Source organism: Patagioenas fasciata, chromosome 9 (genome assembly GCF_037038585.1).
Source record: "Patagioenas fasciata isolate bPatFas1 chromosome 9, bPatFas1.hap1, whole genome shotgun sequence".
NCBI lineage: Eukaryota > Metazoa > Chordata > Aves > Columbiformes > Columbidae > Patagioenas > Patagioenas fasciata.
The window spans coordinates 28418113-28562291 of NC_092528.1; the positions used below are offsets into that span (position 1 = coordinate 28418113).

A 144179-nucleotide genomic window follows, 5' to 3' on the forward strand; every position below is an offset into this window, starting at 1 on the left:
ACCACGTTTCTGTGATGGCAACTATGTCATAGTTTTCCTGCTGCACGATGGCTTCCAGCTCCTCTTGTTTGTTGCCCATACTGCGTGCATTAGTGTACATGCACTTCAAGTGGGCTGCTGATTTCACTCTTAATTCAGGCTTTTTGTCCTTAGGCTGATCTTTGGAGAGCCCAGTTTCAATCCCTTCCCCCTTCAAACCTAGTTTAAAGCCAACTTTTGTTTCCCAACGTGCACTTGTGTTCTATTCTGTACTGCTAGTGAGAGGGAAAATTGGAAAAAAGGTGTATGTATCATTTTCATTCAATGAGTCTTTACCTTATGCAGAAATCTAATTTATTACTGTTGTGGGTGTAACATTTTCTTGTCTTGGTACAGGCTCTTCACCAACAACCTTGGATGGGACAGAGTGCAACCTCAGCAAGTCTGCAGATGACACAAAACTGGGAGGAGTGGCTGACACACCAAACATTCGTGCTAACATCCAGTGGGACCTGGACATGCTGGAGAAATGGACTGGCAGGAACCTCTTGAGGTTTGTCAAGGGGAAGTGCAAAGTCCTGCACCTGGGGAGGAGCAACCTTGTGTACCAGGACATACTCAGAGCAACCAGCTGGGAAGCTGCTTGGCAGGGAAGGCCCAGGGGGTCCTGGTGGACACAGATGGAGTGTTGGGTCCAGTGCTGATCTCCCCAGTACAAGAAAGATAAGGGCACATCGGAGAAAATCCAGCAAAGGACCATCAAGACGATTAAGTGACTGGAACAAGAGGCTGAGTAAGTTGGGATCGTTCAGGCAAAGGTTCTTCTCAGTGGTGCCCAGTGAACAGCCAAGAGTTAACAAACATGATGTGAAATGCAGGAGATTCTGTTTAAACCTAAGAAAAGGTGGTCGAGCAAAGGATTGGGCTGTCCGCAGAGGTTTTATAGTCTCCATTCTTAGAGATATTCAAAGCCCAGCCTGCTATGCCTGCCCTTGCTCAAGCAGGGGTTGGGCTAGATGGTCTCCAGAGGTACCTACAACCACAGGCTCTCTGTAACTCTGATGTGACGAAGTAAATGAACCCCTTGAGTGTCCTGATTTCCAGCTGAATGGCTGGAAAAATGTTTTGTATGAGGTCTGCCTTGGGGTATGATATTTTCATGTTTTACCTGCATGTCCAATGGCATTACACATAGTCTTGGCTATGAAACAATGGCATTGTGAGTTAGTAAGTCTTCCCACTTGCTGCTGGTAGCATGTGTAGCTTTGCCTTTTTCTTCCTTCTGCTTTAATTTGGCCTATTTAAGATCTTGTCTGTTTTGCAAGACTTCTGTATGGGTGGATCTCTGTTACTGCACATATCATATTCTTAACAGAATCAGGAAGCAAGGAATTCAATACCCACAAGCTTTATTCTGGCAATTTTGTTTAAACTTTATATTAAAATCTGTCACTGAAGCTTTAAAAATGCATCTGTGAATCATTTTTAGTTGAATATTTGCTTTATGTGTTTATATATTTAAACATCTTTTCATTAAAGAAACCCAAGATGACTAAACTTGCTGGATCGTTTTTTATTAATAAATTTTTAAAGCCTACATTCCAGAAAATTGCTGGGAGCCTTAACTCCTCCATTACCACCAACAGGGACTAACTGAGCATTCATTTTCAAAACCTTACTAGATAAATCGAATTCACATGTAGTATTTCAGGTATTAATAACTGCACAAGGATGTTCTTGAAGTTGGCAGGCACACAGCAGCAAAATGAAGCTGACACGAGTTCGAAACGACCAATGATTTAAAATTTGGAGAAAATAATGAGACAACTTATTTGCAGAGACCATCTATGCCACTGTTTAGATTTTTCACAGCAGGTTACTTATCAAGCTAATGGAAATGCTGACATGCACAACCTTAACTCCTGTATCACCCAGTCACTGCTCTAATCTAATTGATTTGTGGTCGTTTCCTTGGATTGAGACATAAAGTGGATGTGCTTTCCAAAATCTCTTCAGTTCTTCTTTAGGACAAAGAGGCTGTGTCAGAGGTATCTGTGATTACATGATTCAAACAGATTTTTATGATTTTTTGGTGGGTCTGTTGAAGTGACGGCACATCATATTTCATACCAGCTGAACTGCAGCCCTATGAATAATTACAATATTTTCAGCTGGTCGTACCCTTCCCTGACCTCTGTGGGCAAGAATTCTTGCACTTACTTTTTAAGTTAACACAGCAATAATAGCTCTTTTTATGAACTATGTCAGATAATTATATTATCTTGCATTTTTTCAACTATCTAAATTAGCATTATCATTTGTGACAATGGATATGTTATATTGCATTTTCTCCTCAAGTTCTTGTTCTCCAAACTACAAAAAATAGTAACAGCTATAAATTTTCTTCCTTTTCATTCAGCTTCATTATGCTGAGAAAAACAATCCATTATATTGTAGGGAGAATACAAACAGAAGAGTAAATCTAACAGTAAATAACACTATTAAAATATGCATGTTTTTGCCATGGCTAAGATTTGCTCAATACAATTTTGGTCATGGCCTGTCAGTCTTTCCTTTGTTCAAGCTCTGTTTCACCTGGGCTCTGGGGAGGCAATGCTTTCTTCTAATCCTGGAGGGGAATAGTGGCAACACCACATTCACCTGCTATTCCAATCACCCAAAGAGATTTCAGCTGTAAGATGTGGCCCTACAGAACACTTTTTAACACATATTGTTGAAACACAGACTTTTAATATTTATCTTTTCGTTATAAGCTCCTCCAGCTTCACTAACCTGGACTGTACTAATGGGGAAAGTGATGGAGCAGCTCCCAGCACTGATTCTGCACAACCGTGGTAAGATGATTTTTCTTCCTTCTTCTTCCTCCTTCTTCTTCCTCCTTCTTCCTTCTTGAATTGCCAGAGAACCTAGAGGGAGACACAAGCACTCACAAGCTGTTGTTGATACCATCTTTTAGGACAAGTCCTAGTATGATATATAATTTTAAGATCTGAAAAACACATACAGTGGCATAGATGGATTTAGCAATTGCTATGTAAATGCAGGCATGACGTTAAATGTCACATCATGAATGCGGTTTCATGATGGGGACTTACTATCCAACTTGTAATGTCTTGCTTTTGCGTTTGGTTCATTTTGTCATTTTGAGCTTCCTGAATGGAATGTGTGATTGGAAGACAAAATATTTTATAGTCAGCGTTACTTCCTATAGCAAAAAGATATTTTATAGTCAGCGTTACTTTCTGTAGCAAACATTTATGAAATTCTGAAACTTGATACACAAATATTTGAACATTTTCCCACATCCGTATGGTGAATCACTTATATAAGTACATTCTGCAGTCTTAGCAAGTAAAGATCCATTTCAATAAATCCCCCTTTTAGAAAATCTCTGTCAACTCTAGTCAACTTCATCTTTTTAGTTTTTTATCTATATGTACATTGCAAAGTTCAGTAAATAATGAGTTCAGGACTGTAACTAGAAAAATAGCTTCCAAAATAATTTTGAAACATTCTTAATCAAGCCCAAGCAAGAATCATAATCAATTTGTCTTATGGAATTTTTCATTAAACTAAATTGTATTTATAAAATACATTCTTATTTGCTTCCCCTTTGAAAATGTTTGAAATTAGATGCTTAAGGGCAATCAATAACTTAAGCCACAAAAACTGTTTTTACTTATCACTTTGCTAGCAATAAGGTTATTAATTTTTTTCTTTTTATTTCTTTTTTTCAAGTCAGGTTGCTAAAAGTGTTAGGCCTGGAGTGAATACAGCTGAGAGATGTTTCTATTTGACAATATCTGTGCTGAGGAAAAGAATCACATTTCGAATGTTTGGGGATCAAAGGAAATGAATGCAATCACGTAAACACCAAATTGGATTGTTATGGCTTGTTTTATCTACATAAACATTGGTAAAGGAATCAAATTGCTACAATTGATACACTTTATTCAAAGGGCTATGTTGCAGAAATAACAGCAGATTACAGGGATGGCAAAGGGTGAACCTCTACACCTGCTGGTGTAGTGCTTAGTGGCAGGGAAGGAAGGAAACAAGTAATATTCTAGGCTGAAAAGCAATGCTAGAAAGATAGAAGTCATCAGTCTAAAGAAATGTACCTCTCAATTGTAATGATCAAGTATGATTTGCTCTGGGAGAGTACAGAGGTTTAATACGATTCCCTTGTCAAAATAATTACAATGTACCGTGGCCATTGCTCTTTCGCAGTTCCTTAATGACAAGGTGGAGAGATCCAACCTCTAATTTAGATTTGTAGAAACGACATCAAATGACAGTAGATCTGATTAAATAGATTGGCAGCTGAAGCCCAAGGATACTGCATTAGTCTATGACAACTTCACCGTAGCAGGATACTCGATGGTGCTGCCTCCCTTTGTGACCAGTGTGTAATTTCTGTTGCATGTGTACGGCAGTTCCACATCAGAGGAGATGGGAGCCATCATGAGCGGGTTGAAAAATACAGATTTTGTGATTGTCTTATTTAATGATAAATTCAAAACCTTGCAAGAAAAGATGCTTTCTCCCTACCCTTCAGAGGAATTTTTTTTCTAAGAAGTTGTGTTTTGGGTCTCTGAGAACACAGAGGAACACAGGTCACCCAAAAGCAGATGCTCTCCATGTTGAGTGTTGGGTTGACAGTGACAGTGAAGTCCTGATCTCAGGATATCTTAGTTTCTCCAGTATCCAATTTTAGCTTTTTCTTTTTTATCTGTTGGCTGCAGTGTGCTTGAATAGAATGGATGACTACACCTAAGTATAGCAACCATCAGTGCTGTCTGCTCTGTACAAATAAAAGTAAATACAACCTAATTTTGCCGTTTTCATTGATGGCAGATCTTTCTCTCAGCAGAGAGAAACAGCTACCTCTGTCCTAAGTGTAGTCAATACCTACTCTTAATCCATAAATTTCCAGATGCCTTTTTTAATCTCTGATGCTTTTTGGACTGAGGTCTGGAAGATTTTCAGTTCATGACTCACGTTTGTATCAAAAAGTCGTGTGTGGAACCAAAATGATTGGCATGATTTAAAATAACATGTTGGGAAGTGGGTAAGCAGATCTTGGCTCAGTGCCCCAAATATATGTACTGGAAAGAAAAGCTTTCCAATATTTCACTCACTAGGTCACAAATTATCTATTCACATCTGTAGGAGCTCTTTGCTAGTGAAAGGTCTTTAGATTCTGGTCTCATCAATGGATTTGTCGCAAGACTGCATGTCCCAGTGGATTTGTTTTTCAACAGGACGGCCTCTCTGACAATTTGTGCCTTGCCTAGATATCTGTTTCCCTTTTATTCCTCTTGGCCTGTGGTATAACACAGAACTTGTGGGGACAGGACAAACAACTTCGTGTGTGATAGGATTCCTCTTTACTTCTTTTCCCTGCCTACCATACATATAGGAAAAGCGCTAAAAGTGTACCAAGATGTTTGTAGGAGGGGGCTGGTATAATATTTAAGCAGTACAATAGTCCGTGCCACTTGGGCAGGAGCAGGAGTGAAGTGTTGCCCTGTGCCATCAAACAGCCACAGGTAGGCGGTAGCAAGACACTGTCAGACAGATCATGCTCTGGTTCTGACCCCTCTTGATAGCACCGTAATCTCCTGAGGAATTTTCCCCTGGAATCTAAGCACCAATTTGTTTTAAAATCTATCACTGTCACAGAGAAATTGCAAAGTAGCAACAGCCACCATCACCGCCTGACCCTGCTGTGTTTTGTTCTTGCTGCTGGTGGAGGCAGGACGTCCGACTCACAAAACACACAGCAGCTGGCGAACAATGGCCTGGTGTTCAGAAATACTTTCTTAAAATCTATATATATTTCCCAAATTTTATGTTTAGATTTATTAAATGATTTAATGTATTCATAGAGAATGAATAAGCAGCAAGTTGGGCAGTCATTGGCCTGTATACTAGAAAAATCTAAATTAATTTCTCAAGTCCATCCCCTACCTGCCGAAAGAGAGAAGAAATGAGACAACAGCAGGTTCTTTAGTCTTCTTGGCTTAATTTGCAAATATTTGGAGTGGGGAACTGTATCTCCAGGCATATGTGTCATGCTTTTAACTCCTAGAGCATCTTTAACATCCAAATGCAACAGCACTACGTCTCCCAGGGGACCACAGCAACACTATTTTGAGTACGTGCCATCTGTACATTGTGCCTTTGTTTCTATGTGCGTTCAGACATCTCCATGGGTTTTCAGGTCTTTTTGAGGGCTTGCTATGGAGCCAAAGCAGGCATTGTGGATGGCTATGGTGCCAGTCTGGACCTGAGGTGCAGAGGCAGCTGTGTAGAAGTTCAAAAAAAAAAGGTGGTTTGGAGGTTTTTTGCGCCATAAGCAAAAGCAAGGAGTGCAATGATGGTTTTTGTCAACAGTAAATCCTTTTTCTCAAGAGATTGCCAGGCTCTTTTTCAAGACTCAAGTGTCTGATAGTTCAAATAATCTTTTGATAAACAACAAGGAGGAGTTTTCCAGAAGAGGCTATAACCAAGCTGGCTTTGCTCTGCCAAAGTTACTGAGAGCATCTGCCGCTAACTTTCAAGACATCCCGGCTAAGCTGAACATACGCTTTTAAAAACCCTCTTCCTTACGTTTCCATTGACTGTCAAAATCCCATCTGCCCATTCCGTGTTCCTGACAGTTACTGATGCCTGAGAAAAGGAGCTTTAAAAACACCCTACTTAAAATTAGATCTGTGAGCTTTACATATGAATAAAAGGGAACTGATATTTACCACTGTAAAGTGAAATATGTGCATTTTAATGGCTCAAGAAACAGCTGAAGACCTTTGATTTGTTTTAGGACATGCTAATTAGAAAATCTAATTTCATTTCACCTTTATCAATTACCCATTCCCCTTCACACCCAAATCAGTAATTTAACTTAAATGCTCTAGATGAACTTCATAAAATGCTTCTGAGTATGCGTAACTTTCCTGCACTTCAAGTATTTTTATTGTCAACAGTAATGCAGCCTCAAGTATTTAACCACTCTGGAAGTAACTTTTGACAGTCAGTAATACCACTACATTTATTAACATTTATATTTTAATAAAATTGGATGCATTAATATTGCCTTAAATTAAAACAATGTAGCCAAGAATAATAAGATTTTTATTCCTTGTATGTGGCTTCGAAGTGTATATCTAAACTACTCTGTTTTCTGATCTTCTTTGAAAGCCAAGCTTGCAAAACCAGAAGTAATTTTTTCATACTATAGTAAAAAATATTATACCATTTAATCTCACTGAAAATAACCCAGTAATGGCAATTGATTATTTCTGCTAATATTGCGTCTTGCAACATTCAGCTGTGGCTAAGTAGAGGGTTACAATTTCACCAAGTGCCACAACAGCAACCCAGCTCACTCCAGCCAAACGTATTCACCTGTTAGTCTTACACACCTGGTGAAGACATTGGAGGGTTTTCTAGATTCCAAAATTAATTTCATACCGTAAAATACTCTTTCTTTCTGTCAACAATATGGACATTTAGCCTAAATTAAAGGACATCTATTTAAAACTGCAGTGATAATCATATTTGAACAATTTGTACATGCCTATTCATCCATCATTTATTAACTCATTTTCTTCCCTACTATACATCTGTTATGAATGGCTGAGAGATATAAAATTCCCAACCATTGCCAAGTATTCCAGGAAGGGTTGGTCAGCACATCCGAAACACATTTACCATGTGGTGACTTTTTTCATGTTGACAAGATAACAGAGGAGGTAATCTGGAATGACTCTATTTAATGTTTGAAATTAAGAAAAAGCTATGAAAGTTATTTTTTGCCTCAGGAGTTAAAGTAAAGGCATTGACTCGGGAATAAAGCACTACTGTGAGCCTTGTTACGGGGCATTTTATAGTTTACACTGAGGGCTGATCCTAAAAGCACAGATTTGGTGATTCATGTATACCTGCAAGGTATAAAACAATGAACACAGAAAAATGATAATGAGAGCAAATGTTGTTTTATGCTCAATCTCCTGCCGTATGCCTGAGGCTGGTATTAGCAGTGAAATGTAGCACTAGACCTTGTCTCCAAGCTCCCAGCCACACACATGTCACCTTCTCTTTGTTCTTATCCAGATCCATGATTATTCTGCCAACCACTGAGTAACAAAACCAACGGAAACCCCCAAAATATTTAGTCACGTATAATGTCAGGTCAAAACAAGAAAAAACAAAGAGCTTTTCCCAACTAATTGCACCAAAAGCAGGAGCTCCATGTGCATCAGTCTAGGACAGGAACACATACCCCAGCTCCAGGTCTTTGGGGTTTTATTTGATCTGTTTAAGAAATGCAGAATCCCTTCTTTCTCCTGCTTAAAATTTCTTTCTTGTTTGGGGCAAGGAGGGTTGGCTGTTTGGAGGCAATATTTCCTCCATTAAGTGGCCTCAAGTCCCCCATATTCACCCCTCAGGGCTTGAGATCTAGACAACTGGCTACTCCTCATGCTCAGCATCCCGTCACTCATCCCCATGCCTTGCCTCCAACTGTATTCATCCACCTTGTTTTATAAAACATAAAAGAACACAAGTCTTTCTCATCCTTAAAATGCAATACTGCATTTCTCATTCTGAAAGGTTTTCCCTTAAACCCAGGATTTACAAGATTTTATAAATTATCTGGAAGGAGGCAACAGTTTCTGTACATTTTTTCTGAAGCTGAATTTTTTAAGGATCTTTTTCCATATGTCAAAAAGATTCCAGAAATATCTAATTTAATGTAAGTGATTTTTAATTACTTTGCAGTGGGTTAACTTAAAGTAATTCCTGGTCTAATAGTGCCTATGATCACTGCTGAGAAATTACAGTGGGATATTTTTCAGTAGAGTTGTGAAATAAAAGCTGCTCTGTAAAACCCCTTCATATCCACAACTTCCCACCTCATTTGTTTAAAATCTGGTATTTTTATGGCTTGTCTACATCTCTCCTGAAATGGGACTAATAAGAGGAAACGATATGAGTTGTCCAATGTTTCAGCATAAAAAACTTCTTATCTCTGCTACAACCATCTACAACCAGTACACACCTTTAAAAGATACAACAGCAAATTAATCAAGAGCAAACACAAGTCTCTTCTGCCTAAGGCTTCTGTGTTAAAGGATAAATAATCAAAAGGAATGCTACAGTTGATTTATATTTCTTTTTGATGATCTAAGGCAAATGGACTCCAATTCAGCAAGGAATATAAATGCTGTGCAAAACTCACTTTTTCTACTGCAGGTAAAATTGAAAAGCCTTCTCCACTGAGCTTATATCTAGTTTAAAATCCATTAAATAATGCTACGTGCCCAAAGGTTAAAAAAGGAGCAAAAATCCAATGGTGGACAAGACATTTCAGATAGGTTTTTATACATCCCCCAAGTTTTTTGCATCCTTCTTGCCTCCTAGACAGAGATGAATAGATTTTCAGATATCTGACTCATTTAAATAATGGTTGTTGCAAAAGTTCTCGTGCATAATCAGCTAATGAGGTGTGTATCTCTATTCAAAATAAAAAAATCAGCATCCAAAGAAATATCCAAGAAAATCCCAACCCTACCCTAAAATGTGGTCTCCAATGAGTCTCCAATTTGGTCTCCAATGAGTGGTGGGAGAAGACGGGAGCCCTTCACCTCCGTGGGGCCCCATCTGAGCACCCCTTGCACCAGGTCTGTGAATGAGCCACAGACAGAATTTGGGGTCCTTCTCATGTACCCCACTGGAGCACAAATGGGTTCCTCATGCCACAGTTACACATCCCACTGACATCTGGAGCCTTCAATGGGACAGCTGATGGCTCTTTTAGCACCTTTGGTGCCCCACTGTGCCTGTCCTCAGGTACACATCTAGGGTGGTACCAAGGTGCTGATAGTCACATCCTCCCCTGCCCTGGGGGAGGGTGACTTCACCTCCACCAGCTGGTGGGGCAGGAGGGGTGGGATCCTCGGTCAGTTATTGGGACCGTGAGTCAACTGACAGGGTTGTTAGCAGAGGAGGTGCCCAGAGTAGTTGCAGAGCTTCTGGACTACATTGTATTGCCCACACCCAGATCTGACCAGACTCTAAAACAGGGTTCCTGCCGAAGGCCCCATTTGGAGTCGTCTTCTTGGAGCACCAAGTCTGTGAAATGGAACCCTCCGTTTAGACTGGGGTGCTGTCTATGGAGACTTCCTGGGATTAAGAGCACCTCATCTCCTCATTTGGGTGAGTGGTTATTTACCAGATATATCCTTGAATGAGTCCTTGTCCAACCCAGGCAAGTGACAGTCCTTGCCTTACCCAAGCCAGTGATTATTTCTTGTGGGTACCCTGGAGTCAGAGGGCTCTGGTTTTGTTTCTTGTGAGTGAATGCATGCACGCTGTGGATCCTCGTTATTCTTATGTTGCTGTACCCCAATAATCTCCTCAACTGATATCCAAATATGTATTTTATGTTGTTGGAGTGCTAACTAATTGTATAAACCCTGTTTCTAGTCGGTTTATCGGCTGCATTTTTCCAGCTAGAATAAAGTCTGGTTTGGAACTTGTCCACCTAAAACTGACTTTGGGGTGCCTCCGTGAACCACGGGGTACTAGATTGTAGATTAAGGAATATAGAAAGCAGAAAGCAAATTATCAGATAATAGTTCCAGAGAAACCAATAAATTCTTTTTTAAAACTCAGTGATTTTTATGCTTTTTAGATTTTGGGGGCAGTGGAAGGATGCTACTAAACAAGATGACTAGAGGAAAATAAAACTGGTGGAATGGAAAGGTACATACTCCTCTAGTGCTGGGTATTGGTTAGTTTTAAAACTTTTATTACCAGGAAAACAAAGCCAAAATCTTCCATAAAAGTTTCTACAGCTGTTTCAAAAAGTAAAGTAGTGTGCCAAATCTGTCACTATTTTACACATCTAGGCTGTGTGCTGTTAAATTCATTTCTACTTTCTGTACTTTTTCTGCTCTGTTTAACCTTAAGCATCCAGAACCTCATATTTTGTTTCAACATTATTTTCCTAGGATCTCTAAGTCCTCTTTTCCTTGTAAGCTTTACAACCCGCAGCATCTTGCAAGGCAATGTCCTACTCTAAAATCTTTTTGCAGCTTTTTAATAGCATTATTTTCAACTAGTACAAACCTATTTGAAGGACAATGTAAACCATAGGAATACTTTTATTTAGCTTTTAAGTTCTTTGGCAAAGGAATTGTTTTCTCTGTTGTTGTATTACTCCTAATAAAGGAAGCATTTTGGCTTAGAAAGGAGGGAAGTGGTCACATCACCGTCCATGGAGGTATTTAAAAGGCATCTTGATGTGGTGTTTAGGCATATGATTTAGTGGTGAACTTGATGATCTTAAAAGTATTTTCCAACCTAAATGATTCTGTGATTCTAAAATTAGGGCTTCATATTCTAAGATGTAATGGTGGGGTTTTTTGTTGTTCATAAAACACTGCTCATCACAAGACCCTGTTGCCAGTCTGTCCTTTTTTAACATGGTGACATTTTCAGAAGTCACTGCATTGCCATAATTCCACCCCTCATCAAAAGCAAGAGGTAATTCATTTGGAATTGAAGGAGATCAAGGCAAATGCTGGGTGGTCCTGAGAAATCTCATCTGTAAGGTGTATGAAGGTTTCCAAGAACTTATCAGTGAATCAGAGACTTAATTTGGTTTGAAACCTTCAAGCAAAGCATTATACAAATGAAATTTATGAGCACAAGTGTACTACATGTTTAAAATTCCTGCATGCACGAGGAAGTATGGAAGCCGTCTGGGTTGGACTCCCGCAGCTTTCAGCTCTGGTGCTCAGCTGCCAGTTGCACTGTGCATATTTAATCAAGTGCACCATTGTTTAAAGTGCTTCATTTAAATTCCTGATTAAAAAAAAAAAAAAAAGAAAAGAAAAAGCAACAACAAAAAACTATGTTAGAATTATTCTGCCTTTGCCAAGCATAATTAGAACAATTTAGCAGAAAGAACCTACTAATTTTCCATATTCAGCGTTCTTAGTTCACCATAAAGCTGTATTTTCCTGTATGAACCAAGCCACTGATATATCTACTTTATTTTCTTTTTCAGTGGATTAAATTTAGGATGTTTTACTTGCATCGTCTTTGATCTTTCTGGGTTTTTCTTTCATGTTTACTCTTTCTCTACTTCTTAAATAGAATGCCATCAAGTTAAAGACCTCCTTGTGCTCAACATGTATTTTTTAACAGATCAATTTCTCCATCAGATATTAGTTGATTCATCTTTTCTCTTTTTTTGCTGCTTTATGAACATTGAAATTGAGGACAGTGATTGGATGTGGAAAAAATACATTCTTTTGGATAATGTTTTATCATAGCAGATACAAATATACCAAGAAGGATTGGTAGATATTTCATAATGCAGGTCTCATTTTCAAACTACAAGATGTATTCTGATTTCCCATAAGAGTTCTGAAATGCAGATCTGTGTCTGTTTGGGGTACACTAAGGGTCAAAGGGTGTATGTGGTAATTAATTCCCTGAAGGAGCAATGTCTGCAGAAGTGGTGACCAAAATTCAAGCGGAGACAGTTTCCCATAAGAGAGAAGTTACTTTGCTTTTAGTCTGTGTCTTCTCAAATGATTCTTGACATGTCTGCAACTATATCTTTAAATAATGCATAAGCTACCTGAAATCAATATGAAAACTCCTATTGATTGCAAGGACCTTACATCTGATTCAGATCCTGCTTTCTTTCAAATCCCTTTCCAAAAATGTCTCATGCCACAAATCCCAGGAGCATGAACTACGGCCAGCAAAGGGTTGCCATACCTTTCACTAAAAAAAGAAAACTGCTGTACTACTATTCATCCATCGTGTCTTTTGGACACGTTGCCATGCTACTCAAGGCAAAACTGTCTTCATTGGCAACAATTCTCAAATTATAAAATAAAATAGAAAATTAAAAATATTAAGCATATAAAACACATTTTAAAAGTACATAGGACCTTCTCCATGTAAAAACTCCTGTTGCTTATAGAAAAATATTGGATAACGAAGATTTTTTTCTGACTTTTTATTTCTCCTTTTAGTTGGACATCTCAGCCTTAGCAGATTCTATCAGTCCAGTCTTTCAACAATTTATGGACAGTGCAATAAGGTCCCTTAGCAAAATTATAAGAAAAACACTCAATTCATTATTTTGTATCTAGTCAAGTTCTTATTAAAAAAAAGAGTTTTTCTCCTTTTTATTGCCTAGTTCTTTTTTAAGAGAGTGGACATTTCTGTCTACAAACTTTTCAGCCTCCTTGAGGTAATTTGGCATCACATACTAGAACTGGAAGACAGAAAAAAGAAAATGGGTTTGAGGGCATCATTTAAGAACATGTCATGGAATCAAGATTCATCTAGTCCGTCCCACTTCCCTGAGACCTGATCGACTAAACATCCTTTCTTCTTCATCTGTTCTTTTCATGCAATTCTGAAGACCTACAGCCTCCTCCTACTTCAGAAAAATTCTGTAATGCATGAGCAGAATCGCCCTCCCTACATCTTAAACTTATTACTTCTTGTCCTACTCTTTGCGGACACAGCAAACAGGTTTTTCCCTTCTTTTCAAGAGCATTAAAAAGTAGTAGTTCAGTGTGGTTGTGTAATTTTTTGTAACATTTTTTTGCTCACTTTAGGAAAGGGTAATGCATATGATGAGTAGGAACCATCAGTAGTAGAAGTGCTTTAGATGTCTCAGTCGTAGCACTGTATAAACACACATAGAAATTTAGCTGATATAGAAAACACTGAACTGGTGTTGTTGCCTTCATTTTTATCAAACATTGTCCATACTTTGTGCTACTCATGAAGCACTGCAAACAGGTTTTCTGTGCATTAAACCCACCTTTGTTTTAAATCCTAGATTGAGAATTAGTTAACTTAGGAAAAAAAAAAAAAAACAAAACAAACAACCTTTTTTAAAAAATATTCCTGTGTGTGTTATCTTATGTTGAGAATTTTATAATTTTGAGGAGCCTTAAGGTACTTCTTTATTTTTTAATTCTATAGTCCATCCTTAAGGTTAAACAAACCTTTAGCTTTTACTTGATCATTCTATAACAGGCTTCGGATCAGGAACAGGGATGTAAATATGCTGCACACTCAGCAAAATGGAGACACCATGTGTCTTTTTCTGGAGAAACAACCTACCCAACAGCAGTCACAACAGAGTGACCTGAGGCAGATTTTATGGAGGTATCTTACGAGTGGGAAACATCTCCAGAGACTGAATGTACATGCTTTTATCATTGTGCTTGGGAAAATATAACAATCCTGCAGCCTATTTCCTCTCGCTGCAGACAAACACTGTTAGCCCTTGCCACAATACCCTGGGCATTAATCCTTTAATTTATTCGCTGCTGAAGTATAACCAGCTCATCCCTTTCCATCACAAATCCCCCCTTGCCTCAGTATATCTTCAGACGCCATGAAATTTCTCGTGGTGTTTATTTTTTATTTATGTAGCTTTTGGCAATATCATTTATTGCATGTTTGTGAGAAACAACCACCTGCTCCCACTGGGGGATATTCTGATGCAGGGATGACAGATCCTAGAGAAACTCTTGCAGAAGATGAAAGTAGCAATAGCTTCCAGTGTATTGCTTGCTACTTCTTGTTCATAATAAGATGCTCTACCCTGTGACTCTGGGGCCAGGACTCAGAAATTCACAGGTAGGGAGTGCAACCTTTTAGCATACAAAACATCAGGTTGCTAAACAGCCAAATTCTGCTTACAAATATTTGCATGCTGGGAAACCTGAGTTTGTGTTAATGTATTGAGGCTAGGAGACTGGGATTTAATCCTGCATGTCATAGACTTGCAGTATAGTTTTAAAGAAATAATTTGCCTCCCTACACGCGAATTTTACACTTGCAGCTTTAGGGTGAAAAGTAGCGATTCCTTATCTACACACTCTGTGTCCCTCCTTACCCCTGTTTCTACACATTTTATAGAGCTGCAACCCTAAATGTTAATCTCTGGGTGTCACGACTAGCAACATGTAGAGATTTCTATAAACAGCTGTTTTCAAACAAAACACCGTGATGATGGAGGTCCATTCTCACTAAAGCCACTATATATTAATAGTAAGAGTGAACAAAACAAATAACATCAAAAATTTCCAAAGCAGGAGGAAGATTGTCAAATATATTGATACCACGTAACTTAAGATAAGTAGTTTATGTCTGAGGAGACCACAGTGTTATCTGGAGGTCTTGCTGGAGCACGTGAAGGACATTCAGATGCTCTGAGTAGTGCAGAGCTTGGCTCCAGCAGCATCTTTTTAAATGCTTAAAACAAGTTGTGGGGGGGTCTACAGTTCAGCCAAGGCTTTCTGTGGTCTACGTAACAACAAAAACAATGTAATAGAATCGCAAAATTTTAGGGCCTGTCAGCAGCTTCTACAGAAGTTGAACTGTAATGCAATGACTCTTTGGGTAAGCTAAGAATCCATGACGTGAGTACTTTCTGCACATGGTGTCTCAAACACTCCACCCTTGCTGAGTAGTTCCAAAAGCAGACAGCTTTCACAAATGCAGTCTCAAACTAATTTGTGGGATATGGAGGAATATCGTAATATGGCAACACAGCCAAAGCTGATAGAACATCCGGTGTGGCAGGAAACGTTTACAAAGGCAGTTTGGGGTAGTGGGGCCATGAGAGATGGTCCAGGAGGAGAACATTGTCCCCAGGGACTTGGGTCGCTCTGCAGAGCCGGGTGCTTTGAATCCAGCAGGTCCATGAAGGACATTAAAACATCAACCAGCCATCACTGAGTTGATGATGTCCAAGAAGTTCATGTTGCTCTGCAGCTGGAGATGTCCCCCTGGTTGCCTTCCCACCAAGCTCCATTGACACCTGCTCTTGGGATACCAAGTCAAAACAACAGTGTCCATCAGCGATTAAAAATAGAGTGAGAAGGAGGAGAATGGAAGGTTGAAGTAGACTCACACAGAGACAGCCGTTGAAGAAATTAGCTGTACATATTCACACTAGGGTTTGAGAGCTGCGGTGCCTTGGTTACTCCAGGTTTGGTTCCCTGGGTAGTTTATTTACTCACACCCTGCATGCTGGTGGTCTCCATGGAGCTACAAACACCCACAGTTGCAGGCTACTGGCAGTTTGAATTTTGGAGGAAACCTGGGGTATCAACACGTTACACATTCCCCAAAACACAGCCCCACTTGGTAGATTTTTCTCTCCAAAACCTTAATCTGGATTTGCTCGAGGGCTTTAGCAGAATGGATCTGCCTGGGGAAATGTTGTAGAGGGAGGATTTAATCACTTAACCTTCAAAAGAGGCTGCTTTTGTGTTAGGAGAGGGAGATGCATATCTGCACACAGATATACTGCTGGCTTCGCACAGAGACGGAATCATTATTCCTAACAGGAGAACCGGCGATACATCTAACAAAACAGTTCTGTCTGTGGAACAGCTTTACCATCAATGAGGTGAAATTTTGTTAGCTGTACGCATTATATTAAATTCCCAAAATGCTTAAAATAGGTTTTTCTTCTTCTTTTTTACTTATTTTTTTTCTTCTAATTTGAAAATAGGCCTCTAATACTTGCAAATTCTTAAACATTTATGGGTAAACTTACGAATCTGTGAGCACTTGTAGATTTCCCATGAGAGCCTGAATCCCTGTTAAACCTCATCTGGTAACTGCAAGTGTCAAAATTATTTCTACTCTGCTGAATCAGCCTAAGCTTGTCATTGCATTCAAGAGAAGTGGAAAATTAAAGTGAATTTCATTGCTTCATAGCTTGCTACATGAAAAAACATGTAGAAATGAACCGCACATACAAAATTAAAATTTTAAATTAGATTAATATATGTTCTCTGGAGAGTTCACTGTGCCACCAGACAGGCAGATACAGTCTAACTCAGGAACCACTATTCTTTATCGATAATTTTTTTAATACTTTCAAAAGAAAAGAGAAACAAAATCTTTTCTCATGTTGTGATGACATTTCCAGGACTCCAGTTGAATTTTTTCCTAATGTTTTTAATGAGAAACTGTCATATTTGTGAAGGATGGGAAGGGGGAGATGGTAGACCCGGTACCACAGGGAAAAGAGGATTTAATCCATGTGGGTACAATGAGATCCAGCTGAGAAACTTTCATCCTACCTATATTTTTATTAGGTGAATTAGACCTTTTGTCCCTGAACTTCTGTTTTCCAGACAGGGACGTGAGAAATAGTGAAATGTCAGAAAAATAGGGAAAAGTAGGGATGCTCCTTTTCACACTGCCTTGTAATTTTTGACGATTCCTCTCCCCAAGTTAGTAAAATGCCTTAAGATCTTATGTGAGTGAAAGAAAAGATATTAATGTAAAATTAATTTGTTCGTTCAAAACTACATGCACCTAGAAATTATTTTGGGGAATCGTAAAGCTTGAAAGAGTCAAAATAGAAAATATTCAATTATTTGTGCTTCTGACATTTTGTATATGTTAATATTTTATTCCTCATACCATTTTCTCTCCTCTTATATCTTTTTTTCCAGTCTCTCAGATGAGTGTGGATGAAATAAAATGTGTTTTAAAGCATTGTGAAGTTTCCACAATGATCTCCTCCTCTGATGGTCCCTTGGGAGGCTTTTTTTGGTGTGTTCAGTGGTAGCAACAAGAAAGGAAAAAACATTTTTCAGTGTTGTTTTGGAACTTCTCTTCTCCTCCCTTCTCCCTGGAGCCAGTTTGTACTTTGCCCTCTCTTTTCTTTCTCACTTGGCCTGATTCTCCTGTCATTTATCTTGGTTTTACACCAGTGCAAAGAGGCTGATTTTGGTGTCCTTATTCTGCATTCAGCGTATTTGCTTTATATCCATGGATGCGGGAAAAGCGCTGCACTATAAAATCAGGGCTTGGTTAGATTTAAGTAGATCATTTATGTCAGTCCCCATTCTTCTGACGTAGAAAGATATTAATCTCTTGTACTATGAGTACTCTTGTACTTTCAGGGGGAAAAAAAAAGTCTTGAATACTCCTTTTTTTTTAATCCATTATTGCTCAAATATTTGTATGAAAAATGATTTTGGGGAGACTCTGATCATTCCATCTTTTTCTGTTTTACACAATAATCTCCGTTCTTTCCATGTTGAGCCCAGGTCTCAGGTAGAGCCCAATGAGCTGACTGGAGCATCCCGGCTCCCCTGGGCCAGTTTCCTTCTCCACAGCATTTCCAACCAGGAATATGTCCAAAATACAAAACAGCACAGAGACACTTGCTTTCCTAAGGTAAAGCATTCAGGATTAGCTCCTGCCAGGAATGAACTGTGGTTTGGGTTCTCTGTTCAAATGCCATCCTTAACTTCGACTTCATAATATGCTCCTTACTTATTGTTCCTACAACCCTAATAATGAGTAAGCTTTATAGTGGGATTTGGTCCTACGAAGCAATCAAAGCTTTTGAAAAAACATTTTTTAAGAATATTTACCCTAATTTGTGCTTCTTAGGTACACTAAGGTATCTCATTGAACGGTCCTATTAACTGGAAGAGAGGACTCAGCACAACACTAAAACAGACCTTTTATTTGAATGTTTGAATGTAGACACCAAGTTCTTATGGAGCGAACCACTTTTCCAAACCCCTGGTTTCTTTGGTCCTGGGGGTCATTTGGTTCTGGCAATTTGAAGACAGAATTTCTCAAGAACATCTTTTGCAGTCCTGCTGCACTCTTGGTTCCCAGGACTCAGCAGCTGAGGATGGAGGGTGACTTGATTACTCAAGAAAAAAAACATTTTTCAAGTAATATGGAAGAAAAAGGGCAGTAAAGAGACAGTATTACCGTATTTTAGAAGACAGCATCATTCTGCTTTATACCTTCTCTCATTTTGGTGCAGCCACACAGAGAACATATTTTACCCATGTGGTTGATAGCTTTCTTCCTTTAAATTGGGCTTTTTTTTGCTTCTCTTGACTGGAAATTTAGTAGAGAAGACTACATTCCCTTGAAAATGCCATTTAAATATGTAAGAGTTTCATCAGCAGAAAGCTTTCATTATTAGAAACACATCAATATGAGCTACTGAAGAGACTTGGAGAAAATGTCAGAGTCAGAAGGTGAGGATTACTGTTACACTGCCTATCAGTGATGCTTAAAGGATGGGGAGGCTAGAGGAAATTTAAATAATGTTCTATCTTTGGCATCATACATGCTGTGTAGGGATGGAACAAAGGTATGCAACTTAAAAGCTCTACAAACTGGTGCAGAAATGAAACCACCTTTCCTACTTAGTGTTTTATGGTTGCTTCTTTCCACTTCATTTTATCGCCTGCCAAGGTAGATCATTCCTTGGATCTTCTCTGCCATCTCACACAAATATCTTTTTTTTGTTTAAACCCATACTCATATAATACTGCATTTTTGCCTTAGTGTTTTAGAGGTGTTTAGCTTTTATTGTCCTCCTTTTGTAATCAAAAGCACAACCAATTCTTCTATCAGGGTTTGTCTTGTGTTTGACACACATGCACATATATATGGATTAGTTTATAACGTAGCAAAGAGAAAGGTGAGATTTACAGCAATGAGAGGCAGTGGACAGTGACTTTCTGACTCCTTGTTCTGGAAGAGGTAGGATTGCTAACCTCAAAAATCTCATTTAAAACCTGCAACTGATTTTCCCTTTATGCAAAATAAGGCAATGTGAAGGCAAAACAATTATGCTTACAGACTGTGAAGGCTCTGTATTCTATTCTTATCAATATTTATATGTGGTGTGGCATTAAACTTCCAAATATCAATTATTTTTTCATAAGGTATAAATAATCAGCATTGCTTTATTTCAATTACCACATCTGTTAGTTCTCTTTTGTTAGTATTTTTTTCCTAATTTCTATGCTACAGAGTCAGAGAAGAGAACAATTAAATGACATAACATGCATAATATCATAACCTGGGGTAATTTCGTGAAAAGTAAGAAAAAGAAAAATGAAGGTTGAACATCAGGACAGCAGGTAAACAAGCACCATAAAATAATCCCCCAGGGTATCTCATCACTTGGGAGTCTTAAAACTAGCCTGGAAAATTGACTTCAGCATCTATTCTAGGAAACAACCCTGCTACCTTACACAGGATGGGCTGGAAAAACCTCATCACTTTGTTTTCCTGTTGTTCACTGTGTTGTTCTTTGAGACACAACCATGCAAGTTTTCTCTGTTTACAACCCAAGTCTAGATAAGCGAAATGGAAAATATCTTTCCTTTTTCACAACCATTATTTCCAGTTCCCATCAAGCCCATTACAGCTGCTGTAAAGGCCCCAAGACATGAGCGAGCAGAGAGGGAAGAAATCCCTCACTGTCTCCATACTGGGGTGAATATATTTGCTGATGCTCTCTTGCCAGAGCCTGCTGACTGCCAGAATTACCAGAATCCATCTTGAGAATATTTATAACCAAAAGCTTTGTAACCACATCTCTGTCGTGGTCATAGTAAATGATGTACCAACAGCTGTTTCCTCCCAATTAGTTGCATTTAATGGTGCCCAGCAAGGGATGCAGAGGCAGTTCCTTAAAATGAAGATGTCAAAACTAATGGAGTGAACTATAGCAAGGTGTGATTAATTCTTTGGCAAACATTTTTCTTAATTAGGGTGCTAATTAGATTACTTTCTGAATTCTCAGTTAATAAAAATATTAATATTTGATATTTATCTACTGCCAGCTACTAATAGCTGGCATGTTAAATAGAACTGTCCTAGAGCTGTATTTTGTCTGTTTTTATTAGCTCTGAGCTTTGCCACAGTTGGAGTGGGCTCAGACAGGCTTTATGCTGATTTCAGCATCGCATTCTATAGTAGTCATAACATTATGTATTAATACAGCGGGGCGCCAAGAAAATCAGAGCCCTATTATGCTAGGTATGCTCTTACAGAGAAGTGTAGAGCCCTAAAGTGCTAGTATCTAAATTGATGCCAGACAAAAAAAGAATGAATGTATAAAAGCCCACACTTTGTAGAGTTAGGGCAACAAAGAAAGTAAGGTAGCAGTAAAGACTGGAATCAAAATACACATAACAAGGCTTTGAGTTCAGGTCAACTGTCCTGTGTCTTAGGGCAATACCCTGAGGAAAATGATAGCATAGCAGGTTAGTCAGAGGTTGCATTTGCAGTGAACTTTCTAATATTATTTGAGGGTGGAGAATTACCTGGGTGCAAATAGAAACATGTAGATGAACTCCAGATAACTGGTGAGCCATGAGCTGGACTCCACTGGGATGCTTAAAAAGTGAAATGGGTTTCAATAGGTAACAGCGGAGTCAGGATCTTAAATCTGATTTCAACAGTAGTACTCATTTAAACTACAAGTTACTGAGGAAAAAGAAAAAAAACATGGGAAAAATGGACGTATGGCACTTCTTTCTTGTAAAATGCAGTCACAAAATTCTGAAATCTTTAGATGAAAAGATTCTGCCTTTTGTGCCTGAAAGGTGGGACATAATAGTTTCTTGTCATCTGTGTCACAAGTTATATCAATAAAAAGTTTTAAAAAACCTTTTATTCCAATGTTGTCACACCTGAGGAACCTGCGAGTCCACGGAGATGTCAGCAGAAAGTGCATGCTTATATTTGATCTCCGTCAGGCTGACTGCAGGCGAACACAACATTGGAATAATCCGTTGTTTTGTTGCCGTAATATACTTTTTCTGAATGTGTCACATGTGGCACATACCTTATAGCGTTGATAATACATTTAAAAGAACTATTGCCACACAGGAACCGCATGAGTTTGACATTTACACTGTAACTGTATTATTTGAAAAAAGGCAAGTGTTTAGACATGGCTTGGAAATGGCTAGGAATCCCGAACAAGATCTTCTGTCTGTGTCAATCATGAACAAGCCAAAAAAAGCTTGATATTTCCCATAATTCTTGGGAATACCTTCATTATATGGACACATATCAGAGCTAAACAGCAAAAGTGTAATAGAAGAGAACAGCAACATTGGGAAACTTCAAGCACTAACAGTGCTTTAGAATTATCACGTTTCTATTCAAGTTTTGTCTGGTAAAATTTTAACCTAAAATAGTTCTTTGAACTGTCACTACATCTGATTTTTTATGGTGCTTAAGAATTTCAGAAGTAGCAATATATTCTCCAGCTAATAAACACTGTGGTGGTAGCAAATTCGACGAATCCAGACGCCGGCATAAGCTCTTTGATCGAACGGGCGGGCCGGGCGAGAGTAAGGAGTCTAATTCAATGTGAATTTACCATCCGTACTCTTTAATGAATTCTTAAACAACACTGAATATCAATGTCCCCGAGACCACGTTTTTCCAAGCCTTATATACTCTATACCAAAAGGCCATGCGGCAAGTGCAGGCTACAATTGGTTACACTCACAGTCACTCATCCCCCCCCACTATGGTGATTGGCTGCAGGGCACTGTTCACAGACTGTTCATGCGCAGCGGCAACGCCCCTCCTGCAGCCTGGGTCGAGGGCAGAGCGGCTTCTGTTTACTTTCCTTTTGTCTCTGGTGTCTCAGGGAAATCCTTCCGTGTAGCACAGCCGCATCAAGCCCTGGCTTGTTCACAGCACACAGCCAGAGACTCTCCACAAAACACTGAATTACAGATACTAATATTGATTTCTCTATGTCATTAATGGTGGCATTTTTTAAGAAAATGCTATTCTATTCTATTCTATTCTATTCTATTCTATTCTATTCTATTCTATTCTATTCTATTCTATTCTATTCTATTCTATTCTATTCTTTCTTCTTCTCCTCCCTAGTACTCTCCTGATCACATGAATCTTTTTCACAAACACATCAACTTCTGCCTAATCCACAGTTTGTATAGATCACCATAACTTATTTTTTTTATTGATGATCTGCTTTAGCTGTGAACTTACAATACAATATATACAACTATATTTATTTTTTTTCACATTGCTAAAAATGTTGCGATGTTAATTCATTAACCATTGTTGTTACGGTACTAATTAATATAATACTACCAGCTGTACCTATGCACATTTATTTTTATCTAGGAAGAAGATAATCTGGGTAAGAATTTTCCTGTTATAAGGAGTGAGGTTTTATTTTATATTATATTATATTTTATATTTTTTTTATATTAGGGCAATAAAGATGCTGAAGGGAGTGGAGCATCTCCCGTGTGAGGAAAGGCTGAGGGAGCTGGGGCTCTGGAGCTGGAGAAGAGGAGACTGAGGGGTGACCTCATTAATGTTTACAGATATAGAAAGGGTGAGTGTCAGGAGGATGGAGCCAGGCTCTTCTCGGTGACAACCAATGGTAGGACAAGGGGTAACGGGTTCAAACTGGAACACAAGAGGTTCCACTTAAATTTGAGAAGAAACTTCTTCTCAGTGAGGGTAACAGACACTGGACCAGGCTGCCCAGGGAGGTTGTGGAGTCTCCTACTCTGGAGGAGTAAAAATAAAAGACCTCATTATATCTGAAAAAGAGTGAAGAAAAGGGATTTACTAATTTTAGGTCAAGCCAATACTGTGAATGCAAGTAGGTTTGTCAAGGTCATTTGATGGCCCTGTGGGACACATTACAATGGCATTTTGTGAGAAATTGAAAAGCCATATATGTATCTTTGTGTTATTGATTTCCAATACGGAGTGAGCCATTTAAAAACACGCATTGAAGCTGCAGCAATGATGGAAAATACTAGTCGAATCTCCCATCATGGCTGGGAGTTAAATGTCATTATTATGTTGTTACTAAATGGAAGAGGACTGAAGTGCAAAAAATCTAAAGTACATGCCAGTCCAGAATAATTAGGAGAACGAAAGCTGATGCCTTGATGCAGGAAACTGCGGTGAAACTAAATTCACGTTTTACTTGTCAGATGACAATGAAAATAATTCTGAGAACAATTTAATGATGAACATTTGGACCAGAAAAAATGTGGTTGATTGATGGCTTCTACAACCCACTCTGCTCACATACCACTAAAAACCTTAAGTAATTACAGTGGGATTTAAGGAGCTTGTCCATCTGCACTCTTGTATCAGAGAGCAGAAACTGTGGACCAGCATCAGTAATGTAAATACAATCTGTTATATGGTGTATCGTACACATAAGGAGAAACAGCTGTTAAGTATGACCTTCGATGGCTACAGACAGATGCAAACCTCGCTTCAGAACTTCTTAAAATTATAAAATCTGTTTTAACTGAGCAGTGAAACACCAGCCCAGTGAGATCCACCATAAAGGAGCAAAGGCTGGAGAGCCAGCAGCCCATGAGTGGCTTAGAAAAATAGTCAGGACTGGTCCGAAACAGGAGAAAATGAAATAACCCCCCAAATCTGAGAGAAATTAAATGAGTGAGATGAGAAGTGCTGGTACAGAAACTCAGACGAGGAGGAAAGCAGAAACTTTTGGAGGGTGGAGGAAACTAAGGCCTTTCTCAGGAAAAATATAAGGAGGTTTCAGGTAGTTTATTTTTGTTGAGCAGAGAGGGAATAACTAAGGCAGAATATTTACAAGCAAATGTGCTCTTTCAGCTATAAATAGCTCTCAAAAAGCTCGATTTGCTTATAAAGTACCTACCATGAGGAGGTACGGGTCCATTCATGCATCTGGTTGATGCTGTCACTGTGGGAATAGTAAGGAAAGGAACAAGTAACAGTAACAAAAAAAATCTGCTGTGCTTTTAAATATAAAACTTCACTAATTTTTTGCTACCAAATAATAAAATGACACTACTAAATTTCGATTGTTTTTGGAATTCATCTTTGGAAGGAAAATTCAACTGCTATTTACTTGTTGAATCCAAGCAAAACACTGATAATTTAAATTAAAAAAAAATCAGACCATCCAATTAAAATATAAAAATTAAGATCAATTTCTTTTAGCAATATACTTCATCCTTTGTTCTCTCATGGCATTGGTACCAGGATAAACAATATAATGTCTACTACTATGGGCATGCCATCCTTTTATCTGTTATAAGGCCTGACAACCTTTGTTCTGTTACTAAATTCATTAAAATGTGTGGCTTAGCGTTTTTAAACATTATGTTTTCTATGTCAAATTATTTTTCTGGCTGTTATAATGAAACTGTTTAGCAGTGTGACACTCTGATTAAGGAAAGAAAATAATCTTTCAGTGTACCAATTAGAGGAACAGCTGCTTTACTATGCAATAATTTTTTCCTTCATATTGAAAACAGCTGCTCCTGCTCAGGTCTCACACTATGTCATAACATGGCTTGTTATGTCATGCTACACCTATCACTGAGGTTTTAAATAACACTTTTCATATCACATTTATGGTAGAAAACTGCACACAGTCATTTACCGTGGTTCTGTTGTTAAACTTTAGTAACCCACTGACATTTGAGCCCTGATTTATGCTGCTGAGGACTTGGCCTTTTCTTTTTGTACGCAATAACCTCATTATTACCCTCTTAAATCACCCAGAGAAAAAGGTAATGCAAGGAGCACGTTTGCAAATGTAGCTATATTCTTTATTTTGTTTTGGTTTGTTTTTTTTTTTAAAGAATTTGATTTTGCACAAAGCTATCTTCTCTTTGTACGTATTCATAACTAATGACAGTTGATTGGTTTGTTGGTTTTTGAGGGGTTTTTTTAGCCAAGGTTATTTTGAGCAGCACATTGCCTAAAAAAGTTTCAGCAGAGAACTTTTATAAACACTCTTGGGTCACAGATGACAAAATCACTGTATAATTCTAATACATTATCTTACAAGCTGTCCCTTGATGTCTCCACCATAGTCTAAACACTGTCTGCTTTGATTGCTTCTATTTACAAATGGTCTCTGCTGTTCCAAAGTTTAAATACGTTCTACATGCCTGGATTTAATTTATTCCAATAAATGAAACTTTTCAATACAACTGCCCTTTTAAGTTATAAACACACCGGGATAATCCAAAGTCAAATGAAGTTTTATGTGTATGTTTCTGAGCAGAGAACATCATCCATCAATCATGGCACAAGCCTGTTGGCCCATGAGGTGGTGGATCATGATCCCTGGGAGATATAAAGACTTGGCAGAGTAATTCACCTCCCTTAGGAGGGCTCAGAGGCTTTTCTACATGAGATTTGCAGTCGTCCTGTAGAAGGAAGGAGTGTGCAGACACCCAGGTTCCCATGCTGCAGGAGCCCAGATTCCTCAGTTCAAACCTGTGTGGCATTATCTTTGATGTTGCTGCTTGGACATGGTAGAAATTTGAATGACTGAGCATTTTTTCACCTCCTGGCTGTCCAGCAGGTTGGATCTATCCTTTTACCTTTGCAGGATGGGGTTGGAAAAGTTGCACTAGGAAAAAAATGCTTTGAGGATAATTTTCTGAGTAAAGTGTTTTTTGTTGCCTGGAATAAATAATCCCAAAGGGAGCTTATTAGGACAATCTTTCCATTTTCTAACAGTAAAGATGGCTAAAAGCTAAAGGAGATTGCAGAAAATATAGACCTTACACGAAGTAAAGGTTTCCAAATATGATTATATAAACATCTACCAGAAATGCTTTCAGGACAGGTGACCCTGGCTTGTGGTAATGATGGATTGAATAGGTGCATCACATCTTTTCTTCTTTTTATTTGTTCTTTGACAATTTTTTTCCCATTTTTTTTATTACCAGTTTTGACACTTAAATGAATTCCAGTGAGTTTGAAAATTTTCAATAAAATGAAAAAATACACGCCTGAGTTTCCCTGGTTGTGCTGTTACTCTTTTGAAGTTGACTTGCAGGACATTAGCTCAAAGGTACGTTTTCAATAAAAGGAGGAAAATTTTCCAAGTTTTTCAACACTTTAAAAAACTAAGTCAACAAATGTGGCCAGTGTTATTAGAATTTCAATAGGAGCAATTAAGAATTCACCTATGTAACAGAAGAAAAATGCTACAGCCAAACTTACTTGATGGTTTACAAGGCAGTTATGAGCTTTTGGTTGAAACACCTTTGCCAAATACAGAGCTATTTGCTTCAAATATCTTTAAAATGTATGGACTTTGCCTTTTCTGAGTGACCCATACCATGAGCTGATCGCAAAGATTCAATTGTCAAATTCTTGCAACTGCTGTCGCAACAACATGACACCTTATGGCACGTAGCGGGCCTGTTGACAACTCAAGGGTTTCTTAGGGAAGCATCACAGATATGGTTACACAAAGAATTAGTTTTTAAAATGTTATCATTCTGCCTGATGCACTTACACAGTGAATCATTGCTCATGGCTTCATCAGAATTGTATACCTCGCTGACTGGTTTACTCTCTTGTTTGCTTGGGATGCAATATCACGTAGTGACATAGCCTTTTACACTACAAATTATATGGAAATAGAGCTCTAGATAATATCAAAACCAGCGCTTGTCTGAGATTATTTTCCTCTTCTCCAAGTAAAAAATTATTTTACCTTTATTAAATCACTGCAATTAATTCCTAGGCTAATTGCTTTGTATGAGACAATTGTGCTCTTTGCTTCTCAGTGCACCCCTGCAAAGGTAAAAGGATGTGCATGGTCCTCTGCAAAGCTTTCCAGATAAAGAAGAAATTGTTTCTCTTCTGTTTCATAGTCCATACATACATGCTTTTCAGGGACAACCTAATTAAACATACGTTGCTTATTGTTATCTCTGGTTAAGGACGAGGCCAAATAGCTGCTGAACAATGTTAGTCTTTTCTCTTGCTCATACTGTCATTGCTTTTCTGGCCTGTCAATCAGACTTGTCCTCAGGAACATCTTTTGCCGATAGCTTTTCCAAAAATACAGAAACATGTCAATTCATGTTGTTAATATAATATTTTGCCAGCTCCATTAAGTTTTTTAATTTTTATAAAATACATATATAAAATTTTGGGGAAAATCCCAACTTATTAATTTCAAACTTTTACTAAATGAAATGCATTCCTCTCCTCTACAATATAATATTAAATGATCTCAAACTTTTAGAAGCCCCAAATAAGTGGTATTTTAATTTCACAAGAAAATCTTCAGTTTCACTTTTTAGTTCAAAAGGTTTTAAAATGCCTTTGTTTAAGCAAATCCAAAATGATTTCCCCTGATTTTTCAAAACTGGTAGCTAAACAAAAAATCAGTTCATACTATTCCTAGGTTATTTGAGGAGCTCTTTGTTGTTACTCTTGCACTTCCAGTTTCATTCTCCTGTTTGAGTAGCAGTTAATTATTTTATCAAAAACTGCAACAGACCTTAGCAACATGAAAGTAATAAAGAAATTCAATGGATTGCATTCACTCAACAGAGCAAAATTTCTGAAGCCCGAAAAGTTCCTTCACTGGAGAGTGAAAAGCCACTAATAACCTATTGTCCTTGAGAGCAACCCTGAAACTAGAGATGGAAAAACAACTTTCTTTGCCATGAAGTAGTATTTCATTTTCTCTCTCCTGTACATACCAAAGCAAACACATGCCAAATAAAAGAAAAAAACACCAAGAAGTGCTCCTTAACAAGTTAACAAGACCTTTGAAGAAGAAAGCATTCATCTTTCATTATGATCCCGTTTTGATAAACTTTTAGTCCTATTCTTCTTCAAGGGCTTGCAAGTGGTACTTGAAGTCCAAGAAAAGTGAAGTCTTGCCGATGCAGGTGGAGTTTAAAAGGAAAAGAAAGAGCTGGTGTCAGTGTCACATCACTGTCAAGGTTTACATCCTCTTCAGTAAATATTGTAATATTTGGCTGAAGCCTAGCCACATGTTTTTGATTTTTATTTTGGTTTGTGTTTTTTTTGCCGTAAATCTAGCGTGTAAAGACTATCTTTACTCTGTAAAATTCGTAGTTCATTCTTAATGAAGGTGCTGCTTTGCTTGGCACACAGCCTAGGAGAAGGACGAGGAAACGACTTTGAATATGCATAAGTGACATTCCACATTTCATGAACTTATTACATCCTCTTTGATCTATTGTCTTTTGTCATCTGAGGTCTCATCCTGAAGCCCTTACTAAGGGAAAATTCTCTCCGACTTAAAAGCTAAACAAAGCCTTTATGAATAAATCACCTGAGGTTTTGGTGTCATTGGTCACTGAACTAAACTTCCCAATTGTTGCAGGCATTTTGGAAACAGGAGTGTGATCCCCAGTTTGGCATCGCTACCGCTGCATTGTCCGAACCCTGCTCCTATTTGCTGTGTCTTTGCTAATTCATTTTATCATTTCACCGCTTCGCTTTTCCAGATTAAGTAAGCTTACAGCACCTGGTATAATCTCTGTATTTAAATATTTAAACACTTTTTCCTACCCAAGATTTTCCTCTTATTTTAAAAATTACTGTCAGAAAGAAAGGATGTTGGAAGCTAAAGAGAAAATAAAATAATTGAAGGGGTATTTTACCTTTATCGAGGCAGCTTAAACAAATGCAGAATCTTGCTATTACTGACATAAATGGTTTATATTGTTTAAAGCAGGAACAAGATTCTGGTGGATGTAATCAAGGGACTGTGAGCCCAGGCAGATTTCCCGTTCAAAGCAACTGGGGAAGTCATGCTAGATTTTTAAGCAATGTAAAATATTATTAGTCTCCGATGGAAATAACAAAGGAGACAACCAGATGTTGGATTGTGGAAATGGGTAGAAAAGTCCAATAAGCTTTTATGAAAGCTATGCTGAGATCTCTTCAGATGCATTAAGAACAAAACTTAATCATTTCATTACAAGTGTTATTATTGCAGGAACTATCACACATCCTTCTTTGGTTGTTACATTACAATTCTTTGAAGGCAAAAGTGAAGAGCTGCAAATTAACAAATTTCAATTGTAGTTTTTAAGTCTCAAGTTTTTTTCCTTTCTTGTCTGAGAGACATAGCAAATTTTAGAAAAGCTGACACTGTTTTCTCTACTCTCTAAAATCAAAGCAACTTTTGCATTAACAATTTAAAAATGCAAGTGATATACAGCAATTTTTGTGGTGTTACTCCTATTGACAGTAACTTTCACATTTACAGTTTAACAGATTATCATTTTCTCTCCTTGATTCATTCCAGCTTCTCCCAAAATATTTGTTGTTATTCCTCTGAGGATGGATGTATGTGTACCTGGGGTTGAGATGAAGAGCCTGACATCGAAGTTCAGCCCCTGACCATGCCACAGCCTATTTTATAGGAACTTAAACAAGTCTTCCTGTGCCACGGCTCTGTGTTTGTGAAAGAGGCTTGTTCAGTTCACAAGATCAAGTGTCAGTATATGTCCCATTAAAGCAGACCACCTAGCACAGGACAGCCTAAATTGCTGTTCACTCTTTCAAAAGCAGTAATACCAAGAGATTCAAGATTAGATTAATAAATGTAATGTGTCCCAAAATGAGGGAAATAATTTCCACAGTAAGCATCTTTATTTTCCTTGGGAAACTTTACAGGGACATTCAGAGTCACTGATAAGCAATAGAAGCAACATTAAAAGACGAATAAAATACATGAAATTCAACATAGACAGATGCCAGCAGGTCACCTTCGATGGTTTTCTTTAAATTAAAAAGAAATATGTAACAATTTAAAGCTGGCCTTTCTGCTACATAATTCTTTAGAAAATTGATTAGTAATCTCACCAGCTACCCTTTTCTTTGCCTCAGTAATTTACAACTCGTATCATCCATCTACCACCAAGGCATGTAAGATCAGCAACTACCACAAATCAGTAGCTAGATAAGATCACAGTGCACTTGTTCATTTAAAAAAAAAAAGCCCAAAAGTTGACTAATTCGAGGTTCTGGGGTAGTTCTGGGGTCAAAAACAGACTGCACAAGGACTGAGGCACTGTGTAAATTTACAACATCCTTACACAGTGTTGTCCCAGGGGCTGAGAACTTAATACAAACTACTAACATTTTAAAAATTACCCATTTCCAGTTCAAAGAAAATAATTAAATAAAACGTAATAGAGGCAATTTCCACTGTGAAACGTGAGCGAGAGTAAATGGATATAGAAGTGCAGGCTTTGGTTTCTTCTAAATGAGATTCCTGAGGGCTTAAACTTGACCTTTCCTATTTAAACATATACTATCCTAATTATATTTAAAAATATATTTAATGCATATGTATTCATATTGTTTATGTACTCAGAGAATGATCTTCCAGTCTTGGAGACTGATCGGCTGGCAGTGTTATCATTCTTCCTAGGCAAAAGAAAACCCAATCAAGCTGCCACAATACAGAAATTAGCAGTTAAAAAAAAAAATCAATACTGTTTTTTGAAAAACTAATTGCTGACAAAAAAGAAGATGTATCCACTGCCTAACACGCACCTCAAATGCTCTTAATTCTTGAGTACGCAGAGTAATAGACTTTTCAGCTCGTTGCAATATTAAGCCCTATTCTGCAACATCGCCTACCCAGGATTTGCACAAGATGGGGCTGAGATGTAGCTGCCTGCTGGCACGTCCTCAGCTAAATCCTAATCTTAAGTTTTGCTGAACAACATCTTGCAACCTTCAATTACCACTGCAGAACTTTGAAATTGGATTCGGGATGGTTTTCCCAATGAGGGAAACATGATATGATTTTTATTGTACACAGCCAGCTCTAGAGTGCCAGGTTATACTGTAACCAGTTTTAATACTTCGTTTTAATTACAACTTTGCAGAAAGGAGTAGCAATCAATAAAGCAGTCTCTTTTGTCTGAGTTCCACGAAAGACAATGACCGTTATTCCTCTAGGGAGCATTTCACTTAAAAAAAATGCAAAAAAATGTGGAAACTTGTGATTCCTCCTTGAAAAGAGAGTGCAAAGTATTTTCCCACTGCTCAGCAGATTAACTTCATCTTCTAGGTAACATAAGTCCTATCATCTTGTATTTCAGCCGTGAGCATAACATGGCTTTCAAAACAGCCCCTTGTTTACCTGCGGTGTGTCTGTGGGTAGGTCTTGATTTGTCACATTCCACCCATGAAAATCCCTCACTGCCACAATTCTGGCCTTTGCAGCAACTGATCTTCACTCCACATACCCTCCTCAGAGTTTCGCCTTTTCACCTGATTGAACATTTTCCAAGTTATTATCAGTGTTTTATGAATTCAGCCGGTTACAGACCCAAGAAGGTGGGCAACAGAATCACAAAGTTGGTTGGAGGTGCTCCTTCCCCAGCTGTGCACTCTTTCTCAAGGGTCTGAAAATGCACTTGCAATTAACTGATAATTAGCCATACCTACTTCTTTCACAGGGAAGGCAGATGCTGCTACTGATTTGTGGAGAAAAATCTGTTTATTTCTAAGAGAGCTCTTCAACGGTGTGCTGGGTTGCAACCTGTGAGGGAGGGCAAGGTAACCCAGGCTCACATTGATCACACTTCACTGGAATGGCCCTACACCTGTAATAGGAAACATTTCTGGAAAATTACTAGTGGTTCCTTTCTTTTTTTCTCTAGTTATTAATCACCTGATTTATACTTTAAGGAATTGCAGTGAATTACTGGAATACCAGAACGAAAGATGCTGCTTTGGGTGCGTTGTGCAGGTGAACTTTGTTTAGAAGAAGAAAGAAACATAATCTTCTGCACTGCATTGCAGTCACACAGTGGTAGTTATTCACCATTAATCATTAGTAATAAATATCAATGTACTACAGAAAGTACTGTAAGCCAAACACGGCATTTTCTCTTAAAGCTCAGCTTAGTTTTGTGAGTTTAGAGGACTTTCATCAGGGGACATCCCCTGACAGTCAGCTTTTACTCACCCTTCCAGCTTAAGCCAAAACTCTGCATGTATCCCAGTTTCCTTTTTACTTGTCTCCTCTCTGGATGGCCGTTGCTGAGCTTTAGGACTTAGTGTCATGTTAAGCATGAAGCAGAGTTTATCTGAGAAATATTTAATAAGAAATATGCCTATAGTGCAACTATAAAGCTATCATAACACTATATACAGTTACCAAACTTGGAAAGACCTCTTTCAGAATGAATTTTAAAAGGCCTCATAAGTTAATGTTGCATATTAATGTTCTAATTTCTATATATTTTTTAAGGATTCCCGTTCTTATTCTTTTCTAAACAAATAATATGCTTTTCATTAAAAGAGTAGACTTTCCTTCTCCAAATTAAACTTGTAATATTCAGCTTATCAGAATTTTCACCTGCATTTCTGGAGCAGGAATATCTATATTCTAAATGGTATATGCCCCACAGAGATGAACGAAAGAGCCTAAATAGTCAGTGATTTCTTAGTTTATGCCAGCAGCTCTTTGTTATCATCCCTTGAAGTGACAGTTGTTCATCATGCATTCTTTGTCTCTGTTTCACAGATTTAACCCCAAATCGTCTTTTGCCTCCATTAAAAGGATTGTTAGAAAATCAGTGTTATAAAAAATTCATCTCTGATAAGATTATCTCAAGAACACGTCACGCAAACAAGCAGATCCTTTGTCAGCAAACCAGCAGAACTGTAAGCAGTGCAGACATCTCCAGAAAAACTGCTTCAGATTTATGTTGCCATCGGGCTTGCACAAGGAGACTCAGACATTATTATAGTTAAAAACAACCACCAAACAAACACAAACAAGCAAAAACCACAAAAAAATAACACAAAAAAGCAAACAAACAAACAAAAATACACCCACACTTAAACTTTCAAATTAGTGTGTAATTGGAATGAAAACGTTCATTAAGATTGCCGAAGAGAAATACATTGGAAAAATAAGCTATAATACCCCAGGTTTGGGGATTTGGGTTCTTTTTACAGTGAACATCACTCATTGCATTCAAAAGACTGTTTCTCAGGCCAAGGTAATACTGGAAGATGCAATTCAACAGCACAAGGATGAAAAAATACGTGTTTTCTGGGATAAGCAGAGTTTCTTTCTTTTCCTTTTTTCTTCTTCCTCTTTCAGATGAGAGAGACTAGCAAATTGATCCAAATGAAAGTTTCATGTTTCATGTAAGACTATATCAGACATTAGCTTTTTCAAAGGTTAATAAATCAAGGGCTACCTAAAATAAAAGCAGGCAAACAAATGAATAAAAACTTTGTTGGACAACCTCACTTCAGAGAAAATATAATAAACATGTGAAATCTGATATACCACAAGCAAAATAAAGATTCATATTTTATTCATGGATTCATCAATGGTTTCAAGAGAGTCCCAGCACAGACAGATTTTTTTATACCACATTAATATTTTATTGCGTTTTATGGAAGGGATTAAAAAAAAAAAAAAAAGGAACAGTGAGGATAAAATGGTACAAATAGCATTTAAAAGACAAAGGAGGAAGAGGGATTTAGAATTCACAGGGCTGAGTAAAATGAGAAGGAAATAATCAAAATATATTGGGCAGGTTTGGGTGTCACATGTACCCAGGGTCTTCAAACAGGGCTCACAAGCTTTGTTCTCCTTCTTTGCATGTGTAAGATGCTCTTCAGGCTCTGAAAGTGGCCAAATTTGAGTTCAGATAAGTTTTTTCTTTGTTATTATTATTTTTAATGGAAACCAAAAATTTGATGTGGAAAATAAAAGTGTTGGTGAATGCCTGAAGTTGAAAAATTTAGGATTCAGTTCCCTCTTTTTCCTTTTCATATTGTAAAAGTGTTGACTGGGAAAGGAAAGACCTCTTGGCTTATAGAGGAGGAGGTTGGGGAAGCTCCGTGTAGTCTCTCATCTCGCCAGGGAGGGCAGTCAGGTTGGCCAAGCACGTGTTGGTCTTGGTAAACCCTTACTGGCTGAAGGGCGTCTCATCCTGCCCATGTTAGGCATGAGATTCAATAAGGATGTGTTTCAGGACCTTCTGGGGACTGAAAGGAAGAGGACCAGCCTCCATCAGCTCTGCTACAACTGGATACTACTGTTGAATGTGATAGACATCAGCTGATCTACCTCTACACAAAAGACACCAAGAGAAATGGAACTCAATTTATTTGGGTTCTTTGAGGTATCGTAACCATCTCCTATATCTCTGCACTACTTTACTAATTATAATAACAGCTATATATCTCTTCTCTCTTTTGGAAGTTTCTAAACAAGTTCTTAGCTTCCCAGCCAAAGTTTGCAGTTCAGTTTCTCTTGGAGCACTAGAAAAATTTGGTGGAACCATCAACAGCCAATTTGCTGTGTTTAGTGGCAGGAAACCTGAAGATAATCAATCCAGTTGTTCTCTACATATATGAATGCAATACAAGGGTGCTGAGTATGGTAAATTGTGCTTCTCAAAACAAGATGAAAACCTTATCAGGTGGAACTGGAGATAAATCTTTACTGGCAGAACATCGTGCTTCAGAGTATCTCCAGGCTCTTGGAAGGCTTTTTGAGTGTCTCACGTAGTCAAAACCCAGGCATAATTGGATAATTACACTGAATAAGGATCTGTTTATCTTTTTATCTAGAACAGCAGTTACATTTGCAGCACAGCCTTCCAGCTTGCTGCAGTTTTTCTTCCTCCGAGTTCAAGCAGTAATTTGGACATAACTATGTTCATATGGAAGTGTTTAAATAAAAAATCCTATCTCTTTACTGATTCTTTGTTTTCCTCTATGTACATTTTTTGAGCTACATTAAATTTATTGCTACATTAAATATATTACAGAAAGTTCATCTCCTGTGCGGCTAGCAACCCTCTATTCTGTGTCATCCAGCCATATCCAAACCAGATATTTTAGACACATCAGTCAGTAGAGGTACTTTTCTATATCAAACACACAGCTCAGCTCATTTCAGGCACTGAGACAGGTGATATAAATGTGAGCTGAGCTGGGCAATATAAAACTGCCTAAAATCCTTCTGAGGCTGTATAATTTCATAACTCTCCTGAGGTTCACTGAACAGTCATTTCTCTCTTTCTTTCTTTCTTTCTCCTTCTTTTAGGTGGGTTTAACTGACATGACCAAAACTCACTGCCTGGAAGTAAAAAGGAAAAAACCCTACTGTATATTTTACAACTAGGTTGTAATTGGAGAACTGCGCTTTACTAGACCTGCTGTAAAACCCCTTCATTGATTTCTGAGCAGTGAAATATATACAGACTTCAGATAAAAAAAGAAAAAGAAGAAGAAAAATAGAGGATCCATTTCCACACAGTCAACATTTAGGACTGTACTGGATCTTTAAAGTGAAATCCTGAGTAGGGAACAGATTCACAATGTCCCTCAAAATGCCAAGGAGTTATGACTCTTCAAGGTCTGGTAAAGAAAGATTTGGGGCAGTTTGTACCCTCTCCGGTATTAATAGTTTGCTGTATGATGAGACTTCTTCACAGTCATCCAGAAACTTTTTGGGAACTTGGAAATGTTTCATATTTGGTTACCTCCAAGTTTGGGTTTCATATTCTACTATGAATAACAATTCTTATGAAAATAAACAGACAAAGCAACAAGTAACATCCATTTCAAAGCTGAATTCTTTTGGTCAAGTTTAGGCACCTACAAAGCGATGGCTTCGTTCTGTCCTCTGTGGTGGTTCCATGGTAGCACACAAAGCCAGGTCGCCTACCGGAGAGCACAAAAGGATAAAGTAAGTTCATATCTTCAAGGACTTTGAACAATTTTGTATACATCGATATTTTTTTTCCTTTTTGCACTTAATGACTGTGTATACTTTTAGAAAAAAACCCTGAAATAAGCTCTGGTTGCAAAGTTTCAGATAAGCTCTTTTAAACAGAAAAACAAATGATTGGGTTGTTCAGCCTCACCTCTTCTTTTCAAGTGCATATGTAAGGTCACGGGATTAGAGCAAAACCATATTAAAATATTGTGGCCCACTGACCTCTGTAAAGAAAAAAAAAAGGAAAAGAAATATTTTTCAAGGGAGTATTATTCAGCCTTATTGCACTAATACACCATCTTATGGCATTTGTAATGCCTGTGCACATGTGAATCGAAGAGTAAAATCTAGTGTAATAATATTGTGCTCTCTAATTAGAGAATTGTGAATAATGCTGGTAATAAAAACAGTGTCATAGAAGGGTAAGAAAATTGCTTCCCCGTAATAAAAAAATGTCTCCATTGGGGTCACATTTAGTTTTTATGGACTGACAAGGAAATCAGTCTCAGTAATATATTGTTAGCTGACTGTTCCTCTGATCCTGAAATGTCTTCTCCACTCACATACATATTTCTAGCTTGTTAGGGTGGCAGCATGACAGTACAAAGGGCTGGGATGTATGTCTGTGCATTGTAAGCATAACTTTTAGATGCTCTGAGTCAGGATTTTATAATCAGATAGCAGAGCTAAGTAAATAGTTATGTTCTACATCTCCCCAAAAAATAACGAAAAGGAGAAGTCTGAAGCAGTTCTGGATACAGGGAGACTCTGCGAAGCTCTTTTAAGGTTTTGAAATGTATGATTGGAAATATCTGCTGCTTTTTTGTCTCGTGTTCCTAAAAATCTGATCAAATGTTGAAGATGATCTGAATTTACATGGAGGAAAAAAGCACATACTTCCGCCATTATCTCCTTTTCTGCCTCCTTATAAATCCAAACTGGATAGCATCCAATTTCTCGTCGCAACTGCCTCTGGAAATGAAAGAGAGCCTGAATAGAGGAGGAGATGAGCTGCTTTAAATGCTTTTCCATAGTTCTGACTGCTATGAAAGCTTCATTAAAAGCTGCAGCTTGCTTGTTTTCGAACTCTTCCAAAGTAATAAGCATATAATTGTGCTGAAAACTTGGGAGGAGTGTATCACTGCCAGCCTTTATGATATCATTTTATTTCAAGGTCCTTTTGCATTTTCTCGGGACTCAGAGACCTCTGTCATTCAGATCTGAAGAAAATTCAGAAGAAATAGTGTCTTTTTAAAGAGGACATTGAAAATTTGCAATGTCAATATGTCTACATAAATTACTTCTTCATGGGCTATTGACTGTGAATACGCATTGTGTAGCATAACAATTATTTTGCCATTTTTTTGTCTTCTTAACCTAAAGTGCTCACTGCTAGCACACTAGGAGCCCTTTTTCATTTATTTTGATTTGTTGAGATGGAGAAACACAAGAAATGATGAAGAAAACTCGTGATGCCAGAATTTATTACAGCCTATTCTAAAAAATTCAGCTACAGTGTTAAAATGCACGCATGCTATAAATGATTACATAGGCTTCCTTCTAATATCTGCTGTGGTGCAAAACAATCTTGCCCGCAGATGACAATAACCTCTCTTTTGAAACAGCTGGAAGGGATCTCAGACAGCACGGCAAGATCCATGCATTTCATAACACTCAGGATGACAACAACATTCGAAGCTCTTAAATCACCCTCCAAAATGAGAGTCCTTCAGTATCGAAAATCCACTTCCTGGATTCACCAAATCCAATCCAACCTCGTATTTACTTCTGAAATTCCACTTTTTTGAAGTTCTGGGACATACTCTGTACGCATGATGGAAGAAAACAGACTTTGACATTTTTTGAGGCTGAAGCTCCATGTTATTTCTCTTCTGATTTGCCCATGACAGCCCAAGCATCCCAGTGTGCAATATGGTGTGGAAGAAACATAGTATTTACAAAATTTTAGATAGCTCCCACCTAAAATGTAAGAATAATTCTTGGAGTGAACCTATATTAACTAAATAAGCCTAATGGGAATGCTGACAAAGATACTTTGAAAGTCAGATGTGGATTCTGTTAAGGTGAATGTACACTTCTATAGAATATATTTTCCATGGAATATGTTTCCTAACTATGTTTCCTTGTCTTGTGTCAGGCTGCAGCACTAATTATCCTGTGCAAAGATCACAGGTCCCAAATAGTCATTCTGAATCTCAGTTCCATCTTCTTGATTCCAGTTTACTTCTGGGATCCCAGTGAAAAACCCCTTCTAGTTTATAATGAAACAGAATGGATTCATATCTCATAAAAACAGAAACTATGAATTTTAAATGGTGGATTTATTCCACACGACCTTGATAGCATCAGTTTTCAAGCTTTCCTCAATCTAACTACACACCAGCATTCAGAATTGCTGATTTTCTTCCATCAGTTGAGAAAAACAAAGGGATATTCCAGAATAAAAGTAAAACCCATAGTGAAGCCAAACATATCTCTTGGTCCCACTGAACCAGTGGAAATTTCCTGGCACATTGAAGATGGGTAAAGCTGCTGGAAAGTCATTGCTTTTCTCTTTTTTATCAATAAAAATCCTGCCACACGAAAACTGGCCTTAGGATTTTATTCTCTGATTGAGGGGCTTTCTTAATAACAAGAAAAGAATATTCACAGCAAGTGAAACTAGAACTTTTATACTACAGGATTTATTCTAACTCAGAGAAAAGCATCCACAGAAGTCAAATCTCATTGTAGAATTAAGGATGGAAGGTGTTACTAAAAGAAAATACTGAGGTACTTTCTCTCTTTTATTTTCTCCTGACTTCCTAATTTTCAAGAAAGAAACAGCCCAAGAGGTGTAGCCACTTGAGATTCTAGAAGTAAATCCCAAGTTCATGACCTACTCTACTCAATCAAAAGACTGTCCAGCCATGAAAGCCAACACAGCTGGATAAGGAGTTTTGAAATGGACCCCTGAACACAGATGTAGGGGGTTTTTTTGTTTCTTTTCTTTTTTTTTTTTTGTTTGGTTGTGTTGTTTTTTTAGTTTGGTTTGGTTTTTTTTAATACAGGCTGCATTTTCTTCCCTTTGTTCTTAATTTCAAAATCCAGAGAGGAAATGAGTGAAATGTTTGCTTTGCTGTCTGTGTGCCACAACATATGAGTTTTCATCAAAAAGCTCAAATATTTTCAGGTAGAGTAATCCCTGGACATTCCCGGAAGCAATTAACATTGTCTGGTTTTGTAAATGCATTCTGCCCATACCTGTTTGTCATGTGAACTCTACAAATATTATTTTCAGGGTTTCTGGCAAATCTGTGATTGCTTATCCCAGAGCAACAGAACTGACAAGGCAAGGTGAGCTTATGATAAGTTTTGGCATCACCATTTGGAGCCAGGACATTGGAATGTCATCGGGGACTGAGCTGGGTAAGTCGCTTGACACTAAATGGGAGAAGAGGGGGATAAGGATGCTCCAACCCTCAATGGCTGACACGCTTTTCTTCCCCTTCCTAAACAAAATTTTTGTGAATAAAAGAACATTGAAGTGTGGCCTATAGGCAATTATTTTCTTTACTCCCTCATGGCTGACCTATAGGTAGAGGGACAGGATTGGAAAAGGGGAAGGGGAAGGGGAAGGGGAAGGGGAAGGGGAAGGGGAAGGGGAAGGGGAAGGGGAAGGGGAAGGGGAAGGGGAAGGGGAAGGAGAGGAGAGGAGAGGAGAGGAGAGGAGAGGAGAGGAGAGGAGAGGAGAGGAGAGGAGAGGAGAGGAGAGGAGAGGAGAGGAGAGGAGAGGAGAGGAGAGGAGAGGAGAGGAGAGGAGAGGAAAGGAAAGGAAAGGAAAGGAAAGGAAAGGAAAGGAAAGGAAAGGAAAGGAAAGGAAAGGAAAGGAAAGGAAAGGAAAGGAAAGGAAAGGAAAGGAAAGGAAAGGAAAGGAAAGGAAAGGAAAGGAAAGGAAAGGAAAGGAAAGGAAAGGAAAGGAAATGTTGTGGAATTTTACTGAGAAACAAAAAACATTTCAGAAAATATGACCCATTATCATAATATGGTTGGACTCAACGATCCTGAGGGTCTCTTCCAACCAAAATGATTCTACGATGGGCTTGTCAACATCCTTTTATATATTTTCCATTATGGATAGCAATTTGCTATTTCTTTTTTGCTGTTTTGCAACAGAGAAGGATCTGATGCTGAAGAAGCAGCACTTAGGCTTTATCCTTAAATATTTATTAGTACAAGAAACAACATACCGCAATGTTCTGGCTTTGTGTCACATTCGATTCGCTTGTGTAGGTACAACCTGTAGGCAGCTGTTACACCCAAGAAACAAATCAGTCAAAGGGCTGAGAGGCTCTAATGCAAACCAGCCCTTGCCAATGACAAGCGGAGCTTTCTAAAGAGGCTGGCACATTTTTGCTTTGTGCTTTGCATTTTCACTACATTTCATAGGCTCAGCAGCTTTCAGTGCGGGAATTGAATGTGGTTACATGTCACTTTAGGTGTTTGAGATGCTTATTTGATTTATTTGTATTTTTAGGTAATGCTGGTGTTTCTAAGGTATGCGAGCAGGAGCTTCTTCGTTCCATTTATTGCCTTGCAAATTGATATGAATTAGGTAATTATACAGGTTAGTATTTCAATGAGATGGAGAAAGAAATCTGATAGGATAGAGTAGTACAGAGAAACAGAGCTTATAAGTGTCCTCAGGCCCAGCTAAGGTCTAAGCCCTCTGAATGTTCTCATAATCCTCCCCATAATGGCAGTGGCAGCCACTGTTTCAATATAAAATACTCTGAAAAAGGAAAATCAAGTGCTTCAAATCCCTCTGCCTCAGACTTGTCAGTCATGGCCTATTTTGGGGACTATTGAAAGAAAAAAAGAAATTATTCTGTCCAGTATTTCTTTTATCGTAAAGCTGCTCCATTCTGGGAGTTGTAGGAGCCCTTGCTCAACAGTGCAGAATGCAGCACCAAAATCTGACATTAAGACTAATAAGACGAAATCATTGTCTGTGGGCAAAGGAAAGGCATGTGGTACCTCCATCAGTGAGGCTTTAATATGCAGTGATTTAAAACCCTTAAATAAATTGAGTTGATTGAGGTGAGCCAGAGGCAATTCAGCCACCAGCTCCTCTAGAGCCAAGCAAGGAGAAGATACAGGTCAGCAGAAGGAGGACAATGCTCCTTCGTTAGCAATTAACATCTCCAAGGTCCAAAGCAGCTGCCACGGTGGTAATGAGGAGACCTGTAACCACAAGGCACTTTCTGAGCAGCCGCCTTGTCCACAGGTCCAGTTTCCAGATGGTGTGTCTCAGCCTCGGGGCCTAAAATCATGCACTGGAGATGATAGAAACTCAGACAGTCCCCCGAGCTGTCAAATAGAGAAAGTGTCCCCAGGACATGACTGGCAGCTTAGCAGAGCAGACGAGACAGTATAAGAGTAAAAACAAAGACAAACAGAGCAGATGCGAGGAAGTCACCTCATCATTTTTCTCTTCTCAGATATCTGTGCTCTAGTTCCAATTAGCAAGGAGAGGAGCAAATTGTCATCTCAATTCAGACTTCCAGGTCTACGGAGAGAGCTGTGCCAAAGTTTGAGGAAGATATAAAAAATATGAAAAAGGAAAAGAGCATCTTTATGGCCCACCTGCAGGCGATACATATTCTACTCTCAATGCCTATCAACGCTTTCATTCAAAGATAAGAAATTTCTAGATGTGTCTGCATAGTCTCCACAGCTTTGGATTGGCCTTTAGTGTTGCCTCATGACCCAGGGCTTCACCTCACTGCAAGATGTCTGAGTAATAACATCAGGTGTTCTGGGAAATGCAGACATCTAGATTTCTTGCTTAAGTCTGGGAAGGCTTTGCTCTGGTTCTGCTTGTGCTTGGCTTGATGGTCAACCTGCCTGGCACTGACAATGCCAAGGTATGAGATTATGTTGAGTGTGCAAGATAACTGAACTGCTAAATGTCCTCTAATGCCTCTGCAGGATTCTCCCATGAATGCTAAACACAAACAAACAAACAAACAATCCAACCTACTTACAGGCATGTGGATATATGAAAATGCTTGGCTAGAGACATCATTTTTAGAGGTTACTTCTTTGAGAGAAGTGATGTCACTGGTTACCTTGACACAACAGGTGCTGAATACCTGCTAACATGTTGCTGGGCTTCAGAACTCCTGCTCTGGGCACCCAAAAATCTCCAAAGCCAATATTAATCACTGAGCTCTGAATTACTCCTTCTATTTGCAAACACAGGGCTCTTGGAGAAGGTCTTTGGATGCATGTAACCAGCAAAGCAGCAGTGTCAGGCCACCTCATCACTAATCCTTCATGTCTCAGTCCAATATAATCCAGTGTAATGGCTTTTTTTCTGAACACAAGAAGACCTTTTATCTGTAGTTAGCTTCACATTACCAGATAATATTAGCTGAACACTCTTTTCTTCCCATCTTCAGAGGCTAGAGCCCGAGTCCAAGATTTTGTCACTAAATGTAGGGGGTTTGATTCCAGCATGTGATTCCCAATCTCTCTTGTGTGCCCTATCTGGGACAATTTCCAAGCTGCAGCGATTCCAGGATTTACCATGTGCAATGGCAAAAGAAATCTGTGTTCAGCCAGCAGGCGCTTCCAGGATCTCTCTGCTGCGGGGGTGGCTGCATATGCTGGAATTTGTGTATGCAGCTACAGAGCCTGTCGTGGTAAAAGTAACTAAAACAAAGTACAGAGTAGAGCAAGCTGGGATTTAATGATTTTGTGGTGACTGTTTCATAGCCAGACAGAGGTCGTTGCGCAGAGGCTGCTGATGGATATAAAGGCAGGGTAATGGAAATGCATGGAAAGCACCAGCAAAACAGGGGTTAAAAGAATGACATCTTTTTAATTGCTGCAGAAGATAGGAACCAAATGAGATAAGGTGACAGGAAGATGAAGAGCAGAACCGGGACCATAAAATAATGAGGGAAAATATCCTGGCCCACACCAATTTCTAAAGGCACATCCAGAATTAGTTTACTGTCTTCACTCAAGAAGAAGCCAGTGAGGATGCCAGCAATATCCCTTGTCCCCTGTCACACACAAGTGACCCTGACCAAACCAGCACATCTCAGTGCTCAGGACCATGAGAGTGGCAGACTGAGCACGTCAAACTGACCTTCACCTTCATAAGGTTTTACATTTCTTTACTGAATTTTGTTCCACTGATTTCCTACAGCTGTGCTACTCCTAGCTGGGTCTTCTTGTATCATATTTCAGCTTGGTTAGGAAATATGCTCTCTCTTTTATTTGCTTCATTTGAGAGACTTCCCTCAAAATTGATTCTTTAAAAGAAAAAATACCTTTTCACATTTGACCTTCTTCACCGGGGAGAGCAGGAGATGCAAAGCTCAAAGCAGTGCTGCTCATAGTCCTCACCTAGAGAAAGCAGAATATAAACAACAGAAGAAATGGCAACAGCGATCACAAAACGTCTTTTAATTTAATAAGGCAGGATATTTTGATTGTGACAGTGTCATAATTTACAGCCTATGATTTTTGATTGGATTGATGGGGTCACATTAAATGAATTGCCTGTATTTTTATAGGCTTTTAGAGAATTACAAAAGCAGTGTATGGATCAGTTTAAAATAAAAAAGCATATGCTATATGAGTTCAGAGAGTCATCATTTCCACACATTTGATTATAATGTCCACCATGACTTCTGCTTTATAATTTCACTAATACATCATAATTATCTTATTTCCCTTAGTTTTCAGTGCTAATTTTGAAGCAAACCTTGAACCTTCGCTGAAGAATTGCAAAAATCAAAACATGTAAACCCCACTATATGTGAAGCTATTTTATACCTTTATGAAGACTTTAACACTGAGTGAGACGCCTACATTTATTCTACAGCACTCAATGCTTTTAAAAGAAAAGTCTGATTAAAAGAAAGTAACACTGAAGACTGGAAAAAAAATCTGTGGATTCACTTCAACAAGAAAAGTTCATTTTTTCCCTACTTTCTTATTTTTGGGTTAAATCTGTTCAGGGTATTGAGAGGAGGATGCTCATGTGACTGGGATTTAGATGATGATGAACTCAGCTTTTTGATGATGAGGCATACAGAATAAAAGGCAGGTTTGTAGGGGGAAAGAAGTCTGCAAATTGTTGTGTCAGCTGGGTAGAATTCTCACTAGGAGCTTTTCTCTACTGCTGGTTGTTCTTTTTTTGAGAGCTGGAAAGGAAAGGAATAGGAGATGAATTGCCCCAACTGATAATATTTTACAATAGTTGCTAGTATAACAATGGGCAGAAAAATAGACTGATCAGGGGACAAGGGATATCTAATTAGAAAAATTGCTCTGTGGTGACCCAGCTGGGGCAACTGATAGCTTTAGGTAACTGGTATTCAAGGCTTTTGGAGTTTTACAGCTATTTGCATATCAAAAGCTGTAATTTTCCTTTAAAATGAAGGGCAATTTCCCTGACTGAGCCCATCTGATTTTTATTTTCTCTAGTAAGACCCTTCAACCATTGGCCTTTTTTTATTAACTCTTCTTTGGTGTGAGCTTCTTCCCTAATTAGAGCTACTATTTAAAAAAAGGTAGACCTCTTGTATTTCTCTACTTCGGCCTTAAAGCTTTGACTGCTTACTGTCTTATTCCTCCTTGACTTTTTAAAATTATATGTTATTGTATGGTGACAGTTCAGCAAGCATCTCTGTGCAAGATCAGGAGAAGGTGACTATGTTAAATAGCTCTTTTCCTCACTCTGGAGTAAGAACTTCAGCAGCAGGTGTCTCCCAAAGAAGAAGCTGGGATAAGCTTGGATTTTAAGCAGGATTTCTGTTGAATAGCCCTTATTCTTCTTTATCCAGCCCCTTTTACAATGGAGAACACATGAATTATATGCTTAGCATGAAGACTTCTTGTCTAATTCAAATTCAGTTTGAATCTTTGTGGATACAGTAAGGAATATCTAAAGGGTCCACGTCCAACCAAGTGGTCACCAAAGGGTCAACAACTGCCCTGGAGAACAGGTGGATGTGATTGTGATGCAAGACAGAACTTTCATCAATACTAGAAAGCCGATGTCTTCAGGACACATGAAATACACACAAAGGATGCTGAAGATCATGGAACACTTTGGAAAGGTATGTCTCATTATTCAGCAGATACAGATTTTAAGGGAGAGAATAAATGCAGAAACATTTTCATTTTCTTTGCTGGCTTCTTGGGTAGAAGTTTAGAGGATGGTTCACTCTTTTTAAAGAAATAATTGCATGCAAATTCCACTGGTTGAGTCTGTGAGTATGCTGTTAGTATTTTGTGGCTCTCTCCTTCTACCTCTGCAAGTTTAACCTCTCTAGAAAGTGGAGAAAGAAGTGATACAGCTTTTTCAAATGCTGATGATCTATTTATTTATTTACCTTGATGAAGCAACTAGGAGGCCAGAGCCTCTGATAAATTTCTTATTAATCTTACAGTGCTTCAATATCATTTTTTTTTTCCCCCGGTTGCACATATGCTGGTCTTGTAAGGTTATTACATGATTTTCCCAGAAAGTGCAATATTCTTTACGGTTGTCATGTTCATGCATATGGATAAACTGGCTGGCTAATCCACTCTTCGTCAATTAGACTGAGTGGAAGGGGTGGGGATGGAGAGAGGATCAGCAGTAACCCAAAAAGAGAAATGAAATGAGAGTATGTCATTTTTTATAGAGTATCCTTTATGGGAGCTTGGTTACCCAAGAGGTTTGTCACATTGAGTTGCATTTGAAATGAAAGTCTCCTCACTCTGGTCAAAAATGAATTATCTACTGAGCAATATGGGAGGAATCAGTCCCTTGAGTGTGTTTGATTGCGTATTTCAGGTGGTGTTTTATTGTGCACCAGCAGTTGGTGGTGTTGACCTTATAGGATATATTAGTTAGTTAGCCCTTTTCCTGTTGTTTTTGGCAAATAAATTGCTACTATCATTTTCACAGATTCTGCAAAAAACCTTGCAAATAGAACATCTGTTTTTGATTAAACACATGCAGAGATATTTCAGCACTTACCCATTAATCAAACTTTGATTTTCACCCCTTTTAGTTAGTCAAACAGTTGTTATAAAGATCTACTTTTTCTTTTGTATAGCAGCGGTTAAAAATTTATGGGGAGGTGGTGTGATTGGGGAAGGACCTGGAAACATTAAAGACTTTCTCCCCTATATTCCCTCACTTGAAAATTAGACGAAAATGAATCGTACAAAATGGGAGACCAGCTATATGAGATAACACAGCTAGGGCTGAATGCCTCTAAACCCAACACTTCCAGAGGTTCATTGCCAGCATTATTAAGCTCATTGCTGAGGAAAGAAAGCTTTGCTGCCTACAGAAGCAAGTGCAAAGCTGATTTGGGGTCCTTGGAAAGAGTCATATGAGGAAAGGGCTGAAGGAACATTTTCCATCTCCAACTGTTCTGGGTTTTGTTGGAATTATCTGAAAAGTCAAATTTGACACTGCCTTAAATATAAAAGTGGTAGAACATCCTAAAATGTAGGGTCAAATTGCGCTAATTAGGTAATAATTAATTTTGAGTGACCTCTAGTGGTGCTTTCCCAGTTTGCCTTCAGACAACTGGGATCCCTAATAGTAATTGAAGTTCAGGCTGTGTGATTAATAGCTCTAACCAGCAACAGGGCAAATAGTCTGCAGCTAAGTGCAAAAGCCACATCACAGGTTTGTTTCTCTAAGAAAATTTCTGATAACTTGACAACGGAAATCAAAGCATTCTCTATATACACCTTTCTGCTAAAATCATTTATTATTTCACCAGTACAGCTGTACGCTGAACACAATCCACAATACATGATTTCAGGATGAGCATGCTTGTGCAGCAGTGGGGAGATATGACTTTTTCCACATGCAGGCGCACTGTTATTAGCTTTAACCAAACCTGTATGGACAATAAGATCTCTGGCAAGGGTTAAATCCATCTCCCATGGTGTTGCTACCTGCAGCAGCTGTAGCAAAGGTAGAGTGGGACTGCAGTCACAGCTGTGCATCGTGACTTGCAGACATGCATGGGACTCAGCTGTGCAGGCTGCATGATGAAGATCAGAAGAACAGAGCTGTGCATAACAAAAAGTGAGGGATTTGCCATATTTGAATGAGGCATTACAGCTCTAAGAGCATCAGGGCTTTCAAGTAGTATAAAACTATTTTTTTATTACCCTGACACTTGAGAATGCACCGTGAGTGGTTTGCAGGGATTGCATTTACCATATTCCCTACCTGATGGGAAGGCAGGACAGTTATTAGCTAGTTGGCCATCATGTACCTAGAGAACTGTATATGAGTATCCATGGCACTATTTCTTTCCTGACTTCCTGTCTCAACACTCCCCACAAATCTGGGATTCTTCCACTGACACCTGTGCAATCTAAAGATCTCATTCCAAAAAGATAGCTGGCACCCAGAGAAGTGCCAAAGGGTCACCTGGAGGTGACCTCTTCTGATGAGACATAAGACCAGGTCCTTGACTACTTATGATTGCAAAAAAACCAAACCATGAGGTGGTTTATAAATGTGGCAGAATGAGTGCAGGTGTCCAGATTAAAAGGGCCAAGTCTCACTCTCCAAGTGAGATGCACAAATGCATATTAATAGTTGTGCATCTCCAAGTGGTGTTGGAAGGGGCTACAGACAGACAGACAGACTGCTCTTGTGACCACCTCATGCCCAGGATTGCCTTACAGACCAGCATCTTTCCTGTGGGGAGACAAACCTGCCCTCCAAAGAAATAGATATTAAATCACAGGAAGGTCAAAGTATTTGCTCAAGATAATATTGTGCAACAGCAGAGATGATGGGAGCAATCTGATGCTCAGGCTTCCCCCTGTAGCAGTATCTAATTGCAGGAGGTGAGGCTTTATGCCGAGTGCAACTTTCAGTTAAATGAGGCAAATCTTATTTTTTCAAATGCTCTGGAATATCAGTCAGGTAATAAATTAATCTCCTTAACTTTTCCTGTGCTCTTACCTTGGGGTGAGTTCTGATGCACATCCCAAGCAGAAATGCTCAGTGTTTGTTCCACCAAAATAAAGGGCAGTAAAGCGTGTCTCATGTGCACCCAGAACTTCAAATTCTGTAAGCAAGTAATCATAGACTGTAAAGATTTACTGTCTTCACAATTACAGTCCCTCAACCCCATGGAAAGGGACAGTAAAATATGAGTTAGTTCTAATATACAGATTTGCAGAAGTTAAATTTGTTCAGGCACTGATGCTGACTTCAAAATACATAATTGAATATTCAAATGTCTTCCTCAAAATGCACCGGATCTGTATGATGACACATGACTTGTCGTTTAAATGATAATTTTTATGAAAGCTCCTGAATTATTGTGATACAGGGCAAAAATCACTTTTTACTTGCATTCCCTAAATGCGGTAGCTTTTGATCAAGATTTTCGATCGAATTGTAACGGACTGACAATTTCCTTCACTAAAAAGATTTAAGTCCAAAGACACTGTTAGAATATATGACATAATTATTTTGCCTAATGGAAAAACATTCGTTTTGATAGCAGTCTTAAATTACTACTGCCTTAAAGGCAAATGCTTGACTATATTAAGGATTTGAAAACTGGCTGATTAGTGATGTAAATCTTGGGCAGGGGCGGTGAGGAAATCTTGTATTTGACCCATTATTTAATTCATCATTGAAAAACTTGCAAGTATTTAAACCTCTCTTTATTTATTGGTTTGTTTGTTTGTTTCCTGCTTGTCTTATGGACTGAATTTGTTTCTCACTTAATTAAAAATCTTTTAGCTCTTTTATTTCATGAATAGCAGAGATATCCAATAGTGCTCTATGGATGATGCAGTGAGTTTTATTAAATACAAAAAAAATTCCTATTTTTAATCTTCTTGAGGTGAAAGTATTTCTATAGTGAAATCTGGTTCTGTAAGGTAAAAGGTCACAGTAATTTATTTAAAAATGCATTTATTAAGTCTCAATTATTCCCTAAAAACAGTAATGTTTGGTTTTAATGTCAGTGGGAGATTGTCCTAGGGCCAAGTCAGTTAATAATAGCAAAGTTATGATCCTTTCAAAACACAAAGAGAAAGAAAAAGGTCTCCATAGCTTTATGGCAATATAAAAGTAGGTAAGTTGATCTCTTCCTCTGGAATCTTACCGCTCAGAATAGACTTCTAAATCTATTTTACCTAAAATCAATGGGTAACTGTGATGTGACACATGTGAGTTTGCTCTTAATCAATTTTGTGGTGATCTGCTCCTTTTTTGGTCTCTATGCCAGAGTGGGAGAAACACGGTTAAATGCAGGAGCTGATGGAAGCTCTTGAAATGAAATTTCATTTTACAGAGCAAGGCAGAGCAACTTTGAGGGTCGGATTTTTCTATCAAAGGAGAGTTAGTTGCGATTTGGTGGTACTGACTACAGGCAGAAACAGCCATAAGGGACTTAGGTAATGGGTAAGCTTAAAAAAAAAATAAGACAGAAAATAAGCAAGGAAAAAACATTTGGATTTCCAGGCTATAGGAAGTTCTATGACACCATGGAAATATAGAAAATTTATTTGTACACCTCTGCAGTGTGATGGACCTGCGTTTTTGAGGAACAAATGGGACCTTCTAGAAGATCGTGTCCAGAAGTAAAAATCCCATGGACTTTCATAACAATTAGTGCTGGCACTGGTCATAGTCCCCAGTCCACCATGTACTGAAGGACAAGTTCTTTGAGTAAACTGTCTGCTGTCCCTACCTGCAAAATCCTCAGGCTAAAAAGCTAATTAAGAGTAATTTATTTATGTGGTTTGTTGTTTTTTTTTGGTTTTGTTTTTGCATGCACCTCTTGTAACAAGTCTTCCTTATCAGCGTGAATCACGACTGACTGCATGAGAGTCAGTGCGGGTTAAATTAGAGCACAATGAAAAGGCAGAATTCAGTGATTCTGCCCTAATCCCTGCTACTCACATAATGTAGAGGTGAAGACGACCTGGCAATATCTGAAAAGCTGTTCTCACTCATAAATGTGTTTGCTTACTGTTTTTAGAGGAAGTACATAATCTGAATCTCTTGACTTTGCTTGGGTTGTGATTTAAGCTTGCAGCAATGTGGTGGGCTTGACTGAAACTCTGGGTTTTATTATGATCCACAGCAATAGCTTTGCAGTAAATAAAGTACTTTGAAAAGCTTTCGACCTGGTTCTTCAGAAAGATTGTCACTGTCTTCTGCATCTTTTTTGTGAAGATTGCTTTAAATTCATCAGAAAAATAGCAAAGAAGGGGTGTTTTTTTAATTATATATTAAAAAGCCATATATGACAGACTTTTCAGATAAATGAAAAAAGAGAAATATTTTGAAGCCTTCTTATGCTTGAGTAACACTCTATGCAAATGCTGTGGAAAATACAAATATGCAAAGGAATTTTTGCTTACAAATAAAAGTACAGTTTAAAGATTTATGCTGCAGTTGCTCATAAAGCCTCTGCAAAACATCTTGTGTCTACCACAAATTCCTGAATAGAACAATTTAAGTCGCATCTCAGAAACCAGCTAGAAACTCTGAAATTTTTGGCACACTTTAAATGGCTGTGCTTGTTGTTATGGTAATTCTATGAAAGGGACTCTCAGAAATCAATTTGTTGTTTGCGTATAATTCCCCGAACTGAGAAAGAAGCTGCTGGATGTTGGGTAGATGAAGGAACCACCACTGGAGAAGCTGTTGAGTTCAATTTAAACCTACAAAATGTGCCAGTATTTAAAAATCAATGGGCTTGATTGCACCATGTCTGGAGGATGATGGGAGGGAGTGAGGATGCTGATGATCTCAAAGGTTATCTCACAGCATTTCTTTCATAAACTGAGATGCACAAAGCCCAGTAAAGACCACTGCCTGTATTTATTGCAGGATATAGAGAGAGGAGGCTCTCGGTTCCTGCTAAGCTATAAAAATTAGACAAAACTTCAAACTAAGTTGGAAAATAGTGTTACAATGCCAAGGGGGGAAAGGAGTAGTCAAAGTTGAATTTGCCAAGTCAAAAACTGTGCAGAAAGAAAAGTGGTAAGAACATTTACATTTGTTAAAGGTATAATTGTACTGAACACAGGGAACGAAACCGTGGATAAACAATGGAAGGGTAGGAATGATTTTACATGTGGAAGTCAGGGCGTGAGCTGCATTCAGCGCGCCCATTAAATATCCCCAAACCACAGGATTTAGTCATAAAACTGGCCGAGGGAATAGAGTTTTCCTAAACGTGCTTGTCCAAAGCCTGGCAGCTATACAGGAATCAGAATGTTTTAAAAATCCTAATTCTGACTAAACTCACACATACATGCCTATTGAAGTATGAAAGATTACCCTGGGGGGAAGCCAGTTACCTGCAGGATTTCAAAGAAGAATAGATTGAGTCCTGCAGAGAATAAATAGTATTTTCTGGTTTTTGGAAGACATACTAATACCTGGGAGGAATTCAGAAGAGTATTTGCAAAACCTTGAAGAAATTCCAACACGTTACGAAGTTATGCTTTAAAACGAACAAAAATAAGATTGTGGGTTTGGCATTTTTTTCTTCTTCTCCCTAAAGCCAGGTTTTTAACCAAAGTTTCAGTAATGAGGACTTTACAAGAAAAGATAAGAACTATGGAGTACACTTAAGTACCTCAGTGTTGTAGTTTGGTTATATTTATCCATGTTAAATGGTTGTTATGGAAGTTCCAAATTATCACTGCTATTTAGGTTATTGTCTTTCCTGATGTAGGAAACATGAAACAGATATGAGTGGAACATTCAAATCAGATTTTTCTAAGCAGACAAGCAAAAAAAATCCAATAGCTCTAACCTATTGGCAACCTTCAATTTGAACACCTTAACATATAGTTTTCTGAAGGAAGGAGGCCTGTTGCTTCTTAAAACTGTAGGAGTAAAAATTTCCCAATCGTGTGTCTTTTAGATTATTAGCAAAATCTGAAACTACATCTAAATTAATATACGACGTTTTCAGTCTCATTTAGGAATAAATACATTCTATGAGCAACTATTTTTCTAAAAAAGCTCTTGATGTAGGTAATAAATCATTGATAAAAAGTAGGTGTCTAATTTACATATTTCCAGAAGTAAGTAATTTTCGAGGCTCAACGTATTTATTGGTGGTTTACTATTGTAAAATTCCTTGTAGACCATCAGAAATGTGTGTCAGTCATGTCCCTCTTTCCAGTCACCAACTAATTCAGCTGGAGACAGAGAAGAAAACGTGTTTTTCTGCTAAGTCCCACTTTTTGTGTGGCTTCAGAACAGCCACATCACAGGAGCCATTCAAGCTTTGGTGCTCCATAGATCATCATTATGTGGGCAGGAGAGGCTGTTTTCCAGAAGAGACTTCTAGTAGTACCACCAAAGAGCTTACAAAGCTCTTTAATTACACAACTAGCATTGGGAACAAATAAAAAAGGGTAGTAAAAAGTTACTCTCAGTGGGAAGATTTGACCAAGGCACCTGAGACCTCCATAGCCTGCAAAACCAAAAGGAGATGTTTCTACCAGAGCCTTTGGACTGAACATCTTCAGCATGGTCACCAGGACTCGCACCAGACTCCCCTTGCCAGCAGTTTTTGTTTTGGAGGAGCTGTCTGGAAATCTCTGAGGTTCTCTGGTGGACATGGTGGTCTGGATCTCGTCCAAGGCCAGCTGCATGGAGCCTCTTTGGTCATGTCCCTTTGCTCCCCAGACTCAAGAAAAACGGGGTCCTGCATATTTTAGTACAATCTTGTTGCCTGTGCCTTCAGCTTATTAACAGGGAGGAAAAGAAAACACTATTGTCCTAAGTTAATTGCTTCTTTGTGACAGAACACACTTCAAAGACACTTTAGTCTCAAGTGCATCTTAACAGAAAAAACCCCGTATTACTGATTTTAACCCTCTGTATTTCCAGCAGCACAGATGAATGAATTCCTTACAATAGAATATTCTCAGTTGAACATCTCCACATGAGAAAGTGGAAAGGAAAATGAGTTTGGGGTTTGGTTGGGGTTTTTTTTGGTTTTGTTTTTTTTTTTTTTTTTAAATGCTGTTTTAATGAGGTGTTTAGTTTAGCACATTTGGCTTTTCCAAATTACCTCAAGGGGATTCATATGTTAACGAACTACACAGCTGTTGTTTGTGAAACCAGCCTAGCACAAGCAGAGCATGTTGTGCAAAGATTTAAATGCTCTGTTGGAGACATCACCGCTCTGCTTTGTCTGCTGTCAGTTATTAATAATGACCCTACTACTTAATCTTAAACACTATGTTATTTATATTTGTTCAGCCTCAAATCTGTTCTACGTTGGTTCAGTTTGGTTTTGAATGCCTGGGTTGAGATAGGAAAGTTGCAATCAGGGGATGAGCTGATTTTAGGCAATTGATGGAATATTTTGGGTCAGGGAAGATGCACAGTGAAGTTTGAGGCTTCGGTGGTGGCCTAAAGAGGCTGTATTGAGCACAAATAACGTTAGCAATGATAATTGGTTTATAAACATGCCCTGATATGCTTCAAAAGCTTTAATTCTGAATTTCTTATATCAGGCAGTCTTTGCTCCTGGCAAGCAATAAACTGTTTTCATTTCAGAGATGTCACTTTACATTTAAGGAAATTAATAACCGGGAAAGAAAGAAAAAAAAAATCCTGCTTAGTAAATAAGGGCAAATAATCTATTTCTCTTATTTCAATTCAAGTATCCAATTAAAATCAACAGGACTCCTTGTTGAACAAAACCTTGATTTTTAAGGGCCAGAGTGACAGAATTTATGTGCTAAAAGAGGAACCCCAGGTCTCAGCATCCCATGGGAAGCAGGATTGGCCAAGCAATGTTCTGGCAATGCTCTGCTGTTCCCGGAGCCTCCCTGGCCACAGTGCGGCCTTGGAAAACCCTGCTGCCAGCAGGTTGTCCAGAAGAGCTGGACCAGGGACTGCTGCCTCACAAGCTGCTCATACATATCCATCTCATAGCATTCTGATTCATTGATCATTTAAATATTTATGTTTGACTTCCTTCATGTGTTTTATTGCTGACAGTAAGTTTTGTGATTAATCATTAACATCAGAGCAACCTCTGCTGGCTCTTTCCTTAGCGGCATCGCGTGTTAAAAGATTTTATTCCAATGTATCTGTTGCTTAGTCCAGGCTTTTTTTTTTCTCCATCAAAAGTATTAGTATTTAAGTATAAGAAATTACATTTTGCCTAGAATTCAGGTAGAATGCAAAATAGATGTACAATGGGAGTTTTGCCAATGTTAAGTACTCCATATTAGTGCTGCTGCACTGGGAACAGTGGCTTCTGTCAAAGCAAATGCAAATGTAGAGCGACTCTCTTGAACAAAACAAGAATTTCATCTAGGCCTCCATGATACAGTTCTGAAAACATAATTAAGCTCAGGCTGGAGAATAAAGTCTTTACCTTGTTGAAGACAAAGAGGTTACCAACCATTGTCAAGGATTTTTTGTAAATCAAGTTTTCAGAAAGACTTGGTGTTCCTAGAAGAGCTCTTCTAAAAGGAAAACAATTCATGTTACGGAAAAACAATAATGTTTTATCAGTATCCTTGTATTACTATTTTATAGATGGGAAACTGAGGCACAAAGTGTCCTGGAGAACCAGCTCTCCCAGTTTATTTAGCTTGGAAAAAACACTGGGGATCAGTACAAGCTGAGAGGTGTTCAGAGCTCACTTAGCTTTTACGACTGTGGGTCACCTTCCACCCTATGCCAATGCAACTACCTGAGAAGAATGGTAGGGACAACATTTTGTGTCATGTACAACGTCTGCTCATTGAATGATCACCTGTCCCCATGGAATTGGGCTAAAATCAGCCAATCTTTTAACACAGGCTTTTGAAATCCATCCATACACGAGCTTTTTACTTAAGCAGATGAGCTGGATGCAGACTGATAAACTGGATTGGTAAAATCATATTCACCATTTCCAGTTTGCAAGCCCCTCTTCTGAATGTTCACCAAATGGGGATATGTGGAAAGTGACAAGGGATTTTTACTTTATATTGGATGGCTAACTCTGTAGAATGGCAGTATACCAAATGCAGCATGCAGGCTGTTATTAGGACATTACGAGTACTCAGTGCAAAGATATTTGTAATATAGTGAATAAGAGGCTGTTCCCTTGCTCAGCATGAAACTAGAACAACTGCCAATCGGGAATGAAGTCACCTTCCATTTCAGGCTCTTTTATCTAAAAATGATGAGTTTTCCTGTGGATTTGCCACGTATGTTCCCTAGGAAATGGTTGAGAAACGTGGTATTTCTGGAAGGTGGAGAGCTTGGAAGTGCATTGGTGCCCTCTTGCCCATCATTTGGCCCAGCCACTTGTGTTCAGCCGATGAGAAACCATGTCCTCCAGAGGACAGATCTTGTCCTCACTGTGACTTTGCAGCTCCAGCAGTTTTATTGCTATCTCCTAAACCTTTCCACAGGGAGCTGGGGTTGGTAACGGGTCAGCAGAAACCACTAATGATTGCAGGACCTTCAAATATTTCACCTTGCTCAGCAGGCGATGGATGGCTGAGGGCAGGTTGTGGTGGTGTACTGGGCATCACCAATATTCCTAAAAGCAGAAACCCCTAGCCGAGTGAGAATCATTTTCTATCAATATTTAAGTAACAAAATTAAAGGGGTTTGTTAAATAATTACAATTTTGTAGATATTTCTATTGAAGAAGCTAGCAAAATCTAATGGCATAACAAGTCATCTAGAAAGGAACTTGGTAAAGTCCCTCAGAAGAAAACGTATTTAGTGATAGAGGTGCCGAGTCATCTTGCTTGTGGCCATTTCACAGAGCAGCTGACATATACAAACATTTTCTCATTTATATGAACAAGCGTTGACTTTCTGGGATGGTTGTTAGACCCCTGTATTTAAATACTAATAGCTCATTGATGCATCCCTGCTGATGCATGGTGTCATTGCTGATAAAAACCCAACTCTTTTCCTGTATCAAAATGCACTTATTGTGCAGTAATTTAATGACATCGCTCTTCCCTTTTATGATCTCTGAAAATATCTCATTAAGACTCTCACAAATTACCACAATAACTTATGCTGACACGCTCATTTGTTCTCATCTCTGAATAAATCTGGTCGACAACTTTAGTACAATAAAGCAGGGATTTCCCAGGCTGTGATTCAGCATTGAGCTTCACTTGAACACCTCGATGTTATCTTGAGCCTGAACATTTGATTAAGCCAAGGTGTGAGATGCTTAGGACAAGTTCAGAGCTGTATGTTCTGTATGACGCTGGTGTGAGAAAACTGTGGAAATGGTGTTTTTTCCCCTTTTCTCTCAGATCTACTATTTCAGCACTCTTCACCATCTGGTGAAACACTTCAGAGAAGAAAACAGTCTTGCAGTGTCTAATTTTGCCATGTTTTTGGAACATTATTTTAATGATCTTTGTGTCATTTAAGTAAGATTACTTGTCCTCCAAGGCTTTTCCTGTTTACACTTAAATAGCGCTGGAACAGAGCCAGATACACTTTAAATGAAATGGTACAAAATACGTTTTTATCACAAAAGCTTAAAAGCAACATTTAAAACGAGGGGACGTAGCTGACACTTTGCATTCTGGTAGATTTTTTTTGTTTTGATCTTATTGTAGTAGTAGATAAATAAAATGAATTAAACAAGCATAATTACCAGCTAAAATTTACAAAATACCAAAGAAACGGAGGGCCTAATTCAAAAGGGTGGTAATGGTGTAAATAATTAAGTCAAATTGTTTTCATTTTCATGCTGCGTATTGTTTCCTTCAGCCTGTAATGGTACAAGGCAAAGTATATGCAGTGCTAGAACTTGACAAATAATAGATAAATTTATTCATAAACACTTTGTGGGTTGTAATTAGAAGTTCACTGCAGCAGCTTTCACCAGTCTTTATTTTTTCTCCAGTTTCTGTAAATATTTGCATGAGTAAATTTGTGCTTTGAAGAATGTAGACAGAAGCAGAATCCATCACAAAAGTGTTGTGAAACCATCTTTGCGTCTTGTCTTGAATAACAACCAGGTCCCCAGCGGTGTCCAGGTTGAGGTCCATGTCCTCAGCATGGACCAGGCAAGCAGGGTCCCCTGTTTATAGCGTGCCTGGGAGTGATTGAGGGTTGCAGGGGTTTTTTTTGGTCAATGTGAGGTGAATATCCCTCCTTTCATTGCTTACTACCCTAAATAGACCTTTTCCAACCAGGAGATGCAACTCACCTGGCAGATACTGCCAATGAACCCACCAAACCTCAGGGCTCCACCAGTGATTTCTGCTCAAAAATGAAGCCTGGCAAATGAAATTGTTGTATAGGGTAAATATGGCGTTGGATACAACACAAGAATAGGATCACCTAGTTTCAGTGCTGGTGAATTTTTCTTCAGTAAACTCATTTCAGGTGAGAACTGTGATAACACAGGGAGGATGCAAGTTCAGGAGGTCCTTTGGGGGCTGATGTTCACCAGGGCTTCAAATGCTGTGTGATGACACTGAATGGAGCATCCAGAGCACACACCATATCAGCAGCTCCTGGGCTGAAACCTGCTTGTGTAACTACCTGTCGGCTTCTTTTGGGCATGGTACAAATTTATTAAAATGATGGTTTTGAAAATTTGGGGACAGAGAAGCAGACGGAACCTACTGAATATATATGGCATTCAGCAGGATCTAAATGGATTTAATGAAGTCAGAGATAACATTAGGATTACCTGTAGTTTCCTCAGGTTGTGGGGACCTTATTCCGCCCCAGTGGATCCACGTAGATCCTATTAGTGTTATTAAGCCATAAGATGAGTGGCAGAGGAGTTGGCAACACCCCTTGCAGCTCTTACCCACAAGTAGCCTGCATGTATCCATACCTTGATCATGGCACGCAGCACTGGGCAATGCAAACCATTAATTAAAAAGCTCCAGGTGGGGGTCAAAACGTCAGACTCCTCGGGTCTGCTAATTCAGGGCATGTTCTTCCAGCAGCCGGAGGGAAGAGCGGCAAAAATTCCACGGTGTTTATTATTCCACGGTGCTTTTTATTCCCCTCTCGCCATGGTAAAGTGCGGGTTCTGCATAGCACTAGTGGCCTCTGCTGCCAGCATGGGAGAGGAGGCGAGGAGAGAGGCTTTGCGGGGACTTCTCACATCTCTGCTTCTCCAGAGGGCCTCCTGATCCCTGCCTCTGAGCCGGAGGAAAAGCAATCTTTCATCTTTACCTTATTTTCATGCTTACAAATAAAGGTCAAGGCTCCTGTGCTGTAGCCAGCGCCGTGCCAGCTTTAAACAACCAGCCTGAAATGTGATTGTAATTAGTTTCCTTTCAATCTTGATGTGAACAGTGATCTTAAAATGCCAGGACTGTAGCAGTGCATATGATTAACAAGCACACAGAAAAGCAGTCCTTGGGAAAAATATGGATAGAAATGAACAAAATGCAAATGTTGCACTGCTTTAAATTTTATTATCCTCTCAGCTCCTCATAAAATACTGTAGACAACGTTTGATTATATTTTTAGTCTAGGGAATTAATTTTTAACTAGGGAACTCGTTTCATTCTTATGATTACTCTTCTCCATGATGGCCTGTAGGTCTGAACTAAAAAATCACAGTTTTAATTGAGCTAATGATGCCCAGAACTCAAATTAATCTCACTTATGTGTGTGTCATGCCATACAATATGTGCTATAGCTTCAGGCAACATGTGCATCTTTTCATACCGATGATTTCTCCAGGAGACTGAGGCTGTAAATCCTGGCCAGGGGGTGAGTCTGCGTCCTGTTATTGTCACCACCTGGGACACTCCGTGGCAGTGGCTGATGTCTGTGCAGCCAGGGGAGGGGAAGGAAAAACAACAAAACCAGTGATAATTTACAAACATGCTTCTGATTTCATCCCAGCTCTTCCAAGGGCATGACTGTAACATGCAGAAGAGGCAAGGAGGTGGTGAAGATAGGTGCTGAGCGGTGTGTTCTGATCACCTCTGATCTCAGCCCCTGGTTCAGCCCCCAGCTGCACCCACCGATGGGTGGGAACCTTATACTTTACCCAGCTGAGAATGGACCCTAAAGCCAAGAGCAGGGCTGCTCCTCCTCTTGTAGCAGACGACGCAGCAAAGAGAGAGAAAAAGAACAAATAGCATGAGGACTATTTTGCTTGTGAAACTATCAGGCTGTATTTTCTTTCAGGGAAAACTCACTGTTGTGTTCGAGGTGCCAAGGAAATTCACTTTGTCAAGATACAGGTATTTAAAAATTTTTCAGAGATAGAATAGATTTAGAAGGGCAAGGTAGAGGCACATGGGGTTTCTTTCTATCCTGAGACAAAACAGAGAAAAGGATATGAAGGAAGAACATGGTTTAACACTCTGCAGGTATCTGTCCTAGCTCATCCTACAGCACCCTGACCCAGATGTGCATGTGTACCCTAACCCTGACATTATCATCTGAGCCAAAACTGCACACCAATACCTGCCCAAGCATTATTTACTCCTTCTCCAAATAATCTGAGCTTACATACCACTGTTTTAGAATAGGATCGTATCTTGATACAGCTGAGACCACCTCCTTACTCAGAGTATGTGGTATCCAACATTTAGAGAACTGTTTGTTTATCCAATCCTGCTACCTCTGCACCAAAATCCACATCAAACAGAATGGTGTAATTCCAATTGTTTGTTGTCAAAAAGTTTCAGTTTTGTGATGAAAGATGTGACCTTTCTTGCCAGCAAGAGTCTTTTTTGATTGATTAGTAAACATGAGGTAAAATGCAGGAGCACGCCAGTGTTAACTCGATACTGCCACAGGCTCTGTGCATCAAATATTTTTGCATTATTTTGAACATCCTCTTAATGAGAAAAATATTTTAATCAAAGACGTGTTTCCTTCAATTCTCTTTGGTGTTATTTGCAGCTTCAGAATAGCATGCTCAATTATGTCTGTTTTATTCCTAAATTACGAAAAAAAAAGCCACAGAAAATTATTAAGCAAGCCTCTTAGCAACTGTTAAGCAACACCCAATGTTAATTATTTAATCACTTCTTTATTATTTTCCATCAGGTAAGAAAAGAATAGCACACTTTCTCAGAGGATTTCTTTTCATAAAACACCTTCACGCACAAGACCAAGCTCTCAAAGCAAGCACAAGGTACAATGTAGATAGGTAGAAACCTTTTCTTAAAAGCCACTGGAGAGGCTGGTGTGACCTAGAGCAAGCAGCAGCATTTCTACAAGTGTTCTGGCACTTCAGTAAATGGCTGGTAAAGCATCACATCCAGGCTGAGCAAAAGATGGATCAGCAAATGTTGCAGAGACTCCAGCAGCTGGCGGAGACTCCTCGGTGTTTTGCAGCTTCTCGAGGTGGATGTGGGCTCTTTGGGTATGGGAGCTTGGCATCCTTTTTGGTTTTATTTCACCAAGAGTGGTTACCTGCCCCTTGGATGAGGGTTCATTCATCTCAGCTTTCCTGAGCTGCTGGGAGAAGCCTCCCGCCCCTCTGTCTCATGGCATTTTGGGGAATCCAACTGCGTCGGGGCTTCCCCTCCTGACAGTCCCTGCTCTGCGTCCCCACAGGGGCACCAGCCCACGCTTGGCTCATGGAGGAGGCAGCAGAAACTGCTGATCGCTGATGCGAAACCCCAGCCCATCACCACATCTCCAGGAGACTGCCCGAGGCAAGAAGGCTCCTGAGGTTTCCTGGGAACAGTGAACAAAGTCAGCACAAAACACAGCGATAGTGGCTGCTCGCAGAGCAAGCGTTGGCGAGGGATTCACCAAGCGTTTTTGGGGATCATGCAAAACAGCCTTGTTTCGCAAATTTCTCATGAGCCAGGCTGAATCAGCTCCTTAAATACAACGCATCTGACCAACATTGGCTAAGTTGCCACAGACCAAAGTAAACACAGTTCATTTTGTTTCTTTTTTTTTTTCTTCTTTTGCAACTCTAACTTGTTTCCTCAGTTGTTTTTGGGCTGCACGCTGGTACCTGCATGAACACGCAGGGGGGTTGTGTGCATTGCAGTCATGAAAGGACCACACGTATTTCTGAGATGCACTTTCCAATCATCAGCATTACCGCCGGCATTTATTTCTGTTGTTACAAAACACATCTGGACAACTCTTGCAAACTGCCAATGGAGGCTGAACAGCAAACGACTGAATGAGAAGAGTTCTGAAAATTCCTTCTGCAATGAGTGGGGAGGTAAACAACCATGGATCCTATGTGTTACTCTCATAATATGAACTCGGATTTTTACTTCTGCAGCTTTCTTTTCAGAATCCTAAAAATTATTCATTATCTTCTTGTTCTTTTGTCTAGAGTTGCATCTATGCACTTACCACTACAGGTCTGTATTGGTGAGATACAGAAAACCATGGGACATCTTGGCCTGTTTCTTTGGCTTTATCACCAGCAAAAGGTTATTCTTCAAGTCCACATGCAAATTTTTCCATAAATCTAGATCCAGGCCTTATGCCATTGAGCTACTCTCAGTAGCATTGCTGGAGCCCTCTTTGGTAGCTGGAATGAGGTTTTCTCATCCTACTTGCTGCTGGGACAGATTGTACCAAAGCTTATCATGGTTCTGTAGCTGCCCCATGGGTTGGAAGTCACCATCTAGATCAGGACTGTTGTTTATAAAAATCCTTGTATGGCAAGGCCTGCACCACAGCTGCGTAGCTTATACTTGATTACTCGATTTACTTACCTTCATGAATATGCACTCATTTCCTAAACATATTTTTTAGAAGTATAACTATGAAATGCTTCCTCCAAGAGCAATAAAGAAGTCTCTATATTTTTAAGTCTATCAAAAAGACTTTGCAACACTATAAAATATAGATGCCTTCAGGGCTAAGCTTCTTGTGACCTAAAATAGTCCCTCTCTATACATAAATACACAGTAGCCAGACATGTTTTTCTGTAGTTCACAATTCTGCTTATATAAAAACTGTTTAGAGCAATTCTGTCAAGTGTCATTTAACAACGCTTCCATACCAAGTATACCAAGATGTGATTAGTCTCTCACGGGGAAGTCATGAGATATGTCAAAACAAATGACAACCAACCGGTCAAACTACTTAGAGTAGGAAAGAAGACACTGAGAAAGAGGAGTTGAGGACAGTAGTAACCATCAACAAGATGAATACCAGGTACACGACAAGAAACTTTTGGGTTTACGTTGGATGCTGTTCCTCGGTGAGTTCACATCCATCTGTCAGCTTCACTTGGGACCACGCTCCCTGATTCAAACTGATCGCTGGCATCTGAGTCAAATAAGTGAATATTTTTGCTAAATGTTGTCTGTCACATCATGTTACTCCATTTTGGTTTCTTCCCCGTGTGTACTAACATGATGTGGTGTAACATAGCATGATACAGCGTAAATGATTTAATGTGACATGACAGAAAAACATTGCTGCAGCTTCCAGAATAAACACCTGGTTTTAGCAGTTATTTTATCTGCTGGAATCAGTTTCTTAAAATATGTAAGCTATGTCCTGTTAAAGTACATTACACTTTGTTGTTTGCATATCTCCAATGCTTTCCATAACACGTACTTTGTTCATTTTCTTTTATTCCAGAGGCCATGTTCCCTTATAGGTCTGTTTTTGTGTGGGTTTGGTTTGGTTTCCTTCTTTGTTGTTTTCATTAGAAGGAAAAAATTGTCTTATAAGAATCGGTGAAAAAGAAACTAATCTAAACCATGAATGAAGTCACATATGGAAAAAGTTCTTATTATGCAATGAAAACACTGGCTCTATTAACAGTAAAGAATATATTGACCCACAGGTAATATTAATAGCAGTAACAAAATTTAAAAGACTTGGTTTTCCTTCAAAAACTTCGGCAGAATGTTGTAAGTGAAAACTGCGTTAAAATCATCTCTCCTTGGAGAAATACAGACACACAGCTATCTGTTGATTTTGTATTTGCATATATAGGTTTTATGAATGGAAACATTTTCAATAAGAAAAATCAAAGCTGGAGTGAGTCTCCCTAGAATTTTGGTTCATTATCCTTGACCTGACTGACAAAAATATTAGCAGGGAGAAAGAAAAATGCTGGTTTAGTTATGTAAAAAATAATTTATTCATGTTGAATAATATTCTTTCCTTCCAAAAATCCTTCCATCTGTGTGAGAATGCGTGAAAGCTAATTAAATTGGCAGCCGTAGCTTTGTACTTTTCACTTGGAGGACCTTCATCTCGAGCTAGAAGAGCTTCATCCTCCAGGTCCTCATTACAGAAGGGTTTTTCTTAAACAGAGGGAAGTGGAATCAAACACCAGTGACCTTTTGCTTATCAGATCACAAAATTCAAAACAGAGATGGATTGCAGAGAAAAAAAAGTAAATCTGTCTTCTCATGGGAACTGTGTTGTAGCACCAGCACCGTGGTGGCTCTGGGGACCCTTGGGTGCTCCTCGTCAGGAAGGGGATTTATATGTGGCTGGAGGTTTGATAGCACAGAGAGGCAAATCCTGTGGCTTTCCCACATGAAAAGCACCTTTTGACCCTTGGTAAAAATTTAACACGCGAAGGGATTGGGCAAAGCAGACTTTAATTTGTACTAAAAGTGAGGACACCGCTACCTGTATTTTTACAAAGGCCCTGAAGAGCTCCCTTGCTATGTGAACCCAGCAAGCTGGCAATGTATTTTAATGTATTTATTTGGTTATGCATTCATTTATTCTTTCATTCATTCATCTATTCAGTCATTCATTCAGACACTTGTTCATTCATCCCTGTCCTGTCGGAGGAAGAGAACATAAGCCAGCAGCAACATACTTCTGCACTGTCCTGCCTTACAGCACTGTCTCTGAGTTTGTATCAAGAAATCTCTTTGGGCCTCTTCAGTCCATCATTATCCCTTGTTAGTGACTGGGATTTTAAAAAAGGATTAAAAATAATATCAGATGATTGACTGATAGATAGATAGGTAGATAGATAGAAATGTACATGGGTTGCAATGCTTTGATTAAAGTGCTGGGTTATTGGGTATTTTTTCTTTTATTTAAGACCTCTCATAATCATAATTCTCTAGATCTTGCAATCATTTTTACAGACAATCCCTGACCTTTTATTTACTGGCTCGATAGTTTTGCTATTGGTACTGACCAATAAGGTTCCCATTGCCCTCCCAGTGCTGCCCAGTGGCTGTGGACATAGAGGGGAGCTCTGGTGAGCCTGGCTCTCGCATCTGCCTTCATTGCCTCTGCAAGACCTTTTGGTGTCTTCTGGTCCAGGGAAATATTGATATTTATTGAAAAACAGCTTTTCTGGAGGTGTTACCTCTGCTCTGCTTGCTCACAGGTAGTGACTACATGATTTGTGTCTGGAACTGCCTCAGCATCACTGAGCGTCTCAGCCCCAAAATGTACATTTTATCTGCTTGTGAGTGTGCCTTAAACATGGGAACGTTTTCTCTGAAGAGGACTGAAATGAAGGGGAACTACTCTTTGAGTCGGGATTACTCGCACTCTAATGGCTGCTGGAACAATTTTTATCCCGTATCTCTGAAATACCCTTAATTAATCTTGCAGACAACTTGCAACATAATTGTGTCCCTAAACTGTTAACCTTGAAAAATATTTGACAGTGTACTAACATCTCAGAAACTTGTTATCACAGGGAATATAATAAATCCATAAATATCCTAGTTACTCTCTAAAGTCCCAGAATAATTCTTTGTTGTCAGTCTTTTTTTTTTCCCCTTAGTTTTCTTTTCAACCTGGTGGCGGGAGATGCAGGAGAGAAAGAGGGCATGTTAAAGACAAAAAGAAACAAAATAAGGCAGTTTGGAATAAAAGGGAATTACATACCATGTATAACTTAGTATTTTAGGGTTTTTTTAATAAAAAGACATGTCCCTTGCATTTCTTGCTCATTTGCATGTCTTCAGGGCACCCAAGGACAGAGACGCTGGATGGCACAACCTGTCATCTGCAATTGGGTCAGAACCAGTCCCCGGCAAACAAAAGAGACAACGCTGCAGTTCCCATAGTGTTAAGCCATAGTCAGCCTATAGTTGTGACTGCTGCTTCTTAAATAAACACCTCCTATTTAAAAAGATTTATGATGCTTATAGATCGACAATGTGCTTAGACGTCATGCTCGCTTCAGCTAAGAAAACGAGAAATTTATAATACATGCATCCCTCGAACATCAGTGACCTTCTTAAAGCCATGGAAATCCTGAATAACTGAATAACTTTAATCAAAGTTATTAAAATTTCTTCTGTTGCTTAGTCTTTACAAGCTCAGGAGCTCTATTATATTTTAGTCTGTCATCGCCTGCTGTTGATAATAACAGAGAGGGTTCTCTTGCAGGCCTTCCTATGCAACCATTTGAAATCATCAGCAAAAAATAATCATAAGCTTAAAAAAGCTAAAGCAGACAGACTGTTTCAGATTATTTCAGTATGTGTGTTTGCTACAACAACTGAATGTTCCTGTTAAAATCATAGTCCGATTTTCCTCCCGCAAATCAGGTTACGAACAAAAGGATTAAACGAAGGCAGACCCAGGGAGAGAATTTAAATCTGGGTTCAAATGTGCATTGGAAATTGTGGAAACTCTTTGGATTGAGGACTTCTCTATTTTAATAATAGTTGTTTTCCTGAATATATGTATTCTTTATGTACCCTGTATCAGGGATTAACTATGTAGCTTAGTAGAAAACAGAAAAGGAAATCATTATTTTACAATTCAATTTAGAAGAATTTAAAGGCTGAGGATCAGTAGGGAAAGCAAGCACTTCAAATATACTAATTTCCACACTGCTGCTCCCTTATTTTCTGTGTGTTTGTAGGTATTATTCTCATATTTGGATCCAGCAGCCCAGAAAGCTTGAAAAGTGTGAGTCTGTTTTTCACTAAAGGAACACTGTCTCAGTTCAGAGATGCCTTCAGCTTTTGTTTGCTAATCTTCATTTAAAAGGGTAAAGCAGTGCTGCTAAAATGACATTATTACATGTTTGTGAACTTGTAATGTGTGTTTCAGAAAAGAAACTCGATATATGATAGGTCCTTGAAACACTTGACCATCCTAGAGGTGCTTCACAGCCTGGACTATATTTTGCCTTATAATAAAATTACAAGATAGGTGACAACTTTCATTTCTATTGGACAAAGAGTTGAAGCTTGGTGGGGGTGATGGTCTTCAAGGTGACTCAGGCAACATGTGATACCACAGGGACATGAACCTGCATCTTCAAAGCCTGGAGACCCCAACTGCTCAGCATCCTCCTTGGGAACGAGTTTTTCTCCCCTTCAGTCCCCTTTAACGCAGTTTATCAGCCAGCAAACAACCAAAACTTTTAGATGGCTTAAACCTTTAAACTGTCCAACATGTTAAAATATTTACTGGGAAAATCTCAGGGCTGTTGTGTATATTCCAAGCATTTCCCCATCCATCGTATTACAGTTTGAAACGCTGTATTTCCTCTTTGGGAAGGCAAGATTTATTCAACTCACTCCTTTTTACATATGAGAACACTTAAAAGGAATTTTTTAATTCTCACTAAACATAATAGATCACCAAAAATTTTAGAAAAGAGAAAAAAATCTTTTCAAATACTTGAAGTAACTCTGACAGAACATGTTTGATGTGGACATACTTCTGAGGTCAGGATTAAACCTATCACCAAATATCTGAAAGCTCGCAAAAGGGGTATTCATGAAATCTTTGTAGGAAGACAGACAATTCTATTATAAGTGCCATTATAATTTAGTGCCCTAGTGTTCGATATTAGCACCTGGCCAGTGATAACTGTGGTATCCAGTTGTGACATCCCGTAATATCTATTCCAGATATTATCGCTTTGACCAAAAATAAAATCAGGTGGCCTGAAAATACACATTCCCCACTTGACCGCCAGTTATCCAATATAGGCTCACTACCTGTTTATTTATGCTTCTATATTTTCAAATACATTTTTACAGCATGAGATTTGTTTCCAAAGGTTAGCAACCCCCCTTGTTATTGGCTATCTTTTTTCGCTTAAAATCAGCTAACTCAAACAACAGCAATTTCATAACCAATACAGTACCAGTCGTATCAGTATGTTGACACCAGGAATACCTTTAGCCCAGTGATATGTTAGTCTGCTCTACCAGCTCCTTTGTTAGAGATTTATATTTTTGCACAGTGTTCTGTTTGTCCTACGTGTGCCACAGCTGCCTATTGAAGCAGCACAGCAAAGGCTTCAGGGATTTCCCAACAATAAAGTTGAAATCTCTTTCCTGGTTAGTATTCAGCAAGGCTTTAACATTTAGCAGACATTTTCCCTTCTCCCAGCTTTCAATAGGCTGCATTTATCAGCATGGAGTAGCAATCAACTTGTATTTGCTCATGTATTTATATAAGTCAGCTGCATGCTTCCTCATTATTTGCAATTCTTCCTTCAAAAAACTTTGCTTTCTGTGTCTTCAGTAAGGAAATTCTGGGTATATATTATGTGTACACATTTGTATCTGGAAGGTACTTTTTGGTGTACAATAAGTATATCAATATTATCACAGGTATTTCGTTAATAGCTAAGTGAATTATTTATATAACCCCTTGTTTCATCTCCAGACATATTTGATGTTGGCATTATAGTATTAGACAAGTTACCTTTAAAAAAAAAGGATTGTTATTTGTATCCCTGCACTTAAAATGCCAATTTCCTACTGGAAGTTAACTTCTACTACTACTGGATTCTTGAGAAAGAGAAACTAGTGTATATAATATATCCTGCAAACCTTCAAACGTGATCTAAGACAGCTATCCTACATACAATGAGGTGATGAGCAGAGCATGGCCTTTTGGAGAAGTGTGAGAAATGATCGCTTTTATTCACTGAAGAGAAGAACAACCATAGTCTGCTTTGGGTGGCCAGATGGATACATCTTCAGAGCTGACAAAATTTCTATCTCTTGCCAGAACTTAATACTTCCCATTGTGTGAAAGTGGTGCTTATTCTTAAAGCAGTTGGGTGAAAATGAAGGAACCCTTTTTTTTTCTGGATTGGTTGTTTTAAAAGAATGAAAGATCCTTGGAAGTTGCTTGAGGATGTGGAAGAAGAGAAGTCATTCCAATGGATAGACGCTGGTGGGCAGAGTGCTGATGGATATTCAATGTTTCATCCCACCTGAAAGACACGGGCGCTGTTGTAGGTGCTCTCCCAAGGCCAGTGAACGCATGGGGAGAAGACACAGCAAGACCTCAAAGTTGTTGGCACCACAAGGTGCTCCTTGCTGAGGGCACCCACCATCAGTCTCTATTCACTCAACTCCAGCTGGATTTATCTCATGTGGTTTTTCTGTCAGAACCAACGTGATGAATGAGCAACCAAGAAAAAGGAAGGAAGATGAGGAGTGAGATCAAAGGCTGATACAAAAGGACACTGACCCCAACCCACCTATTTTAAAGGGGCAAGATTTCACTTCCATCACCTATGTGCATTGTTTTATTCCTCTGGTAAAGTTTCTCCAGGGTAAAAAATGCAAACACATACTATCCTTGAGAAAAGCCTTGAGAATTGAATTTTAATAACTCACAATTCCATTTATTTAGTGCAGCTATTCTGAACCAGTTGGTTGCAACTCTGAAGGGTCATGAAAGGCAATTAGAAGACACAAGGCATTTAAAATCTTATTACGGCCTAAAATAAAATGAAAAGTCTAAATCCTGCTCCCTCATTTCACTTATATCATAATCCTTCAAGGTCACACCTGCAACCTTCTGAAACACACACAACTACATCACAGATTTCAGAATTATGGTCACAGATTGGAGGGGTTTTAATTTCTTCATAAAGGGAAGGGAGTCTTAAATATTTCCTCATGGGAAAGAGTTAAAAATATTTAATTAGTCATTCAATAGTTGTTCAAATTATGCATTAATTTATCTTGCTTCCTTATCTCTTTGACTTGATCACCAAAGAGTTAAATACAGTGCTTCCATACTTTTGTAGCAAGCTATGAAATCGTTTTTTAAATAATATCCAATTCAGAAAGGCACTTTGGCACCTGTCTAGCCCCCACTGTCTCCAATTAAATGGACATTAACTGTCCCAACTGATTTACTGGAATAAAAAGCATCGATCTGTGTCAGTTAGGATCTCGAACACTGAAGACCTGAGGTTTAAGAACCCAGTTCACTAATATGCATTAAAATGAGTCAAGAGCCTTCAGTGGACTTTGTTTCAGGCTCTGGTAATCACAGCTCCAGCTAAAATTCATCCAAGTAAGCCTCAAAACAAAACAAAATTATTTGTGTAGGCAGAACTAAAAAAAATCTATTATTATTAATGTTATTATTACTATTATTATTATTTTTTTAAAGAATAAACCTTTCTCTCTGTTCACTGGGATATCTCTCATGAGGCTGCAATTTGGGATTTCTGTTTTACAGACCAAATGTAGTGAAATAGAGATGAGCGGGTGAAAGTTCAGTAAAGTGACTCGAAGTTGAAAGGATTCATTCACGATATTTTCCTTGTTTGCTCATACATATAGAATATGTGTAGCTTGGCCAAGCTATAAGATGACATTAATGGTGGTCTAAAAGTACTTGAGGCAAACAGCCTGAGGGGGGGAAGGTGCATGGAGCTACAAGTAGGATGAATGGGATCAGAAGGGAAATGGAGTTGAATATTAAGAAGAAATTATTCCCAGCAGCGAGATCAGCTAAACTTAAATAGTCTCCCAAGGGAAGTAATAGAAGCAGTGCCATTTGACATCTCTAATGCTAGATTTGGCAAACTATGAGAAACACAGTGTAGGGAACAATTTTACATCTGCAGAGAGGTGGTGAGCACAACCTAAAACAACCCTGACCTTTCCAACACGTGTGTTCATTTGCAAGTAGCACTGAGAACGTCCCTGCAATACAACGCTGCCTTAGCTACATATGCGCACAATAGATCACAGTGGGCATGCAGATTTAATGAAACACTATAATTAAATTTAAATTCTCTCTTTTTTTTTTTTTTTTAAGATGAGAAAGTTCCCACACACCAAGTGGGGCTAAAAAAAAAAAAAAAAGATATATTTGTTTAACATTTCTCAAGAAATGCTTCTCCATAGAGGCCAGCATTATAATTAAAACTACTTGATTCGATCCCTTGAGATCTTTCCTTACATATTTCCTATCCCAAGGCAATCTGAAATCTAAATTATTCAAAGTCAATTTTTCAGGAGAAAAACTGGAATGGTTTTCCCAATCACATCCCAGAGGGAGTGGCTGAATCTGACTCCGACCGTGCCACCTCCATGGTGTTACTGAACACAGGGCTGTGAAAGGGCAGGTTTGGTGTTGCAGGGCTTACCGGCAGCCAAGCAACCCAGAGGAGGCATCTCACTCTCTGGCGAGATGTCCAGAGTCTAAGGAATAGGGGAATTAAGTCTGGCCTTTCTTAAATACCCTTTAAATAAGATCAGCCTGTTTCCTCGATCATCTAAATCTTGGTCAGCCTCGTCACGTTGTGTTTCCATGCTAATACGAAAATCGTAAGACACAGCTGAAACTCTGCCATCTTCTTTCTCCTACCTTTGCTGACAATGTAAATAATATTTCTTAGTGGTTCTAACAATGCAATATTTTCTCCAATTCACTTCTTTTAAACTGACTTCATTAGCGACTTCTCACTACAGCATTTTTCTTACTGAAGTCAATAATTAAATTTCCATTGTAACAGCAAGCTTGCAAGTCTCAGTACTGAGCTGTGGTGAGACAAAGCTTAAAAAACCTTGGGATGTGGCTGGTGGTGGGGTCAGCCCTCCAGCCTGCATGTCCGGAAGGAAGAAGCAAAATGTCTGCAGCTTTGAATTCTTCATGTACCAACCTCTGGAAAAGCCAGGCTGACTCACCAGCCTCTGCTGCCTCAGGGAGAGGAGAATTTGACTTGGTCATCTTCCAGAAGAGATACCTTCAAACCCTCCACATAGATCAACTACAAAGGATCCCCGGTGACAGGAACCTGACAGAGCTGCAGGGAAGAGGGGGTATTATTTGGTGTATGGCCAGACTTGTCATGAGGCAAAGGTTAATGGGAGCAGTCTAAAATTCAGATAATATTAGGGAAACCAAAGGCAACAGAGAAGCGCACAAAAAAGCTATAGAGTGACAATATGAATCTTGCAAAGGAGGTGTCCCCACCAGCAAGCACAGCCAACACAAGCCTTGAAGCTTTTCCTGCTCAAATCAAAACTCCCACTGTCTTCAAGTGAGACCTGGGGCAATATTTCAGTCCCAGTAAATTCCATTACTTCTATAAATATAAACTCTTACAGAGTTTGGAATGCCTGAAGACCCAGTCCTCAAAGGTGTTTGTTTATATGTATGAATAATAAATGTTAGATAATGTAAATTATGTATCTATCACCAATCCTTTCCAAACAAAATAAATTACTGAGATTTGGTACCAGCTTGTATCAGACTTGCTGATGTCAACGTTTGCAACCTCTTGTCCTTGCAGTGGAGGACGTTCCATGAGAATGGAGTTCCTCAGCTGGTCCAAAAGGATTAGGAGAAGTGATGAAGGAAAAAGAAATTTAAAACAAACAAACACACACACAACAACTTGAAAATGTCCAAAGATTTACTGCAGTGCTGTATACAAAGAGAAGTAAACAAACATGGCTTCATTACACAGCTCACTACACTCAGCAACTGCTACGCAGTCCCCGCTCCCTGGCCACATACAGTATCTCATCAGCAATTTCTGTCCAGGAAAGCCAATAAAACAAGAATGTTTGTTGCCAAGGTGAAGTTTTAAGAGTTACAATTTTAAATTTCCTGTTAGGGATAAGGTACTATTTATGGATGATAAACTGATTTATAAATATGTTTAGACAGTAAGTATTTTTGGCTTTAGGCTGGAATAAGAAAGCTTGGTGTAAAGAAAGCTTTTTAAAGGTTTTGTGGTACATAAAATAAATCCAACTTATACTTTCAAAGAGCCCTCTGGCTGTATAAAAGATGATGACAGTGACAGTGAAAAAAAAAATTGCTTATATCTACAATGCTCCATTATTTTCTCATTAACTTGAGTTTTAAAGGGAATCATATTAGTGCCTCCAGAGGATGAGCTATATAAACAAGAGCTACAAATTTATCTATGCATTAAAATGAACGCTATGGTAACAGGTTTGATTGCTTTGGATGCAATTTAAAAACCTAAAGGGTGTATTATCCTGAGATAATCTCACCCTTGGGTCCTTATATATATATTATATCTCATACCTCTAATCCTGTGGGACATTGCCTCGCTGATAATATCCTCTCTGCCTTTGTCTGATTTGTCATACTGTAACTGAAACGTGCCTTTCCAACTTCGGATAACACATTAGTTCAGTGATTTCATTTTGATCACTCTGAATCATTAGTTTAAGTCTGGAGAAATCGTAAAGATATATTTCCTTGGACAGTAGGAAACAATTTCTTCACAAGAGTGTAGTGCAGCATTCAGCACTTGGTGGAGCAGAGAAATCGCCACCCTTGGAGGTGTCCAGGACCTGCTGGGGATGAGCTGCGGTGGAATCATCTGCTGCAAAGCTGTGTGGCCTTGGGGACCAGTTTTGTACCACTGATGGCTAGACAGGACCTTGCGTATCGGTACCTCACAGGTTGGGTTTGCCGGTTGTAAAAAGGGAGACGTTGACAGTCTTAAACCACCCCAACTCAATTGCTCCTTTGGTCATGTCTTGGTGTACCGTGTCTTGCTGAGGTTGTGAAGCTGGTTTTTTGAGTCCTTCTCTTGAAGTCCTACAGATGTAGACTTGCTGGAAAGATTAGGATGGCTTTGGCCTACACTGATAATTTTTATGTCCTCGCGGAAATCTCTTCCCATTGAGATCTGACCTGCATGTGATGAGAGTCCTCTGTGTGCTGGATGGTAGGTGGCTGTGTAGGACCGGTGTTTGGATATGGACACCGCACACCAGAAGAGCAGGTCAGGATCCAGTTCTTTGTACTGTGGATGAGGTAGCAACTCAAAGGCTCCAGTTTTGTTATCCATAAACCAACAATCCTGGAAGCTGAAGGCTTTTTCCATTCTCAGGGCCAGAGCCTTACAGTAGCCAAACACCTCTTAGAAGAATCTCAAATATTACAGAAATTGAAGGAAATCAGCGTCTCGGTGCATTCACTTCATGCCTTGAATTAGTCAAGACAGTGGCACCAGCCAGTTTTCCTGGTGTTTTCACTCAATCACAGCTCTCCTCATGCTGTTCATTGCAACACTATCATTCCCTGTTAGTCATTTCTCCTATATAAACTGCAACACACTGACAGCAGAGTGTGATTTACAGATGGAGACAGTGATACCTTATTAAAAGAAAATGACCTTGCTTTTCCATGTCTAAGTCAAATCCTAAGGGTTAACAAAGACTCCTCAAGGTCCCGGTAAAGATGTTGCATGACTTTTATATACTGTTCCTGCTATAAATTGCTTCTGAACATGCCTTCGCCTGTCAGTTCTGTTGAGATATTTTTGAACACCGTAAACTCCTACATCTTAAAGCCAGGTGTTGAAAGAATCCCTATTATTGTCACTACATTGTCAGCGACAATAACAACAGTTAATAAGTGATGATAGCGATATAAGTGTCTGGTTCCTGTGTACAGCTTGTCATTTGCAGTCAAATCTAACACTGCTTGAGGAGTCTTTGGGAGCAAATGCTGAAAAAAATCATGTCTTCTGGGAACCTGCTCCATAAAAAAGGCATCCATGTTTAATTCCACTTAATCTTATCTAACTTAAATGTGCTCTGTTCATAAAATAGTATGTGTGAGTTGGTGAACACGTACATGTGTGTTAAGGACTTTTTAACTTAAAAGGCCTGTGCCAGCCTTCATTGGGGTTGGAACAGGGGTTTGGCCACGTTGCTTAGGCAGTGTTATCAAAGTCTTGTTTAGGGAGGGTGTCGGTAGCTTTGACTCACAATCCAGAGGAAAATGCTTGTATACATGTTTCAACTACTCTAAACATAATATCACATTAGCCTAGTGCCTCATTGGATTGTAGTTTATTTCCTCTCTCTTTTGTATAGGTTAAAATCAGGGATTCACTGATGTTTGTCTCAGGAAATGGTTTATAGCAGTTGTTTTTGCACCTTTCATGCAAGAAATTAAACATGGGCATGAAAGGACATCGCCTATCACTCCTGGGTGAGACACGTCCTTGCACTTTGCCTTATCCGTGTTCCGCGGCTCCACAGGTCTGTTAAATATCTTTTGCGGGAAATCTCTTTCCCTTATACATACTGTGTATATTTTGCCTCTTACAACATATTAAATAGCCCATGTAAGAAGAGTCCATGAATTATTGATGCTGTACCGGGAGAGAAAGTGTAGAGGGAACAGAGAGAATATTACATGATGTGGTAAAGCAGCCACATGTCTCCGTTAGCTGCCTGGGTAAATAGCTTGGTAAGAAACCCTGTGGTTTCTTGCTCGGTGCAAATCCAGCTGATCCAGGTGCTTTCTTGTTCACTGTGCTTATCTCTTCCACTTTTTAGTTTATGAGCATACGCTGATACAAAAACTTCTACAAATTATTTAAGCGAGAAGTTTGGTTCTCTCTTTAAATGGGAAATGTAATTCCTTGCCTGTTGTAAATCTGAGGGACAAGGAGATACAGGCTTCCCTGCTTCATTTTGATCCCTTTGTAGAATTCATTGGCTAAATTTTCAACATTTTATTATTATTATTATTATTCCTTTGGCTGGGAGAGGAATCCTTTGTTTTCCACATCACTCCCTGTTTTCCAACTTCAGCTGATTTCATTAGCTTGCACAACACGAACTCATTCCTGCATGACCTGAGGGCTTTGTAACTGAATATTGCCTCCAAATGACCACAGGCAAATTATATAAATTTATATCATAAATTAAATAAATTAAAAATATATGCATAAAAATATAAATACCTTGTACCAAGCAAGATACAAAGTCGAGGAAAGCAATAATTCTGTCCACCTTGGGAAAATGGCAACTGCAAAATACAGATCCCCCACGTCCAAAGTATATCTTTTTCTACCCTTTTAGTGTTTCTTGTTGTTGTTGTTGTATGAGGTCCACAGCCCGTTTTGTCCTACAGCACAGGCTTCGTGCTTTGTTTTGTGTCAACTTTATGCTATCAGTTCTTTTCCTTTGACTGAAGTCAAACATCAAACTGAAAAATCACTCCTTCATCTCATACAGTGTAAGTGCGGGGAAAAAAACCTTTACACTTTTTAGGAAATAATTGGGTAACGCTATAACAGGACCTCCTAAGAAAATCATGGTAACAGGCTGTCGTAGGCTTTCAAAGCAGAAAGGGGAAAAATGTTTCATGAGAGCCTTTAAACAGTTGCATCTGCAGATTTCAGGTGAGCAAATCGTATGTGGGCAGCAAGGAATAAATCAAGTACTTACATAATCTTTTTCGTCTGTATTGTTCCTGTCCCAAGCTCTACAATTTTGCATATCACTTTGGGCATTTTGAAATTTGAAGTTATTTTTATCCTTTAAGAAGAAGCTTCTACATAAAGAGTGGTTGCTAATGTATTATAAACTAGGATTAGCTTAATTAGGGACTTCACAAGAAAGTAATGACTATTTAAGCCCTGAAAACAAGCTAATTATTTTGTATCACATTGTTGCTAACGCTATCCCCAGCTCTCTTAAGGTGAATGTTCAAAAAGGTGCATGGCAAACATGGTAATTAAAAGATTTCTTGCAATCACGTTACCAATATTCAATAATATATTAAAATTCCTCTTTTATGCAACACTTCATATATATATACATTGCTATTGAGGTTGATGGACAGCATGATTCAGTGTTTTTTTTAAGATTACATCACCATCAAAGTTGCTGCTAGAGTTGCACAAGATACAACAGTGATTTTTCCATAGTGTTCTGCTGAGAAATTCCAGTAGTTTTATGATTTGTGCCAAATATTTCCATAAATTCCTTCTGTTTATATTGCTTGAGAGCAATTCATTCAGTCAAATAAATCCACATTAATTACTTACAGCAGTTTTCTGTAACTAATGTGTTTAAATGCGTATGGAATATTTAGCATTTATAATAATTCTTATCTCTGCTTTCACTTTTCCTGTATATGATAGTTATTTTTTCTTTAAAATCACCTTTTACTTTTAAATTCCTCTGGTTTTACTTTCCATATTCAATATTTCTTCATTGTAGCAGCGTCTCACATCATCTGTACTTCCCATTCCTTCAACATTTGTCATGTGCGTACATATATATCATATACATATTCCAAGATCTCACTGATATATCTGTGATTAATTACTCATTTTATCCTGACACACAAACTCTTATAAAGTGAGGATAAATGATTCCTGATTAGAGAGCTGATTTCCATAAAAGAGCACTGGAACTGATGCAGATTAATTCTCAGCTCTACTTTTGACTGGCACGTTGGCTCTGATTCATCCTGAATTTCTCATGGTGTTAGTCAACCTAACTCCCTGCAATCCTACCTTAAAGGAAAATAAATAACCTATCAATATGGAGATACATAATACGAAAGTCTATATTTTCAATAAATATAAATATCTGAATCTGAAGTGGAATAACGCAAGAACACATATTCTGCTGCGAATCGAATGGCTGGCAGAAAATGATCACGCTATTATTAAGCACCTCTGCAGTTTCTACTGCTGGGTATTGTTAAATAAACATTATTAAGCTTCATTAGAGAGGGCTGCCTTTAAAAGAATTCCTCTGAATGTCCTATATGAAGGCCCCATCATGTCATCTTATCTAATCACGGTTTGGTAATGCTGGGCCCATAAGAAACCTCCCATAGAAAATGAGAGTTCATTCATCTGTCTCCTGCTGCAAACGCTCAGGACTAATGGCACGGCGCAGCACCAGTCGGTGAGGGAGTAAAGAGTATGGAAGGGAGAAGGCTATGAAGGAAAATAAATTAGATTCTTATTTTAATTTTGTATCAGGGGCTTCCTCAGGTCTAGATTGTCCCAAGTCCTTGAAGGAATATTAAGGGAGAAGTCACAAGGAACTATTATGACTTTTTCCTCAGACAACAATTATACTTTTTGTAGCCCTTTTTTTATATCCCTAAAATAAAGCTCTGAAGGTGAGAGCCTCTGAGCCCTCCTTGGTGAGATTCAAACCAGCTTGCACAGGATCAGAGGTCAGAAGGAAAACCAGGTACATGTGCGTGTGTGTGAACACAGGTGTGCCAGCAGGCAACTCCATCCACATGCCTTATGTTCCGATTTTCTTCTGACATTCCCCCCAATTGAATGTCATTGTCATTTATTACTGTCATGCTTATTAATTTTACGTTCAATATTTTGATCATAAAATGGATCCCAGCTTTAATTTATTATAAGTGTAATCATCACCTTTTTCACCAGCACAGCTCTGGATGCTGGGGACCCCTGGCCAACCACTTTTCCTACAAACCCTTCTCAGATGCTTCTGGCTGATGAAACACTTAATTTCTTTACGTCTCTTATTGACGTCGTGATCCCAAGAGCACCGTATGAGTTAAATATTTACTTATTATAATTGTACATTTCACATGCTAGAAGCAATTTCTGTATTATATTATAGGTATAATATTCTGCACTGTGGAACTCTAATAAGGAATCAAATTCAATCAGACTTGAGAACTATTCATGTGAATGACTACCATTACTTGATATCATCTGTAATGCAATAAGCTGAGTGTTTGATATAATGCTGTTATATTAGGAATATGCATAACCTATTTGTTATCCGTCATTTGAATCACAGAAATGGTGTGACCAAAATTAATTACATTTTAGGGTATGTCTGAATTACGGCTAATAATAATAATAAAAAATCAGTTCAAATGTGTTTTTCGGGGAAAAAATGCTGTGATCTCATTTGCAAAATAGGTTTTTCTAAGAAGCTGTGCATGTCACCAAGAAAGTTTGTTCACTGCCTAAATGTCTCTCATTGCAAATTGCAGCCATGCAGGCTACACAATGTGACCTTTCAAAGAAATATTACATGATATGAAAAATATTACATCAGCTTTCGAAACAGAAAACTGAAAGGAACTTAGAAAAAGAAAAGCATTTCCAAGTCAAATATTTTATATGAAGTGTTACCCATGGGAGCTTTTTTCATAAATACATAAATGCAGCTTTTGGGGAATGCCCATAATTGCTGTATTACATGTTCTCACACTTGACAAACTGATTCCTGAATTTGAAAATAAATCAATTTGGGCTTTTGCAAGTAATAGGCATAGGCAGAAAACATGTTTGCATTTGATTACAGTAATTACTTATGTACATAAGTAACTTTTAGGTCCTTAATAAGTTCACTGAGGATGGTTCTTATTTTAAAGAGCGACTGCACCCCAGCCAACTGGACAAATGGAACACACAAAAAAGATGAATCCACAGGATGCGGATATGATACTGAGCTACATCTTTATCAGAAATGTATATATATAGATGCGGAGGTCTGAGGTATCACAGGGTGAGTCAGGGAGTGGAAGAGGAGCTGGTGCTCGACCTCGAAGGGTACATGTAGGGAGCACGTTGGAGTCTTACGGGAGGGGAATGAAAAGAAAACAAAGGAGAAAACAGAAGTCGAGATCAAGTCCTCTGGCCCCAAAGGGGGAGCAGGTACAGCCTGGGCATTGTTGAGAGCACCTGAATAACAGATGGGGAACACCGTGCACAGAAGAGGAGTTACTTAAAAGAAAATCCTCTCTTCTCATGAGCAGAGTTCACTTGGGATGCTCTAATTCGACATTAGAAATATTTAACTAGTAATGAGAACTGTAACGGTTGTAGCGACCCTGACACTACATCACTCTAGAAGCTATGAATAATATTAGCTGTATATGAGAAGTATTTGGTGATTTGTGAGCTAATCCTCGTATCTTTGAAATACCTGTAAGGTTTACCAAATGGTTTCTAACGTGTTTTGTGAGAGGGCCTTTGAGTAGTTACAGTTTTCTCGCATTATTCCCAGACATCTAAGACACGTGGCTCCTTTTAAACTGGTTTTCAGACAGAATTTAGTGATCTTGCCTCTATTTCTTTATTGAACTACCTTAGGCAAATTCAAAACATTAAAAAATGGCAGTTTCCTGACTTTAATGACAGCTTATAGGAGTTCAAAATCCACCAAAATAATTTTGTCGAATTATGTCCTTCTAGACTTTGTAATAATTCTGCCCTCCTTCTTTTAAATCTTCACAGTTTTGCTAATTACCTTCCAGGTTGGGATGGATAATCCTAGTGCTGATGTCAGGATTCTCTGATTGTATCGAATGTTCAGGTTTCCTTTAACAGGAATTATATGCAGGGTCACACCTTAGTGAGAATTCTGGAAATGTCAGGAAGAAACCTTAAAAGCTACTTTAAAAAAATAACCCATGGCAACCAGCACAATTCATTCTACATTTGCTTACAGTTCTGTTTTATACATATATTTGAACTTTCAAACTCATTTATTTGCTTTACCGACTGGAATAACCAAGGGCATGATTTAGAATGATTTGTCATCCAGTATTAGATGAAAAAAAGTTTAATTAATTTTTCATTAGCCACAGTTAATGATGGGTTTGCTAACCATCTTGAGGTGAAGCCAAGAGCTATTAGCTGTATTAAGGACCAGTTTCATAAAATAACTCCTTTTATAATCCCCAAAATGAGTTAAACGTTAAAATCTGTCCAGGAGACAGAAAAACTGATCAGATTATAAAAATTACTGACCGATTTTTCAGCCAATCAAAATGATATAAAAACTCTTTGGGGATTATTCTAAAGAAATAGTAGCCTTGTGAAATTAGTTACTAATTCTTGTACTTAAAAATCAAGACATCAGCCTATTGTGCAGCAAAGGACTCAACTAGAGCAGGTGACCATTCAGGTGAACTTCTTCACTGCCATTAGACTTCTGCCAATTATCTCAACTGCTCATCTTACTAAAGCAGAAATTAGGGTTTGAACTGAAAATTTAATTGAAAATATAACTTAATTGAAAAATTAGGTTGTCCTGCTCTGAGAGTCCTGCTGAAGAGGAAAGCTGAGCATGACAGTGGTCATTGTGCTGTGATCTGTGACACAGAGAACATGCAAAAGAACAAGAAATATGTAGGAGTAATTAATGTCTAAAAGCGTGTATGTGGGGGGAAACCTGAAATTATTTTTCTAGCAAACCTCCTTCTGGTTTTCAGAAAGAGGGATTACATTAAAAATAAAATCAAAATCTTAAAAATAAGTTCCAAACATAGGGAATGAGCAAAATGAATAATCTTGAAGCTTATTTTGAATGGGTAGGAGGAACAGGCCTATTGAAATCAATGAGAAACGTGACTGCTCAGTAACTCTAAACCCCTCTGAGTTTGAACAGGAATTTAGAAACCTAACTTTTACCCTCAATTTTAGCAAGTCTTGGCCAGAATCTACATTCAAGAAAAATGTAGTCATGCAAGCAGCTATACGAGAATGGAAATACTGTTTCGTAAAAGATTTTAAATTCATTTCCATTGCAAACTGCAATAGATTCTCAACATTTCCCACAGCAAATACAGGAAAAGATGAGAAAACCATTTTCTATGGCTTCAAATGTTTTCATTAGGTTTTCGTCCATTTTTAAGGTCAACATAACATGTACAATACAATGCCAAAATGTTAGAAACTAAAACTGAAAGTTTTTTTTAAATTTAAACATTAAAATAGAAAATAATTATTTTTTTTTATCTTATGAGACTCTTTTACTCCTTTTTTCCTAAATGAAATTTCAATGAACTTGACATTAATTTGACACAGAGTCAAGAACTTTTGTGTGAATTTCAGTAGAAATTGAGACCAAAACAAGCCCCAACACAGTGACCAGTGTGAGAATGGAAGAAAGAACAGAGAAGAATCATCCCCCATGGACCACGTTCCCTAACATTTTAAAAGATGTTAACTGCACCCCTATAACACGGCAAAGCCTTGTCATTCCATGCTTGTGCCGTGGCTGTATCATGGATTTATGGTTGTCTTTAACTACCTCTGGAACTTAAATCTATGTTAGCAATTTAATGAACAAAAATCCCACCTCCTGTTCCCCGTTCACTGGGATTGATGCTGTAATATCTCTGTTCTCCATGAGCACTGCAGACACTTCTGTGTGGACAACATCGATAAGAAAGAGACATCACTCAACCTTGGGGTATTTAAAAGTGAGTACAGGGAATCTTTAACCTAACCCAGAGAGGAATTGTGGAAAATAAAGAAGATACGCAGCAATATCCAAATGCATGGTGACCTTCCTCTTTATATGAATTTCTTCGCTGTCTACAACTCCTGAAAGGAGGTTGTAGCATGGAGGGTGTTGGTCTTTTCTCCCAGGTAGCAAGTGCTAGGACAAGAAGAAATGGCCTCAAGATGTGCCAGGGGAGGTTGAGATTGGATATTGGGAAAAATTTCTTCATGAAAAGGGCTGTCAGGCCTTGGAACAGGCTGCCCAGGGCAGTGGTGGAATAACCATCCCTGGAGGGGTTCAAAGGTGTTTAGACGAGGTTCTTAGGGACATGGTTTAGTACTAGAGTGAGGTTTGGTTATGGTTGGACTCAATGATCCTGAGGGTCTCTCCCAACCGAAATGATTCTGTGATTCTATGATTCTATAATTCTATAAACGTTTTGAGCTCAATGCAATACACAGTAGGTGTGTGCAACACACAGCATCTCCCTGTCCAAGTCCGTTCTGGAAAGGCAATGTTTCATTGAGAGCAAGAACATGCACTTTAAAAGCATAAAGAGAAGTGTAAGACCCTCTAAATGTCTTGCCTGAGGCAATCTGTTTCCTTTCACAGGATTGCTCTCAAAACAGGTCTACAAGGACTGTTCTTAGCGCTTCCCTTTGGCACTGCAGCGACAAGGGCTCAATTTTCACCCCAGATCCATGCAGAGATCCCAGAAACACTGGTGGCTGCCACAGCCCCATCGCAGCTGTGTCTCCCACATGTCCAACCTCTCCCCCGCACATGGGACCCGCCATGTGCAGCCATCCACCCCTGCCCTGCACAGGAGGTTCCTGCAAACCAAACCATGAGCTTTTCTCACAGCACAATGCAAATCCTACAACTTTCCAGCAGCTATGCTACCAATTCCCACTCCAAAACTAAGGTCGGGAGCCATACCTGCATCCCTGCAGATGCTCTGTAGGGGTAGGACACACGGTTGGAGAGCATCTTCCTCCTGGAGCACCATGCACAGGGTCCTCTCCAAGGTTGGGCATCCCTCCACCTCGCTACCTGCAGAGGTTGGATGGGGGGACATGCCCGTTTCACCCATTTGGGGAAACCTGCTGAACCAAATCTGTATATTTTAAAATGGGGTGTTGAAATTAAACCATACACAAGGAAGAACAAGGAAGTAAGCATTAGAAAAATGTATTTGTTTTCTTAATATAAAGGCATTTAAGCCAACTGCACTTAACACATGCTTAGATTTGCTACAGAAATATCCTGCTATCTATCTTAAATTTCCACTGAAATGACCAAATATATTTCTTGCTCTTCACTTTGATTTTTTGACCTAATAAAATCCACATACATATTGGGTCAATAAAAATATTTAGTCAATCTGAAAAGTAGGGGAAATGAGTTTAGATGGAGCCTCCTGAGTCTCCACTGTGAACATGGAGCTGGGATGAGGAATGTCAGGCACATCATCTGCAAGAGCAACAGATCTTGTTTGTTGGTCTCCTCTCCCAAGTAGCAAGTGATAGGGCAAGAGAAAATGGCCTCAAGTTGCACCAGAGGAGGTTTAGATTGGATATTAGGAAAAAAGCACTTCATCGAAAGAGTTGTCAGGCATTGGAACAGACTGCCCAGGGCAATGGTGGAGTCACCATCCCTGGAGGTGATTAAAAGGTGTTTAGGTGAGATTCTTAGGGACATGGTTTAGTACTAGAGTTAGGTTAGGTTATGGTTGGACTCAATGATCCTGAGGGTCTCTTCCAGCTGAAATGATTCTATGATTCTATGATATTCACCCTCCATGTACCTTCTCAGGTCACTTTCTCCAAATTTCCCCTTATCTCTGCAACCTACAGCTTACATGATCCAGCGGAAAGTATTTTCATGCAGACTAGTGAATTCCAACAACTCTGAAAAATCTGGAATTTGTCTTTTAAACCAGAAATTGCTGAAGTTTTGGTGAAAATCAATTCCAGCTGGTTCTAATGAAGTGATGTTCTGTCCAACAACAGCTGCACAGAAGCTGTGTCTACATGCCCATTCTGGGAACATAAGAACACCACACTTAGGCTTAGGACTTACTTAGGACTTACTAGATTGTACAGATGTTGGACACAAACAAGCACAGTATCCTCAGGGGCGGAGGGGAGGGAAGGAGGTGGAAATCATTTTATGACCTATAAACAACATAAAGGAGCAAAATCAGAGATAATTTTAGATGAAGATGGAGGAGAAAATGTGCACGGCTGAACTCCCAGCTTAATGAGCAGTACATATATTCTGAACTAGAGAATTAAATTTAGCATCCTTGCCAAAATTACAGCAAAGAGACTTGGAAACATGTCCCCCGGTGTCAATACCATTGTGTTTGGCACTGTCCCTCTCACACGACCCATCAGCTGTTCTGCCCAGGGCTGGAGCTGAGGATGGGGGTACTGTGTCCCATGTCCAGCACCTCCCAGAGCACGTCAGGCAGTGAAGGATGGAAGGAAAAACCCTAAAGCAACACTAACACTGATGCAGGAATTCATCATGGTGACACTGATGGTACTGAGAGTTCGACATTGCAATGATTGGTTTACAATAAAAATTACTGCAAACGCTGGATCAGAAAAAGGATGGTTCAGTCCATCAAATCACTGTCAGCTGCAAATTACGTTGCCCATCCCTAGGCAATGGGGAACATAATTAACTTTGTCCATTGCTGGTTTTATTTTTATCTGTTCTGTTAAAGTCAGACTCTTCCCTCACTCACACTGGTACAAAGAGAGAAAAAAGGGCTTGGTGCAGAAAGGCTCTTTCACTCCTTACACCTGCAATAAATGGGGCACATTAGCCCTTAGTTTCTAAATTTAACCAAAGATTCTTTGAGGGACTGCTGTCTGTCAGAGTGAGTTTGCCTTCATGGAAGAAAGTAAGAACAAATGTATATTTTAGCATATGGAATTCCAGGAGTCTTACTCTGGAACAACTCTTAAACCACAAGTGTCTGGTGCTCTAGTTCAGTCCCAGGGTTACACAAGAGGGGCTGGAAACCTTCTCGTTTTTAATCCTTTCAGTATTGCAGTAACTTTAAAACCTGATATAACTTGCTGAAGACAGGGTGGAAATACACACACCTAACGCCTCCCTTCCTGGGGACTGATCATTTTGACACCATCGCTTGCAAAGCAAAGTTGTTGCAAAGTGATGTCTTGGCGTTTCTACAAAATGTGATAATGTAAGATGAGGTTATGAAGTTGTGTTGGACTGAAATAACCACCAAGAGACTTCACTGGGGGTGTATGAGCAACTCCAAACCATTACTACCCTCAAAGTGTCAGGATATTTTGCTTTTATTGCTGGGAACATGTTTGCTACAGACTTGAAGCGGTCTCCATCCCCAGTATGACACGCAACTGTCAGACAGTCGAGACTCTCTCTCCATCTCTTTCAAACCCATATTCAGCTGTCTATAAGCTCCAAATATTCCTGTTTTTTCCTCCCTGAGCACACATTTTAAGACTTTGCCCTTCCCTGGGTAGCAGAGCTTTCTTAACGCATTTTCCTGACATTGCAGGACACAGTGAGACTGAAAAAAGGAGAAATCCACTGACAAAATAAATATAGCTAAGTAGGAGGGGGAACAGTGTCTGTCATCTTAACCTGTCTGTCATCTTAACCTGGAGAATTCGCTGCTCCACTTACTCAGCTCTCCCTTTCTCTCACTCTAACTTTAGGGCAATTTAGCAGTCGCCTGTGTATTTGGGAAACCCACTGCTGTGCTGAAGGTTTGTCTAAGCCTGGCTCTGCCAGGAGAAATAAGGACATGCACCAAGCCAAGGGAGAGGAAATGTTTAACTAACCTTCACGGTGCACCCAGTACAGAAGAACTACATCTATGAATAAGTGCTCATAGGATTATGTTTGTCAGCAAAGCCCAATAATTCAGAGTGAGGACGAACTGGAGACCTCTGTAAGGTACAACTGGCTGTTAAGAAGCAAGAATTATTTGTAATTCACCTACTCCTGCAGGTTTGTGTCCCATTTGTATCGCCCTTGCCCTGTTGTGTATGTGCACGGATCGCAGAGACAACACTGTGGCACCACCTGAGCTTTGCACAACCAGGAGCTGCTGCAACCTGAGGTGCCAAGCGAAGAATAATAATTAAAAAAAAATGTTTGGAAAGATGCGTATAGTAATGATCAATGGTTATGAAGAACTAGTGAAAGATTGTTGTTTTTGTTACTGTTGTTGTTGTTGGGGTGATTGATGATGATGACGATGATGATGATATGATAGGTGAAAATCACAAAGAGAAAGCGGTTTGCTTGGAATGTACCTACTCGTGTCTGTGCTAACCCAGTACCCCACTTCCTTCTCCTGGAAATAACAAATAACAGAAATAATTCTGGCACACCAAAAACCCTCACGTGTAACCTCAATAAATAAAGCATCCTGCACTGGGGTATCACTCGTCTGGGAGCTCTGTGCTCAGGACGGTGCTGCTGTTGCAGATGGGCTCCGGGTGGGTTTGCTGTGATAAGGATTTCACGTGACATTGTGTTTAGGTTGTCAGCGAAAGTCCTGTGGATTAGTGTCCCCTGAAATCTCTCTAAGCAGCTTGCCCTAAAATGTGCTTTATGTGGATCATTTGGGAAACCGCACAAGACAGAACATTAATTATTACTACAAAAATAGATTTTCTTTTTGATAATTATATTCAACATACACTTCTACGCTTGGGCTACATTGCTGAGAGCTTTACTCATTTTTTTAAAAGGTCTGTAAAGAAATTTAAAACGTAACCCTGCTCTAAACTGTAAAATGAAAATCAGAAGCAAAAGCCTTTTACCTTTCTCTTTAATTGAATCCAGCTGGCCTCCTTCTACCCTGCCTTGCAGTCATTTACAGATATGCAAATGGTTTGAAAGAAACATTGCCATTTTCATCTGCATTGCACACCAGAAAATCAGACAATGTGTGTGTTTTCATAGGTTTTTGGACTGTTTCACCATTCTGCTGCTTTCCTGTTTTAAACCAGTTTAACAGTACAATATGTTTTAGTCATATATTGTACCTGGACAATATTGGTGATGTCCCCTTGACAACCAGGAGTGAAGTTGTTTTGTTGCCTGTATATGTTGGGCAATCACCTGCTGCCCTGTGTCCTGGTAGGACCCATGTTCACCACATGCTAGGAATAACACAAATGTGGTAGCGATGCAGTTCAGCAGTAAAACTGCTCTGGCAAAGAGTTTCAAATGGCCTTGTCTGACTTGTGTATTTAAGCTGGAAAATCGTTAAAGTTTGAGGGACTCTTTGATAGCGTTTATGTAAGGCTGGCCCCAAATGGTGCCAGCAGGAATGGGTTCTCCCCAAATAACAGCGGCTTCAGTGGCAAAGTGTAAGATTACATTTTCAACAGTGCCGTTTAACAACTTTGTAAAACTATCTTTAAACACTAAAAAAAACAGGAAAACAGGCAAAAATATTTTGCATTAAAAAGCACATAAAGTCCCTAAGCCTGTGGGTTCTCCTAAGTAGCAGCTGAAAGAAATTCCTGGTTTTGCGGGATGGGATATACCCTTGGAACTAGTTAGGTGATTATTTGGGATATTTGTAGAGCGACATCAAATGTCAGATCTTCCTTTACAGCTTATTTAGAAAAATAATTAAAATAACCTGTTACAATGAGTAACCTTTGGCAGAACTACACTAAGAATTTACCTGAATTAATTATGCAGTGAGACAGAGTTGTAGGGATGAAGAGGAACAGTCACAAGTATATCTCTACACATTGGTCACCGGTTGGAAGCTTTTCTGTGTATGGTTTTGTTATTCGTACAGAACCTTGCATGGAGGGAATCCTTGGCACTCCCACAGTGTAAATTATTATTATTATTAATCCTTACGTTAGACTATTCCCTCACTCACCTCTGTGGGAAAGTGCAGAAGCTTGCTGTGTGATGCAAACAAGTTGCTTTAAACCTCCTTTCCCCGGTTTTGGGGTTTTTTTCTAAAAGGGTTAAGACAGTAAAACACAATTAGCCTCACATTTTCATGGGTCTGCTGTATATTCAGCTTGATATATTAACATCTCCTTGGCTGCAGCCTTTGCAATGGCATCGTATCATTTGGGTCCTTCACTGTTTTCCTTGATACCGCTCAGCAAGGAAGGAAGGAGAAATCAGGCTACATCAGCTGGAAATAAGTTAAGAATAAAACAGCTTGATTGCTGCTGGCCACCCAGAGGACAGGTGTGACACATATTGATGGGCTTGATTTTAAACCAATACCCCTTCATTTCATTTATGAGTCCATTACATGTTTTATTTTGACAGTACCACAGCGGTGTTCCTGCAGTCTTTTGGCCATAAAATATTCACCATGGGATGTGTAGCTTATTATTTAGTGTGTAGGCACTGTGCACCCCACAAGCTGATGAACTATGTACAATTTATTCATTGGATTTGAAGCCCAGCTAAATCAACAGCTAAAAGGAAGCCTTCCTTGTACATTTGGAACCGCTAATGTTTAATACTATAAAAGTGGTTAGGAAATGCCAAGTATTGTTACGGATTTTTTATTACAATGTGGTAGTGTCCTTTTTACACTAATACGTAAGATTTTTATTCTATATTCAGGAATCCTAATTCTCAGAGCTGGTTATAAATCTTCTTGCATTGAGATTTTTCCTAAAATTCCAGTTTCTGGACAGTGACTACCCAAGAAGCTGATATTTCCAGCTAGCCAGCCAACTGGAGATAGATGGGTGGTACAGGAAGATAGGAGATGAATACAAAAATAAAACCCTAAACACAAGAACCTTGAAAAATCAAAGATACATAAAATCATCCAAGGATGCAGGTATACACATGTGTGTTTGTGTATACATGGATACCTATATATACTTTAAAGATCAAGATTTTAGCCAATTGCATAAGTTCAGAGTTTGAATATATGATGCTTAGTATATGACTTAACTATGCACATGCTGTTGACCTAGAAGCCTTCAAATCTTCCATGTTCATTTTTTAATGTCATTATTTCTATTGGAATCTGTTTCCAAAACTGGTTTTCATTACATTTTCTTACTGTATTTAATGAACATACACAGATATTTGTAAGTGGTTATAGCATAGGATGACAAAGAATTTGTCCCTCAACATGAACAATCACAGAAATGCAGGGTTGGTTTGGAGAATGCTCAGGGCATCACTTAATCCATCTCTGGGTCACAGGAATTGCCCTTTGACATTCCTGATTTGGAACCTCACCTGCCTTTTTACAGGTGTCCTATGCCAGAGGCTCTGCAACCTCCTTAGCCAGTCTTTGCTATCCTCACCATCAAAAACATCTTCCTATCACTTGATATAAAACTTTCTAGCAATAAGACCCATTTCTTATTCTCCCTCTGACACTATTTGTAGAGAACAAAGTATTCCCTTTATTTTTCAGCATATTTTTGTATAATTCAAAAGTATTATCATGTTCCTCCTACTCTTCCATTTAGAACTCTCTTAATTTACTCTTTCCTCATAGGTCTTACTTTCTAGACCTCTGATCCTTCTCATACATCTACATGTAATGACTGTCTGGATGTAGTGATCAAAAAATAGTGGTTCCTGCTGCTGCTTGTAAAAGAAATTCAGTGTTCTATAGAATGTCAAAAAGACTCCACAAAGACCTGTCTTGGTATCTGAAAAATGAAAAGCAGCTATTTTCCTCAGTTTTTTCCTCTTCTACAAAACGGTGTGAGACAAAGGAATGGGGAACAACTGCATCTATAGTGTAGCCACGCCATTGAATTTTCAATATTGATTTCCATTGCCCAAGTCAGCAGGACACTCATCTCCTTCCCTGGGTGGTGGGAAAGATGGAAAGCAGAGCTCTTTCAGAGGTCGGTTTGGAGCTGAGCGCTGAGGAAGATGCACTCGGATGCTTTAGCTGATTCAGTCTCTCACCATTTAATAATTTTAGCATAATAAGGATGATATCTTAAGTGCATGCTAATGTGCACTAGAAACTCAAGTATTACAGTATTACATGTTAGAAAAGATCCAAGAGTTTAAGACCTAATTCCTTTTTGTCATTTTTACAGACTTACATTAGCCCACAACTTCCATTACTGGTAACTGAAATCGAGGTGAGTCAGCTCATCTTGAACTTCATAGCTGAGTCCATTTAGGATGAAAGATAACCTCTTATTCATAACCAGGGGCTACTATAAGACTTGTGTCACCAGTAGCAAAAGAGAGCAAGACTTGCAGGAAGACATCATTCTCACCATCTCTTCCACTGCTGTTGAACTACTTTCTCTATGAGATTAAAATAATCATCCATCTTGCTACCTCCAAGCTGAACAATAAAGTCTATCTCTATGTCCTAACTGTCCCCAAAGAGGAGCTGCAAGGAGCTTAGGAGAGAGGGACAAGAAGTAATTGAGAGTAAATGGAAAATTCTGGCACCACTGGCCTGAATGGAAGTGTCACCATTGACATCACTAAAAGTAGGATCAAAACTGATCTAAAAAGCAATTTAGAATATGAGCTTTTCTTTCCAAATGAGCGGTAAGTGCCTTCCTTCACGCAGAATTCAGTGCAGTAATAGTGCCTTCTATTCCATTTTAAATTGATTGGCTTTATGGCCCAGGACTGGGGAATTGCCCTGGCGTGATCTCGTCGGGCTCATGTTTCTAATTCTGGCAACTCTAAATCCAGATGCCCTGAAAATCCATCCTGTTGCTTACAGCGCGTGCTGTAGGGTAATCTCCATTTTTGTGTGCCCAGACAAAATAACGGGACTCGGATGTACATAAGATTAGCGCACAAGGCGAAAAGGAAACCAGGTGAAGCAAACTAGTATTTGCAAAAGAAAAAGGTTAACATGCGGAGTGTGTGCGTGTAAAAATAAACCACAGTGATTATTCTGGAAGAAGTGGGTTTGAGCTAAGAGAATTCAAACATTATTTTTGCGTTATCTAAGATTTTTCCTACGGGAGCAATGTAGCAGTTGTCATCAGAAAGTTTGTGTCTGGCCACTGGGATCTTTGGGTATTGGATTGAGAGGTTTAGAAAACACAGTTCCAAGTCCATGTTTGTCCTTTGTGTGGTCCGTGTTCAGCCTCATTTAGGACATCAGAACCTGTACTTGTGCTACCGGTTAAAAATACCTCAGTCCACTGAAAAAGAAAACAAAAAAGCTTAAAAAAGATGCAGTATGTTGGCGTGAGGGCTGTACAGCTGCAGAACTGCTGATGTGAAGTATGGGAAGAGCCGAAGAAGCCCCTCTCTGCGCTGGAGCAGAGCTCAGAACTCCGTGGTCTGGATGAGAAGAGATCACCCAAAGGGAATTATTCTACCTTTGATCCACGGATGAAATTCTGGCTGCTGTCAAAGGAAGCTGTGCATGCCTAACCATGCCTGTATATCATTCTAATAAAGGCCAAAGAGAAACTCATATATAAATGGAGTGCAAAGTTTTTTTGACACTGGCTATAATAAATATCAGCACATTTAGAAAAAAAATGTGGGCTTACGTGCCTGAGGTAGGAAAAAAGCTGTAACTGTGCCTGATTTACTAGAAGGAGATATTTAAGGCTGTTTGAATCATTAGATTAAAAACTGATCTGGAAATGTCAGGAATTGGTGAGGATAACAGAACTGTCAATTTCATCCATTAAAAACTCCCTTTTATTTTGCCTACTTTCCTCTTTTATTTTTAATAACAATCCATTAAAAATACTGCACTCATGATTTGCTGGTATTTGCTGTTCTATTTTAATACTATCCATTAGTTCTTTCCTCCTTTCTTTTTAATATTTACACATATCATCAAATACTGGGCAAAATTTCTCTGCTGAAAAAATCCCATGAGTAAAAACCAATTACATATAGCTAGTTACTGAGGGCATGGCTGGAGTTTCTGTACAGCTTCAGTGTCCTATTGAGCTTAAAGCAGCCGAGGACTTTTACATGAGAAGTAGTCCATGATACTATAATATAATTTGGTGCATTGTTATTTCTTAACTTCACCTGAAAATCGTGCATTGGTTATAGTGGATATAACTGCCCTGGGAAAAATCAACAACTATTCCATAGGATAATATATAATTGATCATTATGTGACTAACAGTAAAAATTGTGGCCAGGAGCATCATTTTAACATAAGAAGGTCTCCAGCCTGAAGGATTCCAGCTGGAACAACCCAGTTTAAAATTCTTACATTTCTTCCATTTCATGTGTATTCACCAGTGCTTATGCAGTCCAACTAATCTGTGCCTGTACTTATATACTGTGTATCAAACACCAGGACTGTAAGGAGAAAAGGATACCAGCCTTCACCTGAGCAACCAGGAACAAGCTGAAGGTACCTTAGGGCCTCCCGCAGTTCCCCTTGAAGTCAAAAGAAGGACCAAGCCTTGGTCTGAGTTGTCACAGCCCAAATGTCACCCAATCGTTGATGCAATAGCAAGAGAGGCTGTGATCCCTGAAACACTATTGGAACAATAAGACACACATTTTAACTGAAATATTTTCTCGCAAAGAGGGATTGTAGGGAAATTCCACAAGTCTTATTAGGAACAGCTGAGGCACCTGGGGGGTTCAGCCTGGTGAACAGGAGCTGAGGGGAGACCTGATCTCTGAACTGCCTGAAAGGAGCTTGGAACCAGGCTCTGCTCCCAAGGAACAAATGATAGGACAAGAGGAAATGGCCTCAAGTTGTGCCAGGGAAGGATTAGATTGGATATTGGGAAAAATGTCTTCCTATAAAGGCTGTTGGGCATTGGAACAGGCTGCCCAGGGCAGTGGTGGAGTCACCATCCCTGGGCGGGTTGAACAGATGAGGTTCTCAAAGACATGGTTTGGTTAGGGTTAGGTTACTGGTTGGACCCTATCATCTTAAAAGTCTTTTCTAATCAAAATGAGCCTATGATAATTTTGTTTCCCTGACTGTTTGATAGATGAAATAAGTAACAAAAAGGGAAAAATAAAAGCCTCATAAATTTCACTGACTGCTATGCAGAGAAGATTCTCTATTCTGATTTTCCATCAACATTTTCAAAGGCACTAAAATTTCTCAGTTTGAACAATTTATGATACACAAAACAAGGAATATTTGAAAGGTTCTTAATTTTATTTTTTTTTTTTAAAGGAAGATGGAAGGAAATCTCAATTTTAAATGTATTTATCTGAGCACACCAGACAAATGGAAATCTCATGAGGACACAAAAGGGGTCACCAGAGCACTGGAGGAATTTTTAAGCCCTTGCTTTGTGAGGCTCCACTTTAAATCCAGCCTGGGCAGACTAACAGTGTTACCAGACATCTTCCTCTTGCAGCCTTTGCATCTACAAATGTTTCTGCCCAGGACCATTCTCTCCATGCTGGAGTTCCAGCACTGTATTTTTCACAGCCCAACACTCCGGCCTTTCCTTCCAATTCAAGGATTTCCACATTACACCGACAAGACCCGCAAAGGCCGGATGCCCTGTGGGAAGCCTTCTCCAAGCCATGGGTCTGCCCTGCACCTCAGCGAGGTCACAGGAGCATCCGTCCCTGGAGTACCCAGCTGGCAGCTCTCCCAAGCAAGTGCATGTGGGTTGTGCAGCACGGATTAATCAGCATCACAGCCTGCTCGTGCCTCTCTGCTCCCCCTCCACGCTTGGGTTCCCACATGGTCACCTGCCCTGATAAATGGCAGCTGGAGGTGTCCCCCCCTCCTTGCCGCTGGCACCAGTGAGCTGTGTGGGAGCGCATGGCAGGAGCAGGCTTTGCTGGGGCTTTTAGGCAGAAATGCAGCTGGAGTCCAAGCCCTGGCTGTAGCTAAAACATTTCAACACTCGGATCCAGAACCTCTAAACTACTCCCTAGCTTTAACAAAATACGGAGAGCCAGGAAGCAGTTCCCATCTATAATAATTACAAGAGAGTTTCCCTCGCCCTTGCACTATTTATTGCTTTTGCCCTTACCATAGATTGCTTGAGACAGAAGAGAGACTATTAAATATCAGAATATTTCTTTCTGGACAGGCAGGGTGAGCTTTGGTGGAAAACTCCCTCTTTCTCCCAACCATTGTCCCTTCTATTAGAAAAGGAAGGGACTGGTTTACACTGCAGATTGAATTAACCATTAAATGACTGCGTTGCAATGACTGCAGCGGGGGGAATGGTCGCCTCCAGTGGAAATGAAATGCTGCAATGAAACTTTTGGAAAGGTACAATAATTGCTCAAGTATCCTTTTCTAATTTTTCACAAAAGTTAGCCGTGGCTTCTCTTTCCATTATTTCCACAAGGTTGTCAGGGGGAAAAAAGGTGCATTTAGTAATTACAACTGAGGTTAGAAAGAGGCGGCCAGAAAGGGCATCTGCCATCTCCCCACCTAGCTGACCTGCATCGTCACTGACTACAGCTCCAGGACAGGGTTTTGCAAGGAAACAGCTCACTTGCAAATAATAATAATAATTATTAATAACCAAGTGACGCCCTAATCTTGGTTACATCCATCCACCCTACCCTTAGCCAGAGCTCCTGCCAATCACACTGACACTGATCCTGTTCTCAGCAGGTTGTGTCGACAAAATGAGGAAAGACAGAAAGGCTGTGAGCTGCTTTGGCTGGAGGGAGATGATGGGGAATGGCCCACGATGATTTCTGTCTCCTGGCTGTAGGGACACCAACCAGCCAAACCCAGGGAGAGCAACCTCCCTGGTGAGCTAAGATCTCCTCCTCACCCCCTTGCGAAACTGTAGGATGCATCAAGGCTGTCAGCAGGAGGTGAGGGGAGATATCCCTCCTCCAACCCGAGGGCATCCCCTGTGTGACAGCTGAGCAGGAGCCGAGGGCACGGCCGTGCGGGGGGGCACAGCATCCCGGGCTGGGCCGTGTCCCCACGGCCGGGACCTGGCGGGGTGTCCCTGCGAGCGGGGGAGCCGGCGGGGCGCTGCCATCCCCGAGGAGCCCTGCAGCGCTGGCTGATCTGAATTCAAGGGCCATCCCCTCCCAACCCGCCCCCCCAAGACCACTGCCCTCCCTTCTCTCTTCCCCAGCCCATCTGCAAAACTTGAAGAAGCCCTGAAAAAGGATGACGAGCGTTATTCCGTGGCATTTCAGGAAAGTTACCGATCGGGGGAAACGGCGGTGCAAGGTCAGGGCAGGATGGCTGCCGGTATCCCCCGGTACATCTGCCGCCCCACTCCGGTACATCGGCCGCCCCCCCCCGCCCCCCGTACATCGGCCCTGCCCGACCGGAGCGCAGCGCCCGCTGCTGCCGCTCGGCCCAGCGTCGGGATGGGGGGCAGAAGGGCAGCTCGCCCCGTATGAAACACAGCGGCGTGCAAGGAGGGTGAAGGTGCATAGGTGGTTTCTCGGAGTTACTGCTAAGCCGTTGGGTGAGGTTGCCACAAGAACAAACTGTTGTGATTTCCCCTTTCGCCCTTTTTCTCCGCCCCCCATCCCCTTTTTTTTGAAGGGGGATGTCAGGTGCATGTTGCCTGCTGGTACCCCATGTTGCTCCCGCGTCAGAAAATGAATGATGCAGCAATTTAATTAGGAGGGAGCGGTGCGTCCATATTGCACTGGTGAAGGAGAGCTCCAGAGGCTGAGAAAGATGGTGCATGGCCGCGGGCGCGGAGGCAGCGCCCCTGCCCGCGGAAAGAGCTGTCGGGGCGGCCGGAGGCCGCGGCCCCCCCCGGGCTTTCCCTCCCGCACCTACAGCGTTGCCTGTCAACTTTTTGCTACCGAACCGCGGTTCCAGTTAAGTCTCCTCCCGGCCGAGTTACCCCGGGCATATGGGAAGGGGAGTTTGGGTTGAGAGCGAGAAACGGGACTGGGGAGCGGGGCCGGGCGGTGGGTGCTGTGCGACGCCCCGGGGGGTTACGCCGCTCCCGCGGGGCACGCAGAGTCTCGGCCCCGCTGTGCATTCAGATACGCGCGTATGTGTGCCCGGGGATGGGGGTGTGCCTGGGGATGTGTGTGTGCGGCTGCGGACGGCGGGGATGCAAGAGGTACCGCGGGGAGCACCTCCCTGCCCTGCCCGCGGCGCTTCCCTCCCAGTGGGGATGCGACCTGGGGGAGGCCGAGCCCGCAGTCCCCCCCTTCCCGACCCTCCACTCCTCCCGTCGCATCTCGGTCTCCAACTTTCAGTCATGGGTGAACCCGCGCAAGCCTCCCGCTGCGCCCCCTTCCGCGGATCCGCCGCACCCGCGGGCCACTTCGCCCCCCGTCTCCCCGCGCAGTCCCCGTTACCTGCCCGCAGCTCCCGGGCCAGGCAGACACCGACCGGCGGCGCTGCCCTCCGCGGGCGCGGCCCTCCGCCTCCGCGCGTACTCCGCGCTGGCAGCCGCGCAGGGTAAAAGGATGCGAGAGGTAGCGGGTCTCTCCCACGAGGTTTTTGGCTTTGCCTCCGCGGCGGGTGGGAGGCTGCTGGATCCTGGAGAGGCTGCGAGGCTGGAGCGGCGGCATCGGGACAGGAGGGAAGAAGGAGAGACGGAGAGAGGGGAGGACGAAAGGAGGAGGCGCTGGCGGCGCAGGGGTGCGCGGCGGGGGGAGCCGGGGCGGCCGGGGCCGGGACACCGCTGCCCCTCCGCGGGGCCCGCCGGGCTGTTCTCTCCGCCGTAGCCTCGGCAGCTCGGCTGGCGCTTGCAGTCAGAGCATCTTTGATTTCCTCCAGAGTTGGGCTTTTTTCTTTCGCCTTTTTTTTTTTTTTTTTTAGAAAGGGGGAGTGTGCAAATTGTGACCCATCCCGGCGGCTTTTTCCTCTCTGATTCTTCTTGGTTTTTTTCCTCCCCCAGCTCGTTTCCCACTTCCCTTCCCCTCCGCCAACCAGCCCCCTCCTTCCCTCTTACAAAAAAAAAAAAAAAGAAAAAGGCAGGGAAAAAAAAAATGTATAGTCAGGGCTTCCCAAATGCGCGCCCCCGACCTGGTGCCAAGCGCGCCCCCTTCATTTGTTCCCCTTCTTGAAGCTCATTTTCATGACGTGGAAAAGCCTGATCCAGGGCAACAACAACACCCCCCCCACACACACACACACACACGCACACGCACACACACGCACACACACACACGGAGAAGCAGAGAAGCCCGAGATCCTCCGCCGCGCCCCAGCCCTCCCGCTCCGCGCTGCCGGTGCCCGGAGAAGGCGGCGGCGCTGGATCCTGCAGCAGCCCCTCTCCTCCCTCCTCCATTGAGTGTGCCAAACAGCAGCTCTGCATCCTAAAGAAGATCATTGAGGGGCTCATTGCATTCCCAGCACGTCTCAGGCTTGCTTCTTTTTTTTTTTTTTTTCCTTTTTTTTTTTTCCTTTTGCCTCAGCTTCAGCAGGAGTAGAGAGAGAGGGAGAGAGAGACACGGAGAGGGAGAGACAGAGAGAAACCAGCAACCTTTAAACTCGAGCTTTTTTCCCCATTCCCTTCTTTTTTGTAACGATGTGCTAAAATCTGTCCTGCAAACCGGTAAGTACAACCTTTCTGGATCCTTTTGTTTCCGCCTAGGGTCAAAGACACCCCCTCTTCCAAAAAGAAGGTATAATAATCCTCTTTATTTATTTTTTTATTATTATTTTTTATTACAGCCCTTGCAGAAGAGAAAGAACTTAAGTGGCTAATATTTTGCAAAGGAGACAGAGAGACTGATACTGCAATATAGCTCGCATCTCTCTCCCTTCTTCCCAATTAGATGCTGGTTTTAATTGCAGAGGGTATTTCTCTTTTCATGCTTTCAACCATCTCCTCTTTCCCACAGGGGAGGGTTTCATTTGCAAGTTGATCCTAAGGATTTCTGTTCCTCTGGCATTTCTCTCCCCTAAATGCATCTGTCTGCTCTTAAGTTTGTGGATGGGGGGCAAAATTTTCTAGTTCTTACACGAGGAAGGCAAAAAGGACCTTTTCTATTGAAAGATTAAGACTAAAAGCAACGATCGCTCCAAATAATTCTAATGGGCATTTCAGTGATTCAAGGAAGGCTGCATCACCGCCGTTATTATCACCATCCTTAGCATTTCTCTGTGTCCATACATTTAAAATATCTGGTGAAAGGAAGGGTGAAACCATATGTTGAAGGAGCTGCATCTCGTTAGTACAGTATTATTTTCATCTGATTGGAGAAGAATGGTGCCTTCATTTGGAAGCGTATATAGTAGGATAGATAATTTATCGGCTGGTAAGTGTCAAGGTATTTTTTCTTCCACTTTCAGCTTTTTAACCGGGTCTTCTGCTTGGTCCTGGGGACGCAAAATATCCTAATGCAAGGCAGGCTGAGCGTTTCAATCCTAGGTGCCTCTTTAGCTGTCACTTCCCTTTAGATCTGCTGATCGCATGGGCATGTGCTTTAGAAAGATTAATCATCTCTAATCAGCTAAAATGACTAATATGTGGTATGTATTTATCTGATAATATACCAGTTGCATTAATTCATTGGGGCATTTCAAAGGGGAAGATTTGCTTTTAAATCAGGGTTGTTAACCATTTGCTATTGTAAAGATATTGTGGGGATTTCTGATGGGGATCATTTTGTCAGGGGCATCAGCAAACCTTGCACATTCCTTTGAACTTGTGTATGGAATATACTGAGCCGGCAGGGAGAGAGATTCAAGGACTGAGATTCAATAACTTTTGGAAGTTTGCATGTATGCAAGATGTAGTGCGACACTGGAGATATCTACCCACTGGTATTTCCCCCCTGTAGTCAATGCGGGCTATGATGGCTACAAAGCCAAAATTTCAGACAAGTATGAAATATGCGGAGTTCTGAACACTGGTTGTATGGTGGAAAACATGCAAAGACGCAACACGTTCAGCCTGTGTGCTCGTCCTGCTGTGTGGTCTGCATGTGCTGTCCTCTTTATAGGTGGCATTTACCAAATGGGGAAATAACGGAGGCTGATATCGCGTGATTAAACCTTTTAACATCTCTTAAGTATAAATCAGGGCAAGGCTTGCCCATCTGACACCCTTAGAGTTGGTTGTGAACGTCTGCCCAACAATTGCTGAACTTTCCAGGAGCCCAACCCAAGTCTAGCAGGTAGGGGCTTATGAAAAGGAGTGGGGCAGGACAGGAATACTGAAATCTGCATTTTTCTTCCTGTTACAGTTTTGTAAACATCAACAAATGATGAAACCTTCCACGGCAGAGACGCTTCATAAAGGAAGGATGTTGTGGATAATTCTTCTAAGCACAATTGCGCTAGCATGGACTACACCAATTCCCTTGATAGAGGACTCGGAGGAACTCGATGAGCCCTGCTTTGATCCATGTTACTGTGAAGTGAAGGAGAGCCTTTTCCATATACATTGCGACAACAAAGGATTTATAAATATTAGTCAGATAACAGAGTCGTGGTCGAGACCTTTTAAACTTTATCTGCAGAGGAATTCCATGAGGAAATTGTACACCAACAGTTTTCTTCACTTGAACAATGCTGTGTCTATTAACCTTGGGAACAATGCACTGCAGGACATTCAGACGGGGGCTTTCAATGGGCTCCGAGTTCTAAAGAGGTTGTATTTGCACGAAAACAAATTGGACATTTTCAGAAACGACACTTTCCTGGGTTTGGAAAGTCTGGAATATCTGCAGGCAGATTACAATGTCATTAAACGGATTGAAAGCGGGGCATTTCGAAACCTAAGTAAATTGAGGGTCCTTATCCTAAATGACAATCTTATCCCCATGCTTCCCACCAACTTATTTAAGTCTGTGTCCTTAACCCACTTGGACTTGCGCGGGAACCGGCTAAAAGTCCTTTCGTACCGCGGGATGTTGGACCATATTGGCAGGAGCCTGATGGAGATCCAGCTGGAGGAGAACCCGTGGAACTGTACGTGTGAGATCGTGCAGCTAAAAAGCTGGCTGGAGCGCATCCCCTACACCGCCCTGGTGGGGGACATCACCTGCGAGACCCCCTTCCACTTCCACGGTAAGGACCTGCGGGAAATCAAAAGAAGTAAGCTCTGCCCCATGCTGTCCGACTCCGAGGTGGAAGCCAGTTTGGGCATCCCTCAGCTGTCGTCCAGCAAGGAGAACGCGTGGCCTACGAAGCCTTCCTCCATGTTGTCCTCCTTCCATTTCACCGCCTCCTCTGTTGAGTACAAAACATCCAACAAGCAGCCCAAACCCACCAAGCAGCCCAGGGCGCCCCGGCCTCCCCCAACACCCCGGGGCCTGTACCCTGGGCCGAACCAACCGCCCGTGGCTGCCTACCAGACCCGGCCCCCCATCCCCATCATCTGCCCTACCGGGTGCTCTTGCAGTTTGCACATCAACGACCTGGGCCTGACGGTCAACTGCAAGGAGCGAGGGTTTCACAACATCTCCGAGCTCCTGCCCAGGCCCTTGAATGCCAAGAAGCTGTACCTGAGCGGGAATTTGATCCAGAAAATCTACCGCTCTGATTTCTGGAATTTTTCTTCCTTGGATCTCTTACACCTGGGGAACAACCGGATCTCCTACGTGCAGGACGGGGCTTTTATCAACCTGCCGAATCTCAAGAGCCTGTACCTGAACGGCAACGACATCGAGCGGCTCACCCCGGGCATGTTCCGGGGCCTGCAGAGTTTGCATTACTTGTACTTCGAGTACAACCTGATCAGGGAAATCCAGCCGGCGGCCTTCAGCCTCATGCCCAACTTGAAGCTGCTCTTCCTCAACGACAACTTGCTCCGCACCCTGCCCACCGACGCCTTCGCCGGCACCTCCCTGGCCCGTCTCAACCTGCGCAACAACCATTTCTTGGCGCTGCCGGTGGCCGGGGTGCTGGAGCATCTTCACGCCATCGTCCAGATCGACTTGAAGCTCAACCCTTGGGACTGCACCTGCGAGCTGGTGCCTCTGAAGCAGTGGCTGGAGGCGCTCAGCTCCGTCAGCGTGGTGGGCGAGGTGCTGTGTGCCAGCCCGGAGAGCCTGGCCCGACGCGACCTGCGCTTCCTGGAGCTGGCCGCCCTCTGCCCCGCCGCCCTCCGCCCCGCCGCCGCAGCTGCCGCAGCCGCCTCGCCCCCCGCCGCCCCTCCGCCGCCCGACGCCACCGGTGCCGCCGCCTACGAGCTGCCGCCGGCCACCGCCGCCGTGCCGCTGTCCGTCCTCATCCTCAGCCTCCTCGTTCTCTTTTTCTCCGCCGTGCTGGTGGCCGCCGGGCTTTTTGCCTTCGTGTTGCGCCGTCGCCGGCGGAAGCTGCCGTTCCGCGGCCCGCGGGGGGAGGCGGCCGACCTGGGGGGTTTGCCGCTGCGCTGCCCGCGGATCTTCGAGGAGGGGGGCGGCGGTGGCGGCGGAGGAGGAGGGGGAGGAGGAGGGGGGGAGCGCTCCCCGGAGAAGGCGCCCCCGGCGGGCCACGTCTACGATTACATCCCGCACCCGGTGACCCAGATGTGCAACAACCCCATCTACAAGCCGAGGGAGGAGGAGGAGGCGGCGGGCGGCGGCGGCGGGGAAGCGGCGGAGCTGCTGCGGGGCGGCGGGGAGCGCTTCGCCCACACCACCGCCGCCACCGCCGCGCAGGAGCCGGGCACCAACTACCGCACTTTGCTGGAGAAGGAGCAGGAGTGGAGCTTGGCCGTGTCCAGCTCGCAGCTCAACACCATCGTCGCCGTCCATCCCCAGCACCCCGCGGGCGGCGGGCTGGCGGCGGGCGGCGGCGGGCTCGGGGGGGCGGCGGCGGCGGGTGGGACCCCGCGGGACCGCGACCGCCCGCCACCCTGTGCCGTGGGCTTCGTGGACTGCCTGTACGGCACCGTGCCCAAGCTGAAGGAACTGCACGTCCACCCGCCTGGCATGCAATATCCGGACCTCCAGCAGGACGCCAGGCTGAAAGAAACCCTTCTCTTCGCGGCCGGCAAGGGCTTCTCAGACCACCAAACCCCCACAAGCGAATACCTCGAGTTAAGGGCCAAACTCCAAACCAAGCCGGATTACCTCGAAGTCCTGGAGAAGACCACGTACCGGTTCTGACCGCCGCCCCGCCGCCCGTCCCGGCACCGCCGCATGCGAGTAGAGGATACAGCTGTGTGCTCTCCCCCGCCAGATGTGCGCGCTGCGGGGAAGGGCCGTTCTCAGATCATTAATCGATGAAGTGCCTTCGCAGACTTTTGCCAGCAGATGTTAATCAATCATTATTTTTTATACTGAAACTGAGACTTTGACTGTGCCATGTCTAAGGTATATTATTATTATTATTATTATCGGGGATCTTTGTATTGATCCTGATTAAGTAAATTCTATGTGTGTCTCCTTTTTTATTTTTTTTCATTTTTCTTTTATTTTCTTTTCTTTATTTCTTTTTTTATTTTTTATTTTTTTTACCGTCGCAGTAAACTTCCTTTATATTTTCCCTTGGAGGGGGAGGGGAGGGAAGATGGCATTTTGTGGCTTGCTTTCTTCTTGCCCATCATGGCACAGATTCTGTACATTTATTTAAAAAGGAAAAAAAAAAATGCAAAGAAGCAAACGAGCGCAGTTTGCTGCATGCCTGGAAACTGCAAGAGGGAAGGGAGGGGAGGGTCTTGCTCGAATGTCTCACTCTTGTCTCTCTCCCTCCCTCGCACGCACACTCGCCCCCACTGCCCCCCGCCCCCCTCCCCGCCGCCAGCCCGGCCCCTCCGCGCAGCTCCCGCCCCCGCGGGGTCCCGCGGAGGGGAATCCCGTGGGCTGGGGGATGTCACCGGGAGCCGAACAGCCCAAAGGATGTAACAACGTGGCGCACACACCTAGGGAATGCTCAGTGACACTTCGTCATGACGCCATGGTTTTTTGGAGGACATCCGCACTTTCCTAATAAAAGCGACGTGCAAATATACAGAAAAAGGAAAAAAAAAAAATGAAAAAAAGCTACTGGGCACCTATCACTAACAGCTTTGTAGGAAGCACTTTTAATGTTTTCTCTCATACACACGTGCACACACACACAAAGGTACAACAATGTGCATATATTTATTCTGTAATTTCAAGTGAATATAAATTGTAAAGGTAATGTTTAATCATTGTACAGTGATGCGTCTGGTATAGCTTTCCTAATAAAAAGTTTTGAAAAAAATGCATATATATATATATATATATATACAACCATATATATATATATAGGAATACAAAGCTTGAACCTGGAACTTCAGCTTCCCCCTACTGAGATTTCCTTCCCCCACCTTAACCTTGAAAGCTATTTTATTAATAACAGTTTAATGCACTGTGATGTTAACAGAGGAAAACCCTGTACAGCTTCTCTTGCCAAGATACCACCCGAGACTTTTAAAAATCCAATTTACAATCTGTATTCCCACGTTGCACTGTACTTATGGCAGTTCCCATGTATTTAAAAATGGGCAGCAAAAATAAGACCGCATCCTCGAGTGGCGTTTCTTGCAGGAGCGCTGGGAGCAGAGGATGTGGATGGTCCTGGTGTTCGCAATAAATGCGAAGTGAGCAATCAGTGGGGGGTGGGAGGGGGGAAATTAAAGCTAATTTCAGTTGTTGAAAAGGGAGAAGCCAACTGGAGAAGTATCCTAACGGCTTCAATCATCGTGGCTGGGGCAGCGCTGCTCCCCGTTTGCTCCCGGCTGAAACCGGAGCGAAACCAAAGACGGTCGGATTTCCCTTCTCGGGAAGGTCCCGGTTGGTATCTTGTCACCCGTTGGTATCTCGTCACCCGTTGGTTTCTTGTCATCCGTTGGTATCATCTTGGCCCCGGTGACCCCTGGGCCGGGCCGGCGGCGGCAGTGAGTGGCGCTTCGGGGCCGCCAGGTGGCGCCGCAGTCCCAGCGCTGGTGGCCGCCGGGGCGACCCAGGCGCTCCCGGGCCCGATCCCGGGCCCGATCCGGTCCCCGCCCGCCCCGTTGAATGTACCCCCCGGGCACCTTATACCGGGGCAGGCTGGGCCCCCAAGGGGGAGAGAACCTGTAGCTGGACGCCTGTGTCGCTGAGGCACTACCCTAACGACCTTCCAATACAGGATTTTATAGAGAAATATCAAATATAACTATCGTTTGTCTTAATGGGACAGCGGTAACGGTCATTTATCCCGGTGAATTGCGATTTTTTTTCCCTCCCCACACTTTGTTAAAAAAGTATTGTCCCGGGGCTTGTTGACCAAGGGTCTCTGTCACTTTTCTGGAGCTGCTGTAGCACCCAGGTGGTGTCACCTCAGACCCGGCCACCTCTCCTTCCTTCTGGAGAACAACTTGATTCCACCCAGCACAATGCGTTTTGATCGAGATAGAACCATGAATACTTGTTTTCACCCCAAGTGTCGCTATTTATAGCTCCAGCGAATATGCTTATTGCAGGCACTTTTTTTTTGTCAGTCTGTCTTGGAGAGGCATCTGGATGCGACAGAAGTAATTTCCTGAGCCTTGGTAGTAGCTGTATGTGTTTTCAGATGGAGAGACAGCTCCAAATGTCTGTAAATCTGGTGTCAGCTCCTTAATATTAGTAAAAATATTACACATTTGTATTTCCCAGATTCCTCTGTTGAGTTGATAGTGTTTTGTTACTGCTGCCTTCAGCTCTAATCTGTTGGGGTTTGTTCATTTGTGTTCTTTTTTTAGTGGATAGAGGAGCAGGTACATGTTAAAAGTAACAAACATCAAAGTGCAAAGGTTGGATCCTTCTTATGATGCTCATAATAATTGCATTGATAAGACTACATGCAAGTGATGCGTGGAGCTGTATAAATCAGGTTAAAGTACAACCCCTAGTGAGAGTGGTGCTGTATACAGTTGGCAATCTCATCAAACCCCTAAGTGTTCATACTTGCATCCAAATATAGCAAAGCCAGTTGCAAATAATGTTTATATTTTAATTAAACCGCAGAAACACGAGGGAATTTCAACATAACTATAGGTAGTAATCTCACCCGCGAATGGTGAAGAAATCTATTTATTCAGTGGAAATAAATTTGTTCTATGAGAATGGAATTTTTGTATTAAAAGAGATAATTTTTGGCTTACGTTGAGTTACTTTTCTTTCCTTGTGTAGAAAACTTCTTTTTCCTTGTGTACTGGAATCATTGGGGGATGATTCGCTCTGGAAGTGGTGATAATATTTAACTGTGATATCTAATGTGTGTTATGATGACTTCTATTTTGCGATGTCATTGTGTTGAGCTGAGGCTGAGTGGGTGGCAGGTTTACTTTCCACTACAGGAAACAAAAGTGGATCCATCATCTCTGATCAGTGACGGGTGATTCTTTACATGTTCCAGCCCAGGTTGCTCCTATTTAATAGGGAGTATTAATGACAACTATATAATTATCAACAGTATTATTGGTAGCATTAATAATATCAGGAAGGAATCAAATAAAGTCAAGTGATCCGCATTGACATTGGAGCTGTTTGATGGGATACTACTTTAAATAAATAAGTGTATCTTTTAGCTTATTTTATTACTGCACAACAAGTAGCTGGTGTTGGTTTCAGCAGTTCAGCTTGTGATGATGCTCAGAACCTGGTAGTAAATCTTTCACAATGTGTTTCTTTTCTTCAGTCATTGACTATATTGAAATTCTTCCTCCAGGTGGAAAAGACCAGGTAAGTCCAAATCCCAGCCGATAACGACTGCATACAGGAAAATAGAAAGGATAATAGCGGTGCTCAATTATCAGTGCTCTTTTATATTTCCTGGATATTGTCATGGATGTCTTTACTCTGCTTGGGTTAAAAGATTTGTTTAAGACTTGGAAATTGCTTCATGGATTTCCTGACTGCATCAATAGTGAGATAAAAGTGTTAACTTTTATGGTATGAATCTGATTATACTAATTTGATTTCTGGGTCCATCTCTGAACGGCTGTTCTAGATAGGCGAATATCTCAGACGGGTCATTTATTACGGGATGCGGTGGACTTGAGTTAAGCTGTGAGAACTCTAGATTTTGTCAGAGACCTTTCCAGACAAACCCATTATCCAGCACATCATCACAGCTGATCCGGTTTTAAGCTAGAAATGTGCAGCTATGGTCAAATGGTGTTCTCTGCTGTAAACTTTCACAGCAACAGAACAGAAAGGTCTCTACAAAATGCCAATATACAATGCTTTATGGTTCTGAAGCACTAATGGAGTAGCTCAGGAGGGCTACGCTACTTCTATTCTGTTCAAGTACCTACTTCACACCAATAAGACATGATGAATTGGCTGGGGGTGTAACAGAGATGTTCACGTGAAAAAGGCGTGCAGAATTTGGCCTTAAGTTTGGAAGTTCATTGCTTATCTACGTTATTCAAACAAAGAGTACGACTTCTGGCAGCGCTCCAAACACTTAGGTGTGAACTCATTCCAGAACAGCTCTTCTTCCAAGGACATCTGCTTTTTACAGCGTGGATTTATGCACGCTCAGAAATCAAACTGCTGCACTTCTCATAGACCTATTTTTTGTATTTTCCAAGGCTTGATTCTAAATCTGACTTCCCCATAAATGAGCTGCACAGTGAATTTTCTTAGGGGTTATACAGCACAACACAGTTGTTTCCACGTGAGAAATGTAGAGTAAATTTACCCAATATGTAACTTCACAACTTCTTCCTACTAACAACAGCTCTTTGTACAAAAATATGCTATTTTTAATACTTTGTGAAGCTGATGTAAGTGGAAATACATTTTTTTCCCCCTTCATGAAAAAAGAATCTGTTTTATTCTGACAAATGCATCTATGCCCCCAAGTCAAAGTCTGTTTGAGCTATTGGAAGAAGTGGGATGTATTTGGAACAAACTGGTGACTGGGTATGGACTGGAGGCCTAATTCTGCACCCTTGAAGTCACTGACAAAATACCACAATAGTGCTCAGTTTTAGCCAATGGACTCAATTGAACAGCAAAATCTGATCTCAGAAAATTACAACATATATTAAGTGGATTCAAGCATTTTGAGAGAAGTATTCCATGTGACTATTTCAGAATAAAATGACTAACAGTACAGAGAAAACGGTTTTGCTATCAATTTAGTAATTTTTCAGATTGACCTCATTCACAAATGAACCAAGCAATCTTTAGAGCTTTTTATTTTAAAAGAAGAGCATTTGCATAAAGACAAATATGTGTGTGCCTCAGCAAATTCGAGACATGTGGAAATTGGTACCAGAGTTTAGACCTAATGTCATAGGTAGCCAACAAGATTTTTGTTGTAACGATTGCAAATTATTTGGAAATAGTTTATCAGTATTATCTTTTGCTTGATCCTGGTAGTTTCCCACTTTTAAAATGATGTACTTCTATATTAATTTTTGTTGAGGTTGTTGGGGGTTACAGATGAAGGCATCAGCTTTGCTACACATGGTGTTCTGCAGAGGCTACTGGCGTGAAACGTTGTATGTTACCTTTGATCGCTGTGAATATATTTGGAAACACACCCTTGTGGTGACGTTTTCTCTGCTCAATTGGTCAATATTGTGCTGGTTTTCAGAACAGTGTCAGATGGCTCATTTTTGTGGAAAAATGATGGGAGAAGGTTTGAAGGAACGGAGCCATTGGCACTACAATAGGAATTCCCTCTCCCACAGTCACACTGGGGAGTCTCTGTAGAGTGGATGTTGCATCAGTCTTTATATTTTTTAATATTATGGATGTCAATTGAAAGTGTGAGGTTATTTTTAGACATTATGAAGATGTATGTGTATGCAATACTAAGGTGTTGGGTGCCTTAAAAAAAATAGATAATAATAGAGGGCATAGCACAATATGAAATATTAATAACTCAGTCATGTACTGAATTTTTAATGTCCATTTACATTTTTTCTAACAACTTTATTTTTCTACTAGAATTTTCTAAATCTCTTAAGAATATCCTGTATATTCTATGAATCCTGAGGACATTGTTTTGGTTACCCAAGGGTGGAATCTGTTCGTATGTTGGAATTCAAACAGATACCAGTAACTGTGGAGGAATATTCCTGTCCGTGGCATGCGGCAGGCAATTTGGCGTGTTGTTGTAGCACTGTGCCAGGAAGGGAGGTTCTCTGCAGCGATGAGATTTTGCAGCAGGGCTTGAATAATTTCAAGCAGGAGTTCCTGAATTGTGATAGATCACTATTGGACTGGCACAGACCTGAGATGTGCTGCTGCTTCTGATGGCACCGCCATCCTTTCTGCTGATGCTGGGACCTGGCACCATTGTTGGTGGGGGCTCCTGTGACAATAACCATAAAAGAAAAAAAAAATCCATCAAACAAACAAACCCACAATGAAACAAAATGTTTGGGAGTCTTTGTTCTATGGGGACCGTCTTAGCTGTGGTTAGCAACTTTCCCCAAATATTAAAGTGGCATTAGCATACTGATTATGGGACTTTTTTTCTGGCTTTCCTCAGCTTTACTTTGCTTTCCTGGAGAGAGTAGCTGGCTTACATGTTAAATTTGCCTTTAGGAATGTATTTGTTAATGTTTTCCAGCCCGTACTTGTTAAAAATTAATTCAGTCTATCACAATAGTGACTGTTCTAAGCTGAGATGACTTTGCTAGAAAGCTATGTAAACCTTGGGTTTTGTATTTGGTCTCTTAGTTATTTTTGTATCTACATAATGTCCTTTATCTGAATACTCCTTGAACTGAAGTCTGGCATTGAACTTTGGAGTCTTTGGCTTTGCAAATCGAGGCTGATTAATGTTTTCTTGTTGTTCTTGTTCCATAATTGTTTGGTTTGATTTTATTCAGAGTATGATTGGAGAGAGGAAAACATCACAGTGTGAAAATTCTCATCAAACAATACTTTTTAATAGGACTTCCAAATTTCTTTTCTCCTTATCTTTTCTTTGGAGAATGAAGTAGCTATGCTCAAAAGAAAGTAGGAATTGCCACTTGGGCTTAAATTTGAAATGTGTTCACTCTGCTGCGTCCTCTCATTCCTGAGAGTGCCCAGCACGGTCTGACTCAAAGGGAGATGTAAGAAATTCCCATTAGTGAGATGTGGCCAGTTCATCTGATTCACCATTAGCTCCCACCCTGAGCAATCAAGTACCTGGGCTGCTGCACCACTGAGAGAACTGGTCCTGTGCCCACAGGGAGCTGGGGAGGGCTGAGCACTGAGAAAAATCATCTCAGAGTGTTTCTGTGAAAGACGAACTTTAATAAAAAATACACATCACTAATGGATGGTGGCCATTTTAGAGTTTGTCTCTATGCTCTTTTGAAAACTCACCCAGAGTTTCTCTGGTGCCGTTAAACTTTCATACAAGGGCACATCTGATCCATCTTCATGAAAGCACTGCTGAAAAAGATGTATAGCTAACGCGTTCATCTTAATTAGAGAGCATTGTTTCTTGTGGCATCACTTCTGTTATGTTTTCTTGCAGTGACCCAAAAACCTGGCTGCTTTGGACAGTGGATAGTATTGGCAAGCAAAGAAATATGGCAAGTAAAGGTATTTTTTTAGATCCAGTTTATGTTAGTGTTTCCTTCAAAGAAAGGGCAAGTCATAGCTATTGGCTCTTGTTCTGCAGCCCTCACTAACTAAAGGCATTGATTAGGGCAAAGACTCATTGTTTGATTGGCTTTAAAGCAACAAGCTAAGAAATGTGGATTTATCTGATTTATATACATATATATATATTCATTCTGTGTGTGATAAGGGGCCATGATGTTGATGGAAGGCATTGGCATTGCTGGGACATGGGTTCAGTTGTGACAAATGGGAACCGTGTCAAGGCCAACAATGTAAATGGCACCTGAAAGTCAAGCATCTCGCTGGCTTAGAGGCAGTGAATAACAACATGCCATTTGTGTTGAAACCTCTATTTTTAGAGCAGGAAAAGAAATATTTCACAGAATCTCATTTTTCCTGCTTTTGGCCCAAGTTCTCAACCAGCCTCCAGATTGCTGGCATTCTGACATTGCATTTACCTGTCTGCATGCACAGATATTCATTTGGTTTGCACGCTGAATACGTGCACGAAACAGAGAGCAATTGAAAACATGGTTATCTTTGTTGGGTTTTTCTGTAGAGTGGTGTTTTGCACCTCAAGACTTCGGTTCTGTAAGATGTGTCGCCTGGATGGCCTCCCTGTAACTCAGCTTTGTAAAGCAGCCTCCTGAGCTTAGCCGTGGTGGGTTTACATGCCTTGTGCTTTGCCTACAAGCCAGCCAAAGTCTGTTAAAGCCTTCAGAGCACAAACCCTGATCAGATGGAGCTCTAACAGGTATGCGCCAGGGATAAAATGGAGATGTTCCATTTGCAACAACCTAAAATTAGTCGCTGGTAACTCCAAGCAGTAGTAACTACTTCCCATGTTGTTACTTCTACTGGAACAGGGCAGCTAATGCCTGTAATGGAAATGCTGATATTAAGTATGTACAGTATATACATATATATGTATGTATACATGTATGTGCGAGCACGTTGAAGTGTAAAAGTCAATTTTTGGAAAGTTCTGGGAGATTCAAGTGTATGACTTGCGTTGGACTGTTAATATAAAATAGGAATTTTGGTAACGAAGCTAAAAATAGATACATTAAGATCTACATTCTCGATGTAGGTCAGTGGAGGCACTTCTCAGACATATTAGCATTTTGGACACTTAATCTTCGCGGCATATTGCATCTCCTAGAATAGGTTAGTAGAGGCAAGACAGGAGAAATTGCTGCAGCTGAAGTCATTCAGAAAGGTTGCCAAGTTTCTCAGGAACCAGAATGGCAGAATAATGAGTCTTATATTTAATTCGGGATGGAAAGGCAACTGTGAGGAGTTCAGCAGAGGCAACTCAGATCATTTCGGCTCTGTGGGGGAGGGAGAGTCTATAACTATAGCTGGCTAAAAAAAAGCAAGCTGTGTGTGCATTTGTGTGTATATATATATTTATATATATGTATATACAAATCTGTGTATGTGTATATAACACTGTGTGTATATATGTATGTATATGCCTATAATGTATAATATGTGTATCTATAGATATGTATACATTTATATAAATTTATATTTCTCTATATAAATATTCATGCAACTGTGGGAAATAACATTTCAACAGCGTGTCCTTTTCTTTAAAACCCAACAAAAAGCTGCTTCCATCAATAACACATTGGCACGAATGTCTGAAGTTATCTTTTCTGTGTAGAAAGGAGCATTGCTTAGTGGTTGAGCACAAGCCTGGAAGGTTTTTACCATTCTAGAGGACTCCAAATAAGTCATTAGCTGCTCCACAGCTGTTCTACATTTGTGAAATCAAGTGGTGGCCAAAATGACTCAGGGCTGGTTTTAAAGGCAAAGGGAGGTGGTTGTTGACTGTTTGTGCTTTGGAAATCTCTGTTATGCTTGCAGAGTTTTGATGGTGAAATAGCTGCACCAGTAATTATTCTGGTTGCTGTTAGTGTTCCAGCTCATGCTAATGGCTTCTGAAAAGAGGAAAAGAGATTAATTTCCTGCTCTAGCGTAAGTTATCTGAAGTCTTATTACTTTGACTCGGTGATGTATGGATTTCCATTTAGGGTTAGGATGTTGGGCTATAAATCAAGAATCTTAGCTCAGCGAACATCTAGTTCAGGATGTGACTTTAATGTTAGAATTGATTTTAAATAATTTGGGTTCATCGTCAGCATAAGCTATACCTTAATTCATGATAAGCTTGAAGAATTTTTCAGCTGGAAACCCATTCATACCAGGGTGAATTTTGCACTTGGCTTCAGTGGGGTTGAATCAGACCAGAATATTTCATTAAGCACTGACATTAAAACAATCTTGTAGTTGTGCAACTATTAACTAAAATTGTAATTTTGTAATAAAAGCGAGCCTAAAAGCAATTTGCTAGTTATGTATTCTATGATTATAGCATCTTTCTATTGATAAGACCTTCATGCAGTTGCTGGGTGTTGGCAAGGGTTTTGGTTTTGTGCTGCTGATGGTTACTCTGAGTTTTGCCCCTGATGTGAGCTGGAACCAGCTCAGCCCCTGGAATAACACATGATAATATGCTGTGGTTCCAATGAAAAGCTGCAAAGCGATGATCTCCGTGAGCATCCCCTGAGCCTCCTGCCCCGCGCGACGGCCGATCGCTGAGCTGCCACATGCGTTGTGCTCCAATCAATGTAGGTCACAGTAACGTGGATTTGTTGCGATGATTTGGGCTCCCATGTGGCAGAACCCGTGTCCCCTTCTGACCCCACACAGGGACAGGGACGATGTGCTTGGGGCTGGTGCCACTGCAGAAAAGTGCCTTTTTGCCTCTGACACTGAACAGGCTGGAGCTTTCATGGTTATTAGAGCAGCGTGGATCTGTCATGCTGCCAATCTGCCCTCGTTTGCAAACTGTAATGTGATTATAAAAGCAATGGTGGAGAAGGGATTATTTCTTTCTAAGCCCTTTGCATCCTTTAAGGTAAAAGACAAACAAACACCAATTAATCACAGAAATCAAAACAAATACCCCACGGCTTAAAATAGATGATATTGAGCGAAATATTCCTTTTAAGCTTCTTGATTTTGCTTTGCCTTATTATTTCATCTGAAGGAAATAAGCACCTTATGGGAAAGTGCTTCCCAATCTCTTTTGCATAAAGGTTACAGTGAAACTTTGTGTGATATATAGCTGCCTGTTCAAGAAAATAGGTCATTTCCATACAAATGTCATATTTTTATGCAGAAAATACGCTGAATTCCTATACTATCTTCTGGTTAAAGCAATCCCTTTGCTGTTTTTTGTGATTTCAGCATATTTGCCTAAATGAAGGCAATCAAGAAGGGGAGCAGAAAAAAAATATGATTATTTTTTAATTAACTCATGCAGACCTAATGTCAGGGTAACCACTTGAACATAGTGTCTCTGAGGCATGCATAGGAACATCAGCCTCAAATGGCTTATTGTTTTCAGCAAGAAGCATCAGAATGTGAGCTCAGTGTATCAGAAAGCTCAGAGGGCCGCTCCTTTGCTGAACATCTGGAGACTTTGAGAAAGAAGTTTTTCTGATGTCGCTTGTTAAAGAAGATGCCTGGATGTCCGTATCCCCAGGGAAGCAGCCATTCACACAAGAAGCCCACAAGCTAAAACCAGTAGAGAAAAGATGAAGTCTGCAAATCTCCTCATTCTCTGTAGCAATCTCATCCTTGCAGGATGAATCTAATTCATAATGAACCCAGGCTACTTGTGTTGTTGCTCTAAAGAAACAACAAACCAATTCTGCCTTCTATATAGTTGAATTTTGCTATATGATTTTATATTTAGGAGAAGAACAGTGTGGTTTGAGGATCAGACACACAAGATCATGTTGTTGCAATAGGTAGACGTCCAAATAGATGACATGACCTGAAGTACGTAGGTGCCCAAGGCTCCACTGGCATAAATCAGTGCAGCTCCATCGCTCTCAGCTCAGCGCTGCTCAGATCCTTGTGCTAGGGAGATAATTCAAAGGTGTTTGGTACCCACTGTTTGCAGTTTCTCTGGAGAGCTTTCCACGCAGATGTTAGTATTTGGTTAAATAAGTTTAAAAATGAAGATGAATAAACCCAGCTTCTGAGCTGGTGTCAGCCCAGTGAAGTGCTTGGTCTATGTGGTGCTGGTGAGGAGCTTGACTCTGTATGTGATAACCTTCTCCCTTTTCACCCAGCTGATGATTTTCTTCCTGAGGGGAAGGCAAAGAGCTGAAGCCATCGCTATGTGATGATCCATGGTGGTGCTTGTGTCACTTGTGGGTGGGCTCACAAGGAGTAGAGTTCCCCAGGCTCCCATCCAACTTCTGCATGAGCTTCTATGCCTGCTGAGCACCTGCTCCTGTCCTCGTGTGTTGACAAAACACTCTAAACAAACATAAACTCCCAAATACCAAATCCTGCTTACACCAATCTTTAAAGTAATGATTCAGTAAAAAGGACAGTGGTACACCACTAGAATACACTCTGAATTTAGAGGAATTAGGCTCCTACAGTTCATGAGAAAACAAGATATCTCAAGGGCCGTTTCCAAGAAATGATTACCTGGTATAAAGCACTTAATGACTGAGCAGCTTTACAGCTGAGTACTGATGTTAACAAAAAAAAATATATATATAATGCTAAATGTGGCTGGGCTGGAGAAGTGCAATTGCGATGGTTATAAGGGAGGCAATGAGCAGAGACAGCAGCCGTCAGGGCAGCTGTGGTGGTTTTATGGCGAGGACAGAGCACAAAGATACTCTCGTTATGACCATTGCCGGCATTTCAATGGGAACATCTGCTGCTTCTTTCACGGTGTCTCTCCCAAGCTGTCCAGCAGTCCCTTGCTGTTCAGCCTTTCCCCAAAACTTGCATTCCCAATCCATGGAGGTTCTGCCTGCGTTCACCTGTGGGTGGGCAGGTCCTTGGCTGCTGGGACTGGTTCACACCAGAAGTAAGATGATTTTTCTGAAGTTTGACTCTTTTACAGTTCCTTTTTTTCCCCCACAGGAAGAATGTCACTGCAATATCAAGAGAACAGTCTCAATGACCTATTTTTTTCAGGTTTTGTGCAGCATCTCTAGTCCTGAATAATATAATGGTCCTTGAAAGACCGCACACAAACAGATTTCCATCTGTTTCTTTGTGCATGAAACATAAAACGTGCATGCAGGCTGAAAATCTGTACGTGCACAGGAGAGGTATGGCAGCATAATATACATATATACATGAACACTTGCTGGCAAAGCCATGGGCTTAGTGTGCTCCAGTTAGCCACTGCAGAACAAAACTTGTGCTGTACACACTTGCAGGTGTGGGTAAATGTTAGAAGAATGAACACTGTTAAGCTAATAATGCATTGAATTTCTTTCTTACATTCATTATTGGTTGGTTTGCAGCACCTATAATTAATGTGCTTAGAGTGGGTGGATCTCTTACATGTGCCTGTTTCTTGTCACAGCTAAAACAAGGAATAGGAAAAACTTAAAATTACAATTTTCTGCAAAATGTTTTCTAAGTTTCCTGGTGCAGTGGTGGGCTGGGAGGAGGGAGCCCAAACAGGAACAGGCACCGCTGGAGATAAATAGATGTTTGAGATAAAGCCGCAATGCTGAAACCTTCCAGATTAAAAGTTGCTTGCATTTTGTAGTAGTTTCCAATTCTTAACTTTGCAACTTCTTGCAATAAGTAAAGAAAACTCAAATATTGAGGAAGTTCCAAACTCCGGAGATATGCAGCTGATATGCAGTAAGTTTGGCACCTCTCAAATGGGTTATAACATTTTAGCTCTACAGTGTTTAGGAGAACTAATATTTGAATCAGATATTGTGTGAGCATGATAACATTTAAAGGTTTAAAGTGTATTGCATTTCTGCAGCAATTCACACATTAGCATTGGCATTATTGGCAGCTGACAGGGAGTCAGCGCTCAAATGTGAATGGGCTGTGTTTATTCAGAGGTAAGTACCGGTAAAGGCAATCTTAGCTTCAAATGTATCCTTCTTGAAAGCAATGTCCATTACCATATCTAATAGAATAACTCACCATTATCCCTCCTGCAAAAATAGCAGTATTATTTTTTTACAGTGATAGTCCGAAATAACACTGCCTTTTTTATCTGCCTGAGCTTAAAAAAGCTTAGAAAGCCAATTTATTGGTCCACGGATTCATAGCAGATATCCATGTCCAATGTCTGAATAAATACATGTCCCATTCACCATGGAATTAATCCTTTGGAATCATGTTTCACACAGAGCAAATATTCTAAGAGTTGGAAGTCGTTGGCTTTTGTGACTGTGCTTGAAGAATATTGCTTCTGATGGAGTATAGATGGGTTTGTTTAGTTTGCTCTCAATATCATGACATTGTTCATTTAAACAATATCCCAAAGCTCCGGCAGCTGGTTACTGTCCCCATGGTGGACTTTGATGTGGTGATCACTGGTTGCTGTGGTAGATTGCAGCTGATAGAGGTGTAAATTCTTTGGTTATCTCAAAATGAAACTGCTGAACTTAAGACACAATCTATATTTGTAAAGTAAAATTCCCACCAGATAAGAAGGGGACAAAAATACCTCCACGCCTGTGATCTGATACATGAAGTCACTGGAAATTTTCCTACTTTCTTAATGACTTCAGAGGATCAGGCCCCTGCTAGATCAACCACAACATTAATTTAGAAATGTGTATCTTTATAGCCTTAGTTCATTGTGATGTAAACATCACAAAAATCCTTAAATCTGGTGAATGAAAGTGCCAAGAGCATAAATCACCAAAGAATAGTCTGATGCTGGAAACATAAAGCTGGACAGAGGGTGACAGTCACAGATTAAACAATATACTGCAGAATCTGAGCAGACAGGCACGGGGTGAGTGGTGAAGACACAGCCCTGTCAAATCGGATGATTTGTTGAATTCTGGAAGAAGATGACACTGGTAAAATGTAGAGTCATTGTGGACGGGAGCTGGAGCTGGTCCAAAGAACAGAAGAGCTCTCTGGGTCGGTCAGGGTCACCTAAACAGGCACAGTGACTTGATTACAAAAAAAATTCAAACGCTGTCATTCAGATGCTGGAGATGAACAAGAGAGTGTTGTGTATTTGTCAGGAGGCAGCGTCTAGCTTCTTCAAGGAGAATTTAGTAACATTTTAAGGCTTTTAGGTTCTCTTCTGCTTGAGTGACTGGTGAGTAAATGAAAGCTGAAAGCCAACTGGTGGCCCACGCGATGCTGGTGGCTGGTTTTGCTTAATTCTTAACTCATTAAAAATCTAGCTCTGAAATCACTGCATGTCTTCATCGCTTCCCAAGCTGAGTGCCCCAAATCAGATATTTCTGGAAAATACAAACCAAAGTTTCTATTCCTTTATTATTATTATATACCCTAGAAAACATTATTTGAAAATTAAACTGAAAAGAACAAGTACTTCTACAGCACTTTTTGAGTAGAAAAGTGGGAGCCAAGTACAGGCTTTTAAAGACTATTCCCTCTTGCATGTAACTAAATATATATCTATAGTGTTTATTCTCTGCTCCAGAACCCTCACAAGTGGCCTGGACATGCACATAGCAGAGCAATAAGACAAGATTGCAGTTTATTGTGTTTGGGAGAGAGGGTATATACTAAATACTCCAGCAATCTTTTCAGAGGAGGCTATCGGTTACTTTTTGCATCAAAACCAAGGGTTTTTTTAAGAAAAAAATGTTTAATTGTCGGAAAGTGCTAAACTGGATTAAATACAGGCTCAAGAAAGGCAGGAAAAAAGAAACTGCTAATAGAGAAGTTCGGGGGGCGAGGGGAGGGGAAGTATTAATCCATTTCTATTAATTTTGTGGATTTTTTTTAACTCAGAAGAGATGTATTATATCTCCAGTAATGAGCCTGGCCGGTGGCCTCATTTGGAGGATGGCAGAAAAAATAAAAGATAGATTCAAAGTGATGTGCATAGATTGGATTTGATGCCTCTAGGTGATTCCCACATGCTTTGCAAAGAAGGCTTAATAATAGGCTGACAATATTAAACTCCGATCAGAAGCCAAGAGTTTAAAATCTAACTATTCTGGGAGATGAGTAGGTTTTTGATGCCTAACTTGGTACACATTTCTGATTATCCGTCTTCTAAAGACCTTGTGAAATGTGACATGTCAACACAAGTCATTAAAGTCAGTTTTGAAAACTGTGATTAGAAATTAGAGATAATTTGGTCATGTATTATGGCTGAAATATGTATGACTGGGGCTGGGTGTATTAAGAGGAGATGTTATGTCTAGAAGAATATATTCCTTACCTGGTGGATACTGTTACTAGAATAGCAAGTATTAGACAATATCGAAGATTGCTGCAATGGTTTTTCCATAATTACATAAAAAGTGATAGACAAGTGCTTGCTGTTGAGCAGGTCAAGTAAGTGAGGAGCTGGCACCTGGAACCTCCTGCTTTCTTACCAGCCCTTCATACTGGTTTGCTGTGTGGAACTAGAAAAATCCTTTAATATTGCGTTTGTGGTTCACTTCTCTGTAGAACGCTTATCTTTATACGAGGGAGGAAATATACAGTGTTGCTCTCTGTGTTGAGAAATATTTATAATACATCACAGACTGAGCTAAATATTTGCAATGAAATCCCAACATATGCAAACCTTAGACTGGTTGTGTACTTGCTGAAAGGTTAGTACCGGAGAAAATTCGGGCAATACCTTTATCAAGTACTGATAAATACTGTGAGCGGCACTGGAGAAGTCACATCCAGGTATTTTCACTTTCAGCTGACCTTTTAAACACATCTTGTGTGGCACTGGAAATAAATAGTACCTTTGCTGGACACTGGCACAGCTCTGTATAGAGGAGATGCCCAATGGACCTCAGCAAATACCAGAAACTGCCAGATCAACCCTTGAATTTCTGTAGACTCATGTGAGTGTGATTTAAAGCAGAATTTATCTACGGTGGGTTTTAGCAATTAAAAAAGTAGCATTTTAGTTATGGTTTAAGAGTGGAAATTGATTCCTGTGACTTCTACAGCTCAGAACCGTGATGAGGCTCTGTGGTATGATGGACACCTTACAGAGAGAGAACTTCATCCTGCAGTAGTTGGTGTCCCACACGCCTTGATCCATGAGTACAGTCTAAAAGGAAAGATCAGGTTCTTGCTTAGTGTTCCTGTTTGCGTTTAAGGAGGCAGTTAAAGAGAAAGCTGAGATCAGGCTCTGAAAAATATCCCTGGGTTGAGGTGTGGTGTTCGGATTTCCCAGTGTGTGAGGTACATCTACATTTTCACTGGACTGATTGGCTTGGATTATCTGGAGCTGCTTCTGAGTAGCTTTAATGGAGTGAAGACCAGATATTATTTTATGTAGACAGAGCTCTTGCAATTTATTGCAACATAAGTATCGAAACAATTTTATTGTAGTGGTTTACCTGATAGTGTGTCCTTTTAGTAACAGCAAGAAGTTGGAAGTCCACAAAGAACCCATGAAGCCTGGTCCCCGGTCCTTGATGTAGCTCCTTATCTGTGCACCTCATTTCCAGCAGGCTCAGCATCCTCATTTTAAGTACCCTTACTCCACCATCGTGTTTATTATGACACTACATATTTCACATTAAATGTTATTTACTGTAACTCTGCACATAAACAACTAACAGCATTATTGGGAACTGTCCTTTGCATGCCTTTTGTCACATACAGATGCAGATCACATTTACGACTCAAAACACATGCAGATTCATAAATTATATAAGAAGCAACACACAGTAATGAGAGACATGTCATCCTTAGTTTCTCATTTCAGAGGCAGCAATATGGCATGGAAGATTTATTCACTATCCCAGCCACTGGCTTTCTTGTAGTCAATAGCTCATCGCTTTGCATTAAGTTTGCAAATAGGAATAAAGATGTTTTGCAGGAAGGAAAACAGTGAGATAGGAGATTGACCCAAGTACTTGAGTTACGGAGATCTGCTTTTCAGCCTGTATCAGCCACTTGGAATCATCCTGTAACTTTTGCATGCTGCCCTCTCCTCATCTACAGAGTGTCATTAACACCTTTTTTAAAACACAAATCAGTGCATAGGAAGGATAACACTAAAGCTGGCAGTTGATGGCTCTTTAGCACCTTTTGTGCCCCACTGTCTCTGTCCTCACTGGTGACCCCCAGCTGGGGGGCAGGAGGGTCAAGACGCTGGTCGATAGACAGGACCCCCAAGTCAACAGATGGTTCCTCAGCCAAGGAGGTGCCCAGACCCACAGAAGGTCCTGGCCACAGCCAGACCTGACTGGGCTACAAACGGGGTCCCCTCTGGACCCTCCATGGAGGGGCCTGTGGGAGCAGTGGGTGCGAGCAGGATCCCCTGGAGACCAGGTACCAACTGAGGAGACTTCCTGGGGCTGAGCCCCACTTAGTACTGGGAATACCCTGGAGTGAGCCCTTGCCCCCATGGGACAAGTAATTATTTCTGCTGGGTCCCTCCAAGATGAGGCCAGGGGTCACCGTCCTGGTGTGGCTGGGTGGGAACAAGGTCCCGACCAATACATCCAACCTGTGGGTTACTAAATATCCCTGGAGTGCTCATTGATTTTCAATTACTTCCCTGCTTGCATTGGTTTCTGTTGTTTGGTTTCAGTTTGGAATTAAAGTGGGTTTAAGCTTATTATTAATATTTTGTTGGGGTTGTTTTAGAGTGCCTCTGTGACAGGTTTTCTATTCAAAACAGTGTGTTGCCAGCTGGAGTGAGAAGAAATTAAAAAGGGAAGAATGCCTTGGATCTGATTAAGAACTTAGCCTGTCTTCAGGGGTTTGAAATCATGCCTGCATTGTGTTCACATGTAATAGTCAGAGATGAAAAATCCTTGTTCTTCAGCCCAAAATTAAATCAATGTGAAAATGATTCCCTCCCACCTTGGGTGAAATTTGTATGTGGGCCAAATTTTCTGCATTAACTTTCCCACCTGTGAGAGAAGATATGGGACGTATCTGTGAAGCAACATTACAGTTTCTAGATTAAAAGAGAAGGGCTAGGGCTTGCACAGAAGGGCTAGGACTAACACAAGCACCTGCCATGCCTGGGATGCAGGAGCAGGGCTGGCAGCATCAGCATCACTGCCCACGCAATCTGCTCAGCAGCCCAGAGGTGCTGCCACAGATGATCTTCTTTGTTCCAGTATCATAGAAACTGCATGTACATCTCAGCCAGCCCAAACAGATTACATCCCTCTGAGTCAAGGCAAATACATGTCTGCAGGGAATACTGATGAAAAGACATGCAACATGCATGTTTGGAGGCTAAACTTAGTCCTCGGTTACTGTGAATGTCAGCTTGCATCAGCAGTAAACACCAACTGAAATTAGGCTAGAAGGTATTGTGGATAATCGTGGTTTATTTTAACTATTTTGTACGAGCACATTTGAACTGAAGATTGCAGAACAGTCCTTAGAGAGAAGAGCAAAGATGTGATGCATTTCCTCTTCTTGTGTTTATTTGAGAAACAATAACCACTTAACAGTAGGGTCACAAGCAGAAAGACATTCTCCAGATTACTGCTTTTCTAGGGCACAGTTCCTCGCATGGGAACGTCCCTGCGGACACACAAAGCTCCAGCAAAGTGAGGTCTGACTACTGCATAGCAGTTCATGGAAACACGATGTAGGAAGAATCCTTTCAATGAAATAAGTTTCTTTACAGCCAGTTTGCAACATTCAGAAAAATCCCTGAAATGATTTCCTGGTGGACTCGCTTACCATTTTATCATATTGTGCCAGATTGTGCATGTTAGTCATAAAAATGTAAAAATTCTCTAAAGTTCTGTAGGTAAAAAAAAATGCTGCAAATTACTAGCTGTGTTTTAAACTCTTGTAATCTTAAAGGTCAGGTTTTAGTTGTTCTTGTCTCTTGTAATAGTATTTAGTATTATTCAGTAGAATTTTCCATCTGCAGGGCTGGAAAACCTCAGTGGATGGTGTGGATTTGTGTGTATTCAAATTTCCAATGAAGGTAACGAAGCAGTCAGAGTGACTAAAAGACCAATCATGAAGGTTATATTCAATGATTAGGATAAAGTATATATTGTAATGCAAAGCATATACTCAACAACAAAATTCATAGACATACACAAAATAGAGTAGGAAAAACCCTCCGTAGTTTGTGCAAAGTTTACACATTTGTTAATTATTTATCTAAGTTTATAGTCATAATTTGAGAGAACTTGACTGACTGAAGATCCAACATATTAAAGCTTTCAAGAAAATAATATTCATGTAAAATCTATAAAGTACTTTTGGAGCATTTGGATGCTCTAAGTAGCCGTGTACAAGTTGTTGAATATCACAATTTCTTGCATTATTAATACAAGTAGTAGCTTTGCGTCTTCCTAGTTCTAATTATTTATCTAAATATCTCAAGGAAATAGAACCATATAGTAGCAAGCATTTAGAAATACAGAGTAAGCATATTTTGGAGAATATGCCTATAAAATGAGTCATGCTTATGTTTACAGTTTTATATTGATTTTCAGATCATAAAATAAGACTATGCAATGGCCAAATCAAGGCTGTTGCTGTGAGATGAAGGTTATGAGTCAGTAGTATCTTGCTGCACGAGAATCTCCACTAGTATCGATGGATGACTCTTGCTAAATGATGGACTTTTGAAACGAAACTGAAAAAACACAAAAAGATCACGTGATATTTCAGGAAAAGAAACCACAAAAGTCCCAGACCGTTTCAGCAGCACTGAGGCAGTTTTTAGTTGAATAAAAAGCTAAGTCACCTCTCAAAATTCACTCATTTTTATGTGTGAACTATGTATTAAAAAACCCTAACAATTTTATTTATATACACATAGCTATACATAGAACCCATATATTGCAATAATTTCACAGATATCCTCAAAACATCCATGGGACTTGAACTCTTCTCCAGATAGATCAAAATCTTTTAAAATTACAATCTCAGTCGTAGAAACCACAAAACGCCAAATTGTGTTCATTATCTTCTCATAAAATTGTCACTGTTTCATGAAGTCCCTGCCCGGGAATTTTGTCTAACTAAAAAAACCACTGCATGGTACCAATTAAGTCCTGTGTTACTGTCTTCACGACCAGACTGTGAATTCTGTACTTAACGTGCTTTACTTACGGTAGTTTAATTATGTGTTAAATATCATAATAGGAAAGTAAAACCAAAGTCTTGTATTTTTAAGACAGACATCTTTTACATCTCCTTAAGCATTTCTCTACTTTGGATCGCACATTTTACAATGTGATCGTAATACAATCAATACAAAATCTATATCAGTTATTCAGGTTTTATTTACAGCGATGTGGCAGACTGTCTGCACTGAAACACCATCATAAACAGCTGAATTTGTTAATTTTCAGATGATGTAAATTTGATGCAAAGTACTGAACTGTCAGGAGAAAATTCCCAGCGTAGAATCTTGGTTTTTAAACAGGCATTTGTTCCATCAAATGCTCACTACATTTACGCACTTGTATTGTTTAACATTTTTTCTGGGAAATAAGCATATGTTCAACTGTGTTTAGCCAGAAATAGATACGAGCTAGAAGGAAATATAATCCCCCACTTGAAAATGATACTAAGGAAACTGTGTGCTTAATCTTCTACTGGTGATGTTGCTCTTAAGACAGTATTAGCACACATTAAAACCTGAGCCTTTTCTCCACTGTGTTTTACTTCTGTTATTGCTGGTGGAACTAACTGCAATCTCAGGTTTTCAGCAGAGCTCACCCCCATGGTATCTGATCATTCCTTTTCTTTTGGTGGAGATCTCCTATATTTTCTACAGTATTTGAGGTAGAGGTCTGCTTTATTATGAACCAAAGGTCAGGAATATGTGACATTCTCCAACTACATGTTTCCCAAATGAAACCAGAAGTGTACAGCAGTTACAATACCAGAAGCCTTTTTCCTTCAGTCTCAAGATTGAAATTATTTGGGTATTATTTATTGTCAACTTAATTTTTTCCCTTTCCACTCTTAAGCATATGACACTCCAAAAGCTCTAGTTTGCATGTAAGATAAACTGCATGAAACATAATAGAAAACAGATTTTTAATTAAACAGAGGGTTTAGCACAAACTTGAAATATGACAGGGATCTAGCCTTGAGTTAGGGCATGTGGATTACAATGCACTTGTAGGAAATATCTTAGCTTTAATTATATGGTTTTAAAAGCATATTTTGTATTTAAGTACAAATGCCTTGATACCAACAGCAACTCCTTCAGGGGGAGAAATAGGATTGTGTTGCAAACCACACACACAAGCAGTTGGGGTGAGGAAACCCTTCTCCAGCAATTGCTGCAATGCCATGAGACCTTCTGGTAGAGCCAGAAGATGCAGCTCCTGCACGTGGTGACAACCACACTTAAGAAGGTTCTGCCAGCTGTCAGATTGGACAAAGCAATGCCAGCCCCTTCCTCATCAAGGAACAAGAAAAACTTAAACACAGGCCACACCGTCCTGGATTAAGTGTGTATAAAACACCAAAATCTGTCAAGAAGTTATCACTGTAAAAGCTGAAAATATGAGTTAGACAAAGCGGAATAGCCATGGAAAAGAAAAGCAACTAAGAAGGGGATTGCTGAGGAAAAGGTTTGTCACTGTCTCCTGGATGTCATTTCAGAAAAATGAGAATAAAAACAGATGGCGTTTGTCCCATGACCCCAATGCTTCTCCACCTCAATTGCTGGTACTTGCAAGGTAAATTCAAGAAATCTACAGGATCAGTCATGCTCTCTCTACTCTCTTACAGTGCATTTAACCAGCTTCAATTTCACTCTTGGGGTAGGATTTATTTCAGAAAGTTAGACAAAAGTGCCTGTTTTAGTCTTCCTCCTTTCCAAGTACCTACAGTACCATCATCATTTGGTGTTAACGGATGCCTTTTGGCAGTGATTGCAGAGGCCAAAGGTGGAAACAGCACCTGAAGAGTCTCTGCTTTTTCAAAGCAGCTTTTCCAAAGTCGGGCTTAGGCATCTGATCCCTCTGCTGTGCTTTATGACTTCTGCAAATGCCCAATCTCAGCCTGCTGGGCTACAGAAATATAGCAATAAGGAATTTAATTTTCTTTTTTTTTTTTTTTAATTAAAATAGTTTCAAGACAAAAAATTAAGCTTTCAAATCTTTTTAAATATTACCATTTCCCTTTGAAACAATTGGGTTGTGCAGTCCCCTCCAGCAGCCACAGCCTTCCAGGAGGGGTGCCAGCAGGACAGGCTACAAGCACTTTTTCTCCAAGCACCATGAACATCAGGGGGTTTTGGCTGAGCAAGCTACCAGTAAATTTGGGGTTGTGATCTCACCTCACCCTCAGGAAGCTAATTTTTCACTTGATCCTTTTACCGTAGAAGGAAGAAAAGGACGAGAAAGCAGCAACTAGAGAAAAATAAAAGATCTATCAACGTCACCAGCTCAGGGTCAGGTCACTCCAGTGCCTGCAGGTTTGATACTACAAAGTGTAGCTGCTCCCTGGGTATGTGAAAAGCAGCTTTCTGAGAGCTGTGAGGCACCTGAGCGCTTCAGTGGGAGCTGAAGGTATGAGAAATGTCTGAATCCTTACCTGGAGCAAATGGTAAATCTGAAGACAAGGCTAAACCCTCTTTGTGCAAGAGGTGGGGAGGAAGAGGAGGTCACTGACATGTCTTGTTTAGTCTCACATCACACCAGAATGTTTCTGACACCAGGTTGTCTCTGTAGGGACTAAGCTGCAGCAGCAAGCCCTTGGCTGCAGAAAGGAATGACAGCAGCTCTGAAAATCAAGAAGCCTCGTGCAGTGTCAGGAGCACCATGGGCTGGTGGCAGCACAGGTGACAGGAACCACTTACCTTATCTTCCCAGGAAGAGGAGATATATAAACACAGGTCACCGGAATGCCTAAGAAATAATCCCATTTGTCATTATATTGCCAGCCACTGCGGGCTGCAGCTTCTGGTTCCTGACTTGCAATCCTGTGCGAAACGAGTGACAAAACAAGTCAGGAATTACAAGTGAAGGGGATAATTTTTCCTCCCAATACTCTTTTCAAACACCAACCCAGTAAATAACTAGGTCAGATGAAATATTTAATATTTTCTTGTCCTTTCTTCTGTTTCTTGTTTAAGCAATACACTTTAGAGGTGAAAGATACCCAACATAATTGACTTTATATTTTTTTTTCTTTTTTTTGAAGCTTGCTTTCATACTCTGCACAACACAAGACATTTTTACCCTTGTTGTTTATGTCATTGTATTTTCATGACTACACACATCCCTTAGGGGTTTGGAAAGCATCTCTAAATCTTTCTTCCCCATTGCCTCTTATATGGAAACATGTGGATGTGTTTGAACCTCTGTAGGTGCTGGATCTGTGTCTGCCTCTTCTCAGGTGAGCAAAGCTGGTGTAGCTGCCTCTGTGGCTCCCCAAAACCACAAGTTTGGCTCAATTGCAAGCAAAACCCTCAGATCTTATATCTGGGTTTCTGGTCTATAGAAGCTGGAGGCCACCAGCAAATTGAAACACACCTTATTCCCAGCTAATCAGATTGTATAGGCTGCCTGGCCAGCCAATCAGCATACACATAAACACCCACCAACAGAGCATGCTCCACATCGTCTCTTGACCAACAGGTGACCTGGTGGAAGGTCCACGAGCTCCTGGTTTCTACTGACATAAGAAGGTACTAAAGGCACTTGGGTGCTCGGTGAGCTCACATGGGCTATTCAACCCAACACGTTCCTTGCTGCTGTAGGACCTGGATATTGAGTACGGCTCAGTTCTCTACCTGTGCCACACTGTGGTTTTGCAAGGTCTTCAGTATTTTAATTGATTTGAAAGGTGAAGGGATATGTGCGTTAACTTGTTTACCTTTTTTGTATCTTTGTGATCCAAATCAGAATTTGGATTCTCATTAGAGAATGGGAACGTTGTGCAATAATTCATTCTTATTGACTATATTATGGATTTTTGTCATTTAAAGCTATCCCGTACTTGTAGTAGAGATACCAAACTCTACCATACACAGCAAGCATCTACTTAGAATGATGATATACTTTGTCTTCCGTTTTTTCTCCATGCATGTGGCTTAGTCCAGACCCTCCTGTGCACTGTGGGCTCACTCAAGTTACAAGATCATTTAACTGCAGGCTACACTGGGAGCTTTGCTCTTCTAGCAGCCATCAAAGAGGAGAGAAATGCCTGGTCCTACTAACTTTCTACCCCAGACCGAGTCACTAGTTTCCTCCCTTTTTGATTATATTAAGTAATGGCAAAAGCCTGAGTCAAGGAATTCAGTATTAAAGTGATTTGCTATGCAAATACTGTAGTTTGGACTCATGATTTCGTGGTGGTGTTTAAAATAGAGGAGGCTGTATGAAAGTGAGTCTTAGAATGGAAAGTAACCACAAGGTAATATACTTGTGGTGAGAGATTTGTCATGTGGGGAGTGTAAACACATCTTAAGGACAAAGTAGAAAACAACCTATATTAATGGGACAGAGCAATGCAGAAATTCATGGTGTTGAGTGTTGCGGTGACAGTGGTATTAAAGAACCTCAAATGAGCAGCAAGATACATAAGTCTTTTGGTTAATGAATGTGTTAACACCTCAGGGTGTAGAGAGAAGGGTCTTTGTGTCTTCCTTGAATGTGTAAAAATGGTACCTGCTGATTTTGGAGCTGCTGCTAACAATTTTGAGCTATTGTATTTTGACTGGGTTGTTGTGATATTTGCTGTACCCCAATGTGACCAGAATGTCAAGAAATAAGCATTATCGATGGAGATATGGCAGCCCACCAAATGCTCCACACTGAGTACCTTTGTGGTGTTTACTGCTTCTGTCTCTGCACCCACCTGGGACTCGAGAAGGGGTAAGCGTAGCTGTGGAGCTTGCAGAGGAAGATACAATGGGCTTAAGAATAGGATCTTGTTTTCTCATCTGGATGTGTAAGAGGGAAAATGAGTTGTAACATTATAATCCTTTGTAGTAGTGATATGAACGTTATCACCAGGTGCAAGGCTACAGTTTAGAGGTAACTATGTAGAGACATGGCATATATAGTTACTCCATATCTTTGCTTTGGAAAATAAAGATTTAAGATTAGATCGGTTGTGAGGAAAAGTCAGAACACAGTTACATATGAATATACCATCTTAGAATTATTCCTGAAACTTTTACTCTGTAAACTCTTTTCCATGGTAGTCTTTCATATTTTTCCTATGCTTTTGACATTTACTGTGAGAATACCATGAAATCTGTTCAATAAACATTAAAATTAACAACTTATCATTCATTTCTTTGTCATAAATTTGAATATTTTAAAGCTATTTTAGTAGATATCTTGCTCATTTGGTAACTTTTAGTGATTTGGGGAGGGTCAGGCATGGGAGAGGCTGACACAGGAGCCAGTTTGTGTAAAGGGGTCTCAGCTGGATTTGTGCCACCATTAAATGTCTTGGGTTTGGTGTTGACATGACACAGAGCAGTTTTCCAAGTGGGTGGCTTTAAACTAAGAGTGATGGGGAGGGAGAGAGTGAGCAAGAACCCCAAGAGGGTGTCCCAGAGAGGGGGTTCACCAAGAAAAGGCCTGGGAGAGGGATCCCAGAATCAACAAAATGGCGTCTTACTGTGGAGAAGTGCCAGAGACTAGAGAAAGGAAATGTCACTCCTATTGTCAGAAAGGGCAAGAAGGAAGAAGCAGAGAACTACAGACCAGACAGCCTCACCTCCATCTCAGGGAAGGCAATGGGTCTGTAATCGTGTATGTACCTGCTGTTGGTAAATGGGTCAGCAAAGGATAAAGCATCAGTTTTGATGTTGAGCTTTACTCTCAAGAGCAGCAGATAAAGGGGATTTAAGGTATGTCATTCCTTGTGTTGCATCCAAGTTACATTTTAAGTCTACTGGTCAACATGTATTCAGGCAGTGTTAAAGGGAATTCAGGACAGGAGCTGCTGGAGTATCTTTTCCTCATTGTAAAGAACAGGCCTTAAATATGTATGCTTTTTGATATACAGTGGGGTTGCAGACTATAAATACAGTATTCCCTGGGGGAAGTAACAATAAATAGAATATTAAAAATGGCTACAAAATTTGATATTAATGGAGAAAATATGAGTAGCACTGTTTTTTATAAAAGCTTCTTTATTAATCTCCGTAACGAAAAGCACTTTAATCTCAGCGGTAGCTTTGCTCTTCTGAGGACTCTTGTTGGACCAGTATTGCTTTTATTCGTTGTCCGTTCCTGTAGCTGTGGGACCTTCACGAGTAGGGGTGCAGGTGGGATTACAAGATACACTTAGAATCACAGAATAGTTTGAGTTGAAGGGACCTTCAAAGCTCATCCAGTGCCCCCCCTGCCATGAGCAGGGACATCTTCACCAGCTCAGGTTGCTCAGAGCCCCGTCCAGCCTGGCCTGGGATGTCTCCAGGGATGGGGCATCCAACACCTCTCTGGGCAACACTTCACTGACCCTGGTGTCTGCAGGGCTGTTTCTCTCACATCTTTCCCTCACACCTCTCTCCTGCACACCTCTGTGCAGCTATTTTTGCCATTGGCATAACTTCTGGGCTCATCTTTGGCCAACAGTGTGTCCATTTTGGAGCTGGCTGGAAGTGGCTCTGTCTGACATTGGGCAGCCCTTGGTCTCTTATCAAAGAAGATGCCCCTACAGCCTCCCACTGCAAACACCTTGCTACATAAACCTAATATGAATATGTGAACATGTTTAGATATACCAGTGCAATGCACATGTATTCCCCCAGTTTCTTGCCTTACATAGAACTAATTTCTCAGCATTTAAGGCTGTTTAATAAGGTTAAATGCTCTTAACCAAATGTTAAATGCAGTAGCAGCTGCCAATGAGTATTGATCTGTGTGCTAGAGATTAGTTTTAATTAGTTTCGTTGCTGGTGCATAGTGCAGTGTTAATGGTACGGTGTTGTTCTTGGTCTCTGCAGCCAGCACGTCTTGCCCCTCTGTGCCTCATGAAAAAGCAATAGTGGGAAAAACACAGGTTTTACACAGCAGTTTAAGGCACTGACTTCACTTACACACCCTCCCTCCTTTCAATCGTGATTTCAGCAGCAACCAGGGTACCTCTCGTGCCTGTTTCTTCTGCTTTCACTGAACTGCAATTTTCAGTCAGGTTCTGTTCACTTTCACCCAATATTAGGGAAATCTCTACAGCTACTTCGTTCCATCAATTCAGGGAATTTTTATTATCTGAAGGACTCCTTGCCAGTGCTTCAAATTGCATGGGAACACTCTTCATTGCATCTTTTATCCTATTTATCCTTTTATCCTGAATCACCAAAACCGGGTTGCCCTTTAGACTTACGATACCCAAGAACAGCTGGTGCAAGCCACTGATAAGCTGGTCATGTAGTTCTGTAAGTACAATATTTGATGGACTTGTGTATTGGATGCTTTTATCCCATTTATATTCTAAAATAAGTAAATAAAACAAACCCACAAACTTGACAGCATGGCCTTAAGACCTGTTAGAAGGAGGAAGTGTCAGGATGAACATGCTTATTAAATCTGTCCAAGAATGATTACCTGCCAGAGTGCTAGGCCAGTTGGGTTATCAACGCTTCAAGTTTAATTAATTAACAACTACTTTTGTGCTCTTGTTAGTATTGTTTTCTTTCTCAGAATCCTCTATAATGATTGATTTGCAATTACAGAGAGCACAAAAGGTGGACTTGGTATTCAGTAGTGCCTGACTGATTAATCAGGTATATGGAGGGGCAATAAGAAGCCTGGTCCAATAGAACCATGTTGACACACAGTGCTCTGGAAGATTGTCTACATTTTCCAGAGGCTTTTGTTTAATTTGCTAAAAGTGGTTGCATTTTCTGTCTCTAAGGAAAAAAAATACGGCAATGCTTGACTCTGAGTTTGAGTATTTCGAAGAAAGCTGTTGTTAGCATGGGATAAAGGCAGCCCCTCAAAGCTTAATCTTTAATAAATCTGTTTAGACAAGACGAGTGCTTTCTTCCAACTCTTAAACAACCAAATTAAAAGGAGGAAAAGGAAAGAAAAATTAGGAATATTAAGTCCTGCAGATAGTTGTTTATGAAGGTATTTTGTTTTATCATACAGATCTACATGTAGTAGCCAAATTGATGCATTCTTAACTTTGTCTCCGGATACAACTAACCATCTTCTAGATACTTAAGTGGTCCAGTTTCTCTGGCTTATCCTCCAGTTGCTGAAAGCTGTCTTTATCCCTAGTCACAATCTATTTGATTCACTTGTGCAGGGTCCAGGGCTCTGCCCAGAAAAACTTTCGAGCCTCTACTGTTTTAAATTTTGTGGAAGTTTGGGATGCTTTTAGAAAATAGAGCTGTGATTTGGCTGATTATTGCTGCCATAAATACTGAAAGCCTTGGGTGGCTGCTGTATGGATGGGTGACAGCTATATGTACTCCTTTGTCACGACCTAAAATAACGAAGCTATTATTCTACTCACTTCTGTTGAGAAACAAAACAATAAAACATCTGATGATTTTATTTCCTGCCTCAAACTTAGAGTTTGCAGTCTTTTCAGGGAAACTGTTTACAAATTGCTTCTGATGAAAGTGGTTTGGTTTTTGTATGTGGAAAAAAGTGCCGGATTGCTTTAATTCAACTTTTGTATCTCTTTTTCCCAATGATGTGTTATTTCCTCTCTTATGGTTCCATGGCATAGATTATTAATATTATTGTCATTTTTGCATGAAAAGTGCTTGCGTAGGGTATTTCAAAAGATTAACTTTGAGCCATTTAAGACTTAACTTTTTACATTTAAGACAAGATAAGAATGAGTAACTGTAAAACAAAAAAAAATTAATATGTTTTAGAAAACCTTATATCAATGAATGTTCTGAAAAAGTTGGAAAATTTGGAGCTAGCCTAAGAAGAAAAGAAGTGTAAGAGAACTGTCAGTTCCTCATAGCAAAAATGGTAAGAGCCAAATAGAAGATTTTCAGATGGAAATTGTACTGAATGCTTAACGTGGCTAAATCATGAGCTTCTCTTTGGCCTGAAGAAGAAAATATACAGAGAGAGCAAAAAAGTCAAGTTACTATGGCATATACTTAGCCTTAATATACAGCAATGTATATGTAATTTACATTCCTTGATTTCTGTGGAAAGTGGGTTTCTGGCCTGAAAATCTGTTCTTAGGTTTATACTGGAAAAACAATGAGTAATTGTTCTTCTTAAATTTGGTGTGCCTTAGCTAAAGGGACTAATCTGCTTACAAATTTCCCTTCTCTGCACAGATTTAGATAGATAGGAGACCAGAAGAGAGCAGCAAGAACAGTTACAGGTCCAGAAAATGTGCCTCATGGGAAAAAGTTGTGTTATCTAAACTGCAAGAGACGAGAGGAAATACTAAAGAGATTTCCAAGGTGTAAAAGGTTGTTAAATGGCAAATGACCTCCCACATTCCCAATGAACAAGGAAAAAGAAAAGGCTTTAATTTCTTTCAGTAAGAAATAGGAAATCCTCTACCACAAAGGGTTAAGATAATGAATCTTAAATTCTGAGATTTAGAATAATATAAAATAAGAATCGAGATTCAGAACAAAGTGAAACCACCAGTAAAACTGGATAAATTAAATATTTGAGTAGGCAGCATGTTAAATACAAAATTCTTTTTACCCTCCAATGAAAACAGTTTTATATCATTTTGCAGTTAGTACAGAATGCGCTCAATGCAGCTTCTGAGTGCAGTAAGGAATATCAGAATTTATATTTCTGAAAATTAGGTAGAGATCCTTTAGACAGCAATTCATGGAGGTATTTTATGCACAAGGTGTCTAGCTATGCATGCATGTGTTCAGGAGAGATCATTAGATGTTTGGGAGATGACAGAGGTGTTCTCATGTGAATCAACCCCACCACCGTCCATCCACAGGTGGTGTCTGAGTTGGTGTGTTCTCACTTCTGTCTTCTCATACATCCAACCACCTTCTTCAGGGTGCTCAAGCAGTCCCGTTTCTCTGGCTTATCCTCCAGTTTTTAAAAGCTTCTTTTATCCTTAGTCACAATCTATTTGTTTCACTTGTGCAGGGCTTCCATTAACGCAGCTCTTGGAGTTCAAAATTACGTCTCCCCTTTCCTAATTGCAAAGCTGCCTTGTCCTCCACGTTCTGCATTTGACCTGTACAACTTCCTTTTGTTGTTTTAACCATAACAGCTATATCTCTCAGAAAAACACTCAAGCTTCTAGTTTCTTAACATTTTGTGGAAGTTTGGGATGTGTTTAAGAAATAGAGCTGTGATTTGGCTGATTATTGCTGCCATAAATACTGAAGGCCTTGGGTGGTTGCTGATATGACAGCTCTATGTTCCCTTTGTCAAGGTCTAAAATAACGAAGCTATTATTGTACTCACTTCTGTTGAGAAACAAAACAATAAAACATCTGATGATGTTATTTCTTGCCCAAAACTTACAGGTCGCAGTCTTTTCAGGAAAACTCTTTACCATTCGCACATAATGACAATATTTTCTTTTCGTACATGGAAATAAAAAAGCCAGATTGATTCAACTTGTGTATTTCTTTTTCCTGGTTGCCTGTTATTTCCTTTTTTATCGTTCTGTGACACAGAATTTAATATTTTGGTCATTTTTGCATGAAAAGTGCTTATGTAGGGTATTTTAAAGGATTAACTTTGAGCCAGTCATCTACACTTAAGGTGAGAAGGAATAACAGTAAAATTAAAAATTAGTACATTTTAGAAATAGTTTATTTTAATGATTTGTTTGTTTGTTGTTGTGTTTTTTTGGGGGGGAGGTAGATCTCCTGGGAGAGTGGCCTAAGGAAATAAAGAAAAAGACACATTTCTGTTCCTCAAAGAAACATCAGTAAACATTAGTAAATATTTGAGTTGCTCCGTGCAGGCTCTGAATGCAGTAATGTTAATAATTGGCAATCTCTGGGTCTCTAGCAGTGGCACAGTCCCATCTCTAGTGCTGTTCACTTCTGCACTGCAAGTGTAATTTCTCTCTTTTACCTTTTAGGCACTGTGGAGAGTAACAACTACATTTACTATGAGTTTATGGTTTCCAATGTAAGTATTTTAGTTGCAATGATCTTATTTTCATTTTTGACTTTTAGCAATATTATCCTCAAAGGGCATTCTTTTCTCCCTCCTTATTCTCCTGTAAGATTTACTGAGAAGCAAAATATTTGACAAAGTCAAAGCAGAGTCATGTTCAAATTACTGTAATTTAGCTGAGATGGAAGTCTGCTATTTGTCTTTTCTTCTCCCAGTTAACTTCAGTGTCTAAAGAACTCCTGTTTCCTTTCACTTAGCAAACTCAGCAGCAATAGCTATTCAGCAAGAGAACTGTAAAGCATCAGTGGCAGCTAAAATAGAGTGAAAAAGGAGGTGAATGTACTGTTTGGAATCTTCAAAATATTAGAATTTAAAAAAACCCCAAATCTCTGTTACTCTAAAAAATACAGCTGGATGTCTCCAAAGAGTGAGAAGAAAACCTGTGCCTTGTATGCACCCACAGTTTTCATTTTCTATATTTTTTTAATTGAAGCTGCCTTGTCAGGGTTAATTTATGACACAGTCCAGATAGTGTTTATGTTCAATATTGACCAGAGATACCGTATGACCAGGATTCCCAGTAATATGAAAATCTATTTTTTACGATAAAAGTAATAGTAGTAATAATAATAATATACTAAAGATATTCTTTCCCTTGCCATGGTGGAACAGCAGGGTCAACAACTGAGAGAGAATGAATAACAGGGAAGTCGAAGCAATTTTTTTTAGATTCTTAATTTTTCAGATTTTATCTGCAAGAATATCAGTTGTGTGTATTTGTAAAAGTGAGACTACAGCAAATATTACAGGACTGGGTTTCTTAGAGTTGACACATAGCAAATTGCATTGTTCCTTAGGACTGACATCTCTGCTGACTGAAGGAGAGATAGATGTAATGTGGGGTTTAATAATTGTTTATTGCTTAATATTTATAAGGTTGTTTGTATAACAGGACTCAAGCTTGAACTGGGAAAATCTTACACATTAAGATGGACTCAAGAACCAAGTGTCAATGGAAGGTTTAATTGTTACTCCAGTCCCGATCCAACACAAGCAAAATGTGAACAACTTGGCTGTGTCTGGAAGGTAGACAAAAATTATTATTCTAAACTAATGAGACACAAACATTTCCAGAATCAGAGCTTTGTTCTTATGGTTGTTCCAGTGTAAGAAGTAGTCTGGCAGATTTGTCAGATTTAAGTATCATGGGGGTACAGACATCAGGTACCCTGCAGTGGCAGATTTTATTCACCTCACTAAAACCAAGGTAGTTGGCAACCATGTAAGTTCTACCAGAAATTGAGAGAAAATGTGTATTTTTTTGAAAGGTGGAAAGAAATACTAGACTTCTGAAAACTGGAAGAGTCTTGAGATCAGTGTCTTCAGCTCCTTCCTCACTGGCCCCACAGTCTGCAAGGCTGATCCCATTTGTCTCACCTTCATGGTCACTGAAGCACATTTTAAGTCAAAACGATTCCTCTGGATCTCAGTTTAAGAAGAAATCCTTGAATTCCCCTGAAGTTTTGATTCTTATGTGAACTTAATTGTTTATATTCATTTTGAGAAGGTATTTCCAAATCATAATCCCTGACACACAGCTCTTTACCATATAATTTTATTTATTAATATCTCATGACTATAAAAATATGGGAGCAGTGTGTTTTGGAAGGGCTGAACTTTAGAGGGTCCCTCCAACTGAATGACTCCTCCACGCTCCTCTAAATCTGAATACTAACATTTGATCATATATCCTGGGCATGAAGACCAAAATTCTCTGTTAGTTACTCTTGAACCAGCAACAGCTGAAGTGGTGGATGGACTGTTCTGATTTTGTTGCACTCTTAGGAATAGGTTTTCTTTAATTTTGGACATTTGGAAATGGCTTTTCCTGCAATATCGAGCTCTTTATGGACTGGCTATGTTTCGAACACTTGTTCGAGTTGAAAGGTGCTTTGAATTTGATAACCACAGATGAATAAATATTCATTAGCAATTAAGATGTGCAGAGCAGGCACAGCTTCATTTGAACAACTAGGCAGGATTGATGGTGAGTATCCAGAGGTGGAAGGTTAATGCATTAACCCACATCAGCTCATCTAACCTCATAATATCTAGTTTGAGTGTTGATGTTCTAAAAGTAATTTTGATCTTGCTGTCAGGAGATCTTAGATAAATAGGATGTAATGCTCAGTGGATATTTTAAGGATAATTCATGTGAATAAAGCCAATGGAATGGTCTCATCTGATGGTGCATGAATATCTAATGAGGAGTTTTGGGTACATCTCTTTATTGTCCTCTCATTAGCATTTATCTATACAGTAAAATACTTAAATTTCTTAGCTTGGCTTTATTTAAGTACTGGTGTAAAGTAGTACTAATTAGTAATTATTTACTAATGGTTTATTCAAGTACTCCTGTTTCCTGCTGTTGTATTTATTTGTAATTAATGGTTTCTCAAGAACTGTCAGAAGTTAATACTCAGTTAATACAAAGATTTTTTTTCCCCTCCTCACTCATATTTTTCTTTATATTGATGATGTGGCAGCATTTACGAAGATTTGCACTATCTTCTGAATTAACATATATCCTGTGTATATAGTTTTGATATTTTCAAAGTATGTAGCAAATGAATATTCTGTGTCTACTTTGTCATGGCCAAAACTTCCGTTTATATAACATACCTTTCTGTTCATTCTGAAATCTTCAGTTCTATTTAACAGCTAGATGTGGAGTTTGATGTTGACAAGGTTGAGCAGTGGAGCTGTAGCTCTGGCAGCGGGAGGATTTCAGTCCTGTCACTGCCCAGCGCAGGATCTGGCCCATGTGGCCAGCAGGGTGGTACCAACCTGAGCTGCTGGATGTGCAGGAGAAGGCGAGGGTGTCTGTGCAGAGCTGAGCTGGGGCTCTGTTCCCATGGTTTTTACTGGGGTAAATATCTTCTGCAACTGGGGTAAATATCTTCTGCAACTGCGGTGAGATAAAAGACACAAAAACCAACCACCTGCTTAAGCACGTGGACACCTGCAGCTGCATCACTGACTGTCTTGGGCAGAGCAGGCAAAGTCTTTGAGCTCAGCAGCTTTAAAATCACTGACCCCGAGCAGACACAATTTTCAAGGTACATTTTAAAGACAGTTTACCCATGTCTAATACTAAAGAAACTTACTGCTCACCTCACTGTGGAGCGATTCTTTGTATTCCAGTTCTAAGCCCTTCGTCCGTATAGATGTTGTGTTGCGCAAGCTGAGTTGCTGACCTGTGTTATGAAATAAGATGGCCATGGTGCAGTTTCGCTTATCGCTTAATTTGGATGTAATTACTCGCTCTTGTGCATTTCTTTGTCCCAACGCATTCAAGCACACCAGCTGGCTTTCCAGAAGAGGTTTCTGTTACGAGGTGACCACCGTAGCTGTCCCAGGTTGATGCTCTGCTTTGCGCACAAGAGCAGTCGGTCAAACACACCGCTCGGGTGTTCATTCGCAGGCACAACAGAGAACAGGACTGAACATTGTAATCAGCTGTTGGAACAGTAATTACTCGGTGATAGTCTCGCATAATTACTGTAATTAAAATAGAAAATACTTTTTGTTTCTATGTTTTGCTAGGACAGCCTGGTTCACTCTCGGGGCTGAAACTGTTTCAACCTTGTACTATGTTTCTAGTGAGGGAAAACGAATACAGATTTTAACATTATTACTTTGAGAAGGGCTCAATAACGTCCTCTATCAAAAACATATTGTGTAGTAGTAAAAAGGGGAAAGAGTGACTTTTAAAATGCAAAGTGCGTGCATAAGGCTTTACCTTTAAGAGTTTATTTTCTCACTTCAAGGCAGTCATCGTTATCAGTTCCTTTCTGAATAGCACCCCAGCCTGCTTGAGATAACGTCTGATCTAATGATAATATAGCTGTGCTGTTTCATTTCCAATTCAAGGAGTGAGCAAGGAACAATGTTTCTTTATAGGTCTTAACAACCTTAAAGCCCTTGGTAACTTCGATATTGCCATAAAGAAAGCAAATGTAAAGGCTGCTGGAATTTTTGGCTGTTGGTTCAGGCAGCCAGTGCAGCACTGCCAGTCAAGGCAGGAGAGAAATTGCTGACAGGACAGAAAGGAACGTCTGATCCTCTGCTGTCAGCCCAGCCACAGGTGATCTGGGCGTTGTAAACAGACAATAATTGAACAGTAAAAGGAACTTTACAATCCTTCCTTTGTTTCAAGTAAGAATTGAAATGTTGTGAAATATTTCCTTCTGTTTCGAGGGGTACCGTAACAGAAATAAATTACACAGCTTATGCACAGACCCTCACACTTGAAATTTATAGACTGTTATCAACATTATTTACAAAAATATATATCTCTCAGTTCCAAATTTATTCTTTGGTGCAACTGAAGACACATTTAATAGTGATCTTTTTCTAACACTAAACCATCCAATCAAGATCATTTGCATGCAAAACTCACAAAAGCCTACAAGTCAAAAATGAACAGAATTTTCTTTTAATGGAACAGTGTATTTTTGGTTCTCTATCTCTTAGGCAGAGAGAGCTTCTGAGTACTGGCCTAACACTCTTCTTTCATGATGGGGTATTTGTGCTGACTTGAAAACCAGAACTAGTGAATACAGTGATGGTTTGGAGGTAAATTTGGGCTTTGTGACACCAGTAATTGGACGCAGATTTGGCTCAGTCCTGGAGCACAGAGCTGGTGCCTCAAGTCAGCAAAACACTCAGCCGTGCTCATCCTTGAGCAGTTCTATGTGCAACATACACTTGCTTTACATGTGCAATTCTAGCTACAGTTTCCAAAACACCACTGAAGTAGAGTAAACCAAGCAGAGACTGAAAATGTTTTTACATTACAAAGAAATAAAAGATACTAGAAAACCTACTGTTTGTCTTAGAATAAATAGTTACAGTACATTAGTTTCGTTTAATTACCACGGTAATTTAAGTGACTTGTGTATTTTTGCTATAATTATAGTGTCACTGAAGCTGCAACTCCTGTACAAAAGTAAATAAATAGTGCCTTATTGAAGCAGCTGTTTAGGCAATTATTGTGGCGCTGACATTGGAGAGCAGCACCATTTAATCAGGGCAGCTTCATCACTAGTATTGTGGTTTAGGGTTTTGCTGTAATGATTCCCAGTACGTGTGCACGGCTATAGAGGAATTGTGCTGAGGAAGGGGAGCAGTGATGCATCTGCGATGGTCACATAGCAAAGAGCAACAGCTTGTGCTGCAGGGCAGGGTGTGTGAATCCGTGGTGGAACAACTAGGGAGCCCTAGGAACTCCCCTGAACTCAGCTAACTTTCTTTATATTTTTCCCAAAGTTTACTTTAGGCACATTTCAAGGCGCTGTGTGGAAATGGCCAAGATTGTGCAGAATGGGGTTAACTCTTGAGTGTGTGTTGTCTATGTAACCTCTAACATACCAAAGGGGTGAAAATGTAATGAATGGTTTTTTTCTTTCAGGTTTAATGGAGTTCAGTCTTTTTAGTATATCTTATGTAAACAAATGAGTTTTACCTTACATTTAATTATCTTGATGCTGTGCATGAATTTATTGCACTCCAATAGGATTATTTTTAAACTTGCAAAGAGGAGCTGATATCTGTGGCCTCTTCAAAGACTCGCAGTACGAGCTGTGTGTGCGCTGGATGCAGCTGGGCTCGTTATTACCTGGATTTGAGGAATCACAATCAGGAAAGAACAAGGGTGAGATGCAATTTTTTAATGGTTGTTAATGGCTGTTAATTTGCAATGAACATATAGAGACCAGCCAGGACATCACAGAAGCTGGCCTGCCAACAAAAAACGTACATTCCAAGCAAAACAAACAAGACAAGAACGCATTTGGCTCTTTAACAAATAAAAGTTGTCTTTATTTATACACTTGATCTGCTGTAAACCTCCCCCTCATCTGGGAGGTTTTATACCCACAGAGGGGCTGCTCTGGGATTTGGGCCATTTGAAAGAAGAATATTCTAAGTTTCCTTTACTGAATCAAATTCTGACTTATTTTTTCCCTGCATGCCATTTTTAAACACATTTTTTAAACACACCACACCAGCAAGATTAGAATAGAGCACTTTCATGGCAAACACACTTAAAGGAGCTAAGCTGACCTTGGTGCTCTCAGCCCTAATTGTCCATAATTATGGAAGAAATGAGAGAATGGGACAGTGTAATAAGATTCTGGAGTCAGGCTCGACAATTTCAGTGCTTTGCACATTTGCCACCATCAGATATTGTATTTCTTTTAAGAGTAGAGGAAAATAATTGCCTAAATGTTGGCCTGTGCTGGCTAAGGACTATATTGTAGAGAGCTGTAAAACAAGATAACTGGAAAAATCAAGGAAAATGGAAACAGCACTTCTGTTCCACTGAAAGCTTCATGTCTAGCAGAGTAAAGCTATTTAGATGGCATATATCTAATGGATTAAAGTCTCCTTTTCAAAACCTGTGTGCTTTATCTTGCAGCGGCACACCTTTCGATAGGACTTTTACAGCTTTTAAAATTGCAAATTCAGGGTTATCATGTTGCTTCCAGTCTTACCCAATTTGCCAAGGTATTGTTCAGTCCATTTAATAAAGATGGGAAGTGCTCCCTGACGTCAGTCATTAGCGCTTGGGTCTCTTCTTGCAAGTCCTGAGTGGTGCCCTGCAGAAAAGAGGGATAATAAATTATACACATTGGGATGTGTTGTGTCTTTGGGACACTTTGCATTAAACATTTTTTATGGCACTGCCCCTATGTTTTTCTCATCTTCCTTCTCTCTAGTTCCCCTCTTAGTGCTGAAAGTGATACCTGTTGATTTTAGTGTCACTTACTCCTTAATTGAAGGTTAAATAAATGAAGGTTCTCTAGTGGGACAGAGAAATTTGCTCAGCTTTGTCTTGCTTTGTTGATTTTAATACATGTTTAGTAATTACTAATGCAAAAGCAAAGGAAGAGGAACAAATTCTTATAACCTGAAATGAGAAGGCACTATAATCTCTCTTCAACACAGACAAAGCAGTGGATCTTTGAATTAGGCAAAGACTACACCTTGCGATGGAGCTAAAATGCCTGCAAAGAAACATCAAGCACACAACTGAATTTTCTCATTGTTTTACAACTCTCTCTCAATTTTTCAATTTTCAAATTCCTCAGTATTGTCTTAGAATACTTTTATTCTAAAATTGTGTGAGTACATTCAGTTCCTATGAAGGTATTACATGTATAAAATACTCTCATTTCAGTATTGTTGAAGGTTACAAGTTCTCCACATGTTGCAAAATGTGTATTTTAATGTGTATTTATCAGCATGGTACCTCAGTGTAACCTCATCATTCAAAACTGAAAACTGAGTGTAAACCTCCATGTTGTCTCGGTGTAGAATTTCTGCCCTACTTCATGCATGACAAATTTTGTAAAAAAAAATATATGTGGATTTGGGGCCATAATTCTGCCTACAATTTCTTTGTTTCAGGGCCCGTCTCCTGCTGGCTGCCATCAGGAATGAATGATCAACTTGGATAATCCTGAGTGGTTTGGTTCTGAGTTCAAAGGTAATTCTTGCTTTGGTATGTTTTTCTTAAATAAGCACAGCCAAACCACAGCAATTTCATATTATGTAGACAAACCTCTGCAGATACATTAAATTTTGCTATTAAATACATGTGAGTTGAATGACTAACAATCTTGGAAGTGTTTGGTTCTGATAAAGTTATAAATAAGCTAATTTACATAGCAACTTTATTATGTTTACTCTTAATGATTTTTTAAAAAATCATTGTAACTGATAGGCTGCCAGTACATTTTTGGAAAACAGATACTTTTCCAAAGAAAAAATGAGTATGGAGTCATATGTTTCCTGAAATGTAGCCCTCAAGGAATATGGTCAGTATTCTAGGACCATTTTACAGAAATCTGTCTCTTCACATATTAGTATAATATTTCATCAGAAATGCTTTTTAAGTAATGCCACTGTTCAAACAACAGATACTGCAACACCCTCCACTTTCTAAAGAGAACTTGGTTCAAATGCTCGAGAGTAATTTATCCGATGGTTTCACAAATGTCTCCACATACATATATATAATTCCTGAGCTAGTCTTACCCTTTTATGATTTGTTACCGAAGTTTCTAGACCTTCTGTTTTGATATTTTACCCCATTCTCATTGCAATAATTGCCTAGGCAGTAATATTGATTCATTGATACCTCAAGTTTTTGACTCAGACAGTGAAACTTGTGTTTAACACTGTATTGCTTCAAACTGGTACAAATACACACACCAGACAACATTTCAAATTAGATGCTCTGAAGAAAGTAGACCTGTTCTAGCAAAGTGGGACCAAAAATTCCTATTGCCTATGAGTCATCCTTGTCTAACAGTATCCGTTTGCCCTTTGCTTTGTTATATTTCCACTTTTTAATGGCATTACGTAACCTTCTTCATCAACTCTTTGAGACTTTTATGTCTATATAAGACATCTTTTTTCCACAATATTCTTTTTTTCTGTCTGTCTTTCTCATATTTATCACCTCCGAGTCTCCACCCGAACACTTGTGGCCGCAAATACTCAGCTCATTTTCAATGATCCTGAGCTGCTTTCCTGTGGGTGAACAATAATTTTGCTGTCAAGAATATCGCACCAGTTTTGGCATTTTAGATATTATTTCGCCATTGAGATTGCCTTCCATTCCCTTTGGAAAAGTGCCACCAGCTACACTTCTTCCAATTCACACAGAAAAATCTTTTATTTAACACTTCCTTGTTCAATACTAATTTAGGTCTAACCCTCTATAACACACATCCCTCCATCACTAATGGACAGGCATTCCTGTTATAACTACACTGTGATCCCACTGTGGCTGTGTAGTTAATAGGATTTTTTAATCCGCCTACAATCTCACCTGTGTATATCCTTTCCAGTTGAAATATTAGTAAGGCTATAGAGAGGATGCATTCCTGACCTTCTAGTCTTTTACAATTGAATTTAGACATGAGCTGGTGTTTACAGCAATGAGGCTGGGAAGATTTCAGTAGGAATCATTGGACTGGAATAAAAGGGAAGGAGGAGCATCCCCAGAGGAAATCTGGGGAGAAACAAAGTTCAACCTGAGGTGCAGCACTATGTTCAGGTCCTGGTAGCCTGGTTCCTGGGGAAGGAAAGTCAGTAAGCAAAGGAGACTGTTCTTCTAAGTGGAGAAGTCCCTGGAGGATACAGTGATCCTTATAAGCACAACTCTGAAATTAGTACCTTTGGAAAGATTTTGAGGTATTTCTGGATTTCATGGATTTAAAGGCGAGAAATTTATATTTGGAGATTTTTTTTTTTTTGCCTTTTTTTTTTTTTTATTATTAAACTGTTGTTAATAAACTAGGTGCACTTTTATATGCCCTTGTGCAAACCAATTTTTTTTCAAGTTTACTTATGTAGATTGTTAATAGTCTACAGATTATTCTAATAAGTAGAAGCATTTTCAATTGATATGATCTGCCTTTTAAAAGTATAATCTTACAGAATTCAGAATTAACACAGTTACTTTCCTTTGGGATTAGTCTTTCTTTTCTTAAAATAGTTCTGTTTGGAGATCCTTGTTCTGCTTTGGCTCATGTCTGGCAATGTCACGTAAGTCAATGGCAGAGCTATTATAATGCAATTAATGTCATATATTACAGTCAGATGTTTGAGATAAATATTATTGGAATACAGCTTTAAGTAATAGTGCTGTAGAGAACTTGAACCAGAAGAAAAAGTACAAGAATTATATGGAAAGTGCCCCTAGGTATTCCGAAGCTTAAATTTTTTCCTTCATACATAAACAGATGTTGAAAAAAAAATTTATAGGGGACTTTATTCATCCTGTACTGCATATAAGTGACCCCATACCTATTTTAAAAGACTATACCAATTTTTAAAGACCACCTTACCTTTCTTCTCATCCTTCTTATGAAACAGCAATACCATGAAACTACTAGATATGACAAAATACAAACACATTAGAGTCAGGAGATCTCCTTGGTGATGCTTCAGGCAGAAAATGTCATATCGCATTTCTAATTTGGAAAATCTTTCTGGTAAAATTTCCGAGCTTTGGGGCCCTTCATTACAAGAAATCGGGTTTCAATAAAACTTACAACAAAGCCTTCTCAGGATAAAGTTAGGTAAAGTTGCTTTTTTGAAAAAGAGATCATGTACTGAATTAATTAGCTTTCATGTTTCCTTCATGAAAATTAGGACTGTTATGTGAAGATTCATATTACTACAGTAATGACTTCATTTGCTTTAATTTCCTGATTTCTTTATTAATTTTAAAATTTGTTTGGGTGGCTATATATGTTCATGAAAGGGTATTATCACCTCTAATGAAATTCTTTATTTAACTCTAGTAAACTCTATAGACAGTACAGGGTCATGCCGGTAGTCAAATTATTCCTTCTTCAGAGCAAAGTTTTCCTAGGGTGGGTGATGCATCATTAAAACTGAAGAGTTAATAAAATATTTGTTCTTTATCAATACTTCCTTAATAACACCGTTCAATAGTAGGTGTAAGGATAAGTATTTACCAAGGTCCTGCAGAGCTGCTGCTAATGTCTTGGTAATTTAATTTCTTAGGGTGCTTCTTGTCTCTATAAAAATAGTTCCCAACCCATCTTGGCCCTGGCAGAACCCATGGCTTTCCTCTTCACCTGAGGATGTTGCAGGCACTCCTGACAGTGTAGCAACCTTGGCTCCTTATGAGAAGCACATAAGCACCTATCGTAAAAGTTATCCAGCTCTCAGGAAAAAACATTATCAGTATGCTCCATGGCCACTTTTGCATCCTGTAGAGACAACAATTTTAGACTGCAAAAATGTTGGGATTGAGTGTTTTTCTTTGGTTTGGCTGGTTCCCTGCTCCTGTCTTTCCATTCTCTCTCCATGCCTTGCCTGCTGTGCTTAACTCAAGGAATTCAGTGTTAAAGTGATTTGCTATGCAAACAATGTAGTTTGGACTCATGATTTTGTGATGGTGTTTAAAATAGAGGAGGTTGGATGGGACCATGTCTTAGAATGGAAATAAAGTGGCCACAAGGTAATATACTTGTGCTGGGAGATTTGTCATATGGAGAGTATAAACACATCTTAAGGACAAGGTAGAAAACAACCTGTATTAGTGGGACAGAGCAATGCAGAAATTTATGGTGTTGAGCGTTGCGATGACAGTGGTATTAAAG

At 40.1% G+C, this 144179-nt stretch overlaps 2 protein-coding genes across 3 annotated transcripts; one reads left to right on the plus strand and one right to left on the minus strand.

Annotated features, from left to right (window-relative positions):
- Positions 1-34040: 34040 nt before the first annotated feature.
- LOC139828587 (uncharacterized) lies at positions 34041-96816 on the minus strand. Its single transcript, XM_071812302.1, has 6 exons — positions 96695-96816; positions 95879-96472; positions 54871-54961; positions 48450-48555; positions 43780-43855; positions 34041-36381 (listed from the first exon to the last, which is right to left on the minus strand). Exons 1-5 carry the CDS (start codon positions 96814-96816, stop codon positions 43800-43802), a joined length of 969 nt encoding a protein of 322 aa, XP_071668403.1. The 3' UTR covers positions 34041-36381; positions 43780-43799.
- Positions 96174-111327, plus strand: SLITRK3 (SLIT and NTRK like family member 3). Of its 2 annotated transcripts, XR_011740552.1 has the most exons (4): positions 96174-97083; positions 98720-101776; positions 108888-108955; positions 109536-111327. XR_011740552.1 is itself a non-coding variant. In XM_071812736.1 (2 exons), the coding sequence occupies exon 2, from the start codon at positions 98738-98740 to the stop codon at positions 101567-101569; it is 2832 nt and encodes a 943-aa protein (XP_071668837.1). In that variant the 5' UTR covers positions 97717-97789; positions 98720-98737; the 3' UTR covers positions 101570-101573. The 2 variants fall into 2 exon arrangements, 1 of the variants encoding a protein (XP_071668837.1); XM_071812736.1 differs by lacking the exons at positions 96174-97083; positions 108888-108955; positions 109536-111327 and adding an exon at positions 97717-97789 and having other exon boundaries at positions 98720-101573.
- Positions 111328-144179: the final 32852 nt, after the last annotated feature.

Coding starts and splice junctions, on each gene's coding strand:
- LOC139828587 (XM_071812302.1), bottom strand. CDS start 96,816: ATGGAGGAGGGAGGAGAGGGGCTGCTGCAGGATCCAGCGCCGCCGCCT. Junction 96,473..96,694: donor GGGCTTCTCTGCTTCTCCGT/GTGTGTGTGTGC, acceptor TTTTTTTGTAAG/AGGGAAGGAGGGGGCTGGTT. Junction 48,556..54,870: donor ACCTCTTTGTCTTCAACAAG/GTAAAGACTTTA, acceptor ACTTGCTTACAG/AATTTGAAGTTCTGGGTGCA.
- SLITRK3 (XM_071812736.1), top strand. CDS start 98,738: ATGATGAAACCTTCCACGGCAGAGACGCTTCATAAAGGAAGGATGTTG.